We start from the raw sequence: 144,179 nt of genomic DNA, 5'->3' as shown, positions 1-144,179 counted from the left end.
GTGCTTGACAAGATCTTTAAAATGAGAATTCTGGCCCTACATGTTAAAATATCTAAAGTGGGGTCTTCTTTGCCTAACAACTCTTCCATAACACAAACAAGGGTTGTCGTCAAAAAGACCTTCAGGTAAAAAATAGGTATAAGCTTCAGGATAGAGCTGTAACCAGTCTCCATTAATCATGAATCTGTCTAGTCTTGAGTAAACTCTAGAACCAGATTCTTGCTTGTTATTCCAGGTGAAAAAGGCCCCTTGAGCTTTGATATCTACTACCTCACAATAGTCCACACATTCCCTAAACTCAGTGATATCACTCCAATGAACAGGCCTACCCAGTCTCTCATTAAAATCAAGGAGATTGTTAAAGTCTCCACAGATGCACCAAGGCCCACCCCAAGAATCCTTGATATGCTTGAGATCATTCCATAAAGTAAGACGTTCCTCCTCATCATTAGAGCCATAAACCACAGTGAACATAAATTCATTACCACTAGAAACTTCTTTAACATTAGCAGATATAAGCTGATCAGACATTGCAATAATATTGACAGTGAAACATTGTTCAATCCAAATTAGAATAATTCTACCTCCTGGATGACACTGAATGTTGCTAACCCCATTCCAGTGTTGACCAAGGTTATTTAAGACCTTAGAGCAATCAAGATCCTTTATTTTATGCTCAACCAAACCAAATAAGCCTACATTATTATTATAAAGGAACCTCTTAATTTCTAATTGCTTAGTAAGCTTATTCATACCCCTCACATTCCAACTACCAATGTTATCCATTAATAACCTCTGGTGGTCTATCCAGTCTCCCTTACATATTTTTTGTTGGGCAATTCAGAACCTCAGCATAAGAAGGAGACTTATGAGCCTCCAGAGATGAAGTAGAAGCACTTTGATGCTCTTGGCGAATCTGTTGAGTGACCACTGTAACAGGGGAGAGAGTAGGAGCAGGTACAGGCACACCAACAGGTATTGAGACAGGTACCTGTTCTCTCTCAGTCAGGACAGGAACTACTACAGGAACAGTAGGTGCCCTAACTGGTACCCCAGGTTTAACCACAGGTCTCCATTCTTGTCTCTTCTTAAGGATAGGCAGAGATTCTTTCTTCTTCTTACACATATCTTGAGTATGGCCTATTCCCTTGCAAAGGTTACACAAGTCAGGTTTCCATTCATATTCAATTGGCACACAAATTTCAGACCCTTTCTCATCTTTGATGAGGATAAGTTGTAATTCAAGGGATTAAAAGGCCTAGAACTCGGTTCTCCCACAACAATTCATAATTCCACGTATTGATTCCCTAGGCTAATCGTTTAGGTAAACGAGCAAGGAGGAGATGGCTCTAATTCGCCTAAGACCCCCCTCTCGGGTTCGAAGTAGGACACTAGCACTACCCACCAACCCCCTTCTCGAGTTCGAAGGTCGGAGTCCTCAACTCAACACCAAACAACCTCAAAAACATGCATTTTTTTCCAAGGTGGTCAAGAATTTGGTCAAGGTCATTAAGCACTCATCGTATTCCGGGTCATCCCACTCCTCCTCTCGGAGGTCGATTTCAAACGCTAGTCTAGAGGTACCCTCCCTTGGTTCTCCCTTTCGGTCTCAACCTAGGTTAGTGATAGGACCAACTTCCGGGTACCCAATTTACAACCTAACCAACTCTCGTTGGTGGACAAGGGTCATAAATCAACACTACCCAAAAATGACCCATAAACAAGTCAATCCTCTAAACTACCCTCACCAATTTCCCCAAACAATTAGCCTTTATGAGAATCAATTAGTGAAATTACTCATGTCGGGTCAAACCGAGTCCTAGTAGAAGACTACTCACTAATCATGTTTCTAAAGGCAAAAGAAACAACAAAGATGGAGTCTTTAAGCATAAACATGATGGAAGAATAAATTCTACTACTAATCATGCAATAATCCAACACAAATTATGAAGAAAGACAATTTAATCTAAGAATGGATGAGGATTAAACTAAAAGACACAATCTTTAACACAAGTAACTCAAAGACTCAACCTTTGAAGGTAAACAACAATGGTGGAAAAAGAAAAGATGAACAAGAGAGAGAATAACATCAATCAAACAACAAAGAGTAGAATTCTAACATAAACAACTAAATAAAACTTAAGAGAAAAGCAAAATGTAAACAAATGAAATTAGGAAGAGAAATTATACCAACTTAATAGCAAAGAAAGGAACTTGGATTGAAAATAAGAAAGGAGAAACCTTCAATCTTCTTACAACCCAATTTCTAGCACTAAATATGATGTAATTATTGAAGAACTTGTTCTAATTAGGAAAAGATTAGTAATATAATTAACAAAGTTCAAACTTGGAAAAGGAAATTAAATTAGATCTAGGGTTGTGTGTACAAATGGTTAAGGGAGGGAGTATTTATAGTCTTTCATTGGATTTAGAAAAGAAGAGAAAAGAAGCCCAAATCCACAGCTTGATGGACCGGCTACCGGTAAGCCTACCGGTAGCGAGGTCATTTGATTTGAAGTTGAAATTCTTGGAAAATAACTGGCAAGTGTGTTCTACCGATGGACCGGCTGTCGGCCTGCCAGCAGAACACGGTCTTTAGCTCTTGAAATCCTTCTTGGCGGTGCGCTCTACCGGTTTGCCTACCGGTAGCGAGGCCAGATGCTTAATCTCTTCTAAATTCCAATTCAACTTGTGTGATGTGCTCTGTCGGTGGACCGGCTGCCGGCCTACCAGCAGAACACAGCCTTCAGCTCTCTTCCTTTTCTCTTGGTATTATCTTGGGAGGGGGGGGGGGGTGTTCTGCCGGTGGCAAGACCGACTGCCGGTCTGCAGGCAGAACACACTTCTCAGCCTTTTTCAACCCCTTTTCTTCTCAAGCTTAGACGAGCTAGCTCCTTCACTCGGTTTTCATTCCGTCTTCCCTTTTTCAAGGCTAATCCCCTACAAAATAGTACGGGGAGTCATAGTATCGAGGTACATGGAATAGAGGGTAAAACATGGGCGAGAGTGAGCTAAAAACGTGCTAAAGAGGGCAAAAAGCATGAGAAACGGGAAGTGAAATGGCGTAAACTGATCACATATCACTTGTGCTATTTTGTCAACATTCAACGGTTCAAACTCCTCTTTTTGTGACTCAGAGTCCACAAGAATAGGAGAAGTTGACTTTGCCAATTTTCAGACGCAGCAGATTCTGCTTTCTTCAGACGCACCATGATGGAATCCACAAGGTTAGCAGATTTTGCTTTCTTCAGAACATTACTCCCAAAATTTTCATCTCCAATGTGTACACCATCATCATGTCCCTTTTTATCAACACCTACTTCTGATTCTGAGCATAGTAGTTTGAATAAAGGTGGTGTAAAAGCTGATGGGGAGTGGTGTGTAAACCTTGGTGATCGACAGAATGACGTTGAAGCTTGTGCTGTTTTCTCAAAATTCAGCGGTTTAAACAACTCATTTTGTGACTGAGAGTCCACAAGGATAGGAGAAGTTGACTTTGGCAATTCTGGAGCCGGAGCCTTGGAATCCAAAAGGTTAACAGATTTTGCTTTCTTCAGAACATTACTCTCCATATGTTCATCTCCAATGTGTAACCATCCTCGTGTACCTTTTTCTTAACAGCTTGTTGTGGTTCTGAGCTTTGAAGTTTGAATAAAGGGGACTGGTGTGTAAATCTTCGCGATCGACGGAATGAGGTTGAAGCTTTAGCTGTTTTCTCAAAATTCAGCGGTTCACACAACTCCTCCTGTGACTGGCAGAAACCGATAAGTGATTTTCCTTTCTTTGTAACATTACTTTGAACATTAACCAGCCGTTTTCCCAAGGCAGTTTCTAATTTAACAAGAGCTGCCCACAACTGATCCTCAGATTCAAATGACTGACCATTAAGCTTAGACCATGGATTTGATTTCTCACTGTCATGTTCATCTGTATTAGAAACTCTTTCCTTCTCTTTGTCTTTTTCAGTGTCATCAGCGTTGGTGTCTGTTGGTTGTGATGAAGGGCAGCATGCACCAAAAGCTTCATCCATTAAAGCTTGCTGTTGTACACGTTTAGAGTCAGGGTGAACAACTTTGGCTGCTTCTAAAGAATTTGTGAACCTTGCATAAGAATATGCAAGAATAGTTGCAGATTCTGCCAGAACCTTAATAGCATTTATCTGCTTACTGTCAGTCCCACCAGCCTTTGGCGAAGCCTTCAAGTCGTCTCCAGACTTCTGTTTTTGCTGATTAGAAGACTCAGGCACTGCTGATGGAACAATGAAACTTATTTCCTTAACTATACCCTTGACAATCCGAGGAAGAACAGCTCCTGTTCCAAACCCATCTTACATCTCATTCTTAAGTCTCTCTGAAATTTTGAGTTTTGTCCAGGTGGCTAGGGTTGGGAAGGCGCGAGGAACTGAAAAAAAAACTTGTAGCACACTCTATCTAAATAACAAAAGACGAAAACCATGATGGGACCTCCAAACCAATCATTTTTAGAAATTCTCCACGAGTGAACGCTTTGAATAAAATTTTTTCTAGTAAACCCACACTAGTTTAACTTTTGAATAGATGAAACATACTTAAGACATTTCAGGACTCGAAGGCTTGTAAAGGTCCCCTTTACACCCATAAGAAAAGTAGAAACAACAAATACAATGAAGTTCCTTTTAAAATGTTCCCCGCCCTCCTTTTGCGTGATAAGCAGACTAAGGATGTCCTTAGTCTCCAGTCTTCCCGGATCTTTATCAAATTGTTTCATCCAACTACTCTTCAACTCAACAAACTCCTCACTCTTATCATTTAAGGAAGCTATTTGGACTTCATTTCCACTAATTGGAATACCGGTCGTCAAATGAATATCTTCATCTGTTATATGAAACTGACCTTTCATGTAAGAGCAAGACACGGAGTTAAAGCGACTAACAAGCCAATGACCGAGAGCACCCAGCGCCATATCTGTCTTGAGAGTGAGAAGGCCTCCAAATCCCATGTCTTTAATATCAGATACTTGTTTTTCACTTAAATCACTGTTGATAAATGTCATCAGCATTTTAGGACACGTAGGAGTCCATAAAAAACACTGTCCACCACCATCATCATCATTTCTCTTCCTTTTAACAGTTCTCTTAGGTAATTTTGTCTCAGTAATAGCTTGTTCTTTGCTTGTACTCGCACCATGATTGCTGATCGTTAAATCCATCATTTCTCTATATGTAAAACAATGATTAGTGTTGTAGCTAAATTTGCTTTTCAACGAAAAAAAAACAAAGAAACAGGCTGAGAGGGAAAACAAAGAAATAGGACTAACAAAAATGTATGTAGCTGCTTAAAGATGTGCATCTAGTAACTGGCTAAAATGTGACTAGCCAACTTGTAGGTGTGTATCTATCACTTCAGAAAAGTGTAGGTAACTGCCCAAAGTTTTGTATCTCGTAACTGAGTGCAGTTTATCTAGCCAGCAGAACAGTGTATGTAGCTGCCGGAAGATGTGTATCTAGCAGCTCAAAACAGTGTATGTAGCTTAAAACAGATCAACTGAGTAAAGTCTATCTAGCCAACTTTATCTTGTATGTCCGTATTGCATTCCTTGATCTTGTAGTTATGTATCTAGCAGCTCAAAATAGTGTATGTACCTGCTCAAAGATGTGTATCTAGTAGATGACTAAAGCGGATCTAGCTAGTAATGAAAGTGATGAAAGTGTATCTAGCTAGCTGAAGGTGTGTTTCTAGCAAGATTAAAAAGTGTATCTAGTTAAGGGGGGTCGGGTGAACCCTTTTTTGGAGACAGCATGAAAAGTAGGGGAACCTGGTATCCTAATAAATGTAACAAAATAAAATTATAACAAAAGACAGAAGTATAACAGATACAAAAGTAAATGAAAAACTAATAAGTAAAGAACATTGTATTTGGTAATACAGAACAAGTTCATAGAAAAGTGATCCATGGAAATATTGAAAATAAAGTACAGGATTACATGATAATTTATGTTATCCAAAAGGTTAAACTAAGAAGGTTGATAGTACAACGGAATTATAAATAATAACAAGTAGACGGCTACCAAAAGGGCAACGTTAAAAACCTTAACGTGCAAAACCCTAATTACACTGATACAACAGTGGGAAATGTGGGCTATATATACATCATCAAAGGTAAATCAAGAAAAGATATATTTTGACGAGTGACTAGTAAGTCCGCAGCAATGCCAATGGCTATATCTCATTCCTCACTATGAGCAGCTAAAGCATGCAATAACTCATTAACTTGGCCGAGTGCAACATTATCACGAGCATTAAGATGAGTACTCTGAGATGGAATTTTTGCTTGTTGAAAATGCAGTAAGAATTTGGCGGTCATATCCTCCGTCAGGAAACATTTGCATGTTTGAAAGACTATTCTAGGATCCCTACGAATAATCCGAACACCATTCACATCATTTATGTCTAGAGTAAGCCAATATGCCATGCTGACACCAGGTGCACTTGTGTGTATGAGAAACAGTTGAGCCCAATTTCAACATACGAGCGCCATATGTGCTTTATCTTCCTGAAGATCAATTTTAGAGAAGATTTTATGCATAAGATCTTGATTATTAAAAACTGAATGATATGCTTGATAGTGACGGCCAGGCACTATAACTTCCTTTAACGGACAAAAAGAGAAACCCATAGCTAATTGATTTTCAGTGACATAAAGGGCGCGAAAGGACACTTGATCCTTATCAAGAAGATTGACAACACAACCATTGCACCAAGTTGTCATACTTGAATATGAAACAAGTGAAATACAACTATTAGTGACACAAAAAATTATGAAAATGTATATGTAAGCGATGTCTATCAATAACGGACTAAAGTGTATATAGCCAGCTGAAGGTGTGTTTCTAGAAGCATTAAAAACTGTATCTAGCTACCCCCAAGACACCGTAGAAAGAATGGGATGGAACCTGGGGAATTAAACAAAGGTAACAGGGTGTATCTAGCTTGACAAATGAGTGCATATAACAAGGTAAAGGATTGTATGTAGTTTGACAAAATAAATTCCGGATTTCACTACCTAGACTCAAATCAATCAGATTTTTTAAAATACGGGAAGTAAAATTGTATAAACAATGCACAGCAATAAACTTATCTATATAGACGCTTTTGTTTTGTTTCGTTCAGTCAAGGTAAATTACAATGTCGATTTTGCCCAATATTTTCTCACAACATACAATAATACATAAAACAAATGCAAAAGGAAAGTTAAGGCAAAATCGACATTGTAAGCGATGTCTATCAATAAAGGGCTAAAGTGTATATAGCCAGCTGAAGGTGTGTTTCTAGAAGCATTAAAAACTGTATCTAGCTACCCCCAAGACACCATAGAGGGAATGAGATGAAACCTGGGGAATTAAACGAAGGTAACATGGTGTATCTAGCTTGACAAATGAGTGTATATAACAAGGTAAAGGATTGTATCTAGCTTGACAAAATAAATTCCGGGTGTCAGTACCTAGGTTCAAATCAATCATATTTTTTAAAATACTTGAAGTAAAATCGTATCAATAATGCACAGCAATAAACTGATCTATATAGACGCTTTTGTTTTGTTTTGTGCAGTCAAGATAAACTACAATGTCGATTTTGCCCAATATTTTCTCACAACATACAGTAATACAAAAAACAAATGCAAAATTAAAATTAAAGTGAGAATCCTATCACGAAGAGAGAACAGTTGTACCAACAAGTTAGAGATGCTCTAACTTAAGTAATAGCTTGTGAAAATGAGAAGTTAACATGTATTAGAGTAATGAAAAAGGAAAAATAAATCACAACTGCAGCTCAACAATGATAAATAAAAAAAATTAGGGTTGCAAAAGGGGGAAAACATACATTAAGGATCGAAGAAATATATGTCGTCACCGTCGGAGAGCAGACGTAGATCCGTCACCGTCGAAGGTCAGTCGAAGATCCGTCGTCGTTAGTAATGAGAGGAATGAGAGTGAGTTTTAGTGGGAGTGAGAAAACTGTGACGGGAGTGTGTGAATGTGCTAGAATAAGCGGTTGGGATTTTTAGTTCGCACCGAACTTTAGGTTCGCACAGAATTCTATATATATTTTATAACATATGTAGATACACTTTTTCCACACTAACATTTAGACTTTTTTAACACTAATTTTTTGGGAGTTATAAGAGTAACTCCGAGATACATTTTATACTATTTGCGGATACATTTTATATTATTAGCGGATACACTTTATGGAAATTGTTACAAGTTTTAACACTAACTCTCGGATACGTTTTATATTTTTTGCGGATACATTTTATATTTTTTGCGGATACACATGACATTAAAGCCAGATACACATTATAATACTTCTGGATACGCGAGTTCATTTTTTCGATACACATTGTATTAATACCAGATACACATGGTTATACTGCCGGATACACATGTATCCAGTATTAATACCGTGTGTATCTGGGTTGATATCTTGTGTATCCACTGCCCACCATCACCACCGCCGCCACCACCCTCACCACCACCGCCGCCACCACCACCACCACCGCCACCACTACCAAACTGACCCAACTACACACCACCATCCCACAATCATTCGTCTCACAGCTTCTCTCAATATCACCTCATTCTTCAATTTTCATTAAACTTTTAAAATTAAAAAAAAAATCTTGGATCAACAAAATTCATGATCACCCTATTTCGAAATTAAACTTTGAGTATTGTCAATTATCATTTGGTACCTGGGAGTATCACCCTATTTCTCCACTTCTTCCTTTCCTTCATGTCTTTCTGAGTTTCAGAACAGCTAACAACACCATAAACCATCCCCAATTTCGACTTCTCCTGGTCTTTCCGACTACTTACACACTCATTTCCCCCTTCCACAAACCACCAAACTTATTGACAGTACCCAAATTAGTTAAACAGCTAACATCACCATCTTTCTACCTCGAATTCGGATTTTTCTCACTAGGATTACCGCCAAAATCAGGTGTGACTGATGCGGGTTTTGCTGGTGAGAGGGCTACCATGGTTGTGGGTCTATTGTTCTTATCGGAGGAGATGAGAAGGACGGTGATGAATGATGCTCGATGATGGAGGTGTATATGGTGTACGATTGAATGTTGTGAAGGAGTTGTTGTGCCATCTTTGTGATTGAAGTGCAAGGAATCACCACCACCACCTTCAGCAATAACAACTCATTTCACCTGCACCCCAAGCTATCGTCGGTAGGAACCGGGCGGAATCATGCCGATGATTAGACGACCATTGTCGACAAGTCACCTAACATCGAAATTTCTCATGGATTGCAAGTATATGATTAGTTTTTCGAAATTAATTGTATTTCTAAGTAGATATAAGAATTGGAAAAAGAAAAAAAAAAGATGAAAAAAAACCACAAAATTAATTATAAGAGTTGGAGAGTATCGAAAATGGGGGATGTGGATGAGGTTCTGCCGGAGATAGGACGACAGGAAACTCCGGCAATGATATGGTTGTGGTCGGGATTGAAGAAGGTGAATGATTATATTTGGTGATTATAAATAAAGAAATAATAAATAAATGATGTGGGATGATTTTGGTGGTGGTCGTGGTCGTGGTCGCCGTCGGAGAGCATGGTCGGCGACGGAAAAATTGAAAGCGATGAAGAATGGAGGTTGACTGGTTGTGTGGTTAGGGGAGGAGAGAGAATAGGAAAAGTGATAATATAAAGTGGATTTGGTGTGTGATTTGGGCTGAAAATGATGTAATTAGTTTGTTTTTATAAGTTCGTACGGTTCGCACGCTAATTTAGTTCGTACGGGATCCCGATTATATATATATATATATATATATATATATATATATATATATATATATATATATATATATATATATATATATATATATATATATATATATATATATATATATATATATAGAATCCGGTGAGAACGAACATTCGGTGAGAACGGTGAGAACAAGCTAACTATATAAAATTTATAAACAAGTCACGTGCAACTGCCATTTAATCTCAAAGGCAAAATACAAATTATCACCAAACAAACCAAATCTCATCCTCGTCCACCATCAGTCATCACCACTAGAGGCCGGTGACACCACGAACAGCAGCCACCACCTGCCAGACAATGCCGACGAGCAACTCGACCACCACCAGACGCCGGCGACTTCTCCTATCACTGTTTCAGTATCTTTCGCTTCACTTTTTCCCTTTATTTCGTCCCTTCCCTTCACTGGTGATCGCCAGACCACAATCGGCGGCAAATATTCGTTTCGTCTCCGAGTAGTGACTCAATTGACGTCGTGGATTGAATTGTTGTTGTTGGTCGTACGCTAAATCAGGCGAGAGAAAGTGGGTGTACAAATTTGGAGATCGAAAATGGGTATGATGGTTGTATTCACTCAACAACCTTCCGTCTTTGAGATTTTCTCGTATCACCTATTTCAATTTAACTACTCTAATTTTTGATGTATCTCACCAATATTTTAATGTATCTAAACATAGATACGCAAAATTACTTACTAGGTACACTAAAATTGCTTTGAGATACATCATTGTGAGCAATAGATACACTAAATTACTACGGAGTATTAGATTAATAGAACGTGTCTTGACAATGGCGTTTCCTTTCTCGAAGCTGTTGTTGGTACACCCTCCCCCATTTCTTCATTTTTTTTGTTTATTATTAATCACTATTTGATCTTGTCATATCCTGTTAAAGATTGAGTGTTTATTTTTTCGTGTATCGTCGTTTCGGGTTATACTGCGTGGTTTAATTGAGGGCATAGGTATTGATGGAGTAATGGGTTAGAGTTGCCAGTCTTGATCCGTTTGCCGTCGGGATAAGCAGATGAATATTGGGGGTGTGAAAATTTCTGGTTTGAAGTGTGATCGAGAACGTGTGCTTATCCCAGATTTGTCATGTCGGAGATGCATGATGGTGGTTGAGCTCAATTTGATTTAAACAGAAGTTAGTGTATCTGATTACTATCTTAATGTATCTCAATTCAATTTTAATCTACCCGATAACTAAATTCTTTACTTTCCGGCAGATTTGGGATTTGTCATGTCGGAGCCTCATTTACTAAGGATTTCTGGGTTTCCTGAGGATAAACTGGAAATGCAGGTACTATTGCGGGTATAGGAAGTTGAGGCAAGTTCATATTAGGAAACAAGTCAGCGAAATTGGGCATTTCCGACAGCTTTGGGATAGGCAGAGACGAGAGGTCAGAAAATGGTGGCCAATTGATGCCGGATAATCCCGACATTGTCGGCAGTTCAGGTTGAGAGACTGCTGCAAAAATATCAGTTAAACGACAAGCTAAACGGAATTCGTGTTTGATATGGATGTATCTCAGATCAATTTTGTTGTACCTACTAGCTGATTTTGTGTTTCTATGTCAAGATACATCAAAACAGTAGTTAGATACATCAAAGCTTACTGTAGATACATTGAATAAATGAGAACATACAAAGGGTAAGGATCCACTGGAGTAATGATTTGTCGGCGTTTATGAAGTTCATTGTCGACAGCGACAACAGACGATAATTGGTTAGGTTTGGGTTAGATAGTTAAGACACTATTAAAACGGGTATGGTGATGCGCCGACGAAAGGTCGGCGAGGACGATGCTGTCGCCGGAGTTGTGCCGGCGTCAGAGGGTGCTCGCCGTTTGTTTTACGTTTCTGGTTATTGTCGGCGGTGACGATGACGGGGTGATGGGTGGTAATGGATGGAGATGTCATATAGGTGTCTGTTGAATTAAAATTAGAGAAGAAGAATATGGGCTGGACTTTTTTATTTAAATTTGGTGGGTAAAGGGTAATTGTGTGTTCAGTTTCCTGGGTACTTCCTATTTGGTAGTGCGTTCTCACCGAGTGATCGTTCTCACCGGATCCCACTCTATATATATATATATATATATATATATATATATATATATATATATATATATATATATATATATATATATATATATATATATATATATATATATAGATCTAGGATCCGGTGAGAACGATTACTCGGTGAGAACGGTGAGAACGAACCTCCTCCCTTAGATGAAAGTAAATGTACGGTTGATATTAGATGTTCTAATTAAACTTAACAATTAAATAAATCAAAACCCCTGCTACTTTTGATGCTTGAACCCACCCAAATTAACCTGCACAATGTATGGCAGATCCCCAATGTGACACATCCCCCCTACTGCCAACAGTCGCCGACATACTTTCCGACCAGCTAAGAATCTCCGACAACTTTACCGGCGAAGACTTGCTGCTGCATCTCATTACCCCTATGCGACCTCTTCCTCTCCTCCTCTTCTCCATCTCCACTTCGATCATCGTCCTCGGCAGCGTCTATCGGCGAGATTCTCGGCCAGCGCAGTAACATTTCAACGGCACCAACACCGTCGTCAACCGACACTCAACGGCATCCGACCACGTCCCAGCACTAGATACCTCCTCGTCATCGTCACCTTTGTTTTCTCCTTCCAACCATTACTTAGTGTATCTGGTTTATTTATTGATGTATCTCAAACAAATTTTAATGTACCTAATAACTAATTTTATGTATATATGTAGAGATACATTAAAATAGTTGCTAGATACATCATATATTTAAGTAGATACATGAAATAGATGGGTGTTCTGTGGTTGGAAATTACAAGAGGCGGAACTGTCGTCAAAGCTCGAACCCCTCTCATGCGACCACACTACCACCACCATTCATCGCATCCTTTGAACACAACCACCACCATTAATAGCATCTTCAATTAATTCGATTTTTCTCAATCAATTAACCTAAATTGAATTCTAGTTCTACTAAATTTAAGTAATGATTAATAAAAAAATAATAATACCGTCAAAGTTCTCGGAATCTTTCGAAATTGACTAGCACTTGGGTCACCGGAGATAGATTGATGGTGACGAAGGTGCGGTGGTTGTTGGCGACAGATATGGCGGTGATTGAGCTGTAATATTAATGTAATTGTGTGGCAACGCCGGTAAGAGAGGTGGTCGACGCCGGCAATGCACCGGCAGCAGAGGTTTACTATCGGAGTGGGACGATTGAAACTTGAAAGTAACTGTATGAGTAGTGTGGGAGTATTTTGTAGGGAAATATCCGTAAAATTCCCTTAAATTTTAGGACTATAACGTAGATTTAGCATGTGATTATTGTCATAAAACTAAAATACAAGAGAAACGACAAAGGTAAAGAATCAACCTCGGGTCCTAGTGCAATTCGGCAAAATGAACAGAAATCAACGTAGATTTCCTCCTAATTGTTGCACCCAAGACCGTCTGAGACTATGCCCCTTGTGCTAGAAAGTATTCTCTAATTGCCTTGCAATATTGAGAGAATTTTGTGTGAGTTTTGCTAGATGTGAGATCTCGGTTTTTCAGAGAAAAATGCTCTCAAAAACCCTAGTTTATTTGCAAATGAAATGCTTAGATCAAAAATGAGAGAGGCTCTCCTTTTTGTTCCTCCTTGGTTCGAACCGAGTACATGGGGAGGGAGTGGGCTTTTCCACTTCCTCCTCATTTTTTAACTCGTGGTCCGATTAATTCCGCTAAAATGTATATGACGGGTTTTATTATAAATCGTCATCGGTTATCGGTTATTAAAACATCGACTAATAACACGGATTAGTCGAAATATTAATACATGTCCGACAAAGACAATATTGTATAATTAATTCAATATACATTAATCAAATATAATCGTTTATATTTAATTTACGAATTAACTGTTTAATTCGCCTTAGCCATTATTATTTAATCCGTATTAAATAAAATATCTCAACATCGCGTTTGACTAATTATTAGTCAATAACTCCGACTAACTGCTTAGTCAAATTAGGCATTAACATGACTGTATTTTCATACCGTCACATCTCTCAAACGTATCCTATAGGTGTGACTTTTAGGGACCAGTTGATCACCGCCATCAGTATGACAATAACGTCAAACTTATCTAGCAAGCCAACCGTTATTGATAAACGTGTACCAACTGATAATAATACAAAAGTATACCCTTTTGATCCTTTTAGAGATTTAAATGTTATTGCACTAACTGTAGAGGACACCAGCCCCAACAAGCTCCCACTTGTCCGTACAAGTGTATGTGTAATAACGTTATCCGCACTAACTGGAGGACACAGCTCCAACAAACTCCCACTTGTCCGTACAAGTGTATCTGCGATAACCGATTCTCATATTCATTTAAAAAATTTCTCCCACTCAATGTAAAACAATTTGCAGATCCGGATCCGCAAAGGTCGTATTTTTACAATCGATCCAGTATCAAGAGTGGTTTCCCCGACTAGAGAGTAACTTAACTGATAAAACGAATTCGTATTCGAGCATGGCCATGCATTTCAATTACAGCTCCTCGAGTGGCCCTGAGAAATATCGAGTACCTGATAAAGGCTGAACATTTCCTTCAACTCGACTCCTTCCGATCTAAGCACAGCATGAAATGACCCAGAAAAAAAACTACTTGGCCCCCTGTTACGGATGACCGTGAGAAAGAAACCAAAGTCACCCAAAATCTGCCTTAGTCTCAAGAGACAGTCGATAGTCAAAAGAATCGACTCTTAGGATCACCATGGAGGTCCTATCCACGACCTGGCACCGAATGTTATATAACATTTAGGACTCCACGCCGATGTCACAATTGTGTCCTACGAGATATCCGTATAAATCGCCTCTGTGATTGGTCAGTCAACCTTTTGACTTATGGCTCGTTGAACCCACCATCAACCAACGTCACAAAATAATTGCCAGAGTTATCAGCTCACGTGGGCAATTAAGGACTAAAAAATATAATGTTTGTTCAGTTCACTTTGTGGTGTCCAAAAATGTCGTACAAATCCACATGAAAAACAGAATATATAAATATCAAAACGATGATGTCGTATAGAGTACAAAAGAGAATGAATCTAATCCATAAAAGAGTACTACAACTCAAGAACACGTTTAATTCCCATGGAATTAACATGCCCTTCATGCTTATCTTGTCGTAATGGTTTAGTGAGAGGATCTGCTATATTATCATCTGTAGCAATCTTTTCTATCACTACTTCCTTTTGCTCCACGTAATCTCGGATTAGATGAGCTTTCCGTTGTACATGTCTAGACTTGTTGCTAGACTTTGGCTCCTTAGCTTGGAAGATGGCACCTCTATTGTCGCAATAGATGGTGATCGGGTCATTCGAACTAGGCACTACAGATAGTCCTTGTAAGAATTGACGCATCCATATCGCTTCCTTTGCGCCTTCGGACGCGGCATAGTACTCGGACTCGGTCGTAGAATCTGCTGTAACACTTTGTTTGGAACTCTTCCGGTGATCGCAGCGCCATTAAGAGTAAAAACGAATCCAGACTGAGATTTCGAGTCATCTCGATCCGTTTGGAAGCTAGCATCTACGTAACCGGTTGCGCATAGCTTTTGTTCGCCTCCATAAGTCAATGCCCAATCTTTAGTCCTCCGTAGGTACTTAAGGATGTTCTTGATGACCATCCAATGTGATTCACCCGGATCTTTGTTGGAATCGACTTGTCATACTCAATGCATATGCCACGCCCGGACGTGTGCATATCATGGCATACATGATTGATCCTATAGCCGAGGCATAAGGAATTCGTGTCATGCGCTCTTTTCTTCTTCGTGTCTCTCGGTGCCGAGACTTGCTCAAATGCACCCCGGAGCCATAGGAAGAAACCCCTTTTGGAGTTAGTCATGCTGAATCTCTCTAGGATCTTGTCTATGTAAGACTCCTGACTGAGAGATAACATCCGACGTGATCTATCTCGATAGATACGGATGCCCAAAATTCTATGTGCCTCACCCAGATCTTTCATCTGGAAATGGTTCTTCAACCATACTTTTACCGAAGTTAAGAGAGGTATGTCATTCCCAATCAGGAGTATGTCATCGACATACAATATTAGGAAGACAATCTTGCTCCCACTCGACTTGATATAGAGACATGGTTCCTCGACCGATCGAGTAAATCCATTTTCTTTTATCACTTGGTCGAAACGATGATTCCAACTCCGAGAAGCTTGCTTAAGTCCATAAATGGAACGCTTAAGCTTGCACACTTTCTTAGGATGTATAGGATCGATGAAACCTTCGGGTTGTACCATGTACAACTCTTCCTCCAAAAAAACCATTTAAGAAGGTGGTTTTCACGTCCATCTGCCAAATTTCATAGTCATGAAAAGCGGCAATCGCTAAGATAATCCGAATGGAACGCAGCATGACTACGGGTGCAAAAATTTCATCGTAGTGCAAACCTGGCACTTGGGTGAAACCTTTAGCAACTAGTCGTGCTTTATAGATATCTTGTTGACCTTCCACAGAATGCTTTATCTTGTAAAGCCATTTGCATTGAAGGGGATGAACCTTAGCAGGTAAGTCAACAAGATCCCATACGTTGTTCTCATACATGGAGTCCATCTCGGATTGCATGGCCTCAAGCCATAGCTTTGAGTCAGAACTGGTCATGGCACCTTTATAGGTTGCGGGTTCACTACTCGTTAAGAGTAGAATGTCATCTATGTCATGTTCCTCGACCATACCAATGTATCTGTCCGGAGGAATAGAGACTCTTCCCGACCTCCTAGGTTCCTCAGAATATTCACGCAGTAGGGATTGAAGGAATTGGTTCCTCCAATGGTTGCTCGGTATTTGGTTCTGGAACCTCCGACAGCTCGAAGGTTCTATCACTCTTTGCATTCTCGAGAAATTCTTTCTCTAAGAATGTCGCACTAGACACAACATATTTAATTGGGCACGCACGTGGGCTAAATTAGGTAGAAAAGGGGGTTTGTAAATTGTAAGTTGCATTTGATATTCAACATAACAGTGTCGATAAAGTTAAGGTGTGAATTGGTCAGTTAGGCGTGAGTTAGGTATGCGTTCTCACCGAATGTTCGTTCTCACCGGATCTTGACTCTCTCTCTCTCTCTCTCTCTCTCTCTCTCTCTCTCTCTCTCTCTCTCTCTCTATATATATATATATATATATATATATATATGTATATATGTATATAGAATTAGGTTCAAGTGAGTCCACTTAGATTAGATGAGTCCATGAGTCCCATTCTAAACCTTTGGATCAAAATAAATGAAGGGCTAAGATTAAAAGACAAAAAAAATGAGCTATAAAAACAAACAAACCCTAATTTCCCACTACCTTCTATTTCATTTCCTCTCTTCATTTCTTCTCTCTAAATACTCTCTATCTCTCTCTAAACCCTAAACTTTCACCACGCCCTCTGACTCTCTTCCCGCCGGCAACGCCACTCGCCCCTTCTGCCTTTCCCTCCAGCCCTCCCCACGGCACCGCCACTCACCACTCTCCTCTTCTGCTTCTCGCTTCTTCCGCCATTCTGCCGCCTCTCCATTTTTTTTATTTTTATTTTTTACTTCTTTTAGATCTGATAAATGGAGTGGTTGTTGTAGTTGTGTGGGGCTTGTGGGGGTGGCGAGTCAGGCCGCCGCCTCCTTGTTTCTCGTTTCTTTTTTTTTTTTTTTTTTCAGATTTGCTAGTTGTTGGTTAATGGTGTCTTGGTGTGTGGTTGTTAATGGGGTCGTGTTGGAGTTATTGTCTTTTTTTTTTTTTATTTGCGGCGGTCGTGGTGGCTGGGAGTTAGATCGGTGGTGGTAGAAAGGGTCTTCTCGGTTTTTTGTTTTAATTTCAGACGTGGTGGGTGTGTACCGTGGTGGTGGTGGCCGTGGTTGTGGGTTATGGGCAGTGGTTGTTTTTTCAGTTTTAGTTTTTTTTCTTTTTCTTTTCTGATTTGTTATGGCCGATTACGGAGTTGTCGGATCCCGGTGGTTGGCGGGGTGGATGGACTAAAGCCCCACAAATTGACTTTATTAAACTTACCTCTTCAATTATTAAGTGATAAAATATATAACGTTTCACTCGTAGACCATTAAAGTTTCACTCGTATACCATTAATGTTACTATCGCAAATTAGAGAAATTATAAATATTTATTTACATTATTACATAAATTTAAATTTTTATAATGAAAATGGCCTAAGAAAAATTAAAGTTTCAGTTGTTACCGTTAAAATTTCACTTGTTTAACATTAAAGTTTCATTCGTAAATCAGTGAAATTAAATAAATATTAGTCACAATTACTTTATTATATAATTCAAATTAGAAATGACGTAAAATAATTAAAGTTACACTTTTAAATCCTAAAGTTTGACTCGTAAAACAATAAATCTTTATTGAAATTAAATAAATTTTAGTCACAATTACATTATTACTTAATATCAAATTTTTTTATAAGAAATGTTCTAACAAAAGTTAAAGTTTCACTTTTAATCGTTAAAGTTACACTTGCATAACTTTAAAGTTATAGTCAAAAATTTGTTAAATCAAATAAACATTAGTCACAATTATATTTTTTCATAAATTCAAAATTTTATATTAAAAAGGTTATAAAAAAATTAAAGTTATACTTTTAAGCATTAAAGTTTCATTCGTAAAATATTAAAGTTATATTCACAAATACACAATTTTTTTATTTTTATTTAGAAAATGACTTTAAAAAATTAAAGTTATAAACGTAAAGAATAAAAGTTACATTTACTGATTAAAATTTTACTTATAAAACATTAAAGTTTCATTTCAAAAATTGCTTTGAAGTTTCAAATCTCAATCATCAATCTTACAAGATCTAATGGCTTAGATTAGGACTTAGGGACTCAATTATTTAGGTGGACTCATTTGAACTTGCCTCTATATATATATATATATATATATATATATATATATATATATATATATATATATATATATATATATATATATATATAGAGAGAGAGAGAGAGAGAGAGAATTAGGATCACAAGAGTCTTACCTAATTATTTGAGTCCATGAGTCCATCTACAATATCATACATGAGTCATAACAATATTGATTTATATCAAGCTATTAGTAAGGTTATTTTCGTCATTTCCTAAACTTGTTATATAAACCCTATTATCAGCTCAAACCTCACCATTCATTCACTTTCTCTCTCTTCTCTCTCTTTCGCGATCACCCTGTTCATTCTTACGCCGTCAATTTTCGCGCGTTGTCGTCTTCTTCGCTCTCGTTGTCATCTTCACCTGTTTTCATCATCATCCGTCATCGATTTTCTTCATTATTCGTCTCAGTGGCTCATCCTCATTGACTTTTTCATCATCCGTCATCTTCATCTCTTTTTTCCTCAATTTTAACATATTTAATGTCAGGTATTTCATCGTTTTGCTTCTTTTATTTTATGTTTTAATTTTTTCATTCTGTTTTCCTATTTATTGCATGATGTTTTGTTGTTATTGTATCTTCGAATGAATTCGTTTCGTGATTACTGGTTTTTTGTTATAATTGATGTTATAATTCATCAACATCAATCACGGATTCATCAATTCGTGCTAATTTATGTATTAAAATCATGTACTGATTACCTACTTTCTTCAACATGTAGTTTTTGCTATTTGATGTGTTAATATTTATTCTCTGTTTTCTTCATCTTCTAGTTCTGTGCTAATTGACGTATAAAAATGATGTACTGATTGTCTGTTTTCTTTATCATCAAGTTTATTTTGCATTCACTGTTTGTGTTTACATCAAGTTTTGATCGTTATTTAACAGTTTCCTTTGTATCATTTTTTATTCTGTAGAGTATCATAATCAATTCAGAATAGTATCACATTTTATAGATTTTGTTTGCCTGATTACTGCTCATTAGAATCAGATTTCCTTTTAGAATATCACATTGAGTCCTTTACAGTATCATAGGCTGCAGTACATGACTGGTAATTACTTTCTGTACATTAGTATCATATGTTATGCTTCAGAATATCACATTGAGTCCTTTACAGTATCATAGGCTGCAGTACATGACTGGTAATTACCTTTTGTACATTAGTATCATATGTTATGCTTCAGAATATCACATTGAGTCCTTTACAGTATCATAGGCTGCACTACATGACTGGTAATTACTTTCTGTACATTAGTATCACATGTTATGCTTCAGAATATCACATTGAGTCCTTTACCGTATCATAGGCTGCAGTACATGACTGGTAATTACTTTCTGTGCATTTGTATCATATGTTATGCTTCAGAATATCACATATATTCTTTCACAGTATCATAGGCTGCAATACGGTTGCGTATTTATTTTATATTCATCAGTATCACATGTTATGTTACACAATATTACATGCATTCCTTCACAGTATCATAGTTTTGTTATAATCTAGTTATCTTTGTTATAATTTGTTTATTCACCCTCTCTTGCTGTAGAAAATACTTTTGTTGTTCCTGTGGTACCTGTTCCTACTCCACAATGCATAGACGTTGATGAGGTGCATGCTGGGAATCGTCTTTCTTTGATGGTGACCCCTGGAGGTTCTGAGGAGTGGGTCAAAAATATTGCAACTGAATTTACCCCTACAATAGGACAAACTTTTGCTACGTTAGATGAGGGATACAGTTTTATGAGACTTATGCAATAGCATGTGGTTTTGAACCAGGAAATCTTCAACGAAAAGGTTTCGTAGTAGTGGAGATATTAGGAAAAAATTGATTGTGTGTCACCGGGAAGGATTTAGGGATTCTAAGCCGACAATATTACCCATTACTGGTGAGGAGGAGGAGCCAATGGTCAAGGCCTATAATCCGAAGAAGACTAAGGTTACTAGGATTGGTTATAAAGCTAGGATTTTCTTTAAATTTGTTATTAAAGAAATTGACCAAGTTCAAGTGCCACTCTTTGTTGTTGATCAGTTTCATGCTGCCCATAACCACCGTCTTTCTCCACTCAAGTATAGAGAATTTCAGAAAAAATGTAGAAACCTTGCTTTTCAACATAAACAAACCATCGTTGATAATTGCAAGGTCAATATTGGCCCAACCTCTACTTTCAGGTCTGTCAAGGAATATATGGACGGCTATGAAAATATTTGAGCTTCTTTGACTGACTTTAAGAATTTTGGAAGGGAAATCAAGTGTTTTATAGGTCTTAAGGATGCTCAAATATTTGTAGACCAGTTGGAAACCCTTCATGAAACCCGGGAAGGTTTTTATTATGCCTATGATATTGATCAGAATAAGTGTTTGTTTCGTGTATTTTGGGCTGATGCAGCAGCACGTCGTAATTACGCTCTATACGGTGAGGCGGTGACTTTTGACCCAACCTATTCAACTAATAAGTACGACATGATCTTTGCTCCCTTTACTGGTGTTGATCATCACAAGAAGTCCATCACTTTTGGTGCTTCGCTTATGTCTAGGGAGAATGACCAGAGTTTTAAATGGATTTTCACAAAATTCTTAGATTGTATGGGTGGAAAGGAATCCCATTGCTTTTTTACCGATCAATGTCCTGCTATGAAAATTGCAGTCCCTACTACTTTTACGACTGCTGCCCACCGCTATTGCATGTGGCATATTATGAAGAAATTACCTGAAAAGTTAGGCACGATAGTGACCAAAGAGACTGACTTTGTCACTCATCTGAATTCTGTTGTTTGGGATTCAGACTTAGAGCCTTCTGACTTCGAAGAGAGGTGGTGTTTGTTGATCAGTGAGTTTCAATTGGAAGATAATGCATGGTTGCAATATCTGTTTTCCAAGCGGCAACGTTGGATTCCGGTGTATTATCGTGATATTCCTCTTGGTTATCTTTTAAGAACAACGCAACGCTCTGAGAGCGAAAACAGCTTCTTTAAGCGCTTTGAGAATCCTCATGGCACACTTGTTGAATTTTGGATGCGCTTTCAAAGTGCTATGGATCAGCAACGGTACACCCAAAAATCTCTTGACAGAGATAGTGATCACTCCCTACCTCAAACCAAAACCCTTCTTAGCCTTGAGGTTCATGCATCGACTGTTTATACGCACGCTCTCTTTTATGAATTCCAACAATAGTGCGTTGATTCTCTAAACTCATTTAGTGCTGGTGATTCTTCAAGGGAGGGCAGTACAAGGTTCCTAGATGTTGAAGATTCTATCTTCCATAAGACTTACACTGTCGCATTTAATCCTTCAACGTTTGATGCAACATGATCATGCAAGCTATTTGAGAGGAAGGGATACATATGTAAACACATCATCTGGATTTTATCAGGTAAAGGGATCAAGAAGATACCTGATAAGTATCTTCTCAGTAGGTGGACAAAGAACACTAAAAAAATGCCCTTGTATGATGTTCACGGTCAATTGTTGGATGATTTTAATTCGTCGGATGTCACTAAGCTTCAGATTTCGACTGTCTGGTCTGAATTCTACTAAACTTTAACACTCCTCAAATCTCTGCCTGAAAATCACATAAATGAACTGACTTCATTACTGAAGACATTTAGACAAAATTTCAAGTCTGGTGCTGAGAAATTGACTAAACAGCAAGAGTTGGAGATGCTCCTTGGGGTTAAGTCTTCATCTGAGGTCCGTATACTACCTCCTGTTCAATCAAAAAACAAGGATAGTGGCAAGAGGTTGATGTCCAAGAAAGATCAGTCCGTTGCAAAGGCACAAAGCCGAAAAGATTTACCAATAATTGTAAACAAATGGCACATCATGATAAGCGGAATTGCCCTAATCCAGCTATTGATACATCACAACACTCGTTTGATCATGAATCCGATGTAAGTAATTTGTCTTACAACTTTTATTATTTCACTTTTACGTGTGCTATATCACAGTTTCTGAAGTGTGACCCTGATAAACAATATCACAGTCCATGCTAAAAAATATCACAGTCCATGGTAAATAATATCAGTACCCTTGTGAACCACTATCAGAATATATACTTAATTGTAGACAATATCATCCCAATACTAAAAAATATCACTTATTTAAATGGTGTCTACTTTGAAACAATATCACAATCATTTAAAAACAATATCACTTGTCACTGGCAACATTTGTCACTGTTGTTGTTCCTGAGGATTAATATCACAATAACTAAAACATAATATCATACAACCCTTGAAACAATATCACAGTTTACCAGAAGTTGATCAAAAAAAGTTATATTTTGTCAAACTTATTACTGACGTTATGTCACTATTTTTGTCTGTTTGTTTTGCAGATTTCTTCACTTGTTGATAGTGATTAAGGGCTTCTGCATGCTGAGGAAGTCTATTTTACATCATCAACTTTTCACAATCGACTTTTTATTGCTTACACTATTCAATTATTTTTCTTGTATGTCATTCCAAATGGCATCAATTTTGTATTCTCTCCATTTTTTGGGTATCAATGTTATAAAAACCGCATAATTACTAATGTTGTTTTGTTGCCATTATTAAATACTATCCCACCTCATTTGAAGGAATATCACACTTGATTCAAAAAAATATCATCATAATAGTTAAAAAATATCACAACATTACACTTGCTTGTATACGTATTTTATTATATTGTATTATACTGTAAAATACTACTAAGGAATATCACATTTCAAGTGAAACAATATCAACATTATTCATAAATATTACCACTACAATTGGATGTTTTTAGGAAACAATATTACAAAAATATGAATAAAATATCACAGTATGTGACACCCTTAAATTTAGCGATAACTAACCACGTAAAATCTATAGAAAAACTGACAGGATATGTTTGTAATTGGTTCAACTAGACAAAACCTGTAATTTTTAAAATTTTCCTAAACCATTCACAAACATCTCCAGCTTAAGAGTGCCAAAACCTGCAAGAGCTAACAACTAATTTACATGCCATAGCTAACGATAAGAAAATATAATGATACAACCCAAAGAAAAAGAGGGAGACATATGTCCCTTCAAAATATATACATAACCAAAATTTTAAAGGTTTCTACAAAAATAGCCAACTAGGTCCAAGGTTCTCTTGCTTACTAGCTCGTCCGTGAACCCCACCTAAGCATCAAGCACCTGTCAATCGCATTTTATACAAACACGAAAGCCACAATTCAGTGGGGAGTAACTTCGAGTCCTCCCAGCCACGAAATGTCATTTTTAATGTAACATGTAGTGTAACATGTAAACAACATGATAATTAATCTAATTTCCAAGTATTCTATCATATGAATACTAAACTGACCAATTTAAACTATCATGTGAAACATATATCAAGTAGTAATCCAAACTTTATCAACTGTAACCGGCTTACATCTCACCTATTACAATTCATAAAGTCACCATACAAGAAAGTGCAATATATCAAAGATAGGCATAAGTTCTTAGTCCCGTCAATAGTCACTCTGTAACTCGAGTCTATACCACGAGGTAGGGAAGGTAATCGAACCGGTATCTTGGCTCAGCGGTTAATATTAATAAAACATGGCCAAGACACAACACAACCCTAGCCTAAAATCATGCAGACCTAGACATGCGGATACACACCACCGCACCCAAGACCCACAATTTTTCTAAAACAAAGTGAGTACCCTAAGGAGTCCACCAAAGGGTTGGCTAGTACTTAATCTGACCACTTACTATCAAAATAAGTAACGAGGTCATGCCCCAACTTGGATATAATCCCACCAAGTCAGGAACACAAAGGCTATTAAGCAGTGAACATATACTCGTCAAAGACTATAAAGACCTATCTATGACAACCACAACAACCTGCAAGAAGTATTCAATACCAATTCTAGCAATATTAACAATATTAAAGGCTTCAGGGAATCTAGGGCCGTTTCTAAAATATAAGAAACTATTAAATTCAACCAACTATACATGTGAACTTAAAAACTTGATAAATGGCCTAAAACAAGAAAAAGGCCGTTTATCCAATTCATATAAAATTTCATCCAACCGAATTTTTACCCGCAACCCCAGTCCTGCGACAGGTACGGGTTAAATTGCGGCTGACCAATCACTCAATTGACTGACATCGAATCAGTCAAAGGGACTAAGGCTCAGTTTTCGGCACAATCAACAAAACATTACAATTATCACTATAAAATTCATTTTGAGCCTATTAATTACAATTTCATTTTATAAACTATCCTAACATGTGATAACTATCAATATAAGCTTAATTTTACCAACCTCATTATCTTTACTACTAACATTATTCATTTCAAAGGTTTAACCAAATGTTACTTATTCTAACTATAACATTAATGAACCTAAAACGACAAATATTGCATGAAAAACCGCGAAACAAGCAACGGGGTGACCGGCCCTGCCGTGGGCTCGCACTGCCGCCGCCACCCCCACACCTCCATTTTTCCGTTTTTGTTCATTTTAACTCGTTTTAAGCATTACTTAATTGTTCCCATTCCATTTTTATACTAATATGAGTACTAAAACTAACAAAAGACATGCATGCAACCCATTTTATTATGTGAAATTAACTACTTAAATAAAAATCACAAAAACATACAAAAACAACAAAGAATGTGACGATTATTCGTCGAGTAACTCGAAATATGTTACCTTAAGCTAGAAAATGAGCAATTAGCACCTTGAAAACCAAACCCTAACAAGCAACTAGCCACTATCCTCGACAATATACGAGTCCCCAAACTCGTCCTCCAATTCTTCACCTAAATAAACAAATAAAACACAAAAATAAGCATAAAAACCGAAATTGTGCCAAAATTCGTCTTAAAACAACTTCAAGAAAACTGAAATTAAAATATACCAGGTTATAGATCTCGACGACAGGATTCCGGAAATATAAATTATGCGAAAATCCGACAAGAAACGAGAAAGTTATGGTGAAAATAGCTTGGATTTTAAGATGAAAATGGTGTTTTGATTTGGAAAATGAAGAATGAAGAATGAAGATGACGTTGGACAGAAAAATCAGAAAAGAAAGGAGGAAGGGAGGTGTCCGCGGAAAAGGAGAGGAAAGGACGGGATTGAGACGGGATTTTATGAGTCGGTTTTGGCTCGTTTCGATGATAATTAAAACCGTTTGTCAAATGCAAATTCCGACAAGACCAAAGTTCTTAAACACGAGATTACAAGAAAATTGAATACTCATACGACCCATTTCCAAAATCGTTTGCCCAATTTTCAAAAGGGTTGTCATTTTTTTCCCGATATGCCCTTATTTCGAATTAAAAGATTTTTACACGGTTTAAACCATTTTTAAACATTTCGAAACTATCAAAATAAATACTTTTCTTCAAAATATAATAAGATTATATTTCTTTGAATTATTTTTACTTCAAATACATTAATATTAAATTTTACTTGATTAATAAATTACTTTCGCAAAATAATAACGGTCCAAAATTACGGGGCGTTACAGTCACCCCTCCTTTTAAAAAGTTTCGTCCTCGAAACTTAGAAGGAGAAATTATAATATACAACATCTTAATAATATAATCATAAGAAAAATATAGGTATCTTTTCAATGAAACGGTGATACTCTTGTTGATCAGACAAGAACATCCACATTCATATCAAGATATAAAAAATATTTCTACACCAATAAATGAGAAAACCCATTATTGGGACGTCTCCAACAACGAGATTTAACACTCATTAATGTTAAAACCATTAAAAATCATAAAAGCATTTTCAAAATTTTAGTTTAAAGTTCTATAATAAGAATAATAATCAAAAGAGCTGTATGAATTTCATGAGGTAAGAATTGAAGTCGAACCTAAATGGGTGTCAAAGATGGAGTTTCATAGGTTACCAACATCAAACTTATGAGAGGAGTATGATGAAGTAAGGAAAAGAGGTATGAGCGAAGAAACGCTCATGATCAAGGAAGAAGAAATCGACAACAAGGAAATGCCGACACTTTTATCACAAACTACAACAACACCCAAAACGGTTCCAAAAACTTCCTAACAACAAAACTCATAACCACATCACTCCCAAGGGTTTCCTCAATTGCTTATGTTACCTCATCCTAATCTATTCCCTGAAACAAGGTATTCCACTATAAGCGTGATCTCATCGTTCCAAATTCTCAAACATCCAGAAACAACTTCCACAAGCCTAAGGTCAAAGCTTCCAACAAAGCTATATTCGTATCCAACTAGTGTCAACTATGGTTTCCTCAAAAAGTAAACCTTCAATCAAGAACCCCAATACCAAGCTATAAACTCCAAGAGAAAGTTCCTCAAATATTCCACAAGATTCTCATTTCAAAACAAGGTAGTAACATACCAACCCCAAACTCTGAAAAATCAATAGGATCTCAAGTTTTCTATCCTTTTGCTTATTAAGGATTGCCAAAAGCGGATCTACACTCAGCTACAACATCATCCCATCATCTCAAGTACTCAATGCGACCTCAAGGTCTATAAATCTATAGGGTTAACAAATTCTTCTCAACACTAAGTCTCTCTCAACTCAAGAACTCTCAAGAGTCAACTAAAATACCAAATCACATCACCAAACCATTATGGTCATCAACATCTCAAGGAATATTCTTTCAAATTTGCCATCCTAAAACTTACTTACCATCAAATTCCCAAGGAACAAGGTCTTAATTGTAACAACACTTTATCACCTCAAAGTTCCTAAAACCATAAGTGAAACTATGTTCTTTAACCTAACAATTGGTGTCAACCAAACCATTACCCTTTCTAGTTACAAAAACAAGTGCTAAGACTTCCCAACAATGTAGCTTACTCTCACTCTCATAACATACTTCAAGTAGTAATCAATATCACTCACTAAAACCAACAAATAATCCCACATTTAACATTTCCCACACGATAACATATACATTATCAAACCCTCATATCCAAAGTGATTATGGAAGCCCAACCCAAACTCGGCTACTTAGTCAATCCTATATCCTCAAATCACATCTCATTAACTCTGTAAACATGGTCAACAGGGTACCAACTATACTAAGGAGATAAGGAGTGATAACGGGATAGAGAAACGGTAAAATATTTTCAAAGGGTGCATGAACCTGACAAGTTAGGAAACTAAGGAGTCAGACCGTAAAGATAACGGTTGACAAAAATAAGAGGTATTCGAGTTAAGAAGATATCTAGGGCAAGAAGAAGATACATAAACTTTGGCATAAAAACAGGGTTCAACATACGTTAAAGAGAAGGGAAGGAGAACAGAAGCGGCATAATGAAAGGGTTACCGCTTACCAAACACTCATCAAAGCCTATGATCGATATGATAAGGTTACATCACTAAGGTGCTCAACAAAGCCTCAAAAGTCTACCAAATCATAGGACTAACAAGGACTCCACAATGGTAGGTATTCCTCAACTCAATTGGTTCTAAGAGCCAAAATCAATTCACCACACAAATTCATTTGTTACCATCCATGTCCCAAAGTATCTCCTTTACCATTCTCATCATCGAACTTCACTTACTATGTCATCCCCAAGTACCATGGCTTGTTTACTCCCTCATATCACGACTTAATACTTCTAGTCTCCGATACCATAAATTAGAATCACATCTTTGAACTCACGAACTACATTGAACAACATTCCACCAAAATTCCCAAATTCAGATATGATTAAAAAGGTCAACCACGTGTTCTCAAATTTCGAAAGGTCAACAAGGGCTACTCTATACTAGATTTGGTCAACTCAAAAGGTTTAACAAACTAACTAATTCCAAAGTACGATACCAATCCATTAAGCAATGTCAATGTCCTATTGTATTCCTTTCAAGGCCTACAAGGATTAGGGCTAACTATCATTCCTTAAATTTTCCACAAGAAACATCAAGACTCTCAAATGAAGTAGCTCAAGTTCATTCCATCTTATGTACTAAGGTAGTACCCATGCTCAATCATCTATAACAAACAAGCTCTCAATAGTCATAAATCCCAAGGTGTTTCTCAACTCACTAGGCTCCCATATCAAGCACAACTAACAAGACTAACCAAAGGATCCCAAGTTATATTCTCCTATACAACTCAAACCTTAAACAATCAATTTCTCAACTCGTTCACACCCTCCAAAGTTACATTCTCTCAAAACCGGGTTCTCTTGAACAAGGGGACTATCCTGCGGAATAAAAGGAAGGTGTCCACATGGACTTTTGTTATAAGGAGAAAACGAACCAAGGATGAATCGGGAGAAAGAATTAAAGAGTAGTTACCAAGGCGAGATAAGAGGAATTTGAAAGACGAATGAACAACGAAATTGGAAGATTAAGGTAAGATACACTGAATACGGAAAGAAATATCGAGAAAGTGGAAGCATTCTTCATTTGGCATAACCAATCTTTAACGGCACCAAAATTAATAACTAACAATCAACAAACCTAACAATTAGCAATCACAAACAGACTACCACATAAAATCCTAACTCTACCCATCCTACCCATCTCTCAAGTTTATTATTTAAAGGTCAAGTGATTTTAGGTGGGGTGCACAAACGTGCGTCGGGAGCAAATAAGCTCTGATACCAACTGTGACACCCCTAAATTTAGCGATAACTAACCACGTAAAATCTATAGAAAAACTGACAGGATATGTTTGTAATTGGTTCAACTAGACAAAACCTGTAATTTTTAAAATTTTCCTAAACCATTCACAAACATCTCCAACTTAAGAGTGCCAAAACTCGCAAGAGCTAACAACTAATTTACATGCCATAGCTAACGATAAGAAAATATAATGATACAACCCAAAGAAAAATAGGGAGACATATGTCCCTTCAAAATATATACATAACCAAAAGTTTAAAGGTTTCTACAAAAATAGCCAACTAGGTCCAAGGTTCTCTTGCTTACTAGCTCGTCCGTGAACCCCACCTAAGCATCAAGCACCTGTCAATCGCATTTTATACAAACACGAAAGCCACAATTCAGTGGGGAGTAACTTCGAGTCCTCCCAGCCAGGAAATGTCATTTTTAATGTAACATGTAGTGTAACATGTAAACAACATGATAATTAATCTAATTTCCAAGTATTCTATCATATGAATACTAAACTGACCAATTTAAACTATCATGTGAAACATATATCAAGTAGTAATCCAAACTTTATCAATCAGAACCGGCTTACATCTCACCTATTACAATTCATAAAGTCACCATACAAGAAAGGGCAATATATCAAAGACAGGCATAAGTTCTTAGTCCCGTCAATAGTCACTCTGTAACTCGAGTCTATACCACGAGGTACGGAAGGTAATCGAACCGGTATCTTGGCTCAGCGGTTAATATTAATAAAACATGGCCAAGACACAACACAACCCTAGCCTAAAATCACCTTGAGACCTAGACATGCGGATACACACCACCGCACCCAAGACCCACAATTTTTCTAAAACAAAGTGAGTACCCTAAGGAGTCCACCAAAGGGTTAGCTAGTACTTAAGCTGACCACTTACTATCAAAATAAGTAACGAAGTCATGCCCCAACTTGGATATAATCCCACCAAGTCAGGAACACAAAGGCTATTAAGCAGTGAACATATACTCGTCAAAGACTATAAAGACCTATCTATGACAACCACAACAACCTGCAAGAAGTATTCAATACCAATTCTAGCAATATTAACAATATTAAAGGCTTCAGGGAATCTAGGGCCGTTTCTAAAATATAAGAAACTATTAAATTCAACCAACTATACATGTGAACTTAAAAACTTGATAAATGGCCTAAAACAAGAAAAAGGCCGTTTATCCAATTCATATAAAATTTCATCCAACCGAATTTTTACCCGCAACCCCAGTCCTGCGACAGGTACGGGTTAAATTGCGGCTGACCAATCACTCAATTGACTGACATCGAATCGTCAAAGGGACTAAGGCTCGTTTTCAGAGACAATCAACAAAACATTACAATTATCACTATAAAATTCATTTTGAGCCTATTAATTACAATTTCATTTTATAAACTATCCTAACATGTGATAACTATCAATATAAGCTTAATTTTACCAACCTCATTATCTTTACTACTAACATTATTCATTTCAAAGGTTTAACCATATGTTACTTATTCTAACTATAACATTAATGAACCTAAAACGACAAATATTGCATGAAAAACCGCGAAACAAGCAACAAAGTGACCCGGCCAGCCGTGGGCCCGCGTGGGCCCGCACGGGCTGCGCGGCTCGCCGCCGCCACCCCCCACACCTCCATTTTTCCGTTTTTGTTCATTTTAACTCGTTTTAAGCATTACTTAATCGTTCCCATTCCATTTTTATACTAATATGAGTACTAGAACTAACAAAAGACATGCATGCAACCCATTTTATTATGTGAAATTAACTACTTAAATAAAAATCACAAAAACATACAAAAACAACAAAGAATGTGACGATTATTCGTCGAGTAACTCGAAATATGTTACCTTAAGCTAGAAAATGAGCTATTAGCACCTTGAAAATTAAACTCTAACAAGCAACTAGCCACTATCCTCGACAATATACGAGTCCCCAAACTCGTCCTCCAATTCTTCACCTAAATAAACAAATAAAACACAAAAATAAGCATAAAAACCGAAATTGTGCCAAAATTCGTCTTAAAACAACTTCAAGAAAACTGAAATTAAAATATACCAGGTTATAGATCTCGACGAGAGGATTCCGGAAATATAAATTATGCGAAAATCCGACAAGAAACGAGAAAGTTATGGTGAAAATAGCTTGGATTTTAGGATAAAATGGTGTTTTGATTTGGAAAATGAAGAATGAAGAATGAAGATGACGTTGGACAGAAAAATCAGAAAAGAAAGGAGGAAGGGAGGTGTCCGCGGAAAAGGAGAGGAAAGGACGGGATTGAGACGGGATTTTATGAGTCGGTTTTGGCTCGTTTCGATGATAATTAAAACCGTTTGTCAAATGCAAATTCCGACAAGACCAAAGTTCTTAAACACGAGATTACAAGAAAATTGAATACTCATACGACCCATTTCCAAAATCGTTTGCCCAATTTTCAAAAGGGTTGTCATTTTTTTCCCGATATGCCCTTATTTCGAATTAAAAGATTTTTACACGGTTTAAACCATTTTTAAACATTTCGAAACTATCAAAATAAATACTTTTCTTCAAAATATAATAAGATTATATTTCTTTGAATTATTTTTACTTCAAATACATTAATATTAAATTTTACTTGATTAATAAATTACTTTCGCAAAATAATAACGGTCCAAAATTACGGGGCGTTACACAGTACATACTAGACAATATCAACCAGTGAGTGCAATAATATCACAATTTGTACCATAGCAATATCAAAGTTAAAAGGATTTTTAAATCCATATCCGCTGTTTGTTATTTGTTAGAAGAAATAAAACAATATCAACCATTGTACTTAATAATATCACAATGTGTACAAAAAAACTTATCCAACTAAAAAGGAATTTTTAAATCCTTATCCGCTGATTTATTTTAGAGAATAAACACAACAATATCAACATGTTTACGGAATAATATCACACTGGGTACCAAAACAATATCAAAGAAAAAAGATTTTAACAACCTTGTCTGCTGTTATTATTTCTGAGAACTAATATCACAACAACTTAAGCAAAATATCACACAACTCCTGAAACAATATCACAGTTTACTAAGAGTTGATCAAAAAAAAGTTATATTCCTACCAGTGTACCTAAAACAATATCAAACAACTCCTGAAACAATATCACATCTCTGTCCTACCAGCATTACATTCCTAGTCCTACTTTTGTCCTCTTCCTCTACTTCTCCCTCTACCTATATTATTAGGATTTGCAGTCGTCTTCAGTCGTTTGTACTGGATTGTGGGTGTTTTTGCATCATCTTCACCATCTTGTCTGGATTCGGGTAGTCTGTAAAAACAGAAATGGCATGTTATGGTTCTATGTGAAATTTCTACCTTTGTGTCTTTTGCAAATAAAAGCAGAAACGTAATGTTATGATTCTATATCAGAAATGTAAAAGTCAGGTTTTTGGTTTTTACCTTCTGATTGGAGATTTGCGAAGAATGGGTATTTCTGTGTTAATTGTTGGTATTCTAGTAGCATCCTCCTTGGCTTTCGTTTGAACATTGGCCTTCTCTTTTGGCGGACCTTCTGCCTTTGTTACTTCCTCTTCCATAGTATTGTCCTTCTCAACAACATTATCCTTGCCTTTTATCTTACTGCCCTTGTCTTTTGCATCTTCGTTATTCTTCCTCTTTTCCTTCAATCTATTTAAAAGCTCTCCCTTTCCCACTATAAATTCTTTAACTTTTCCAATCAGCGTTGTCCTAATGTCATTTATGTCAGCTAAAAGTAATGCCACTGCTATTTCTACCCAGTAGTAGCGCCTATGCACTTTCGACTGCAACTCAACTTCAAACAACTGCCCCTCATACCGAATCATGTGCATCATTAAGAAGTTTCCCAATTCAGTATTTTTTGCTTCCTTCTTTTGCCAATTGAAACTCGTGTTGACAACATCAAAATATATTATTTCATGCGCTCTATCAACATTTTTCCCTGCTAGGAAATCACTCATGTGATAGGCCTACAATAATGAGTTATACTATTAGTCATTATTTTGTCAAACAATCATATCCATTTACTGTATACACTCAACCTATCCTAGCAACAATATCAGACAATCATATGACATGTCACTAGCAAGAATATCAATAAATCATACCACCGAATCTGCAGCCTTGTATATTTCAGTCTGCTCCCAGTTGTCGTACTCTGTATTGTCTAACACTTCAATTGTCTCGGTTTTGAAATTTACACAAACACAGAAATAGTGTTCTTGCAACACCATCGGAATAAAAACCAAATCTGCTTCCATGTTACATGGAACTGTGTTACTTCTTATGAATTTGTCCCATTCTTCGAATATCTTTTCCCTGTTCGCTTCTTTGCCTTTAGTGACTTCTACTATTGATTCTTGTAGTATATATATATATATATATATATATATATATATATATATATATATATATATATATATATATATATATATATATATATATATATATAAGTTAACAAATCCTTTACATTTAAGAGTTACTACATTTTAATCAAAACGTGAATATGTATAAACAATATCACTTTTACGTGTGCTATATCACAGTTCCTAAAGTGTGACCCTGATAAACAATATCACAGTCTATGCTAAAAAAATATCACAGTCCATGGTAAATAACATCAGTACCCTTGTGAACCAATATCAGAACATTATACTTGATTGTAGACAATATCATCCCAATACTAAAAAATATCACTTATTTAAAAGGTGTCTACTTTGAAACAATATCACAATCATTTAAAAACAATATCACTTGTCACTGGCAACATTTATCAATTTTAAATCCCTATCTATTTTCAGAATCAATTAAACAATATCAACCTGTGTATGCAATAATATCACACAATGTACCCCAACAATATCACATTTTAAATAAGTGATATTTTTAATCAAAGCGTGAATATGTATAAATCAAAACAGAATGTCAGCTTACCATGTGTCGAATTCCAAAAAACAGTAAACTTGTTTCACAGGGTTCTGTGTGCTCAATGTGATTCAGAATTAGTGACCAACATTCAATCATATTGTTGTTGACATGTACACTTGGAAGCAACGACAATATATCATGTCTTGCAAGGTATTGATCATCACTGAACTTGGCAACAACCTCACTGCTCAAAACATTAACACCAATGTTCAAAAATTGTCACATTAACTGTGACAGTGATAACCAATATCAAAATTAAACAATATCACATATTTAAAAGGTGATCCTGATAAACAATATCACAGTCCATGCTAAAAAAAATATCACATTCCATGCTAAATAATATCAGTACCTTTCTGAACCACTATCAGAACATCATACTTGATTGTAGACAATATCATCCCAATACTAAAAAATATCACTTATTTAAAAGGTGTCTAATTTGAAACAATATCACAATCATTTAAAAAAAATATCACATGTCACTGGCAACATTTATAAATTTAAAAGCTCTACTTATTTTTCAGAATCAATTTAACAATATCAACCTCCGTATGTAACAATATCACACTGTGTACCACAACAATATCAAAATTAAGTGAACAAAAATCAGAACAATATCTTTCTTTATGTGACACTTGATTATATACAATATCATGCTTTATACCAAACAATATCACATATTTAAATGGTTTCTACTCTAAAACAATATCAAACCCATTAACGTACAATATCACATGACACTAGCAACAATATCACCTTTTGTAATTCTTTTGTCAAACTTAGATATCATTGCAAATATTATCAGACCATTAATAAAAAAAGTTGCACAAAAATATATGTTTTAAAGAACCATACTCTAATGGGAGAATGTGGTCGTCCAATAGGCAGTAGTCAATCACTTCTTTCCTCATAGTCAACATGTTTGCACACAGCGACTTGTTTGCCTTCATAAATCTTGAGACGAACTCCAATTTAGGATCAGCCACACCACAGTTCAACATGCATCCAAGGCCATCGGATTTCCCCCTTTTACCGCTGCCAACGACACTGGCAGAACCATCTTCTATAGTAGCTAGAAACATTTTATATTACAGTATTCAATATATATTTTGTATTTATAATAATAATAAAAAAAAAATAGGACTGTACAATGTAGAAGTCAATGTTTTAAAATATAACCTTTTATTTTTGATAGCGGCGTCTGAACTTTGTTTTGCCCACCCCTTTCTCTCTTGCTTTGTTTTTTTTCTCTTTGTCTTTTTGCCAACAATTTAGGTAACAGTATACCTTTTGTGGCATTAAGGGTTGTAACTCTCTTCCAGACCTGACTCCTATCTTTATTCAAATCACTCAATACGAGCGTTGCTGCAATCTCTCCCCTGTATAACTGTCTCATCTTTGCATCGCTTAGTTCACAATCAAAAGGCTCACCAACAAAGACCATCATGTGAAACATCATGAATAGGCCACAGTCCAGGTTCAACTCTTTCGATTGCCAATGAAACTTCACATTATTTATTTCGTAGTCCTTCACTTTTAGCCCACTTTCAGTACCTTTCGTGTTGAGGTATTCACCATAAAGAGTCCCCTGTATATGATTAATGTAAACAACTATTCAATTTCAAGCTTATCGAACAAAACCAGTATATCATTAGTTCTTTGTTTTCAATATTGTACTTACAGCCATATGAGCCATGTGTACGTGCTCCTCGTCTTGGAATTCATCATACTCTCTGTTGTCCAAATAGAACATTTTCTGCCTGTTCAAGGCAACACAGATACAGACGTAGTGCTCTTCATAGACCAAAGGTATGAACACCTGTAGATGAAACAATAATATTAGGAAACAATATTACAAAAATATGAATAAAAATATCACAGTACATACTAGACAATATCATTCTTAATAATATTTTTTGTCCCTCTAAAGTTTTTTTGTATGTTGTAAAATAATATCAACCAGTGTACTCAATAATATCAGAGTTTGTACCAAAACAATATCAAAGTTAAAAGACTTTTAAATCCATATCCACTGTTGTTATTTTTTAGAAGCTATAAAACAATGTCAACCATTGTACATAATAATATCACACTGTTAAATATTAGAAAAAAAAGTGATTCATTTTCATTTTTTGGAGATAATATCACAATTAAGAAGTAACAATATCACACAATATTGTGCACAATATCACGGTTGAATTTAAGAATTGTTTTTAAGAACAATATCAACAGTAACTGCTAATAATATCATACATTATACATAATAATATCACTGATAAAAGTAGAAATGTCTTACCATATCTGAATTCAAATTCAGTGGCTCCTTAAAAAGAGCTGACCACGTATCCCATGTGTCATATACTGTTTGCTTAAGTTTTGCCAATTCATCAATATTATCTTCATCGAATTTTAAGATTTTTTCTATATCACCCTGTTGTTCATAAGGGCATCTGATTAGTCTCCATAACACACATTCTACAATACCTAATTTAAAAGATGATAAATGTGTGTGTGTTTCCATACCGAGTGGGCAATGCCATAGAAAATTCTTGTCACTTTGTCGTTTCCCTTTTGAGCAATTTGGAACTCATTGAGAAATATTGCCCATGCCTCAATTACCACTGCTTCTATCTTCGTGTTAGGCAACAAAGACTCAATATCTTCCCTTTGTATACAATGGTAAGTTCCAAAGTTGCAGACAATTTCTCTATACCATGTTGCAAAAATATTAGCATATTAGTTATTTTTTAAAGTACTAATATGGTGTAAATTAAGTCATGTCTTACATTTAAAAAAAAAATTAAAGTGTGGCTTACAAATTGCTGAATGTATGGTCCGTAAGGAAGCAATAATCCATGATGTCCTTCTGATTCTTCAAGACAGGTTCAAATAAATTGCTGCTTTTGGACATTGATTCTGATACAAGGATATCATCTTTGACTGGCAAACCACATTGAAAAGTACACCCCAAATTGTGAGGTACCATATCGGCAGTGTACTGGTCATTCGAGTGCAACAAATATTCATTGATATTTCCCTTCCCTGCTGTAACTAAACCAGCATTTGTTACAATTTCTTTTAATTTAGTCACCACATTACTATCGTCATTCATTTTATCAACCACAAGATATGTTTCAAAAGGCTCCTTATCAACCACAACATCTTTTTCAACTCCCTTCCCTGAATTGAACTGATTAACAGCCTCGTCCAATTGAGTCACCACATCGGGAACCTCATTAGCCTTCTCTTTCTCGGCCTCTTTTTCAACACAATGCTGATATGTTGTATCATGATTAACGTCTTCATTTGTTTTGTCTTCAACAGGCTATGTTACTCCAAAATCAACATTTGGAAGAACCTCCTCCAATTGAGTCACCACATTTGTAACCTGATTGTCCTTCTCCTTCTCTGCTTTTTCCCCTGTAGCAATATCAACCTCCTTATTGATAACCTCATCTTCAACATCCTCGTTATTTTTTCCAGCCTCTCTATCAATGTCCTCCTGATTTGTTGAACCATTATTACCCACCTCATTGTGTCCCTCTTGGACAGTCTTCATTACTCCCAAACCTTCATTTGTCTCCTCATTAATGTTTTCATTCAACTGAGTCAACACATTTGTCTCTTCATTAATGGTTTCATTCTCTCTTTCAGTGCTGCCTCTAGGAGTTGTAACACGATTCATATCCTCACTAGCCCTTCCTCCTCCTAAAACAATATTTTCTACTATGTCATTCAAATTTGAATACATATCATAATCCTCATCATCTTTTTTTTCATCATCAGCACTATTCAAGTTTGTAATATCATTAATTTCTTCACCCTCTTCCTCGTGATCACTGCTGATTTGAAGATCTGGATCTGTACATCCTCCATATTTTTTGTTCAATTCCGCGTACTGAATTTTTAACATATCAGTCAATACATCAAACGAGGGCAGCCCTTCTCTTGCTTTCGCCCTTTCATAAGACCTTGCTATCAACCCATCCATAAAGGCATGATATCCAATATCTTTCATGAAAGGCAAAGTTTGTGTATTGGGAGTATCTTGATCTTGCTTCTCTGATGTATCACAATTATCAGTGTTTTCTTCAGCAGCTTCTTTTTCAGTTTCAACATCTTTAGTACAGTCTTTTGTGGCAGCAGGTTGGGTAGAGATAGTTGTTTCATCCATTGAATTGTTGGGTTTCGTCTTGATGAACTTCTTCATGTTATGTACAAATCTTGAAAAGAACAACTTGTTGTCCCTCTTTATACGCAGATGATGGTATCAAGTTATACCTCGCAAGTGCACGATTTTATCGTTGTACACTTTAGAGGGTCGATCCCACAAGGAGTAGGTGGACTACTAATCGTTCTAATTCACGAGCTTAGCTAAGTCGAAATAAAATAGAGAGGTTGTAACGAACTAGCACTAAACTAGCAAATTAAAAGGCTACAAACTAAACAAGCAAAGAACAAGCTAAAGGATTAAGAATAGATCAAATAATAGGAAGGGCTAGAACTCGTTTCTCCCACGGATATACATAACTCCACATGCTAATTCTCTCGGCTAATCAAAAGGGGTAGAAAGGTAAGGGAGAGATGGCTCTAATTCGCCTAGAACCTCCCTCTCGGGTTCGCAATAGGACACTAGCTACTCCAACTAACCCCCCTTTCGGGTTCAAAAGTCGGTATCCCTAACTCAAAACCCAACAACCCCGAAAACATGCATTTTTCCCAGATAGCCTAGTATATGGTCAAGGTCTTTAAGCCCTCATCGTATTCCGGGTCATCCCACTCCTCCTCTCGGAGGTCGATTTCAAACGCTAGTCTAGAGGCACCCTCCCTCGGTTCTCCCTTTCGGTCTCAACCTTAGTAGGTGACAAGGTCGGAATCCGGGTATCCAAATCACAACCTAACCAACTCTCGTTGGTGGACAAGGGTCACAAGTCGACACTACCCGAAAGTCGATCCTTAAACATGTAATTCCTCTAAACTACCCTCACCAATTTCCCCCAACAAATTAGCCTTAATGAGAATTAATTAGTGAGATTACCCATACCGGGTCAAACCGAGTCCTAGAAGAAGACTACTCACTAATCATGTCTCTAAAGGCAAGATAAACAATAAAGATGGAGTCTTTAAGCATAAACATAATGGGAGGATGAATTCTACTTCTAAACATGCAACAATCCAACAATAATTATGGAGAAGGGTAATTTAATCTAATAATGAGGATGATTAAACTAAAAGACACAATCTTTAACACAAACAACTCAAAGATTGAATCTTTGGGTGTAAATAACAAGGATGAACAAAGGAAAGATGAACAAGAGTGAAAACAACAACAATCAAACAACAAGGATGGAAATTTAATTTGAACAATCAAGCAAAACTTAAAGGAAAAGTAAATGTAAACTAATGAAAGTAGGGAGAGAAATAATACCAACTCAATAGCAAAAAAGGAATTAGGATAGAACAATAAAGAAGGAGGAACCTTCAATCTTCTTACAACCCAATTTCTATTACTAAATAATTGAAGAACTTGTCTAATTAAGGAATTTTAACAAAGTAATTAACAAAGTTGAAACTTGGAAAAGGAAATAATTTCAGATCTGGGAGTGTGTGTACAAATGGTTAAGGGACGGGGTATATATAGTTTGCACCAAGATTAGGGTAGGATTTGTAAATGGGCTTGAAACACGAGTTTGCGCTCCCGGTCAACCAGCTGCCGGGCCTATGACCGGCTGGGAGGTTCCTGGAAGTTGAATTTAATTTTGGAAGTCATCAGGTGTCCTTGGCCGGTCAACCGGCTGCCGGTCACTGACCAGCTGGGGGCACGTTTGACTTGAATCTTGACTTCTGGGCTTTGGGGGAACTCCCAGCCGGCTAGCCGGCTGCCGGCCTTATGACCGGTTGGGAAGTTCCTGTAACTTCCTTAATTCCTTAGCTCATTGTTCTCCCAGCCGGCTGGCCGGCCGCCGGGCCACCGGCTGGGAATCCCCTTTGGTTGATTTTGCCTTGGATTGTATACATTTGGCGTTCCCAGCCGGCTGACCGGCTGCCGGCCTACCGGCTGGGAATCCCTCTCAGCATCATTTCCTTCTTCTTCCATGCGTAGTTTAGTCAACCCGTCTTCTTCACCTCATTTCTCCCGTTCCCGCCTCAATTCCTGCAAGGAGGCCACAGTGTCATAGTAAAGGGAAACGGGACACAAAATGCGGGAAAGGACGAACAAAACCGACTCAAATGGAGTCGAAAAGCATGAAAATAGAGGGGGAAAATGGTGTACAAGGGTCCTATATCAAACCTCCCCACACTTGAACCTTACTCGTCCCCGAGTAAGTCCTCAACCAATGTACAACTAAGATAAATACGGAGAGTGAGTGCACATTATAAGAATCACTCAACAACGCTACTAACTAAGCCGATCGAGTATTAGCGCACTCAACTAAGATAAATACGGAGAGTGAGTGCACATTTCAAGCAAATAATGTGGTGAATTAGGCACCACTTTCATCTTCTCGGGGTTAGGAAGGGGGATAGAATTTCTGTCAATACCATTAACCCGTATTTGCCAATAGTCAAGGCCATCATTCGGGTTAGTCTTCAACCAATTTAGGTTGTGGTGGATGTAGTTCTTGAAAAGCATTGCATCCCCAATGATGTATCTCATACCACTCAAGTTGACCCTCCGATTGAGCCGTTTTGCCAAATGGGTGATGAGTCCACCCACGACAATTGACGTCGTTTGGCCCGGAGAGTTGCTAAAGCGATGCAAGGTAAGGGTCAAGTGGTGAGCAATGTCAATTTTGAAGGTAGTGGGGTTGGAACAAAGATACGAGCCGAGAATTTCCAACTCCTCCGTTCGGAAGTTGTGATTCTTCTCACGGCCAAAAACAGTCCACCCCATAAATCGGTGCCAAACCCGAATAGCCGCATTATGGACAGTGTTAGCGGCTCTCTTGACCCCCGGGAGATCGTCTAAACCCGTAATTGCCTTCCATAAGGCCCCATGGTCAAAGGTCTCGGGTGCCTTTTGTGGAGGGCTTGTGTCAAGCCCAAAATGAGAGGCAAAGGTAGGTAGGGTCAAGGAGTAATCCTTGTTCATCAGACGGAAATGCAAGAAGGCTACCTTTTGGGTTTGGCGATGCTTATCAATACGAAGGGAGCTCAAAAACTCCCATGTGAGTCGGGAATAAGTTTTCTCATGAATCCCATATATCATTTTCATTCCTACCCCATCAAACAATTCAAGAGTAACTTGGTCTAGCCTTAACTCCCGCATGGATTGTCTATCAATGAATCGGGTCGGGGTGAGGGGGCGTTTCTTGAATAAAACGAATTAACCTTTCATGGTGATGGATACAAATTGGATGTCCGGGAGTCGGGGTCGGAACTCATGTCGTTCGCCGCCGCCGCCACCATCTCCGCTTGTTGGAGGGTCAAATCTCCTTTTCTCACTCTTTTCTTTGGGGCCATATTGTTGTTTTTGTAGAGGGTGTGGGTTAGGAAGGTTGTTGTGGTGGTTGTTGGTGGTAGGGAGGTGGTGGGAAGAGGTTGTTGGTGAGTTTGGAGGAGAGGGGTTAGGGTTAGAGGGAGAGTTAAGGTGAGGAATGTCGAAAGAAAATGAGGAAAATTGGGTGTTTTTCGTGTAAAATTGAGCATCAGCGATCTCCCAGCCGGTCTCCTGACCGGCCGCCGGGCCACCGGCTGGGAATCCCCTTTGGTTGATTTTGCCTTGGATTGTATACATTTGGCGTTCCCAGCCGGCTGACCGGCTGCCGGCCTACCGGCTGGGAATCCCTCTCAGCCTCATTTCCTTCTTCTTCCATGCGTAGTTTAGTCAACCCGTCTTCTTCACCTCATTTCTCCCGTTCCCACCTCAATTCCTGCAAGGAGGCCACAGTGTCATAGTAAAGGGAAACGGGACACGAAATGCGGGAAAGGACGAACAAAACCGACTCAAATGGAGTCGGAAAGCATGAAAATAGAGGGGGGAAATGGTGTAAAAGGGTCTTATATCAGCAGATAAGTTTCATGAGCACTCTGCCAAATGACATAATAAAAATATTAAACATACATACACTATTACCTAATGACAAAATAAGGCAATACCAAACAATAACAAGAGTATTAAATATTTAATCACAGCAATATCATAATTTACTGAAAAAATATCACCATTATTCTTTAATAATATCACAACATTACACTTGCTTGTAGACGTTACCTATTTGTGTGATATTGTTTTACAATATCACACTTCATGTGACACAATATCACTCTATTTGTCTTACTGTGAATCAATATCAGAAGCATTACAATTGGTTGCTATTATGAAACAATATCACAAATAGCCAGCATAAATATCACGGTTCGTAATAAACAATATCACAGTTTGATAAAATATCATTATTATTAACAAAATTTATTCTCCCTGGCAGTTTTTAAATAATGGTAAAACAATATCAACTTGGGTACACAAAAGTATCACAATGTGTACAAAACAATATTAAAGTAAGAAGAAAAGCAATAAATGTAACTGTAAGGACAACAAAAAGACATTAGTACTTACATCCATTGCTCTTGCTTTGATTTCTTTATCAGTTTCAACTCTTTTAGGCAGCTTAATCATGATGTAGCCCTCTTTTGCTTCAGGTTCAGCTTCATCATCATCTTTCTCAGAGGTTTGTGTAAGTCTCATCTCCGGTTCTTCTGAAAAATTTATCATCTCTTGTTAGCCACTGAAATTTTATCTCTATCAAAGATTCAAAGAAACATATTGTAACAGCTTGAGTACTTAATGATAAATATACATAGAAATGTTGTATTTTCTCCTGACCTGGTTGTGATAAACAGATTGGGTACTCAATTTTCGAAATTGGTGCATTCCCCAATATTGTTGTTTTCTTCTCATCTTCAACTCTTGATGTTAGAGTCAGATCATCCCAATATCGGATTAGCAGTAGAGTGTATTTCATAGCCTTACCCTTAAAATTGAACCTATGAAAGTAGGCTAGCATAATCACTAGTAGGCAACCGGTGATATTTGACTTCTTTTTTTCTATCCATCCCTTAATACTAGCAGTCATCTTTTCAAAGACATAATCACACCAATCATAGTCTCTAATTTTAGTCACATCCGCAACAGACTTAACAAGTTTTAAATCTAGGGTTTTATTCGTATTGGGCGCTAGGAAAATGGACATGCTATATAGAACAAACATTCTCTTAAACTCATCACCAACCTCAGTACACGCTATCAATCTATCATGCACATCCTTCACATTAATTGGAGCAGAGATACCTTTCACACCAAACTTCAGCCTCCAATCATTTTTCATTTTGGTGTCGGTCAGTGTAGTAGTATTTCCCCTTTTTGCGGTGGTTACTATATCACCTGTCCTAGGAAGTAGAAACATGTCATGGACATCATGCTTTGACAGTAGAAAATCCAACTTTTTTGTTCTAAACATATTGCTAGAACAGTCATATGCTTTCAAGACCCGATTCAGGATTCCATGTGGTAGTTGAGTTACCTTTAACTCCAACAAACCTCCAAATCCAATATCCCTTACAGCCTTCTGTTGTTCTTCATTTAAGTTCTTAACCAACTCAACCAACTTTTTTGGCCTGCACTTAGTCCGAAATTCTGTTCCCTTCTTTTTGTGTACCTTAGGCTGCTCAACTTCTTCAATTGCGACTTCTTTGTTGGTGTTTTGTTCCACCAGCTCCATAGTATTGTGTTCTTTGTTATTCTTTGTTTTCCTACGTTTATACTTCTTTAATGTTGTTTCTTCAACATTATCAATTGCTGCTATTGGCCTCTTTTCCCCAATGGTTGTGTTAGGTTCATCTGTAACTGCCAGTTCCATTTTCTTGCTAGTAACTATCTGCATTTAAAATTTTAATAGTATCACATTATGTGCTTAATAGTATTAGATCATATAAACAACAGTATCACGTTACAGTATAGTATCACAACCTATCCTTAACAGTGTCACACCTTATACTTAACAATATCACTGGTTAAAGAAATGTTTCTCAATTGACCTAAACTATCAAATTTAAATAGTATCACTATCTACTCTTAGTAGTATCACACTTATATCAACAGAAAACAAGACATTCCTCATTAACAAGTCGAAATTTACTAGTTAACACTAAATTTCACATTGAACAATAGCTAACCCTATTTTTCGCGATTGAAACAAACAAAATAACTAATAAACATCTACAACTACAATCGATCATAGTTTTTTGTTCAATGTATCCATGTTATCAACAAAATATTGTTTAAACTCATTAACAACTAAGACATTGTATAAATTTACAACAACAACTTGAAAGTAAGCGTTTAAACTCATTAACAAGTCGAAAATTAGTGCTTAAATGCTATTTTTATCATATATTTGAACTTGATTACAGTAATTAAGAATAAAATCAATATGTATAATCAAATTAAAACTGCAAAAGATGAACAAAAATCGCAAAAATGTAATAGAAAGTGATTAAAGCGTACCTCGACGATTCTTCAACCTAATTTTGAAATTCAACTGATATTATGCAAAGGATTGAACGACTGAATCTATATTGTTGAAATTCAGTTGATATCGTCTTTGAATCTTTAGGTTTTTGCGGATTTTCAGTGAGATTTTTTAGGGAGTATTTGTTTTTGTGTGATTTTTAGAGAGAGAAACAGTTTTTAAAAAAATGAACGGTTTTTCTTCTTTTAGAAGTTTAAGCGCCTTTTTTTCTGTCAATTTCTAGTGTGATATTCTTTTGCCTTACGCATGATATTGTGGATGGAGTCATGGACTCAAATATTTAGGTGGACTCACCGGATCCCGCCTATATATATATATATATATATATATATATATATATATATATATATATAGTATTGATTGATATCCTTCTCCCTCGACGCAAAGTAATTTAGCGTTATTTATTACATCAAGCATCTAATGCTCAGACCCTTTCAATTTAGGGTAGAACACAATGAGAGCAGGAGAATAGTTACGACCATCGGAATACCTTAAAATATTGTGTTTGTTTTCACATAAACAGGAACACTAATGGAGTTGCACATGAATTAGGTCATGGTAGTCCATGGTATGTAAGTAAAAGATCTTGGTCGACGTCTCTACCTCAAAACATTAGGAATGTTGTTCATAAGATCTTCACTAAATGAATGAATACACACTTTGGTGTTTTCAAACAAAAGAAAAAAGAAAAACTCTGAAAGTAGAAGATACATACATATAAATTTTCTTTAAATACTGACCTCGATGATAAGTGATATCCAATCAACATAAATTCAATTTAACCTAATTAGACACTGAACCGAATGACCCGTGTGTCTGTTCTATTGCAAACTCCGCAGAAAACTTGACTTAATAAATCACAAATTATAACAAGTACTGCAGAGAGGTGAGTGACTCGTGATTTTGGTATGTCACTTGCCAAATTTCCTATTCCGCTGCTGATAAGAGCGCAATGCATCGACGAAAATACCTTCACAAAACTCAGGGGCCAATGTATCGGTGAAGTAGAGCTCAGTGTGGGAGACCTGCCAAGTCAACAACGCCCCAACGCGAAGTTCACCTCCGGTTCGGATAAACAAGTCCGGCAACAACGAAGACGAATATGAAAGCTCTTTCTCAATCGTATCCTCTGTAACTTCACTAGGTTGAATTATACCTTGTTTCACCTTCTCACATATTTTCCTTGTTGCATTTGTTATGTCCTTTTGTCCTGTATAACATATGGCTAATGATAGTTCTAGCTTTGTATTCATTTTCGTTGTCTCTTCAACTTGTTTAATTGTCTCTTGTATTGATTTTGAAAGCATTGATGTTTCTCCCATCGGTATTACTTTTATTCCGTTCCTGTTGTTGCCACAATTATAGTTTGATCATCCATTCATTACGTAAATGTTATGGGAATACACGTCTTAATATAAGACGGTTTTCTATGTCATTCTAGAACCATAATTAATGAGTAGTACATAAGAAAATATAAAACAACGTATAAGTAGTAAATTTTTCATCTGTCTAAAACGACATACTCCGTATAAAGAATTATGGAATGAGTATTAATTTTTCTTAAAATAAAATAAAGTTAAAAGGCCCTATCGATGGACACGTTATGCATAGACGCATAGTACTACCTCTTAAAATATTCGAGGTTGTCCTCGATAAACTTTGTAAATTGCCCAAAGAAGAAGTCGTTGGCTTGCTGCAATTAAAATGAAAAACAAAATTTACAGTCAGATGCACTTATATAATAATCTCTCCTATTTACACTAAAGGTAACATTTACCTTAAACGGACAATCCATACCAAAAGTAACATACCTTATTTGGCCTACAACATTACCAAATTGTTCTTATACCCAATGTTGTTAGGATCGGGATTCTACTTTGAATCGATTGGGAGGGTAAAATCGAATCGGCAAAATCGGATCGTAGAATCGTAAGATTCTACAAATTCACTAAATATAGTTTTTTATTTGGTAAAAATATATAATTGAAGATTAAAACACTTATTTATACACAAAATATTGATATAAAATGAGTTTTAGTATCATTTCATGAATTGTTTCTGCAAATTACATGAAATTAGGATTTTACGATATAGTTATATAAAAATATTTTAATATGGTTACTATGGATTCGGATCGTAAGATCGTAGAATCGTATTATGATCCTACCTCTAGAAAATGTCAAATTGATAGAATCGTAAGATTCTACAATCATAATAGAATCGTAGGATCTGGGATCGGTCAAACGTTTTTGGATCGTAAAATCGTAGAATCATAGGATCGAATCGGGATTCTGACAACAATGCTTATACCCATTTCATATTTACACAAAATGTCATAACATATCCTCCATGGCACATACCATCACACAATTAAACGCACAATTACATAACTCACCTATTTTTTCTCTCTTTAGCCTTTACTCTTTTTTTTTTTCCACCTTTTTCTTAAATACTCCATTTTTCATATCACAAGTATTCACAAAATGTTGACTGTTTTATTAGTAATATCGCTACACGGTATATCGTTAAAATAATACTCCTATTTCATACTCCCTCCGATCCATACCAAAGGTATTGGAGTATTTAAGAAAAGGTGGAAAAAGTAAGGGTAAAGAGGGGAAAAATAGGTGGGACATGTAATTATGGATTTAAGTGTGGGATGATATGTGGGGTATATAATGGCATTTTGTGTAAATATGAAATGGGTATAAGGACAATTTGGTAATGTTGTGGGCCAAATAAGGTATGTTACCTTTGGTGTGGATCATCCGTTTTAGGTAAGTGTTACCTTTGGTGTGGATCGGAGGGAATATTACATAAACAAAACGATTCTCCTTGAAGAAATGTTGGGCTACACTCATTGTGAGAGCAAGTCAAATGATTTGCCTGTCATAAGGACTTGCTTGTAATTTTTAAAAAATGCAAGCTAGTGGCCAAATGGACTTGTCCATATAGGCTAGCTTTGTTTAAGATTGCTTAAATGGGCCTATCATAAAGATACAACTAATAAAAAGTTAGTATCTTAAAATGTGGATCCAACCTAACTAGTGAAAAATTAAGCTAAACCATTAGATATAATAGTAGCTTAAAAATTTTGTATCTTAAATGTGATTTGGTAAGGATAAGCCTTGCTTTGAGCTTGTTTTCCATTCTCTCTTTTCAGTAATTTGTTTAGCGATCTCAAATTAGAGTTAAATGATTAATATGACAATCTAGATCGAAAAATTATTGCATATATGTAATTATGTACCATGCTATCTTACTTGCATCATAATTAATGGTAAAAGTGAAACTCACAACAACTACAAAGTAAAATTCAAGGAAGATTACGATTAGGTCATTGGCTGAGGTGTATTAGGACATGAATTACCACCTCTTTTCAAGTTATTTTTAAATATATACTCCCTCCTATTCCGAATAAGTGTCCCATTTGGACAATGACACGAAAATTAAGGAATATAGTTAAAATAATGAAAATTATTGTATAGGGGTAAGAGTATATGAGTTAAATAATGAAAAGTATTGAATATGATGGGTTATGTGTGGTTGGGGTAGTAAATAAAGAAAAGAGTTAAGGGTAGGAAAGTAAAAAACCATGCCCAAATATGGCAAATGGGACAATTAGAGCATCTCCAATGGTTACCTAAAAGGACTTGCTTGCAAATAAAAAAGATTTCAAGCTACTTGCTTAACCATTGGAGCACTCTACATAAACTAGCTTAAATTGAGCTAGTAGCTCCATAGAGCTAGTAGCTCAAATGGTCCTACAAGAAGAATGTAACCAATAGAAAAATAGAGGGTGTTAAGTGGGTTCAATTAAACTACTAGTAAATTAGCTTAACCATTGGAGCAAATTATAGCTTGAAATTGTTGTGGCTTAAAAAGTTGATGTGGCAAAGGTAAGCTAGTAGCAACTAGCTTACCATTGTGGATGCTCTTATTTAGAATAGGAGGGAGTATTTGTTAAAAATCTCTCATACATATATAAATAAAACGCACGTATAAAAATGACTTGAACGGATAAAGTATAACGAGAAGTTATATATATATATATATAAAAAAAAAAAGTTACACGAGAAAAGATGGTAAGCATGCAGTTACCTGGCCACGTTTTGTGAAGTTACCAATTCCCCAAATTAAGCTTGAAACTTTGGGAACTCCCCATTTAAGACAGAGATCAATCAAAAGCATATTTTTATCAAAAAAGATAGTGTAATCAGGATCACGTCCACGAGCTCTACACCATGTTCTGTTCCCATCCAAGCATATTGCTATATGCTTTGGCATTGCTTCTCTCAGGAGTCCCGCAGAAGAGTACATTCGATCACCCGTAGTATCGAGTTTTGATGGCTCGTGTTCGAGCCTTGAGAATTTGTAGCTGGGAACATCAGAGCTTGTGGAATAGCATTTGTTTGTCAATGTGGTGTTGAATTTGAGGTTTACATGTGAGTTTTTTTGGTGTGTTAGAAGCTTGGATGCGGTAACAAGAATTTCGCGACCAAATATTTTACTTATTGTCATTTTTCTTAATGTTTGAACAATAAAATTCTGTAAATTATTGTAATGATCAAATGTAAACCGATGAACGAGTGAATTAGGATGCCTGTTTTTTTATTTATAGTAACACCTCATAGTCTCATACAGTACGTATAATATTCCTACGTATAACAGGTCGTTCATTCCTATAATAGGGGTTGCATTATTTGATTATTTTTGTAAAACGCCCCCTATATATAAAGGAAAATGAAAGGCCGTACAAAAAGTAGTCTAGACTGGGCAAGGGGCCAACCCGGACATAACTTATACCGGTCATGTCGTTTTCGGATTCTCAAATATGATGTGTCCGATCTCAGGTCTGGTTCGGTCTTAACTCGGAAAAAGACTGGATCAGACCACATGTGTTTTGGTAAATTTCTACCAATTTAGGGTTAAAGTGGTCTTAGCGTTAGGTCAACGTTGTGAATTGATTGTATGTTGTATGTTGGTTTGTATGTGCGATGTAAATAAAGAACACAAGCAATTTTGGTGACGCGGAAAACCCGATGTGGGAAACAACCGCGGGGGGAGACGGAATCCCACCAATATTTTCACTATAATTCGAGAGGAAATACAGTTCGTATACTTGCTATGAATGCTAAGGTGTAATTCTCGTATATTCTGATGATCCTTCTTCTCTGCATCGAAAATCTTTATATAGGAGAGCTCGTCGGGTTAGGGTTTCTTGCTTTTCCTCCAAGTTATTCCTAATTCAACAATGGGTAGGTCTCTCCTTTCTTCGGATCTCGCAAGTCATTGGACTTTCACAAGCTTCGTCCGTGTGGATCAAAGCCCACTTCCTGCGCTACTTGCTGATGCTGGCACCCTGGCTCCCTGATATCCTGCATCCCGTGGCGCTCCCAGGTCTGTTGCCCCAAGTCAGCCCATATCCATATTTTGGGCCTAACAGTTTGCCCCCAATTTTCTGCGAAAAGTGCAACCCTAATTATTTGAGCGGGAAATTGCAGTGTATCGTTGAGTGACTTCTCGCATACTCCATTTCAATTCACATTTTCAAAACCCCAACTACCCTTTCCTATTTAATCTCATCCGCCCACCATTCTCTCTTTCATCATCATTTCATTTCCTCAAACCTTTCAAACTTCCGTCTCCCCAAATTCCTTCTTCGTCAACACCCTTTCATTGCCAGCGCCGCCTTCATCCGTCCTCTCAGGTACTTCCATTTCTCCCTCCTCGTTTATTATGGCTAAGACTCGCTTAACTTCATCTTCCTCCACCACCATCGACCTTGAAAACGACGACTTCCCCACACAGGGAGTCCTCAAAAGACCACACTCCGGCGACTCCCACCTTACCCAGGAGGATATACCCAGGATCAAAGCTCTGCTGGGGCTGGGTGACGATGTGGTGATCCACATCCCCAAACCTGGTCAGAAAGCAGACGCCTTTCGTTCGGGGTGGATCTGCTTGTACACCTACCCCTTTGTCCTTGGTCTCAAATTTCCCTTCCCCCCGATGATCCAAGAGTTCATCCGCCTGAACTCTCTCCCTATGGCCCAAATCGCTCCTTATGCGTGGAGGATCCTCCTGTCCACCGTTGCTCTGAACAATAGCATGGGCGCCGATATTGGTTTATCGGATCTGGCCCATAGGTTCGAGTGCCGATCACTGGGGCACGGCCAATATACTTTTAGGTCTGTGGAGAGGACCGAGAACTTCCTCCTCTCGGCGGCAAAAGGGAAAGACGATGGGTGGTACGAGGATTTCTTCTATGTCAAGCTTGAATCTCTTCCCATTCGTGCCGACTACCTGTTTGAACACTGGGTTTTCGCCAAGAGTAAGTGTATTTGCATGTTCATTCATAATTGCCCCCGTTGCTTACTATTCTTACTCTTTGATTTGTGAGAACTCAAAGAATCCCGAGAAATCCGAGGACGAGGATACTTCATTTGCCAAGCTCTTTTCCATCCCTCGAAGATCGTAGATTATTCCCCCTCCCGCTTGCTTTGGTTTAGACGATTCTCGCTACCGAGGAAACCATGTCTTCTCGGTAAACACCCCTCAATCCCCTCGGAATTCCCTGTCTCTCTTGATTCTTTGTTCGACCCCTGCGTTCCTGAGCTCCTGTAGGAAGTGCTAAACCATCTGCCTCCGAGATCCTGATGCGCCACGCCAGGAAGAGAACTGCTGACTCCTCTCACTCTCCTGCCTCCTCAAGAAGAACATCCTCTTCTAGGCCTGCTCCAGAGCCCATTGAAGCTACCCCAATATCGCGCGCACCTGGGTCCTCCATTCATTCTGATGAGCTGCTTCTACGCCTCCCTGCTGAGTTTGGGGACGCTGACCGAGCCAACTACTGGCCTGCACTAGAAAGGTTTCTGACCCCAGCTTGCTCAAAGGCGTTTGATTCTACCGCCCCCCAGGAAATGACCGACCTAGCTGCAGAGCACTGCTTCCTGGTGAGCCCCTTTTTACTGCTTCTCCTCTCCCTTTGCCCTTGTGCTTCCACGACTAACGCGTTCTTTTCTTTTGTTTCAGGCTCTCCAATCTTCTCTCTACCTTCGCAAGATGCTGCAGAGGGCTAAGGTTGAATGTCCGCTTCGTGGGGAAGAACAAGGAGCTCACACCACATGTGCCAAGTTGAGGGAGCAGCTCCACACGGCTTTCCAGAGAAGGAGGCGACCAAAGATCGGTGGCGAGGACCCGGGAGGCCAAGCTGCGTTCGACTTACGGGTTAACAAAGGCAGAGGCCCGTTGAAGAGATGGCGAATCGGCCAAGAATGTGGGAGCCTACACGCTTTTGAGGGGCGGATTGACCGCATCCGTGCTTATACCGAGGGAAGGCACACATCCCGGAACCCGGAAGAGGAGCCGGCCGAGTTTGCTCGTGCATTTCCCAATGGCATGGACCGAGTGCCCTGTTTCTCCCCGAGGTCAAGCCGCTAATCCGGAGCCTGAGTACACAGCCATGGATATTTATGGAGCCATCTCTGGGACTGTGGAGGAGATCCTGGCTGTGGAGGCTGGCAATGGTGCTACTGCAACTCCTGAGGCTGTCCCGGCACCTGTAATGGAGAAGCAAATAGAGCATGGGGAGCAGAGCAATAGTCAGGAAGCAGCTATTGAGAGGATTGACCTCTCTTAAATTTTATTTCAAATTATCTGGGGACTTGGCCCTGTGTGGCGCAAGTTTTGTAAAAAACTATTTTCTTTTTTGGTCCGTTTGTGTGCTGCCTAGGTGTGCGGCGTTGAACTCTTGACGGTGCTGCTAAAGGTAGCAGGTGCCTTATTTTAAAGTAGCTTTGGGCCCAGGAATCCAGGCCCTACTTTTGTTATACTTGTGTTTTTGCCACCAATTTCTGGAGTTTTTGATTCCACATAGATATACCCAGGAAGCTGACCTGGCTCCAGGTGCACAGCCCCTGTTTCTGGCGACAGATTGTTGATAACGTATTTCACCCATGACGTGAAATACCTTATCACTAGGGTTGGCTGACTTAGAGCTTACCTTCATTGAATACTTCTGACTAACAAGGAGTGTTGCGCTCCTTGTGGTTCCAGACGTTTGAAATCCGTGCGTGCACCCATTGATCTACGACATAGCTAGCTAAGGAATTACTGAGTTAACGTTAAGGTATGGGTGGTCTTAGTATGCCGAACCCTGCGCGCTACCTCGGCGTATGCTCTCCATGTGGCTTGACTTAAGATAAGCGTCTTCGTAGCCTCACATGGCAGGGGCTGGACCCTCTAAGTGTGCCTCATCTGACAAGTAACCAACATTAGTACCAAAGCCCTTCTTCGTAGAAGCATTATAAAGTCCAAAGTAGTGCAAATTACCTGGTGCTGTCTCATGGTGTTCCAAGGCAACACCTGGATCCAGGAAGCCACAGCCTGTACTACTTGGTTTTAAAACGACTCTTTCTGACTTAAAAAAAGAAAAACAAAAGGAAAAAGTTTTTATGAAACATACTAATACCTGAGGCATATACTAACCCCCACCTCCTTTTTTTTTTTTTTTCACGGACTTTCGAAGGGTCCTTTGTACACTAAAGTTTTGGCACTTTGTCAGACAAAGTACCGTTTCAAGTGACGGATGTTCCAGGGTTTATCCAGGATTTGACCGTGCATGGTCATCAACCTGTATGCCCCATTCTTAATAACGCTTTCGACCTGATATGGCCCTTCCCATTTATAGGCGAACTTGCCTGCCTTGTGGTTCTTGGTATTTTCAAATACCCTTCTTAGTACTAGGTCCCCTACTTCGAGGGTCCTGATTCTGACATTCTTGTTATATGTCCTTGCTACGGATTGCTTATATGATGCCATACGTATGTAAGCACTTTCTCGCAGCTCATCAACTGTATCCAGGCTCCTAGTCATTTCGACTTTATTCTGATCCGCCGTCTGACAGCCGTATCTGTGTGTGGGTACTAGGACTTCTGAGGGTATCACTGCCTCCGCTCCGTATACCAGGCTAAACGGAGTTTGTCCTGTTGCCATCTTCGGCGTTGTTCTGTCTGACCAGAGTACCAGTGTTAATTCATCTGCCCATTTTCCCCCCAATTCTTCCAGCCGCTTCCTGAGGTTTTCCACAATAATTTTATTGCTGGACTCAGCTTGGCCGTTGGTTTGTGGATACTGGGGCCGACTTTCTCGGTGTTATGTTCCCGTGCACGAAGCCTTCGGTGTTATCTGATATGAACTGGGACCCGTTGTCGCATATGATCTCGAATGGTATTCCAAATCTGCTTATGATGTTGCGCTTGATGAAAGAGATCACCTGTTGTTCTTTTACCTCTGTCATGGCTTCTGCTTCAATCCACTTTGAGAAGTAGTCGGTCATAACTAGCATATATACTCTGTTTCCTGGAGCCCTGGGCAGCTTGCCCACTATGTCCATGCCCCACATCATGAATGGCCATGGAGAGATAATTGGATGCATTGGTTCTGCTGACTGGTGAATCGCTGGAGCCGCCTTTTGACATGATTCACAACGTTTGGCATGGTTTATGGCGTCTGCGCGCATTGTGGGTCAGAAATACCCCTGCCTTAAGATTTTGTTTGACAGGCTTCGTCCTCCAGCGTGGTTCCCACATTCTCCATTGTGCATGTCTTGCAAGATCGTTTCGCTTCCTCCTTGCTTAAGCACCGAGGCATGGTCCCGCCAATGATTTTCTCAAGAGAATATTATCGATCATGATATACCTGGAAGCTTTTATTCTGAAACTTTGTGCTTCCTTTCTGTCTTCAGGGAGTGTCCCATCCCTCAGCCAATTTAGGTATGGAATCCTCCAATCTGCATCCTGCTGTCCCACTGGGGAAACCAGCATTCTGGTTCCCTGTACACACTGCATGTGTACATCCTTTGTTGTGGAATCCTGGTCTGGCTCTTTCTGGATGGCTGGGGTCAACACGTGAGTAATCGGTATGTTTGACAGCTCTGTGGGCTGGAAGGTTGCCCCCAGCGTAGCCAGGGCATCAGCCTCCACGTTCTGATCTCGTGGCACCTGAGTTATCTTGAATGTCCTAAACTTTGATTTATGCTCTGTGGCTATCTTTAGGTAGGCTATCATCTTTGAATCTCGTGCCACATATTCGTTGTTCACATGATTTACCACAAGTAAGGAGTCACTATATACCCTCAGGTTCCTCACCTTGAGCCCTGACGCCATCTGCATCCCAAGTATAAGAGCTTCATACTCGGCCTCATTATTGGTCGCCTTGAATTCGCATCTAATGGCTTGCACTATCATATCCCCTTTAGGAGATCGCAGTACTAAACCCACACCAGCCCCTCTAACATTTGAGGCTCCGTCAATATACAGGGTCCACACCTCACCATCCTGGCTTCCCATCATCGTCAGCATTCCTTCTTCTGCTTCCCCACGAGTTGCAGGGCAGAAGTCAGAGACGAAATCTGCTAGGGCTTGGGATTTTATCGCCGTTCTGGGTTCAAATTGTAAGTCATAGCCACTAAGATGCACTGACCACTTAGTCATTCTACCTGAAAGTTCAGGCTTCCTCATAATAGTCTTTAGCGGGTAGTTGGTTATGACATGGATGGTGTGAGATTCAAAGTACTACGCAGATTTATAAGAGGCAGGAACCAAAGCCAATGCTAATTTTTCAAAAGAAGTGTACCTGGTCTCTGCAGGGAGCAGAGACTTGCTGATATAATATACGGGATGCTGCACTCCTTCTTGTTCTTTAACCAGAACTGCGCTTACGGCTGCTTCCGTGACTGACAGATACAAAAATAGTGGTTCCCCTTGCTCAGACTTCGCGAGTAATGGTGGCGTGCTTAGGTAGCTTTTGAGTTCGGCGAATGCTTTTTCATGCTCTTTAGTCCATTCGAATTTCTGACTCTTCCTCAATATATCATAGAATAGTTTGCATCTATCCGAGGCCCTTGATATGAACCTATTTAGGGCCGCCACCTTTCCTGCTAGCCTCTGCACGTCTTTTGGCTTCTGGGGTGATTCCAGTTGGAGTATTGCTCTTATCTGCTCTTTGCTTGCCTCAATTCCCCTCTGAGTCACCATATACCCTAGGAATTTTCCGGAGGACACCCCAAACGAGCATTTGGATGGATTAAGTTTCATTTTAAATTCCCTCAATGTCTGGAAGGTATCCGCCAAGTGCTCCATGTGCATTTCTGCTTTTTTAGATTTCACCACCATGTCGTCAATGTATACTTCCATGGTCTTTCCTATTTGCTGCTTGAACATTTTATTTACCAACCGCTGATAGGTGGACCCGGCGTTCTTTAGGCCGAAGGGCATGACCTTGTAACAATATATACCCCTCTCTGACATGAATGCTGTTTTCTCCTGATCTTGTGGATGCATCTTGATTTGATTGTAACCGCTCCAGGCATCGAGGAAAGTGAGTACCTCATGTCCCGCAGTAGCGTCCACCATTGCGTCGATATGCGGTAGTGGGAAGGGATCTTTGGGACAAACTTTGTTTAGATCTGTGAAGTCTACGCATACCCTCCATTTACCGTTCTTTTTGGGTACCACTACTACGTTAGAGAGCCACTCAGGATAACTGACTTCTCTAATTTTATCTGCTGCCAAGAGACTGTCCACTTCTTTGTTGATGACTTCATTTCTTTCTGCCGCGAATTTTCTTCTCTTCTGCTGTACTGGGGTGCAGCTTGGGTTTACGCTTAATTTATGTGAAATAACGGATGGGTCTATGCCCACCATATCATTGTGGGACCAGGCGAAGCAATCCATGTTGCTCTTGAGAAATTGAATCAGCTGGTTGCGCAGTTCTTCACTGCAGGTGGCCCCAATCAACACTGTTCTATCCGGGTGCCCCTCGTCCAGGTGTATTTGGTCCAACTCCTCTGAGGGAGGCTCCTTGTATTCTGTCGAGGTGCCCCGGTCCTGTAATTGCTATGAGGGGAGCTTGGTTGTAGCTTTGAGGGCTTGGGTATAGCAGTTTCTGGATTCCTCTTGATCTCCTTTTACCGTAACTGTGCCCCATGGGGTTGGGAACTTGAGACACTGATGATATGTTGAAGGTACTGCCTTCATCTGATGCAACCACGGTCTTCCCAGTATCACGTTGTAGGTGGTTGGACCTTCGATGATTAGGTATCTTACCAGTTTATTAACTCCTTTAATATATGTTGGGATGGTTATCTCACCTACTGAATGTGCAGTCTCCCCACTAAATCCCACCAGTGGCACAGATTTCTTTATCAGGTTTTCTTTATCGAAACCCATGGTTCTGAGGGTTTCGAGCATGATAAGGTTCACGGAGCTCCCTGTATCTACCAATGCTTTCCGTACAGTGCAATTGCCAATGGATAATGTTATGGTCAAGGCATCATCATGCTGTTCTGCGCCGCTTTCCATGTCGGTTTCATCGAAAGTTATTGGGGGTAAATTGCTCTGGCTTACTCTGTACGAGGTTTCTGGATGACCCCCTTTACTTCCGGTGGCTTTTCTCTTCGCGGCGGAATACGTCAAACCTGCTAGCTCGGACCCGACTGTTATCACGTTAATAATCTTCGTGCATACGGGTGGAGCAGAAGGAAGTACCTGATTTGCTGCTTCTCTTCTGTCCTGCTTGCCCCCACGTGATAACAGGTGGTCCAAGTTTCCTTTGCGTACCTGGAACTTCACCTCCCTCCGCAATTTGTAGCAATCTTCGGTCCTATGTCCTATGTCTTGGTGCCATTCACACCTTTTACTGCTGTCTCTGTCGTCATTTGGCCTATCCTGGGTGGGTGGCTTTGGCCATCTCACCTGGTCACCCAGGTTTCTAAGTGCTTTCAACAACCCTTCCATTCCCGTGTTGAATCCGTATTCAGATAGCTTAGGAGGGTGCGGAGAATTGTCAATTTGCTGAGCTTTTTCTGCTACCCTGCTGATATTAGGTCTGCTGTATGGCTTAATTCTGTCATCCTTCTTTTCTGGTGCGAATTTCCTGCTTGTCTTGTCGAAGCCTGCTGTACCCTTTCTAGCCTCGTATATCTTCTTCCAATCTTAACGCTGCAAGTAGCTCTCTGTTGAACTTCCTCGAATCTCTCACAAGGATACATAGTTAATTCTTTGTAGAGGTTTGATTCCTTATCCAGCCCCGCCCTGAAGGCGTTGATAGCAAAGTGGACATATCGCACTCGTATTGAGACTTTTTTGCGTTGAACCTAGTGACGTAGTCCTTGATTGATTCCCCTATCTCCGAACGATCCCGTACAGTCACTTGGCCGCTTGGGTGTTCTGCGGCCGCCGGAGAACCGTTGGTTGAAAGCGTTGACCAAGTCGGCGAATGATGATATGGTTCCATTAGGTAGACCGACGAACCATTGTAATTCGCTCCGGTTAGGGTCGAACCAAATCCCTTACACATACATGCCTCTTTTGAGGCTCCCGTGGCCGTGGTGACCATCATCTTTCGCTTGAATTGATCGATGTGATCACGGGGTCCGTGGTTCCATCAAAGAGAGTCATTGTTGGGACGCTAAATCCTTTTGGTAAGGCCACCGTGGCTATATCGTCGTAAATGGTGAATCGGCGTAGCTTTTCGGGTGCGACCATCTCCATAGGCAGAGGCATGCCGGGGACCCTCCTGAGGAGGCTTCGTAGTTCCTGGTACTGATGTTCTATGTATGTCTCTCTTCCGGAGGGTCGCTGATGCTCCTGTGGAGCTGCTCCTTGTATGAAGTTCCGTTGTTCCAGGATTTCTGTTTGACGTGCCTGCGATGTTGCTGCCACCGGAGTGTCTTCCCAGGTATATTCGCCTTGATTCGCAGCTGGCATCCTGGTTACTGGGACTGTAATTGTGGCCCTACTTCTTTGTGGTCCCAGCACGCCTGACGTTGGTGTAGGTTCCTGGCGCATTGGTTCCTCATCTGGTGTTAGTGCCCCCAACCCTGTTGGGACCAGGCCTCCTCGTGGCTGTGGTGTTCCTTCCATGTCCAGCCTGAGTGCTACTTCGCGTGGTAATACCCGTGGCTGCCTTCGATCCCTATTTTCTCGCCGACGGCCTTCCAAATTGTCTTCTTGCATCCTGTAATGGACTAGCGGTCTGGTTTCTTAATTCGTTGATCTGTGCTCGGAGGAGGTTGTTGTCCTCCTCCATCTGGGATCTCATGCTCCTATTCTCGCTCTGCATAGTCCTGATGGTTCTGGCTAATGTGTCCAATCCGCTTATCATGATGCTGGTAGGACTCGAAGGTGCCTGAATTTGTTTCCTGGGTTGTGCTCCCCTTTCTGATTGCGGGACTCCCTGCTGTCCCTGGGCGAATCCTGGATCTTTAATCTGAGCCTTTCCCGAGGATGGGCTTGCTGCGGCTTGGGAACTCTGACTTTGCTTGGCTGCTGGTATCTGAGCAGCAGTGGTGATTTTACCCGAAGTTGTACGTGCGACTGCTGCTGCCGAGGGAGATGGTATTTGTGTTGCTGCTGAAGAGGGCGGCACCTGTGTTCCTGGTGCGCCGCCGATGTTGCCTGAGGTTGTTTCTTTGTGTCCGGACATGTTTTAATTGTTGAGTAGACTGACTAACGAAGACGACCACTATGCCCCACGGTGGGCGCCAAACTGTTTTGGTAAATTTCTACCAATTTAGGGTTAAAGTGGTCTTAGCGTTAGGTCAACGTTGTGAATTGATTGTATGTTGTATGTTGGTTTGTATGTGCGATGTAAATAAAGAACACAAGCAATTTTGGTGACGCGGAAAACCCGATGTGGGAAACAACCGCGGGGGGAGACGGAATCCCACCAATATTTTCACTATAATTCGAGAGGAAATACAGTTCGTATACTTGCTATGAATGCTAAGGTGTAATTCTCGTATATTCTGATGATCCTTCTTTTCTGCATCGAAGCTCTTTATATAGGAGAGCTCGTCGGGTTAGGGTTTCTTGCTTTTCCTCCAAGTTATTCCTAATTCAACAATGGGTAGGTCTCTCCTTTCTTCGGATCTCGCAAGTCATTGGACTTTCACAAGCTTCGTCCGTGTGGATCAAAGCCCACTTCCTGCGCTACTTGCTGATGCTGGCACCCTGGCTCCCTGATATCCTGCATCCCGTGGCGCTCCCAGGTCTGTTGCCCCAAGTCAGCCCATATCCATATTTTGGGCCTAACAACATGACCTGTTTAAGATTTGTGTGGTGATTTTTGTTGTAATTCTAATTTTCGTCTTATCTATTCATGTGCGTAATACTTGACGGGATATAAGCTTGTGAAGGAAAAGGGAGAGTGAAGGAAAATCAATATGTCAGTTGTTTTTCCCATAAGACAAGTATTTGTGGCCATAGTGGGTAAGCTTTACTTCGCTGAGATTTTGTCAAAGTTGCCAGTTAGTATTTGTAAACATGCATTTATGATTTATGTTGTCCCACTTGGCCACTTTGACAGTGTCATCTGTTTTTTTTTTTTTTTGGTGCGTTGACACTTTGACAGTGTCATCTGTAAAGAGGATTTTTATCATCTACTCCCTAATAATAGTATGCATGTAAGCATGTTGCAGTATCTTTTAAACCAAAAAATTCACTCGATACTCCTGAATTTTGACATTTACACGAAGAATCCAATTATCAAAGATATATCACACCATACATTCTGTTGATCATTTTCCAACAAACTACTCTTTCCTATTTAAACCCTCCAAACAAACCAAATAAGAGTACTAGCAGCCCGCCTTGTATCAAAATCCTCTCTCTGTAGTCTCCATCTAAGACTAGCCCTGAATGCTTGTGATCACCGCAGCTGGTGTTTTCACACAATGATCTACCCAACATTTGTTCCTGACTTCCCATATGCAATAAACCAGGCCATTTATTGCAGCATAACAAGTTAATAAATAATTAACACAGTTAGACAGTTAGTTGGGGTACGAAATCCAAATCATGTCTTTTAAACTTGGGATTACTTTGAGGAAATTGATACTTGCGTTTTAAATTAAGAAGTTAATGCATACTTGGGACTATTTCCATTAAACTTTCCTTTAATCTTTATTTACATTAATCAAGAGTCATATCTTATGCATCCCAGCAGAGACAACACTGTTGTTTCGATATGTTTTGCTGTCAATCCAGCTTCTTCTAGTTGATCTTCGTAAGCTCCGTGATTTATGTATTTATCAGGGAGTACCATTGATCTTAGCTGCATTTATTCAAACAAGGCACTTAATTATGAAAAATCGGATGGCCTATAATGTTAAATTCATCGAAACACAGTCCAGATATATACCTTAAGGGTTCCGTCCAATAAGCCATTTAGACTAAGAAACTGAGTGACATGAGTACCAAAACCTCCTATAGAACCCTCCTCCACTGTTATGAGTATTTCATGTTCAATTGCTAGCTGCTTTACCAGAGTTCCATCTAGAGGTTTGCAGAACCTTGCGTCTGCCACTGTCACTGATATTTCTCGTCTTTTGAGAAAACGTGAGGCTTCGAGACACTTCTGAACCATTGAGCCATAACCCAATAGTGCAACTTTACTCCCTTCAACCAATATTCTCCCCTTTCCTACCTATTGTGTCATAGGTGAATACGGAATTCAGAATTATTATACTCAGCATGACAATGTAATGAAAGTGAAATATGCTTATTAGCATTGCAAGATGCACATGTTATTCTGACCTCAAGTGGCGTTCCCTTAAAATCAGGTGAAATTGGTACTCCGATGCCATTTCCCCGAGGGTATCTGAAACAACTTGGTCTGTCATCAATTGCTACCGCAGTTGCAACCATGTTTATCAGCTCCGATTCATCCGAGGGAGCCATGACCACCATATTTGGTAAACAAGCCATGTAGGTTGTATCGAATGCACCACAATGGGTTGGTCCATCTGCACCCACCAAACCTGCTCTATCTATTGCAAATCTGATTGGTAATTTTTGAAGATCCACATCATGCATCACCTGCATATTCATTGCATAATGTTATTTACTCGAATTAGCCATAATTAAGATGAACATAGAAACAACAGACCGATAGTTGTACCTGATCAAAGCCACGTTGAAGGAATGTCGAGTAGATGGCACAAAAAGGCTTGAGACCTTCAGCAGCTAAGCCTGCTGCAAATGTTACAGCATGCTGCTCTGCTATTCCTACATCGAAACACCGATGTGGGAATCTCTGTTGAAAATGGTTCAAACCCGTTCCTCCCCCCATTGCGGCATGAATAGCCACAATCTTGTCCTCCACCTCGGCTTCTTTCGTTAATGCCTTGGCAAAGTATTCTGTATATGAGACCGTCCCATCAGCAGGTTTAGGCTTGTACTGCTTTCCCGATATTGGGTCAAATTTTACAACCCCTACATAAACAAAACCAATTTGTGTTAAGCAGATGGAGGAACTTAGCCTCCTAATATAGAGTATCGACTCGAAATTCAGGTTAAATTTACCATGCATTTTATCAAGGGCTCTTTCAGCAGGTGGATAGCCCTTCCCCTTCTCAGTGACTACATGAATTAGAGTTGGTCCGAATACCGGTGTTTGTTTAACTTGTGTCAACACCGCTATCAAGTCTTGTATATTATGACCATCTACGGGGCCAATATAGTTCATGCCAAGGTGCTCAAACAAAGAGGGACTACTTTGCTGTGAAATGCTCTGCAGAGAAGAATGTTGAGTAATCGTCAGTCAGAAATGCATCAACATGTTTAAGATGAGATACGACTTGATGATGACCCGTCCAATCAGTGATAGACAATCATTTAGCTTAATCAAGTAAAATGATAATACGAGTTAAGCTAACAGCATTTACTTCTTTCAAAGCATTACCTTAGATTCACAGAGTTTAGAGAGAGCACCACTGAGCGCACCTACAGGATGAGTAGGCCCGTCAAGAGTTGATGTGGGGAGGGACACTTGCTTATTGTCATTTAGTATGACAATCAAATTAGAATCTAGAAATCCTGCATTGTTTAAGGCTTCGTATGCTTGTCCTGCACTCATGGCCCCGTCTCCAATTACAGCAACGACCGTGTTATTTCTTCCTAATAGATCTCTACCAACCGCCATTCCTGCATTTGCATTCAATTACCAAGAACGTTATATTTAATTTCGTGAATCATGTTTTATTATTATTAGTAGCGTAGCTCGTAAACTTATCAGAGTGATTATTTTTTTGAGGAATACACAATAGTGCCACAGTTTTACGTTAAATTTCTTACTCCGTATTTGATTTTGTGCGGTCTCTAGGATCTATTTTAACGCGAGATGAATAGGGTACAGATGTAGTTTACCAAGGGCAGCAGAAATGCTAGTAGAGCTATGGCCGGTACCAAAAGCATCATGAATACTTTCATCTCTCTTTGGAAATCCAGCTAGCCCGGATGTCTTCCTTATATTCTGCATCTTGGATCTTCTTCCAGTAAGAATTTTGTGAGCGTATGCCTGCAATTTTTTTAACAATATTATCTCGGTAGATACGCACCTCGGACTTGATTGATTTCATATGAATTTGAAAACTCCACTTAAAAAAAATAAATGTAAATAATCAGCTGCGTCATACAAAGTACAAATCGATATTCAGTAGCTAGATTGTTATAATATTGTCCTCCATACAAGGTCCGGCGATCAAGTCTTAGGATCTACTAGACCAAAATGATGCATAGAATGTAAATCACCTGATGTCCAACATCCCATATGAGCTTGTCATGGGGAGTATCAAAAACATGGTGAAGAGCCACCGTTAAGTCGACCACCCCTAGGTTCGAGCTCAAATGTCCACCGGTCTCCGCCACCGTGTAGACTATTTCTGCCCTTAGCTCTGCTGCTAATTGTTCAAGTTCCTACCAATAATCCATAATTTTTATTCAATTCTCTCTCTTATAATAATTAACTCCAACTAACAAACATCAAGCCTATTTTAGAGTAACAAAAACATTAATTTTTTTAACAAATGCCCTCATGCTGACTTTCTAAATTGTCCTCCAAAGAATTTCAATTAAACTGAAAAAACCGTCATACTGACACGATAAGTCTTCACATTGATGACCAACTTATATAAAAAAAAAGGGAAAACACAAAATATAAGATGAGAGTGATATATTTACCGCTGTTAAAAGGCGTTTGAGTTGAAGTGGAGCATAAACGGTATCCAGTAAAGGAGTTGGTGGCTTTTCTCCTGTGAACTCAACTTTCCGTGCCTCATTTCTTGTTGAACTAATAAGCTTTGTAGTTTTAATTCTACTACTACTGCTACCACATCTTATCACGTTACTCATGGAAACCTGTGAATACAATTTATTTAGGTGACTGATCAGTTGATGCAAATTTCGTCTTTATTTGATGACTATGGGCCGGGGTCATATATATGGTGGCGGATGTTGGATTATAGCTAGCGTCAGAGGGCACTGTACTGTTAAATCTTGCAAACTGGCTTGACACACCCAAATGGAGGAGAGAGACTCTGCTTCATAAGCCAAAGGAGGAAACTTCCACTCCAAAACAAATTGGCGATAGAGGGAGACCGACTCAGGAAGCTAGCAAAGACACTCAGTAGTCACCCTCCTCGACATTGTAAAAATACAATTTGCACCGTTCTTAATGTAATATTCTTACGACATTGCACAAATATTCACATACACCCTAGAAGTAAAAGTACTAATGTAGAATAGTCATTCAGCAACAAAAAGGGAGCAATGGAGCATATAAATTACGATGAACTACGTACCTGTTTTGTTGTTTTTATGGGGTTATTACAACAAAGTGCTGTTAAAAAAGATGAACGTAAAATTGCAGTAACTCCTTCCATCACAAGGACTATTGTTAATCCCAAATAGAAACAGAATTGCTTTGTGATTTACTTTGACTAATGATTTTGTGTGTATTGTGGTCACCAGAGATTTGCGATATATATAGAAAGTTTTATACATAGACCAACTAAAAATGTGCATTTTGCAAATTTGCAATAATATGAATTATCTGATGAAGCAAATGCTAGGAAGGTTGGCGTACTAATGCGAACATGCGAAAATTTTTTAAATAGTTACTCCCTCCATTCCGGTTATTTGTTTACTTATTTCTTATGCGCGTCTCATTCATTAGTACTTATTGTACATTTTATTGCTCTCTTTGTCTCATATTAAAAGTCGTGTTAAAATTATGTAATTTAAACAATTATATTGATGGAAAATACTTATTATATAATTTTAAAGATCAATAATTGCATATAACTTATAAGACTAACACTTTATTAATTTATCTGCAACATCCTAAAACGATTATTAAAATAAAACAGAACATAAATTTATTTTAACTTTTTCTATAAAAACGATAAATAGTTATAAGCTTATAAAAGTTATGCTTTTGAATTTGATAGTTTTGCAATTATATAATTACATATAGTTATATCATCTCCTTTTTTACTCAAATTTAGTAGTTTAGCAATAAGTTATTTATTTTTTATTTTTCAAGCCGAATTTTAAATAACGAACATACATCAGTATATGTAATTTAGCAATAAGAGACTTTAAATGTAACGTTACATTAAATATTCATTTTTCAAGTTTGAACATTTTTTTAGGTGGGAGAAAGAGCGATAAAATGCTCAATTTAATGGAATCTCTTACATCTTATAATGATATAGTTAATTAAATATTTGATTTGAAAAGAGAAATGTCCGTACCAATAAAACAATGCTCCGTATATGTAGTTTATATGATGACTTGATTTCAAAATAAACAAATTCAATGTTAAGTATCAACGAAATGTAGTCTACCATATTCATCACACGTATTTATCTTTTATTTTTCTTTAAAAGAGATATTTTAATCATATGTAAACAAATGATTGGACATAAGATGTAAACATTAAACCCTAATAACGTTTTTTCATTATAATTATAACTAAGTTAATTACTCCGTTGCAACGCACGAGCTTTCAACCTAGAGTGTGATACCTAAGGAACACGTATATGTACATATATAATTTATATACATATATGTATATATCACGCAGAAAGAGGACTAGCAAGTAGCATGACAATGTGTGAATAAATCATTACTATTTGAAGGGTAGATATATGGTTCAAATAAAATATATATTGATTTGTTGAATGTGACACGAGTTGTCGCTTTAAATTCACACATGTCATTATAATAATCGTAACATCTTATTGATAAATCACTTGATTTTAAAATAATCAAAATCATTAACCCATACGAAGTACGGACTTTTAAACTAGTAATAGCATTAATAAAAGATTTAGCAGTTTATAGTTTTATATTATTTATATTTTAATTAATTTAATTCAGAGTTCAGTACAGTGAAAATTATATAATTTGATAAAAAGATTAATTTTAATGAAAGATAAGAATATAATAATTAATTTCCTTATTTAATAAATAAACTTGAATTCTTAATAGCTTCCTTATTTAAAAAGATGTTTTTTTGAGGAAAAATTTACGAGTTCACATATTCTTTTACTAAATAACTAGTATAGATCCCGCGCAATAAATGCGCGGTATTTATAGAGTTTTTACTTTTTAGTTTATTACTTTTTCATTACAAATTTATACCTTAATATTTTCATATTTCACCTCATCGTGTTTTGATATGAGGAAAAATATTAAGGAAAATGATAAATACAACCCAATAATGGGTTGTATTTAAACATTTAACACCCTTTTAAATTAGGGAATAAATTGCACATGAATCAGTGCAATTAACGCATGAATTACGTATTTAGTCCTTTTTTAGTTCCTTAAATACAATCCACTAGGTTATTTATCACTTCCCAAATATTAAACAGCCAAAATAATAAAAAAAATTGAGTATGAAATGAGATCCTTGTTTTAATCACAAAGTTAATGATTTTAATTTAGAACTGTTCTTAAATTATCATAATGAACTTTTTTTTTTTCACGAAACTAATAACATTATTTATTTTATTGTTTTATACAATGTAAGTATGCATCAAGTCATTTTCTAAGAAAAATTAGCAATTTTGTATTTTATAATTTTATAACCCTTTTATTTTATTTTGATTAAAACAGTATAATTATAATTTAGAATTTAATGAAAAAAATCATGCTTTTAAAAAAGATAATAGTTTAATGGGAAAAGCTCATTTCTTTCATTATATAAGTAGATGAAGAGCTTGTTTAGCCTAGTTTGCTAAAAATGAGTTTATATTTTTTAAGCTTAGCTTTTCAAAAGTAGGTTTCAAGAAACAGAACATCAAATTGATGCTTCTATTTTTATGGGCAAAAACATGGTATTTGAGCTTTTGAGAATCTACTATTACCTTTTAGATATATGATATGTTTGGCCAAAAAGTGTGTTTAAAGCCAAAAACACTTTGAAAAGCAAGGCCAACACACACGGAGTTTGGAGGGAAAACTTTTAAGAATTTTTATTCTCGCATTAGTAAGGAGTAAGGGGGATAAGGGAATTTGATCCGTTTTAGTTATAAAATATTCGTGCTAGGGGGACTAACCATTTTAAAGAAGTCTTTATTTTGGAATTTTGGAATTTACAGCCCACTTTAAACCGTATCGTTTTGGAATTTTGGAATTTACAGCCCACTTTAAACCATTTTAGGTTTGAGTTATACGAATTAGGGATACAGTTTTATAATACGGATACGATACGGTATACGGTTTGAGTTATACGGATTTCCGTATATACGATACGAAAATCCGTATATACGATACGGTTTTATAAAAACCGTACCGTATTCAGGTCGGGCAAAAACGAAACTGTATATACGGTTTCTGACGTGGTTTGAAGTTTTTGTATAAAAAAAAATAAAAAAAATGCAAAGTTCCTCATTCAAGTCCACTCTTATAATGTTTTTTATGACTTTTTTTACTAACTTATCTCAATAAACAAAAATCAGCCCTTTATAAGAGGTGGTCATATTAGAGGTAATTATTAGCTCTTGAATAATTACAATGTTTAATTGGGCATTTGTCACCAAACCGTATCCGTATATACGGATTTCGTATACACGGTTTTTCCGGGTACCCGAAAACCGTATATTCCTGTTAAACCGTATCGGATCCGTATAGTGATTTTGTCGATTTTTAAAACCGTATACCCGATACGGTTTTAAAAACCGTATCGGATACACGATTTTGCTCACCCCCTACCTATAACTACATAAAATGAGGGGAAATAATAATGCGTACACAACAAAAATAGGTACAAGGAGAGGTTTTTGTGACGTGAAATGAAGGGAAATAATTTGATATGACATAGTTTTAAAAACTAAAATTCTTGTTTAAATGAATATCTCATTATATTATTAATACGGGTTAAATATTGTTGTACTCATTTATATAGATAAGTCAATAATATTTCCTTTATCCCAATAATTTGTTTGACGTTTTTTTTTTTTTCTTTCTTTCTTTCTTTCTTTCTTTCTTTCTTTCTTTCTTTCTTTCTTGTGAGGGGTATTTAAACAAAAGCAAACAAATGATTGAGATGGAGGGAGTAAATATATAAGGAATAAAAAAAAGTTTGTTTTATCTATCTAAATATTCTTATACTCCCTCCAAGTGTTTTGAGTCTCCCCCTTTACTTTTTGCATCAAAAATAAGAAAAAACAATAGAAAAATGGATAAAGTAGTGTGAGTTGTGTAGAGAGAAAATAATAAAAAATAAAAAATGAATAAATAATGAATAAAGTTGTGAAAGTTGTTGCTTTTTTAGAAGAGAGGATGAATAAAGAATTAATAAAAGTGTATCAAAAAAGGAAAGGGGCAGATAGAAAACACTACAAGAATACCCGTTAAAGGCGTCTAAAGACTAAAGTAGGCGACTGTAAGTCCAGTCGCCAATTTGTCGACAGAAAAAAAAGCGGGCGGCGGAAAACAGTCACCAAATTGGCGATTGTAGAATCTTATCCCAAAATCCGTATGAAATCTAAGGGCAACGGTATAATACCCTTGTCATGATTTCTTGTAGTGAAAATAGTTTCAAAAGGGAAATAGGGAAGATTGAAAAAACTTGGAGGGAGTGCTAGTTTAGCTCCTGTGCAATGTATGCACGGTATATATAGAGTTTTACTTTTTTTAGTATATTATATTTATGAAATTTAAATTAACTAATCTGTTTTTTTTACATTTCTCATCGTTATATTTTTATTTGAAAAATCAAAGTCAAAATCGTACTATTCATGAAATGAGTATTTCAATGAAAATTTTCCTATTGCGAGAGATTAATGGTGTTATTTTATAAAATTTTACTAATAATATATTTTTAGCCGCAACTATTTATCATAGAAAATCAATGAATTTTTTTCGTATGATTCTTTAAACAAAAAAAAAAAGAATTCCTTTTTATATCATAAAAAGATTGGAGATAATTTTGTGTAGAATGTAAAATACTACTCTGAAAGATTGGAGATAATTTTGTGTAGATTGGAGTAAATGACATAAATATATAAATCTGAAAGATTATGTGTATTATAGTCTACCATACTTATAGAACAATAGAATATGATAAAAATAACTAAACTTTAATTTAGAAAGGTAAATTTGACAAAAATAACCCAACCTTTGATATCTCTTCCAGAAATAACCCAACCTTTTAACTTAAACAATAATAATCCAACCTTTGTATTTTTGTCACAAAAATATCCCAAAATCTCACCTAAATTAATTTGTACCTAATATTGAGAAATGATATTTTGTAAAACAATTTCATAAATCTTTATATAAAGTTTATTAACACTACATAAAATCAAATAATCAAGTAGAAAATTAAATAGATCCAAACTTTCATCTTCACCAAACTTTTTATTCATTGAGAAATCCCAAACAGGCTATCAACTTTACAAATTTTCGCTAACATTAAAAAAGTTTGAAACTTGCAATCTTTTCCAAACTATTTTTTTTTTCAAAAAACTATATATTTGTTTTATTAATTAATTTTCCAAGGAAATTATAATTTTTCAAATTTTTTGGTTATGATTTTTTTTTAAGTATTATATCGCAAAATAAAATTTATCTAAATATTTATGAAACTATTTTACAAATTATCATTTCTCAATATTAGGTAGAAATTAGTTTTGGTGAGATTTTGGGATATTTTTGTGACAAAAATACAAAGGTTGGATTATTATTATTTAAGTTAAAAGGTTGGATTATTTCTGGAAGACATATTAAAGGTTGGGTTATTTTTGTTAAATTTGCCATTTAGAAAATATGGTTAGGCGGGAAAATTTGGGGTTTCGCCTATTCTTTTAATAAATAGGGGAGATTCTGTGTATTATAGTTCACCATACTTATAGAACAATAGAATATGCTAAAAATAACTAAACTTTATTATAGAAAATATGTTTAAGCGAGAAAATTTGGGGCTTCGCCTATTCTTTTAGTAAATAGGGGATTTGATCCGTTTAGTTATAAAACGGATATAGTCGTGTTAGGGGGGGGGGGGGGGGAATTAACCATTTTAAAGAAGTCTTTATTTTGTTATTTTGAAACTAGTATGAATCTCGTGAATGCATGCGCAGTATTTATAAATCCTTTACTTTATATAATGTATTATCTATAGATTTAAAATTGACATATTATTAATTTTTTATATTTTAATATGAGGATAAAAAATTGATATGGAAAACTAATCAAAAGAATTGAGTAAAATCGTGAAATATCTATTTAAATGAAATTTTTTTACCACAAAACTAATGATCAATTTATAAATTTTCTTAAATAATTTTACGGTTTTGTTTGGTTTTTTTTTTTCTTTGTTTTTTTTTGACGAAATTTATAATATCAGTTCATAATTTTTTTTAAATTAGTTAAGTACGCGGTAAGTTTTTTTTTTTTTTTTTTTATAGAAACTAATAATATCGATTTATAAGTTTTTCATCTAAGAATTTTAGATTTATACCAGTTCTATTTTATTTTATTTAAAAGATTATACTCCCTCCATACCATACCAATGGTAAGATTGACTTTTTGACACTATTCATGATAGTAGAGAATCTTTGATGTTATTCTTAATCTATAAGACAAAATATAGTCATGTGAAATCTTGTTTGATTTATCGTCATGAATGCTATAAGAATATCAATTTTTTATAACTTTTAATACTCCGTAATGTGTAACTAAAGATATTCACGTTATAAAACGTGTCTCGACAAGTGTGAAAAAGTCAATATTACCATTGATGTGGTATGAAGGGAGTAATTTAGTTAAAAAAGATTATAATAAATAAAGATTATATCTTAATTAAAAGATAATAATTTAATGAATATAATCTTGTTTGCTTATTTAGTCGGGAAAACTATTGAAAATTGTGAGTAGTAAATAAAGGCAATATGAAATACATTTTTTAGACAACTAATGTGAAATAGATTCATATATGAATGATTAAGCAGTCGATTCGGCCCTAGCAGAAATTAGCAGGCAAAACACGTTTTTAATGAAAGAAAAAATCAATTCGAAAAGACCTAGTAGCAATCTGCAATTGGAAAGCGATGATGTCAGCTTTTCCAATTTGACTATTATGTAGAACTATTTGCTTAATTGACCAAAACCAATAAATAATGTGTGGAAAATTTGTCTTTCTTTCTCTCAGACAAAGTTTTGCACTCCTTCGCTAGAAGCGACACATCTTCGTAGTTACAACCCGATCCGGTAAAATAGATCACAAATTCTCATGTGAGACATGATTGGTCTTAACTTAAAACGTGTTAAATACATAATAAATTACGTAACAATTTGTCTAAAATACCTAGTGTTGTCTTTTTTACCACTATATAGTATTATTTGACCCATCTTAAGATTACGACAGATACTCTATCTTAAGCAAGACTTGTTGAAACTAGATAATGATGCTAGATAAACTACGGGTCATTTGATGGTTCAATGGGCCTTGTAAAACTGACTAAACTCGAATTGAACTCATACGAATAATTAGATCTCAACCCGATCTAAAACATTTGAACTGTGAAATTGAGTTTGACCCAAAATTCGAACTGACACATTTATATAACCTAACCCGAATATTTATATTGCACACTTATCATTATTTCTTGTTTGCTTTGTAACACCCGCGATTTTATCGTAATGATAATTTCTTATAATTCTGGATTTGATAATATTCACTTTTATTTTATTGGGTAAATTATTATAAACCGCTAATTTAATAGTCCATTCGATACTTAAAAGTTACTTCATTTATTAAAAATGAATACAACAGTAGAGGAGAATAATTAAAGGCTCTCCCAGTCACATCGCATCATAATTAAGTAATAAGGAATAAGTAAACAACTATCACTAAAACTTGGGAGAGACGGTCTTTCAATAAGTTATTGAGAGACAAGTCTTCCGTATTCTTTTATTTGTATTTCCTGACCCTTTTGTTGTTGATCGTGAGATAGTAATTTTGTACCTATTTACATAATAAATTTACCAATTTTAACTTTAATCATGATTTGTACCTATTTTATTACCTATAGTACTTCTTTTTTCTTAAAATTATAAAATAATCTCTCAATAAACTTATTGAGAGACCGTCTCTCAGTAGACCTACTCAACAACTATATATGTGAATCATGTGAGAACTATAAGTAAATAATAAGTGGTAAAAGACATAATAACATCTATCTATGTTAAGACATAATAACAACCTTTACCTTTTCCTTAAATTTGAATGGAGTAAATTTTGGTTATTTTCCTAGTCAGAGAGGCTTAAGGCAAGGGACCTTATATCACCTTTATTATTTACAATTTTCATGGAATACCTAATCAGGGTGTTTGAGTATGCGAACCAAAAATGGCATTTTAGGTATCATCTGTTATGTGTTGGTCTCAAACTGAATCATTTGCTATTTGGTAATGACATGTTGATGGTTTGCAAAGGGGATACAAGATCTATAATGTTGATGTTAAGGGCCTTCTCAACATTCTCTACTACTTCTGGATTAAAAGGGAATGTATCCAAGTCTGAGGTGGCGGTATTTACAGGAGTGACAGAGGGAGTGAGGCAGGATATACTCCAGGTTTCAGGTTTCAATGAAAGTTGTTTACGTTTTAAATATCTAGGTATACCAATTCAGGCTGGGAGGCTAACTAGACAAGATTGTAACATTCTGGTGGTCGTCTTCGTTAGTCAATTTACCAAAACAGTTTGGCGCCCACCGTGGGGCATAGTGGTCGTCTTCGTTAGTCAGTCTACTCAACAGTCAAAACATGTCCGGACACAAAGAAACAACCTCAGGCAACGTCGGCGGTGCACCAATAACACAGGTGCCGCCCCCTTCAAAGAAGAACACGGATACCATCTCCCTCGGCGGCGGCGGCGCGCATAACCGGGTAAAATCACCACTGCTGCTCAGATACCAGCAGCCAAACAAAGTCAGAGTTCCCAGGTAGCAGCAAACCCATCTTCGGGAAGGGCTCAGACTAGAGATCCATGAGTCGCTCAGGGACAGCAGGGAGCCATTAAGTCAGAAAAAGGAGCACAACCCAGGCAACAAATTCAGGCTCCTCCGAGTCCCACCAGCATCATGATAAACGGGTTGGACACGTTAGCCAGAACCATCAGGACTATGCAGAACAAAAATAGAAGCATGAGATCCCAGATGGAAGAGGACAACAATCTCCTCCGAGCGCAGATCAATGAGTTAAGGAACCAGGCCGCTAGTTCGACCCCTTGGATGCATGAAGATAGTTCCGGAGGGCCGCTAGAAGAAAGCGGGGATTGAAGGCAGACACGGGTATTACCACGCGAAGTAGCACTCAGGCTAGACATGGATGGAACGCCACAGCCAAGAGGAGGCTTGATCCCGACAGGACTGGGGGCATTAACACCAGACGATGAACCATCACGCCAAGAGCCTACACCCACATCAGGTGCGGTGGGACAGCAGAGAAGCAGGGCTACAATTGCGGTCCTAATAACCAGGATGTCAGTTACGAATCAAGTTGAATATACCTGGGAAGGCACTCCGGCGGCAGCGACATCGCAGGCACGTCAAACAGAAGCCCTGGAACAGCAGAACTTCGCACGAGGAGCGAACGTCGATCCACGGGGGCATCTGCGACCCACCGGGAGAGAGACATACATAGAACAAAGCCAGCACCGGGAACTACGGAGCCTCCTCCGGAGGGTCCCGGTGAATGCCCTCGCCTATGGAGATGGCTGCACCAGAAAGCTATGCTGACTCACCATTCACTGACGATATAGCTACAATGGCCTTACCAAAAGGATTTAGCGTCCCAACGATGACCCTCTTCGATGGAACCACAGACCCCTGTGATCATATCAGTCAATTCAAGCAGAAGATGATGGTTACTACCGCCACGGGAGCCTCAAAGGAGGCATGTATGTGTAAAGGATTCGGTTCAACCTTAACCGGAGCAGCATTACAATGGTTCGTTGGCTTGCCTAACGGGACCATAAGTTCATTCGCCGATCTGGTCAACGCTTTCAACCAACAGTTCTCCAGCAGGCGGAGAACACCCAAGCAGCCAAGTGATCTATACAGGATCGTGCAGGAGATAGGTGAGTCAATCAAAGACTACGTCACTAGGTTCAATGCGGAAAAAGTCTCAATACGAGGCTGTGATATGTCCACTGCCATCAACGCCTTCAGGCAGGGCTTGGATAAGGAATCAAACCTCTACAAAGAATTAACGATGTATCCTTGTGAGAGATTCGAGGAAGTCCAGCAGAGAGCTACTGCAGCGTTAAGGTTGGAAGAATGTGACACCCCTCGTTGAGGTAACTAAAAGAACTAGCAAAACGTGGCGGAAACACGTGATTTTAAAAACTTTTAAGGCTTCTATTGAAGTCCAACGCGGGGTATCACCAACACGATAAATAAGTTTAGACAGTTAAGTTTAAGTTTACAAAACAAGTCTATTTATTGGGGAAAAGATATCCCACGAATTAACATAGATTCGAAAAGTAGGTGAGTCTATTATGTGATAACTAAATAAGGTCCAAGGTAAGAACTCGCTAGCTCACACGGTCTTGCCCACTTAAGCTTCATCACCAACCTGTCATTCATAATAAATATGAAAGCCACAGTCAGTGGGGAGTAACTCAGGGTTCTCCCAGCCACAATATGTCAAAATACAAGTAATTAAGAATTTAATTAAACAAACAAGCATGAGGATAAATACTTACGGTGACGAGAGGATCATGATTAGTATACAAAATGCAATAAGGGTAGTTACGCATAAATGAGAGAAGAATAATTAGGTCAAACGGTCAAATATTGACTCAACTCAGATGTAAGACAAATTACAAAGTATAGACTCAAACAAGACAACCCTCTAGACTCCAACCTCTTGGTAGGACGACGATCATAATACGGTCCTAGTCTAAACCTGGCCAGACTCTCGGGATGGACGACACCCGATTCGACAAACGATACCAAATCGTATCCAAGACTCGAATTATGGTACACCTAACCGTGCCCGAACTCGAGTAACCTCAAGCGGAACCTTGTCACCTAACCGTGACCCCCGGTCCGAAAAAGGCGGAAGGAAAAATAGCCCAACTCGGAAACAATGGCACCTAACCGTGACCCAATGTCCGAGGGCAAATAAATAGGGAATGTCGAGTAGTCTCACAATGTAAAACGTCACACTCGGGTCCGAACAAGAACCATAACCATTATGCATGATCATAACATTAATGAGTCTTAAAGTAACCAATTATCGATAGGAAAGAAGATGCATGCATAGCTCAATCATTATTAGAAGTCGCAAGTGAAATAGAACAAGCAGGGGACTCCCAGCCGGGTGGTGTACCGGCCGCCGGGCCACCGGGCTGGGACAACTTCCAAAATCAGAAATTTAATAAAACTTACAGTGCACTCCCCCCCGGTCAAGAGACCGGCCGCCGGTCACCCTACTGGGACTACTGACCAAATTTCAAAACTCATAAAACCTTGATGCACTCCCGGTAGGTCACCCTACTGGGAATACACCAAATTTCCAAAAGCACATAAAACCTTCAGTGTACTCCCACCGGTCACCCATTGGCTGCCGGTCACCCTACTGGGAATACGCCCAAAACTCAAAATCACCTAAAATCCTCCGTGTACTCCCAGCCGGTCAAGAGATAGGCCACGGATCACCCTACTGGGACTACAGCTTACTAAAATTTGTCCAAAACTTACAGAAACTCCCAGCCGGTCAAGAGACCGGCCGCCGTCATCCCTACTGGGACTACTGACCTTTCTAAAATGTGCTCAAAATCTACAGGATCTCCCAGTAGGTCAAGAGATGGGCCATTGCCATCCTACTGGGACTACAAACACGCGGATTCCATGCAAAACACTTCCAAACCATTTGAAACCAACAAAAATCGTTTCCCATCAATTGTTTACGTATCCTAGCATGATTCTAACTCGGAAAAACAACATATTTGAGCATGTGAATGGGTAATTTCGGATTCAAGAGATGTAGCATGAGATTTTCATCCAAACATGTGAGAATTGCAAACAAGCATGATATTCAACATCCAAATTAGCACCAATCATGAAAGATACAACTTTTAACATTCATATGAGATTATAACTACATAAAACCACACAATTTTAACATAAAAGTCGAGTAACCCATCACCGTTACCTTTTTGCACTTCAATCTTCTAAAGACTCGTCAATGATGTAGCTATCCTCCTCCGGGTTGTCCAAGTTCTCCCTAAACACAAAAATAAAGGTATTAAGTCAAGAATCCACATCCTTGTAAGATGAGAATTTGAAATAGAGAGAAAGATGACAACTTTCTTACTTAGAAAGAAAGGAAATGAGAAAAGGAAGAGAATGGCGCGAAAAGGAACGAGATTGGTGAAGAATTGAGTGAGATATGGTGGTTTTAGGGTTAGTAAGGGAAGGTTCAACAATGGTGGGGTGGTTGTTGGGAAATTTCAGAAATTACAAGTGAGGGAGATGAAGTTGTGAGGGTTTAGTTGAGGTTTTGTGTAGAGAAAAGAGGGGGAAAAAGGCCCATGAGTCAAGTTAAGCCCAAGTAACTCAAAATGAGTCGGTATCCACTAGAATTTTCGTCCCAAGTCTACTATAACTCGAGACGGAGAATAATATTATTAAAAATCTACACTATTATTACCGTTACGATATTTTATGAAAATAAGCTTTAAATAATAATTATTTAATAAAAATTACTTAAAAGTTTATTTAAAATATAAGGAAAGGGCGGGGTGTTACAATCATCCCACCTTTTAAAAAGTTTCGCCCTCGAAACTTGAAACGAAAAGGCATTACCTTAAGAAAACAAACTAGGGTACTTGACACGCATGGAAGCCTCCGGCTCCCAAGTCTCTTCTTCTACATCACCACACTTCCACAAAACCTTCACCAAGGGCACCACTTTGCTTCTTAGCTTCTTCTCCTTCTTGTCCAAAATCTTAATCGGTCTCTCCTCGAAGGAAAGACTAGGCTCAAGCTCGGGAATCTCATTTTGCAACACATGACTAGGGTCGCTAATGTATTTCCTAAGTTGAGAAACATGAAAGACATCATGAACTTTACCCAAACTCGGGGGCAAATCCAACTTATAAGCCACGGCACCAATCCTCTTTATCACTTCATAAGGTCCAATGTACTTTGGACTCAACTTCCCTTTGACTCCAAATCTCTTTACTCCTTTCATCGGGGCCACTTTCAAGAACACTTTATCTCCAACTTCAAATTCCAAGGGTCGACGGCGAACATCGACATAGGATTTTTGACGATCTTGGGCGGCTTTCATTCTTTCACGGATGAGCTTCACTTGATCAATCGTCTCGGCTAACTTGTCGGGTCCTAGATCACGGACATCACTTGCTTGATCCCAACAAATCGGACTTCGGCATTTCCTTCCATAAAGGGCTTCATAAGGGGCCATCTTGATAGAAGCATGATAACTATTGTTGTAAGAAAATTCCACCAAAGGTAGGCTCTTCTCCCAACTAGAATGAAAATCAAGGGCACAAGCACGCAACAAGTCTTCTAGAGTTTGAATGGTCCTCTCGGATTGTCCATCGGTAGCGGCATGAAAAGCGGTACTCATCAACAACTTACTACCCATAGCATCTTGCAAAGCTTTCCAAAATCTTGAACAAAACCTCGGGTCACGATCCGAAACGATCTCCTTAGGAACACCATGGTAACGAACGATCTCTTCAACATAAGCACTAGCAAGACGGTCTAAACTCCAAGTCTCTTTGATAGGAATGAACCTAGCACACTTGGTCAACCTATCCACAACAACCCATACGACATCCTTTCCACCAACGGTCTTAGGCAAAGCCATCACAAAGTCCATGGAAATGGACTCCCACTTCCATAAAGGAACATCCAAAGGTTGTAGCAAACCACCGGGTCTCTTGTGCTCAATCTTTACTTGTTGGCAAGTAAGACATCTTCCCACATAGGACACGATGTCATTCTTCATGTTAGGCCACCAAAACTGAAGCTTCAAATCTTTATACATCTTGTCTCCTCCGGGGTGAATCGAATAAGGGGATAGATGAGCTTCATCTAGAACTCTCTTCCTCAAGTCAACGGCATCGGGCACATACATGCGTCCTCGGTAACGGAGGTAACCTCTAACATCAATCTCACAATCCTTTGCTTTCCCTTCAAGAAGCTTGGCTTGAAAACTTTTAAATGTAGCATCGTCCACAAGGCCATCTAGAATCTCACGGTGAAGAACGGGCTCGGCAACCATAGCACCAAGATAATCAAAACCACTCTCTACAAGTTGCAAATTTAACTTACGAAACTCGGCACAAAGGTCATCGGGGAGTACACGGATAGCACTCAAGGGATGAGTAGACTTCCTACTAAGGGCATCGGCAACCACATTTGCCTTTCCTTCATGATACAACAACTCCATGTCGTAATCATTCACCAATTCCAACCATCGTCGTTGTCTCATATTCAAATCCTTTTGGGTGAAGATGTACCTCAAACTCTTATGGTCGGTGTAGATACGGCAATGGACTCCAATGAGGTAGTGTCTCCACATCTTCAAAGCATGAACGATGTCGGCTAATTCCAAATCATGAGTGGGATAGTTCACCTCATGAACTCTCAATTGTCGCGAAGCATAGGCAACAACTCTTCTATTTTGCATGAGAACACAACCCAAACCCATCTTAGAAGCATCACAAAACACATCAAAATCAACTCCATCCTCGGGCAAGGTCAACACGGGGGCGGTAGTCAACCTCTTCTTCAACTCTTGGAATGCACCTTCACAAGCTTCGGTCCACACAAACTTGGTCTCTTTCTTCAAAAGTTGAGTCATTGGTCTAGCAAGCTTGGAAAAATCTTTCACAAAGCGACGGTAGTAACCCGCCAAACCCAAGGAACTACGGATTTCACCAACATCGGTTGGACTCTTCCACTCGATCACGGCTTCAATCTTCGAAGGATCTACCATGACACCATCCTTAGATATCACATGGCCTAGGAAAGACACCTTAGACAACCAAAATTCACATTTGGAGAATTTGGCAAACCACTTTTGACGACGGAGGATCTCCAAAATGATACGAAGGTGATTGGCATGCTCTTCTTCGGACTTGGAAAAGATGAGGATATCGTCGATGAAAACCACAACACACTTGTCTAAGAACTCACTAAAGGTCCGGTTCATTTGGTCCATGAAGATAGAAGGGGCATTGGTTAAACCAAAGGGCATCACCTTAAACTCGAAATGTCCATATCTCGTGCTAAAGGCGGTCTTAGGGATATCGGACTCACGAACGGGAATTTGATGATAACCGGATCTCAAATCAATCTTGGAGAAAGTAGAAGCACCCTTGAGTTGATCAAACAAATCTTCAATTCTTGGTAGAGGATACTTGTTCTTGATGGTAACACGGTTAAGCTCACGGTAGTCAATGCAAAGTCTCATGGATCCATCTTTCTTCTTCACAAAGAGAACGGGAGCACCCCAAGGCGAGGCACTAGGTCTAATGAATCCTTTCTCAATCATCTCATCAAGTTGCTTTCTCAACTCCTTCAACTCGGTTGGCGCCATACGGTACGGGGCTTTAGCAATGGGACCGGTTCCGGGTACAAGGTCGATAGAAAACTCAACATCACGCTCGGGAGGAATCCCGGGCAATTCTTCGGGAAAGACATCGGCGAACTCACAAACCACGGGCACTTCTTCGATCTTTGGTAAGGAAGGGAAGGTAGAAGTCACCACGCATAGAAAGATTTGGTAACCTTTCCTCCTCATACTTATCAACTTCAAAGCGGAAATCAATTTCACACCTTCTTGGGAACGGACTCCTCTATATGACACACGAGTGCCTAGCGGACTCTTGAGGCGAATCTTTTGGTCTCTACACTCGAATCTTGCATCATACTTTGACAACCAATCCATACCCAAAATTACATCGAATTCCTCAAGGGGAAAACGAAGTAGGTTAGCGGGGAATAAGGTTCCCGAAATAGAGATAGGAATGTCGGAGAAAGTGAGGGAACAAGAGAACATTTCTCCGGAAGGTAAGGATATAGAAGTTTCCTCACTATGAATTGGTTCAATGGCTAGCTTTTCGGAGAATTTGGAAGATATAAAAGATAAAGATGCGCCGGTATCAAATAGAATAAGGCAAGGTTGATCAAAAATCGAGAACATACCCGTAATGATATCGGGATGAGCGGCGGCTTCGGCTCGACTCATGACAAAGATAGTCCCTCTTGGCCTAGCATTTGGAGTAGGAGCATTCTTCTTCTCGGGGCAATCGGCAACACGATGTCCGGGCTTCTTACAATGAAAGCAAGTCAAGGGCTTGCCATAGCATCCAACTCCGGGGTGTAGAGCTTGTCTACAATGGTAGCACTTACGGTCCTTCTCAAGTTCATTGGTTGGTGTGGGAACTTGTCCTCTAGATTCTTGAACTCTTGGTCCTTGTCCTCCATGGTCTTGCATCCTTGGCACAAACCTTCTCTTGTTGGCATAGTTGGGAGTAGAAGGCACAAATGGTCTCTTGCCATGAAAGTTAGAACGATAAGAATGAGAAGAGGAGTGGATTTTGGAATCTTCTTCAATGGCCTTCAAAGAGCTTTCGGCCCAAATAGCATCATCATAGACTTCCACAAAGGTAGTTGAGCTTCTTCTCACCATGCTTTCCACCTTAGGATTCAACTTGTTCTTGTAGAAGTAGACACGATCCTCTTCATCTTTCACGAACTTGGAGGCATAATGAGCAAGTTCATTAAACTTGTCGGTGTAGGCTTGAATTGATAGCTTCCCTTGCTTGAATTCCATGAATTCCTTCAATCTTTGTTGCTTGAGCTCCTTAGGGTAGAAGCGAGTCTCCACAAGTGACTTGAAGCGGTTCCAATCAAAGTTGGGGTCTTGAGTAGCGGTAGGACCGGTCAAAGTCCACCACCTATCGGCTTCCTTCACAAGAAAGTGAGATGCTAACCTCACCTTGTCCTCCTCTCGGGCATCAAAGAGAGAGAAGTTCTTCTCCATATCACGAAACCACTCCGAGAGAGCAACGGGATCCACTTCACCACCATAGGTCTTAGCCTTGTTCCTTGCTAGTTGACTTGCAATCCAAGCATAACTTCCTTGACGGTTAGCTTCGGGTGCAGGGGGAGCGGGTTGAGCATTTTGTTGATTAGCAAGTACTTGAGTGAGGGCTTGCATGATAGCATTTTCCACATTGGTCGCTCGTACCATCTTTTTTGCACAAGAGCAAACAAGTTAGAACTTATCACCAAACATACACAAAAAGGCTACCAACTTAGGTCCTTAATTCTACCCATCTCTCATTCATTATTCAAGGTCAAGTAAGAATTTTAAGTTGGGGTACACGTGTGTGCGTCGGGAGCAATATATGCTCTGATACCAACTGTGACACCCCTCGTTGAGGTAACTAAAAGAACTAGCAAAACGTGGCGGAAACACGTGATTTTAAAAACTTTTAAGGCTTCTATTGAAGTCCAACGCGGGGTATCACCAACACGATAAATAAGTTTAGACAGTTAAGTTTAAGTTTACAAAACAAGTCTATTTATTGGGGAAAAGATATCCCACGAATTAACATAGATTCGAAAAGTAGGTGAGTCTATTATGTGATAACTAAATAAGGTCCAAGGTAAGAACTCGCTAGCTCACACGGTCTTGCCCACTTAAGCTTCATCACCAACCTGTCATTCATAATAAATATGAAAGCCACAGTCAGTGGGGAGTAACTCAGGGTTCTCCCAGCCACAATATGTCAAAATACAAGTAATTAAGAATTTAATTAAACAAACAAGCATGAGGATAAATACTTACGGTGACGAGAGGATCATGATTAGTATACAAAATGCAATAAGGGTAGTTACGCATAAATGAGAGAAGAATAATTAGGTCAAACGGTCAAATATTGACTCAACTCAGATGTAAGACAAATTACAAAGTATAGACTCAAACAAGACAACCCTCTAGACTCCAACCTCTTGGTAGGACGACGATCATAATACGGTCCTAGTCTAAACCTGGCCAGACTCTCGGGATGGACGACACCCGATTCGACAAACGATACCAAATCGTATCCAAGACTCGAATTATGGTACACCTAACCGTGCCCGAACTCGAGTAACCTCAAGCGGAACCTTGTCACCTAACCGTGACCCCCGGTCCGAAAAAGGCGGAAGGAAAAATAGCCCAACTCGGAAACAATTGCACCTAACCGTGACCCAATGTCCGAGGGCAAATAAATAGGGAATGTCGAGTAGTCTCACAATGTAAAACGTCACACTCGGGTCCGAACAAGAACCATAACCATTATGCATGATCATAACATTAATGAGTCTTAAAGTAACCAATTATCGATAGGAAAGAAGATGCATGCATAGCTCAATCATTATTAGAAGTCGCAAGTGAAATAGAACAAGCAGGGGACTCCCAGCCGGGTGGTGTACCGGCCGCCGGGCCACCGGCTGGGACAACATGCCAAAATCAGAAATTTAATAAAACTTACAGTGCACTCCCAGCCGGTCAGTAGACCGGCCGCCGGTCACCCGGCTGGGACTACAGCCAAATTTCAAAAACTCATAAAACCTTCAGTGCACTCCCAGCCGGTCACCCGGCTGGGAATACAGCCAAATTTCCAAAAACACATAAAACCTTCAGTGTACTCCCAGCCGGTCACCCGGCTGCCGGTCACCCGGCTGGGAATACGCCCAAAACTCAAAATCACCTAAAATCCTCAGTGTACTCCCAGCCGGTCAGTAGACCGGCCGCCGGTCACCCGGCTGGGACTACAGCTTACTAAAATTTGTCCAAAACTTACAGGAAACTCCCAGCCGGTCAGTAGACCGGCCGCCGGTCACCCGGCTGGGACTACAGCCTTTCTAAAATGTGCTCAAAATCTACAGGGATCTCCCAGCCGGTCAAGAGAGACCCACGCCTCACCCTACTGGGACTACAAACACGCGGATTCCATGCAAAACACTTCCAAACCATTTGAAACCAACAAAAATCGTTTCCCATCAATTGTTTACGTATCCTAGCATGATTCTAACTCGGAAAAACAACATATTTGAGCATGTGAATGGGTAATTTCGGATTCAAGAGATGTAGCATGAGATTTTCATCCAAACATGTGAGAATTGCAAACAAGCATGATATTCAACATCCAAATTAGCACCAATCATGAAAGATACAACTTTTAACATTCATATGAGATTATAACTACATAAAACCACACAATTTTAACATAAAAGTCGAGTAACCCATCACCGTTACCTTTTTGCACTTCAATCTTCTAAAGACTCGTCAATGATGTAGCTATCCTCCTCCGGGTTGTCCAAGTTCTCCCCTAAACACAAAAATAAAGGTATTAAGTCAAGAATCCACATCCTTGTAAGATGAGAATTTCGAAATAGAGAGAAAGATGACAACTTTCTTACTTAGAAAGAAAGGAAATGAGAAAAGGAAGAGAATGGCGCGAAAAGGAACGAGATTGGTGAAGAATTGAGTGAGATATGGTGGTTTTAGGGTTAGTAAGGGAAGGTTCAACAATGGTGGGGTGGTTGTTGGGAAATTTCAGAAATTACAAGTGAGGGAGATGAAGTTGTGAGGGTTTAGTTGAGGTTTTGTGTAGAGAAAAGAGGGGGAAAAAGGCCCATGAGTCAAGTTAAGCCCAAGTAACTCAAAATGAGTCGGTATCCACTAGAATTTTCGTCCCAAGTCTACTATAACTCGAGACGGAGAATAATATTATTAAAAATCTACACTATTATTACCGTTACGATATTTTATGAAAATAAGCTTTAAATAATAATTATTTAATAAAAATTACTTAAAAGTTTATTTAAAATATAAGGAAAGGGCGGGGTGTTACAAAGAAGATATACAGGCTAGAAAGGGTATAGCAAACTTCGACAAGACAAGCAGGAAATTCGCACCAGAAAAGAAAGACGACAGAGCTAAGCCGTACAGCAGACCCAATGTCAGCAGAATAGCAGAAAAAACTCAGCAAATTGACGATTCTCCGAATCCTCCTAAGCTATCTGAATACGGATTCAACACCGGAATGGAAGGACTGCTGAAAGCACTGAGGAGCCTGGGTGATCAGGTAAGGTGGCCGAAACCTCCCACTCAGGACCGACCCAACGACGACAGAGACAGCAACAAAAGATGCGAATGGCACCAGGACATAGGTCACAGAACAGAAGATTGCTACAAGTTGCGGAGGGAGGTGATGTTCCAGGTACGCAAGGGAAACTTGGACCACCTGTTATCGCGTGGGGGCAAGCAGGATAGAAGAGAAGCAACAAATCAGGTGCTTCCTTCTGCTCCACCCATATGCACGAAGATTATTAACGTGATAACAGGCGGATCTGAGCTAGCAGGTTTGACATATTCCGCTGCCAAGAGGAAAGCCACCGGGAGCAAACGGGGTCAACCAGAAACTTCGTACAGAGTAAGCCAGAGCAATTTACCCCCGGTAACTTTCGATGAAACTGACATGGAAAGCGGCGCAGAGCAGCATGACGATGCCCTAACTATAACGTTATCCATTGGCAATTGCACCGTACGGAAAGCATTGGTTGATACAGGGAGCTCTGTGAACCTTATCATGCTCGAAACCCTCAAAACCATGGGTTTCGATAAAGAAAACCTGATAAAGAAATCTGTGCCCCTGGTGGGATTCAGTGAGGAGACCGCGCATTCAGTAGGTGAGATAACCATCCCAACGTATATTGAAGGAGTTAATAAACTAGTGAGATACCTAGTCATCGAAGGTCCAACCACCTACAACGTGATACTAGGAAGACCGTGGTCGCATCGGATGAAGGCAAAGTGCCTTCAACATATCATCAGTGTCTCAAGTTCCCAACACCATGGGGCACGGTTACGGTAAAAGGAGATCAAGAGGAATCCAGAAACTGCTATACCCAAGCCCTCAAGGCTACAACCAAGCTCCCCTCATAGCAATTACAGGACCGGGGCAACTCGACAGAATACAAGGAGCCTCCCTCGGAGGAGCTGGACCAGATACACCTGGACGAGGAACACCCGGATAGGACAGTGTTGATTGGGGCAACTTGTAGTGAAGAGCTGCGCAACCGGCTGATTCAATTTCTCAAGAACAACATGGACTGCTTCGCTTGGTCCCACAATGATATGGTGGGCATAGACCCATCCGTTATTTTGCATAAATTAAGCGTGAACCCAAGCTGCACCCTAGTACAGCAGAAGAGAAGAAAATTTGCGGCAGAAAGAAATGAGGTCATTAACAAAGAAGTAGACAGTCTCCTGGCAGCAGATAAAATTAGAGAAGTCAGTTACCCTGAGTGGCTCTCTAACGTAGTAGTGGTGCTCAAGAAGAACGGCAAATGGAGGGTGTGCGTAGACTTCACAGATCTAAACAAAGCTTGTCCCAAGGATCCCTTCCCACTGCCACATATCGATGCAATGGTGGACGCTACTGCAGGACACGAAATACTCACTTTCCTCGATGCCTGGAGCGGTTACAATCAAATCAAGATGCATCCACAAGATCAAGAGAAAACAGCATTCATGTCGGAAAGAGGCATATATTGTTACAAGGTCATGCCCTTTGGCCTAAAGAGCGCCGAGTCCACCTATCAACGGTTGGTAAATAAAATGTTCAAGCAACAAATAGGAAAGACCATGGAAGTATACATTGACGACATGGTGGTGAAGTCTAAAAAAGCAGAAATGCACATGGAGCACTTGGCAGATACCTTCCAGACGTTAAGGGAATTTAAAATGAAACTTAATCCATCCAAGTGCTCGTTTGGGGTATCTTCAGGAAAATTCCTAGGGTATATGGTGACCCAGAGGGGAATTGAGGCAAGCAAAGAGCAGATAAGAGCAATACTCCAGCTGGAATCACCCCAGAAGCCAAAAGATGTGCAGAGGCTAGCAAGGAAGGTGGCGGCCCTAAATAGGTTCATATCAAGGGCCTCGGATAGGTGCAAACTGTTCTATGATATATTGAGGAAGAGTCAGAAATTCGAATGGACTGAAGAGCATGAAAAAGCATTCGCAGAACTCAAAAGCTACCTAAGCACGCCACCACTACTCGCGAAACCTGAGCAAGGGGAACCACTATTTTTGTATCATCGATCACACGGAAGCGTAGAAGCGCAGTCCTGGTCAAAGAACAGGAAGGAGTGCAGCATCCCGTGTATTACATTAGCAAGTCTCTGCTCCCTGCAGAGACCAGGTACACTTCCTTTGAAAAACTAGCATTGGCTTTGGTTACCGCTTCTTATAAACTGCGGCCGTACTTTGAATCTCACACCATCCATGTCATAACCAATTACCCGCTAAAGACTATTATGAGGAAGCCTAAACTTTCAGGTAGAATGACTAAGTGGTCAGTACATCTTAGTGGCTATGACTTGCAATTTGAACCCAGAATGGCGATAAAATCCCAAGCCCTAGCAGATTTCGTCTCTGACTTCTGCCCCGCCACCCGTAGGGAGGCAGAAGAAGGAATGCTGGCAATTACAGGGAATCAGGATGGTGAAATCTGGACCCTGTACATTGATGGAGCCTCAAATGCAAGAGGGGCTGGCGTAGGACTGGTCCTTCGATCTCCTAAAGGAGACGTGATAGTGCAAGCCATTAGGTGTGAGTTCAAGGCAACCAACAACGAAGCCGAGTATGAAGCTCTTATACTTGGGATGCATATGGCGTCAGGGCTCAAGGTGAGGAACCTGAGGGTATACAGTGACTCCTTACTTGTGGTAAATCATGTAAACAATGAGTATGTAGCGCGTGATCCAAAGATGATAGCTTACTTGAAAATAGCCACAGAGCGAAAGTCAAAATTCAGAACATTCAAGATAACTCAGGTGCCGCGGGAGCAGAACGTGGAGGCAGACGCTCTGGCCACGTTGGGATCCACCTTCCAGCCCGCAGAACTATCAAACATACCGATTACTCATGTGTTGACCCCAACCATCCAGGGAGAGCCAGATCAGAAACCAAAGAAAGAGGATGTACACATGCAGTGTGCACAAGGAGCCAGGATGCTGGTTTCCGCAGTAGGACGCAGGACGCAGATTGGAGGGTTCCATACCTAAATTGGCTAAGGGATGGGACACTCCCTGAAGACAGAAAGGAAGCGCAAAGTTTCAGGATAAAAGCTTCCAGATACATCATGATTGATAATATTCTCTTTAGGAAATCATTGGCAGGACCATGCCTCAGGTGCTTAGGCAAAGAGGAAGCTGAAACGGTACTGAAAGATGTGCACAGCGGAGAATGCGGGAATCACGCTGGAGGACGAAGTCTGTCAAACAAAATTTTAAGACAAGGGTATTTCTGGCCCACCATGCGCGCAGACGCAGTGAATCATGCTAAACGCTACGAGTCGTGTCAAAAGGCGGCTCCAACAATCCACCAGCCAGCAGAACCAATTCATCCGATTCCACTCTCATAAACACTTTTTTTACTCTCCAAATAAATTTCCTTTATAATCGAGTGTCAAGTAGCTCCCTTTATTACCTTCTCTGAAAGCCAGAAAAATCAAGGTATGTTTTGAAATTAACTCGGATTTAGGTTCATTTTTTTATGGTATTTTGTTATTTAATGAGCTACTCCGTATTCTTTTTTTTTTTTTTTAAATCCGAGTTAGTGAGCAGATTTTTAGTTAGTTTCATACAAATTTAGGGTTGTTATTCATATTGATACTAAAAATAAAAATGTCTTAAGGATTGTGATAATTTTTAAAGTGATTTTGGTTTTTAACTGTGTTGTTTGGTTTTGATTTATTTGTCTTTGTGATGATATGAGAGAGTAGATGTCAGGATTGAACGGTAGGGGATGGGACAACGGAGCTTACACTTACATTTTCTTGAAACTGCTTGAAGAAACAATGTCGGGCCGGGTAGTTTTGTTTGGAGGTATAAACAAGGTGCCGTTTTGGAAATCGTTCGACTTGTGAACGAAGATATTATGCTCGATCTGCCAGATAATCGGAGGAGATCGTTCTTAAAATTCGCTACGTATGAAGTTACGGAGCATGGCAAGGGTTTAAAACAGACTTATATTGATAACAAGGTCATTACTTACCCCCATAATATTTCATTTATTTCTTTTCTTTTTTTGTTAATATGTAAGCCTATCTAAAGCCTTTTATTTTTCTTCATTCTGCCCATATATTGAAGGATATGGTTGATGCCGACGAAGTTATCGCGCACTTCTCATTGTATCGGGCGGTGTTCCAAAAGTGTGAGCATAGGTTTCCTGCATTTCCGACTCTAGAGAGGGTGCTGGGCATAAAAAGAAAAAGGGCAAGGACAAACGGCAATGGCCTGCAAACCATCTCGGGTTCAGGTATGCGGACTCTAAATACCCACCTTCTGTGTTTAGCATTTGATTTAGAAGTCTTAACACAGGTTAAAACTATTTTCTATAAATCCCTCTTGTCGAAATTGATGAGACGATTTGAAGTACAATAACTACCACAATGAAGCGTATAGTGTTGATGAACTATAGGAGTGACTGTCGTAGTAGCTCTCTCAATAATGTTCTTTGTCAATGTGTTGACTTCTTAAAATCAATTAAAAGATGACATAAAGTCAAAAATTGAATTGACATAGTTTGAAAGGTTAGACTTTTGGTATTTTATGTATTATGATATTCATTTTCAATAGTGAATAATCTGTGTTGTGTTTAGTTTATTTCCTGGCATTACATCTCTGTCAGTCCTTCTTTATTATACTGCTGTTTGTCTACCTTAATTGTGGGGTAAAGCTTGTTGGTATATATGGTAGAAAGATTGAATATAAGAGAAGTATAAACACAAAATATAAGATTGTATATTATTGATGTTGTTTTCATATGTTTACAACAACATAATGCTACATATTTATACTACATAAGATACATGCAGACTATACATATTATGAAGAGTCACAACCCTTCTCTTAATAGATACATTGTTTCATACGTAACCCTTCACCCAAAGGACACATTGTTTTGTACATACTTTGAATCACATTATTCAACAAAGCTGGCGTCTTTAAGGTGTTCCAGTAACAAATTAGTCAACAAAATTGAATTGAATTGCTGGTTGTTATTTGGAGTTGAGGATCACTTGTCCTCTACTGCTTTTAAATTTCTTCAATAATATTCTGATAAAAAGAAATCACAAGCATATGGGTATGTTGCGTGCATGCCTGCCTCCAAAAATAGGTAGGTCTGAGGGAGGTTATTACATCACTACTGTATCCTTCCGTTACTACATCACTACTGCATATCAGACCCTTGAAATCTATGAGTTAAGGTATCAGTTAATCTATGTGGTTGCCATTGCGTCGTTAACCTAAAGAACAATATATTTTGGAGGTTTCTCGATCTAACTTTCTCATCTCCTTATTTTTGTGTTTTTGTGAAATCCTAATTCATCTCAAAATGTCTCAGTTTCAATGACGTGGGGCAACCTCAGCAATGCAATTACCACACAGTTAGGTGCCCTGACGAAAGGGGAACTCATTACTACATCCCAATCGGCGAATGCTTTAGCACATTTTAAAGATGACGAGGATTTGGCTCTGCTATGGTTGAAGTATACGCGTCCTGTCCAAATTAAGCATATCACGGATCTATATTAAGTATAGTATGTAACCCGTTTTATTCTCAAGATATAGTGTTCTTTAGGTTAACGACGCAATGGCAACCACATAGATTAACTGATACCTTAACTCATAGATTTCAAGAGTCTGATATGCAGTAGTGATGTAGTAACTGAAGGATACAGTAGTGATGTAATAACCTCCCTCAGACCTACTTATTTTTGGAGGCAGGCATGCACGCAACATACCCATATGCTTGTGATTTCTTTTTATCAGAATATTATTGAAGAAATTTAAAAGCAGTAGAGGACAAGTGATCCTCAACTCCAAATAACAACCAGTAATTCAATTCAATTTTGTTGACTAATTTGTTACTGGAACACCTTAAAGACGCCAGCTTTGTTGAATAATGTGATTCAAAGTATGTACAAAAGAATGTGTCCTTTGGGTGAAGGGTTACGTATGAAACAATGTATCTATTAAGAGAAGGGTTGTGACTCTTCATAATATGTATAGTCTGCATATATCTTATGTAGTATAAATATGTAGCATTATGTTGTTGTAAACATATGAAAACAACATCAATAATATACAATCTTATATTTTGTGTTTATACTTCTCTTATATTCAATCTTTCTACCATATATACCAACAAGCTTTACCCCACAATTAAGGTAGACAAACAACAGTATAATGAAGAAGGACTGACAGAGATGTAATGCCAGGAAATAAACTAAACACACACAGATTATTCACTATTGAAAATGAATATCATAATACATAAAATACCAAAAGTCTAACCTTTCAAACTATGTCAATTCAATTCTTGACTTTATGTCATCTTTTAATTGATTTTATGAAGTCAACACATTGACAAAGAACATTATTGAGAGAGCTACTACGACAGCCACTCCTATAGTTCATCAACACTATACGCTTTATTGTGGTAGTTATTATACTTCAAATCGTCTCATCAATTTCGACAAGAGGGATTTATAGAAAATAGTTTTAACCCGTGTTAAGACTTCTAAATCAAATGCTAAACACTGAAGGTGGGTATTTAGAGTCCGCATACCTGAACCCGAGATGGTTTGCAGGCCATTGCCGTTTGTCCTTGCCCTTTTCCTTTTTATGCCCAGCACCCTCTCTAGAGTCGGAAATGCAGGAAACCTATGCTCACACTTTTGGAACACCGGCCGATACAATGAGAAGTGCGCGATAACTTCGTCGGCATCAACCATATCCTTCAATATATGGGCAGAATGAAGAAAAATAAAAGGCTTTAGATAGGCTTACATATTAACAAAAAAAGAAAAGAAATAAATGAAATATTATGGGGGTAAGTAATGACCTTGTTATCAATATAAGTCTGTTTTAAACCCTTGCCATGCTCCGTAACTTCATACGTAGCGAATTTTAAGAACGATCTCCTCCGATTATCTGGCAGATCGAGCATAATATCTTCGTTCAGCCTGTCAGTAAACGATTTCCAAAACGGCACCTTGTTTATACCTCCGAACAAAACTACCCGGCCCGACATTGTTTCTTCAAGCAGTTTCAAGAAAATGTAAGTGTAAGCTCCGTTGTCCCATCCCCTACCGTTCAATCCTGACATCTACTCTCTCATATCATCACAAAGACAAATAAATCAAAACCAAACAACACAGTTAAAAACCAAAATCACTTTAAAAATTATCACAATCCTTAAGACATTTTTATTTTTAGTATCAATATGAATAACAACCCTAAATTTGTATGAAACTAACTAAAAATCTGCTGACTAACTCGGATTTTTTAAAAAAAAAAAAAAGAATACGGAGTAGCTCATTAAATAACAAAATACCATAAAAAAATGAACCTAAATCCGAGTTAATTTCAAAACATACCTTGATTTTTCTGACTTTCAGAGAAGGTAATAAAGGGAGCTACTTGACACTCGATTATAAAGGAAATTTATTTGGAGAGTAAAAAAAGTGTTTATGAGAGTGGTTGGGAGTTTGGGACTTCCGTTCTAACAGTAGGAAGTACACGGTTTTTCTTTTATATATTACACTAATTTTTTTTGCAGAACATCTTCCAATTCGGGCACACATTTTCAGGGTACAAGTAGCCTAAAAAATACTAAGACAGCCCTTCTATGTTTGGCGGGGCCCCACAAAATAGATAGTAAAGGTATGGTAGGGAAAATCCACGTGAATTAATGGGAGGCCTTAATATTGGATAGTAAGTCAAACGTATTAGCTCGATGTATTTGGTACCGGGTTAGCTCGATGTATTTGGTCACCTTCTTGTACCTCGTTTATTAGCTCAATAATCTCCTATGACCCGTTGACGAATACCTCCTTATTACGTATTCCTTAGCCGTTTATTATAAATACAAAATAATAATATGTTTCACTGCATTCATGCGATAGGGAAAGATTAAAGTCTCAATATACATCTTGCAAGAAAAGGAGTTCACACTAAAGTTAGGTTCACAATAAACATGAACAAAGGACCCTTGCTTACCAATAAGTCTAAGACGGGTATATCCGTCTTGAGAATAAAACGGGTTACATACTATACTTAATATAGATCCGTGATATGCTTAATTTGGACAGGACGCGTATACTTCAACCATAGAAGAGCCAAATCCTCGTCATCTTTAAAATGTGCTAAAGCATTCGCCGATTGGGATGTAGTAATGAGTTCCCCGTTCGTCAGGGCACCTAACTGTGTGGTAATTGCATTGCTGAGGTTGCCCCACGTCATTGAAACTGAGACATTTTGAGATGAATTAGGATTTCACAAAAACACAAAAATAAGGAGATGAGAAAGTTAGATCGAGAAACCACCAAAATATAGTGTTCTTTAGGTTAACGACGCAATGACAACCACATAGATTAACTGATACCTTAACTCATAGATTTCAAGGGTCTGATATGCAGTAGTGATGTAGTAACGGAAGGATACAGTAGTGATGTAATAACCTCCCTCAGACCTACCTATTTTTGGAGGCAGGCATGCACGCAACATACCCATATGCTTGTGATTTCTTTTTATCAGAATATTATTGAAGAAATTTAAAAGCAGTAGAGGACAAGTGATCCTCAACTCCAAATAACAACCAGCAATTTAATTCAATTTTGTTGACTAATTTGTTACTGGAACACCTTAAAGACGCCAGCTTTGTTGAATAATGTGATTCAAAGTATGTACAAAACAATGTGTCCTTTGGGTGAAGGGTTACGTATGAAACAATGTATCTATTAAGAGAAGGGTTGTGACTCTTCATAATATGTATAGTCTGCATGTATCTTGTGTAGTATAAATATGTAGCATTATGTTGTTGTAAACATATGAAAACATTATCAATAATATACAATCTTATATTTTGTGTTTATACTTCTCTTATATTCAATCTTTCTACCATATATACCAACAAGATTTACCCCACAATTAAGGTAGACAAACAGCAGTATAATGAAGAAGGACTGACAGAGATGTAATGCCAGGAAATAAACTAAACACACACAGATTATTCACTATTGAAAATGAATATCATAATACATAAAATACCAAAAGTCTAACCTTTCAAACTATGTCAATTCAATTCTTGACTTTATGTCATCTTTTAATTGATTTTAAGAAGTCAACACATTGACAAAGAACATTATTGAGAGAGCTACTACGACAGCCACTCCTATAGTTCATCAACACTATACGCTTTATTGTGGTAGTTATTATACTTCAAATCGTCTCATCAATTTCGACAAGAGGGATTTATAGAAAATAGTTTTAACCCGTGTTAAGACTTCTAAATCAAATGCTAAACACAGAAGGTGGGTATTTAGAGTCCGCATACCTGAACCCGAGATGGTTTGCAGGCCACTGCCGTTTGTCCTTGCCCTTTTTCTTTTTATGCCCAGCACCCTCTCTAGAGTCGGAAATGCAGGAAACCTATGCTCACACTTTTGGAACACCGCCCGATACAATGAGAAGTGCGCGATAACTTCGTCGGCATCAACCATATCCTTCAATATATGGGCAGAATGAAGAAAAATAAAAGGCTTTAGATATGCTTACATATTAACAAAAAAAGAAAAGAAATAAATGAAATATTATGGGAGTAAGTAATGACCTTGTTATCAATATAAGTCTGTTTTAAACCCTTGCCATGCTCCGTAACTTCATACGTAGCGAATTTTAAGAACGATCTCCTCTGATTATCTGGCAGATCGAGCATAATATCTTCGTTCAGCCTGTCAGTAAACGATTTCCAAAACGGCACCTTGTTTATACCTCCGAACAAAACTACCCGGCCCGACATTGTTTCTTCAAGCAGTTTCAAGAAAATGTAAGTGTAAGCTCCGTTGTCCCATCCCCTACCGTTCAATCCTGACATCTACTCTCTCATATCATCACAAAGACAAATAAATCAAAACCAAACAACACAGTTAAAAACCAAAATCACTTTAAAAATTATCACAATCCTTAAGACATTTTTATTTTTTAGTATCAATATGAATAACAACCCTAAATTTGTATGAAACTAACTAAAAATCTGCTCACTAACTCGGATTTTTAAAAAAAAAAAAAAAAAAAGAATACGGAGTAGCTCATTAAATAACAAAATACCATAAAAAAATGAACCTAAATCCGAGTTAATTTCAAAACATACCTTGATTTTTCTGACTTTCAGAGAAGGTAATAAAGGGAGCTACTTGACACTCGATTATAAAGGAAATTTATTTGGAGAATAAAAAAAGTGTTTATGAGAGTGGTTGGGAGTTTGGGACTTCCGTTCTAACAGTAGGAAGTACACGGTTTTTCTTTTATATATTACACTATTTTTTTTTGCAGAACATCTTCCAATTCGGGCACACATTTTCAGGGTACAAATAGCCTAAAAAATACTAAGACAGCCCTTCTATGTTTGGCGGGGCCCCACAAAATAGATAGTAAAGGTGTGGTAGGGAAAATCCACGTGAATTAATGGGAGGCCTTAATATTGGATAGTAAGTCAAACGTATTAGCTCGATGTATTTGGTACCGGGTTAGCTCGATGTATTTGGTCACCTTCTTGTACCTCATTTATTAGCTCAATAATCTCCTATGACCCCTGATTTGAATACCTCCTTATTACGTATTCCTTAGCCGTTTATTATAAATACAAAATAATAATATGTTTCACTGCATTCATGCGATAGGGAAAGATTAAAGTCTCAATATACATCTTGCAAGAAAAGGAGTTCACACTAAAGTTAGGTTCACAATAAACATGAACAAAGGACCCTTGCTTACCAATAAGTCTAAGACGGGTATATCCGTCTTGAGAATAAAACGGGTTACATACTATACTTAATATAGATCCGTGATATGCTTAATTTGGACAGGACGCGTATACTTCAACCATAGAAGAGCCAAATCCTCGTCATCTTTAAAATGTGCTAAAGCATTCGCCGATTGGGATGTAGTAATGAGTTCCCCGTTCGTCAGGGCACCTAACTGTGTGGTAATTGCATTGCTGAGGTTGCCCCACGTCATTGAAACTGAGACATTTTGAGATGAATTAGGATTTCACAAAAACACAAAAATAAGGAGATGAGAAAGTTAGATCGAGAAACCTCCAAAATATAGTGTTCTTTAGGTTAACAACGCAATGGCAACCACATAGATTAACTGATACCTTAACTCATAGATTTCAAGGGTCTGATATGCAGTAGTGATGTAGTAACGGAAGGATACAGTAGTGATGTAATAACCTCCCTCAGACCTACCTATTTTTGGAGGCAGGCATGCACGCAACATACCCATATGCTTGTGATTTCTTTTTATCAGAATATTATTGAAGAAATTTAAAAGCAGTAGAGGACAAGTGATCCTCAACTCCAAATAACAACCAGCAATTCAATTCAATTTTGTTGACTAATTTATTCTTTGGAACACCTTAAAGACGCCTTGAGCTTTGTTGAATAATGTGATTCAAAGTATGTACAAAACAATGTGTCCTTTGGGTGAAGGGTTACGTATGAAACAATGTATCTATTAAGAGAAGGGTTGTGACTCTTCATAATATGTATAGTCTGCATGTATCTTATGTAGTATAAATATGTAGCATTATGTTGTTGTAAACATATGAAAACAACATTAATAATATACAATCTTATATTTTGTGTTTATACTTCTCTTATATTCAATCTTTCTACCATATATACCAACAAGCTTTACCCCACAATTAAGGTAGACAAACAGCAGTATAATGAAGAAGGACTGACAGAGATGTAATGCCAGAAAATAAACTAAACACACACAGATTATTCACTATTGAAAATGAATATCATAATACATAAAATACCAAAATTCTAACCTTTCAAACTATGTCAATTCAATTCTTGACTTTATGTCATCTTTTAATTGATTTTAAGAAGTCAACACATTGACAAAGAACATTATTGAGAGAGCTACTACGACAGCCACTCCTATAGTTCATCAACACTATACGCTTTATTGTGGTAGTTATTATACTTCAAATCGTCTCATCAATTTCGACAAGAGGGATTTATAGAAAATAGTTTTAACCCGTGTTAAGACTTCTAAATCAAATGCTAAACACTGAAGGTGGGTATTTAGAGTCCGCATACCTGAACCCGAGATGGTTTGCAGGCCACTGCCGTTTGTCCTTGCCCTTTTTCTTTTTATGCCCAGCACCCTCTCTAGAGTCGGAAATGCAGGAAACCTATGCTCACACTTTTGGAACACCGCCCGATACAATGAGAAGTGCGCGATAACTTCGTCGGCATCAACCATATCCTTCAATATATGGGCAGAATGAAGAAAAATAAAAGGCTTTAGATATGCTTACATATTAACAAAAAAAGAAAAGAAATAAATGAAATATTATGGGGGTAAGTAATGACCTTGTTATCAATATAAGTCTGTTTTAAACCCTTGCCATGCTCCGTAACTTCATACGTAGCGAATTTTAAGAACGATCTCCTCTGATTATCTGGCAGATCGAGCATAATATCTTCGTTCAGCCTGTCAGTAAACGATTTCCAAAACGGCACCTTGTTTATACCTCCGAACAAAACTACCCGGCCCGACATTGTTTCTTCAAGCAGTTTCAAGAAAATGTAAGTGTAAGCTCCGTTGTCCCATCCCCTACCGTTCAATCCTGACATCTACTCTCTCATATCATCACAAAGACAAATAAATCAAAACCAAACAACACAGTTAAAAACCAAAATCACTTTAAAAATTATCACAATCCTTAAGACATTTTTATTTTTAGTATCAATATGAATAACAACCCTAAATTTGTATGAAACTAACTAAAAATCTGCTCACTAACTCGGATTTAAAAAAAAAAAAAAAAAAAGAATACGGAGTAGCTCATTAAATAACAAAATACCATAAAAAAATGAACCTAAATCCGAGTTAATTTCAAAACATACCTTGATTTTTATGGCTTTCAGAGAAGGTAATAAAGGGAGCTACTTGACACTCGATTATAAAGGAAATTTATTTGGAGTGTAAAAAAAGTGTTTATGAGAGTGGTTGGGAGTTTGGGACTTCCGTTCTAACAGTAGGAAGTACACGGTTTTTCTTTTATATTTTACACTATTTTTTTTTGCAGAACATCTTCCAATTCGGGCACACATTTTCAGGGTACAAATAGCCTAAAAAATACTAAGACAGCCCTTCTATGTTTGGCGGGGCCCCACAAAATAGATAGTAAAGGTGTGGTAGGGAAAATCCCCATAATATTTCATTTCTTTCTTTTCTTTTTTTGTTAATATGTAAGCCTATCTAAAGCCTTTTATTTTTCTTCATTCTGCCCATATATTGAAGGATATGGTTGATGCCGACGAAGTTATCGCGCACTTCTCATTGTATCGGGCGGTGTTCCAAAAGTGGGTAAGCTGCCCAGGGCTCCAGGAAACAGAGTGTATATGCTAGTTATGACCGATTACTTCTCAAAATGGATTGAAGCAGAAGCAATGACAGAGGTAAAGGAGCAACAGGTGATCTCTTTCATCAAGCGCAACATCATAAGCAGATTTGGGATACCATCCGTGATCATATGCGATAATGGGTCCCAGTCCATATCAGACAACACCGAGGGCTTCTATGCAAGATGGAACATAACACTGAGAAAATCAGCCCCCAGATATCCACAAACCAACGGCCAAGCCGAGTCCAGCAATAAAATCATTGTGGAGAACCTCGTAAAACTATTTGGAAGAGTTGGGGGAAAATGGGCGGATGAACTACCACCGGTACTCTGGTGGGATAGAACAACACCTAAAATGGCAACTGGTCAAACTCCGTTTAGCCTTGTTTACGGAGCGGAGGCAGTGATACCTTCGGAAGTTCTGGTACCCACGCACAGATACAGCTGTCAGACGGCAGAGCAGAACAAAGTCGAAATGGCCAGAAGTCTGGATACAGTTGATGAGCTACGAGAAAGTGCCTACATACGTATGGCATCGTATAAGCAATCTGTCGCAAGGACGTACAACAAAAATGTCAAGATAAGGACCCTTGAAGTGGGGGACCTTGTACTCAGAAAGGTATTCGAAAATACCAAGAACCACAAAGCAGGCAAATTTGCCTACAAATGGGAAGGGCCATATCAGGTCGAAAGCGTTGTCAAGAATGGGGCATACAGGTTGATGACCATGCACGGTCGAATCCTGGATAAACCCTGGAACATCCGTCACTTGAAACGGTACTTTGTCTGACAAAGTGCCAAAGCTTTAGTGTACAAAGGACCTTTCGAAAATCCGTGAAGCAAAAAAAAAAAAAAGGGGGGGGGGGGGGGGGGGGGGGTTAGTGTATGCTTTAGGTGTTAGTATTTTACACAAACTCTTTTTTCTTTTAGTTTTTCTTTTTTTAGTCAGAAAGAGTCGTTTTTAAACCAAGTAGTACAGGATGTGGCTTCCTGGATCCAGGTGTTGCCCTGGAACACCATGAGACAGCACCAGGTAATTTGCACTACTTTAGACTTTATAACGCTTCTACGAAGAAAGGCTTTGGTACTAATGTTGGTTACTTATCAGATGAGGCACACTTTGAGGGTCCAGCCCCTGCCATGTGAGGCTACGAAGACGTTTATCTTAAGTCAAGCCACATGGAGAGCATACGCCGAGGTAGCGCGCAGGGTTCGGCATACTAAGACCACCCATACCTTAACGTTAACTCAGTAATTCCTTAGCTAGCTATGTCGTAGATCAAAGGGTGCACACACGGATTTCAAACGTCTGGAACCACAAGGAACGCAACATTCCTTGTTAGTCAGAAACATTCAATGGAGGTAAGCTCTAAATCAGCTAACCCTAGTGATAAGATATTTTACGTCATGGGTAAAATATGTTATCAAAAGCCTGTCGCCAGAAACAGGAGTTGCGCACCTGGAGCCAGGTCAGCTTCCTGGGTATATCTATGTGGAAACAAAACTCCAGAAATCAATGGCAAAACGCAAGTATAACAAAAGTAGGGCCTAGAAACCAGGGCCCAGAGCTACTTTAAGTTAGGGCACCTGCTACCTTTAGCAGGCGCCATCAAAAGTTCAAAACCTGCACACCAGCAGGCACAAAATGGATCAAAACAAGAAAGAAAATAGTTTTTTACAAAACTTGCGCCACACAGGGCCAAGTCCCCAGATAATTTGAAATAAAATTTAAGAGAGGTCAATCCTCTCGATAATCGCTTCTACGACCATTGCTCGCTCCCATGCTCTGTTTGCTTCTCCGTTGCAGGTGCCTGAACAGCCTCAGGAGTTGCAGAGGCGCCATCACCAGCCTCCCCAGCCAGGATCTCCTCGACAGTCCCAGATATGGCTCCAGAAATATCCATGGTTGTGTACTCAGGCTCCGGATTGGCGGCCCGGCCGGGGAGGGAACAGGCGCTCGGTCCATGCCATTGGGAAATGCACGAGCAAACTGCGCGGCTCCTCCTCCAGGTTCCAGGACTTGTGCCTCCCCTCAGTATAAGCACGGATACAGTCGATCCGCCCCTCAAAAGCAGTGTAGGCACCCACATTTTTGGCTAGCTCAGCCATCTCTTCAGCACGGGCCTCTGCCTTAGTCAAACCAGCAGTCAGAACACAGTTGGCCTCCTGGGTCCTCGCCAGCTGATCTTTAGCTGCCTCCTTCTCTTTTAGAGCCGCTTGGAGCTGCTCCTTCAACTTAGCACAGGTAGCTGTGAGCTCCTTGTTCTTCCAAACGGAGACCAGACATTCAACCTTGGCTCTCTGCAGCATCTTACGAAGGTAAAGGGAAGATTGGAGAGCCTGAAGTAAAAAGCACGTTAGTCATGAAAGCACAAGGGCAAAGGAAGAAGAGAAGCAATGAAAGGAGGCTCACCAGGAAGCAGTGTTCTGCAGCCAGGTCGGTCATTTCCTGGGGGGCAGTCGAGTCAAACGTCTTTGATCAAGCTGGGGTCAGAAGCCTTTCTAGTGCAGGCCAGTAATTGGCACGCTCAGCGTCCCCAAACTCAGCAGGGAGGCGTAGAAGCAGCTCGTCAGTATGAATGGGGGACCCAGGTGCGCGTGATACTGGGGCGACTTCAATGGGTTCTGGAGCAGGCCTAGAGGAGGACCTTCTTCTTGAGGAGGCAGAGGAGTGAGAGGAATCAACAGTTCTCTTCCTGGCATGGGGCATCAGGATCTCGGAGGCAGACGGTCTAGCACTTCCTGTAGGGGCACAAGAACGCATGGGATCAGAATAGAGAATCAGTGGGGGCAGGAATTCCAAGAGATTGAAGGGTGTTTACCAGAAGACATAGTTTCCTCGGTAGCAGAGTCGGCTAGGCCAGAGAGCAAAAGGGGAAACAGCATGCGGTCCTCGGGGATGGAAAAGAGCTTGGCAACAGAAATATCCTCGTCCTCGGATTTCTCGGGGTTCGTGAGTTCTGCATCAGATCAAAGAGTAAGAACAGTAAGTGACAAGGACAATCAAAAATGGATATGCAAAGTATACTTACTCTTGGCAAAAATCCAGCGCTCGAACAAATAATCAGCATGAATGGGGAGAGAATCAAGCTTGACATAGAAAAAGTCCTCATACCACCCGTCGTCCTTCCCTTTAGCGGCCGATTGGAGGAAGTTTTCAGTCTTCTCCACGGCCCTGAAAGTATATTGGCCGTGCCCCAGTGACTGACACTCAAACCTATGGGCCAGATCTGATAACCCTATCTCAGTGCCCAGGCTGTTGTTCAGGGCCACGGTGGACAAAAGGATCCTCCATGCATAAGGGGCGATTTGGGCCATGGGTAGGGAGTTCAAGCGAATGAACTCCTGAATCATCAGGGGAAAAGGGAATCTAAGGCCAAGGGCGAAGGGATAAGTATACAGACAGATCCACCCAGCGCGGAAGGCATCTGCTTTCTGACCAGGTTTGGGGATGAGGATCACCACGTCATCACCCAGCCCCAGCAGAGCTTTGATCCTAGGTATATCCTCCTGGGTTAGGTGGGAGTCGCCAGAATGCGGTCTTTTGAGGACTTCCTGTGAAGGGAAGTCATCGTTTTCGAGGTCGATAGTGGTGGAAGAGGATGATGTTAATCGAGTCTTAGCCATGGTAAACGAGGAGAGAGAAGCGAAAGTACCTGAGAGGGCGGATGAAGGCGGCGCTGGCAGTGAAAGGACATTGACGAAGAAGGGATTTGGGGAGACGGAAAGTTGAAGGTTTTGAGGAGGCGAAATGATGATGAAAGAGAAAATGGTGGGCGGATGAGATTAAATAGGAGGGGTAGTTGGGGTTTTCAGAAATGCAAATTGAAATGGAGTATGCGAGAAGTCACTCAACGATACACTGCAATTTCCCGCTCAAATAATTAGGGTTGCACTTTTTCGCAGAAAATTGGGGGCAAACTGTTAGGCCCAAAATCTGGATATGGGCTGACTTGGGGCAGCAGGCCTGGAAGCGTTATGGGATGCAGGATATCAGGGAGTCAGGGTGCCAGCGTCAGCAAGCAGCGTAGAATATGGGCTTTGGTCCACGCGGGAGAAGCTTATGAGAGTCCAACATCTTGCGAGATCCGAAGAAGGAAAGTCCTACCCAATGTCAAATTAGGGATAACTTGGAGGGAAAGCAAGAAACCCTAGCCCAACGAGCTTCCCAATATAAAGAGCCTCGATGCAAAGAAGAAGGATCATCAGAAAACACAAGAACTACACCCTAGCATTCATAGCAAGCATACGAACTGTATTTCCTCTCGAATTATAGTAAAAATATTGGTGGGATTCCGTCTCCCCCCGCGGTTGTTTCCCACATCGGGTTTTCCGCGTCACCAAAATTGCTTGTGTTCTTTGTTTACATTGCTCATACAGGATAACACACGACCATCATTCAAATCATAACATAGACCTAACTCTAAGACCACTTTAACCCTAAATTGGTAGAAATTTACCAAAACACCAATATCAACATCATGTGGCATGGATAACAATAGGACAACAACATAATACATATACCAATATACATTATTCATGTGAAAATAAACAAGAGAAACTTTCGTCAATCATGTCAATACTATACGTGTAGTGATCAATATATAGGAAAAAAAGGCTCTCCAGGTAAGTAAGATAAAATCACAAGTTAAATGACAAATTCTCGAGATAATGTTTCCTAATGGGACATGGTAACGTCCGAGTCTAAATTTGGCATGAAACACAAAGGTGACTCATATTGCATACACACAAACCAAGACACAACTCTCACTGTGTTAAATGACATATACAAAGCTGAAGAGACTAGACAAGACAAGAGGTCAAATCTCCCGATATGGCTACGATTATTTTACAGGCGTAGTCTAAACATGGATCATGACTCTCGGGATATTACATTTCTGATTCAACAAACTTTACCTAATGTGAATCCGAGACTCATATGTGATCCCAAATGTTGGACCATATCGTGTTTTGATAATGACAAGTGTGCTTTATATATATATATATATATATATATATATATATATATATATATATATATATATATATATATATATATATATATATATATATATATATATTCGGGATCATATGAGAACCACTAGGATGATGAGAACCATGAGAACCACTAATAATACTACTAATACTAATATTAATAATTTATAATAATAATAATAATAATAATAATTTTACGCTGCTCACCCCCAAACCCTTCAATCTCAATCATTTCCCCATTTTCACCTTCGCACTCATCTTCTTCTCTATCTTCGACCATCATCATCTCCGTCACCATTTCCGATCGTCTCCTACCTTCATCGTCTCCAATCATATGCTTCTCAAATTACGGTTCAATTCATTCATCACCAACATTTTCGCGAGATTTATCAATCTCATTCCTACAAATTAAAGTAATATGCTTCTCAAATTAATGGCGATTCCACTCTAATTTTATCATACATGTATTTTTCCCCCGACATTCATCAATTCCTATCCAGCTATTAACCCTAATTTGGAGTAACTTCCCTAATTAAGGTCTTTCATTGTTATTCTATAACGAATTCTTAGATTTCTAGTCTTATTTTTGACTGCATGTTCGAGTTTTTGTTCTACGTTTCGAAAATGTGGAATTTAGATGATCTCTGGATTATTAATGATCTAATTCTTTTTCTCCCTTTATTTTACTTTATTTGGTTTTTATGGTCGTGTTACATATGTACAATTGCATTACTGCCATGTACTTTAGTCAAAAAACTTCTATGCCTTCAGGTGCATTTTTTTACTGGTTTGTTCTCTTGAACTTGAAATTTTGAAGGGAGTATACACATACTTATGTTTTCAATAGGAATAGTTTAATTAGTGCAGTACTGAAATGTAAGTGACTGTCATATGCTCATTATCCTCTCTTAAGCTAATTAAATAAAGAATTAAATGAGAGAGAAGTGCCAAAGTTTAGGTTAGAGCACCAACTACATTATTGAAACTGTTTTACCTCCCATCTTGTCACAATTCCAAAAACGTAAATTCTCAGTCTTCTTCTTGTAGCTGGATCAATCACCTAAATCCCATCTAAACCAATTTGCCATGTAAACTAAATCGTCATAAACTGATAAAAGAAACACGTCTACATGTACTAATGAATTATTCATTAGTACCAGGTACTTTGGCCACCCTGTACTTCATGACAACATACGCACCAGCAATGACTTCTGTATAATAAGGTTTACATAACAGACGGAGTAACATGTTAGTGAAAATCAGCACATCAATCAATAAGTCGCCACCTTTATTAGCATTCTATGCAAAAGATCTAATCCTCATTTCCGCCATTTCTTATCACCGCATCCCCAATCAACACAGCTGACTAAACCCTAAAAAATCTACACATCAATCAATAAGTCGCGTCTTGTAGGATGCGAGAGGTACAACCAGAAAGCCACATTCATTAATCAGGACTAAAACCCGTCTAAAAGATGGTCGATTCGTTGTACAAACGACCAAACAAATAACAAACCTTACTTCTAATCTCATAAATAATAAAATTAAATTGTTGAGAGTGAAAAAGGTATTCAATTAAACATAACCGACATAGATTGTTGGATCAATATTATGTTATTTTAACCATGATTCAAGTGAAACTCAATATAAACGATTAAAAAGGAAAAAAGAAAAAAGACATACATCAATACAATGGTGGTTTCGACTCGTCATTGTCAAAGGGAGCTACGATGGTGGTGAAGTGGTGCTATCAATGTAGTGCAGTGCGAGGATGAGGGTAGAGCGCATCAATGTAACCGTATATGTAGGCGCGAGATATAAGGTGGGATCAATGGTGGGTGAAGGTGGTGATGACCGTCTGATCGTCTGTGATATTGTGGCAGGTTGAATGAAGGGAGAGAGATGAGAAGTTATTTGGGAAAGTGAAAGTCATGTGAAGTGGGGAGGCTAGGGTTATCTATTGATTTTTTACGATTATTGAGAACAATTTTACCTCGGTTATATGCTAAAACCGATGTTAATGATATTTTTTTACATTGTTTTATTTAGATAACCGATGTAAATAAGAAACTTCACATAATTAACATTAGTTTTTGGATGAACCGATGTCATTTACCACCATTTACATCGGTTTAACTAGAACTGATGTCAATGTGGCGATGTCAATGGCACTTTTTCTACTAGTGAATTACTTGTTTTATTGACTTAGGCCTTTAGTATTGGTCTCCTCTTTGGTGCTTGGTCGTTATATGCTATCAATTTAGCTCAGCTTCACTCCATCTAGTCAAGTTAGTGCTCTTCTCCTACAAAGGACACTAAACCTCATAGAATATACATAGAAGGAGGCTAAAGACAAGAAACGACCCTAATACATACTAAAAAGCATAGGAACTAGGCTAGTTCGGGGACTAAATGTGCGTAAATAGGAGTCACATTATTTTGAAACATGGAACACGTTGTGGACCCGGTCAAGCGATGGTGGTAAAGCTAGCCGATAGGCTACTTCATTCACCTATGCGGTCTAGGATCTCATAAGGACCGATAAAATTCTGACTCATCTTCCCTTTCTTGCCAAATTTCATCATCCCTCGCATAGGTGACACTTTCAAAAGAACCTTGTCATCTGCGGCGAACTCAATGTCCCTGCGGTGCAAAATCTGCGTAACTCTTTTGGTGATCTTGAGCTGCCTTCATCTTTTGGCGAATCAAGTGAACTTGCTCAATCATACTTGTGCCATCTAGTGGCCCCAAAACCACCACCTCAGCACTATCATCCCAACATACTAGACTCCTGCACTTCCTACCATACAAAGCCTCAAACGATGCCATCCCAATGCTGGTGTGATAGCTGTTGTTATACGAAAACTCTATCAAGTCTAATATATCCTCCTAAATTCAACCAAAATCCATGGCACAAGCCCTCAACATATCTTCCAAAGTCTTGATAGTCCTCTCAGTCCGACCATCTGTCGCAGGATGAAAAGTTGTACTCATCTTCATGGTAGTTCTCATCAAATCCTGCAACTCTTGCCAAAACCGCGATATGAACCTCACATCTCTATCTGACACTATGTCCTTTGGCACCCCTTTAACCCAAATCTAATTTTATCTTAGTCCAAGTATTCTTCATCGGAATAAAGTGAGCTGACTTTGTTAAACGGTCGACGATCACCCAAATCATATTGTTACCTTGCTGAGTCCTTGGTAACCCCACGATGAAGTCCATAGAGATCGACTCCCATTTCCACTCTGGTACCTCAAGTGACTGAATTATCTTACCTTGTGGTCTACGTTGTTCATCCTTTACACTTTGACAAGTTAGACACTTAGCCACGAACTCGGCCACATCTTTCTTCATGCTTGGCCACCAAAAGGTTTTCTTTAAGTCCTTGTAAAGCTTGTCACCACCCAGATGAACTGAATAAGGAGTGCAATGAGCCTCCGTCATGATCAACTTTTTCAAGTCCGCATCACTAGGTACATACCATCTCTCATGAAAACGAACACTCCCATCTGTGTGGATAGAAAACCTCGAAACTGTGCCACTCTCTACCCTTGACTTCCACTCTTGAATCTTGGGGTCGAGTTCATGTTTCCCCTTTATGTCATCATACAAGTGTCATTTGATAGTCAAGCCCCCGATGTTATCCCTGTTTCGAATCATATGGATCCCCATCTTAGACATCTCATCCCTCTGTTTCATCAAAGACATAGCTGTACACAATGAATGTCTTCTACTCAAAGCATCTGCCACCACATTAGCCTTACCCTCGTAATAGATGATCTCCATGTCATAGTCCCCAATCAACTCCATCCATCGCCTCTGTCGCATGTTCAGCTCTTTTTGTGTGTAGATATACTTTATGCTCTTATGATCTGAAAACACCTTAAAGGTCGCCCCATAAAGATAGTGACTCCAAATCTTTAGAGCAAAAACAACTACACCAAGTTCCAAATCGTGAGTAGGATAGTTCTCCTCATACGGTTTCAGCTGCCTTGACGCATAAGCGATAACTTTCCCATTCTGCATCAACACACGACCCAAACCATTCTTTGAAGCATTGGTGTATACTTCAAAGTTCTCACTTCCCTCAAGTAGAGCTAGAATAGGAGATGTGGTCAAACGCTCCTTTAATGTTTGGAACGCCGTTTCACAACTCTCATCCCAAAAAAAAAATCTAGTCTCTTTCCGCATCAAAGCTGTCATAGGTCTTGAGATCTTAGAAAAGTCCTTCACGAACCTCATGTAGTAGCCAGCTAAACCTAAGAAACTCCGAATCTCAGCAACATTCTTCGGTGATTCTCACTTAGTCACTGCCTCAATCTTACTAGGATCCATCGACACACCCTCCTTTGATATCATATGACCCAGAAAGGCCACTTTCTCCAACCAAAACTCGCACTTAGATAACTTGGCATACAACTGATTATCTCGCAAAGTCTGTAATACTAACCTCAGATGTTCCTCGTGCTCCTCCTTAGTCTTAGTGTAACACCCCGGCCCAAACCGAGTCGGGAGCGGTTATTTATGATAGCTCACCAGGCTGTGTACATGGCCCACAGATCAACAGGGTCCTTTATAGCGCATTTTGTCCTCACTCATGCACATCCCGGGAACCTTCCTAGGAGGTCACACATCCTAAGACTACTCCCAGCCAAGCAAGATTAACTTTGGAGTTCTTTCGCATGGATGAACATAAAAGAAAGTGCACTTTGTTGATATGAGTTGTACTTCCAATCCCTTTAAGCACTAGTCATTTAAGCCTATCAATGGATCTCTTCAATCACCGTGGGGTGTTACAGTCACCCCCACTTGAAGAACGCAACGTCCTCGTTGCGCTTGGGAGCATAACCGCTAACCCAGAATCCTCCCCGCTAGGTGTGTGATCACAATGGAGCGTATAACCACTGCCTCTAGGAGCGTATAACAGCTGCCTCCGATCACCACACGGTCGCAGGGTTGCTCTGATACCACTTGTAACACCACGGCCCAAACCGAGTCGGGAGCGGTTACTTATGATAGCTCACCAGGCTGTGTACATGGCCCACAGATCAACATGGTCCTTTATAGCGCATTTTGTCCTCACTCATGCACATCCCGGGAACCTTCCCAGGAGGTCACCCATCCTAAGACTACTCCCAGCCAAGCACGCTTAACTTTGGAGTTCTTTCGCATGAATGACCATAAAAGAAAGTGCACTTTGTTGATATGAGTAGTACTTCCAATCCCTTTAAGCACTAGTCATTTAAGCCTATCAATGGATCTCTTCAATCACCGTGGGGTGTTACACTTAGAGTATACCAAGATATCATCAATAAAGATGACCAAAAACCTATCCAAGAACGGGCTGAAAATCCGGTTCATAAGATCCATGAAAACTGCTGGTGCATTAGTCAACCCAAAAGGCATCACTATGTATTCATAGTGACCATATCATGACCGAAAAGCTGTTTTAGGAATATCCTCATCTTCTATCCTCAGCTGGTGATAACCCGACCTCAGATCGATCTTAGAAAACACTCACGTTCCACTCAGCTGGTAAAAAAGATCATCAATCCTTGGCAAAGGATACCTGTTCTTCACCGTGACATGATTTAACTCCTTATAGTCGATGCATAGCCTCATACTCCCGTCTTTATTTTTCACAAACAACACTGGTTCTCCCCAAGGTGATACACTAGGCCGAATGTACCCTTTGTCTAACAAGTCATTCAGCTGCTTCTTCAACTCTTCCAACTCTTTAGGCCCTATTCGGTACGGTGCTTTAGATATAGGTCCCGTCCCCGGTTTGATCTCAACAATAAAGTCGATATCTCTCTTAGGAGGTAACCCCGGTATCTCATCTGGAAAATCGTCACTAAACTCCCAAACCACAGGTATGTCAGACGCCGACGGCTCCTCCACACGCATATCCCTCACATGACAGAGGATTAAAGGACACTTCTCCCTCAAACATGACTTTAGAGTCATCACCGCGATAAAATTAAGCTTAGGTCTTACTACGAACCCCCTATATAATACCTTGACTCCCTTAGGCCCCTTTAAAGATACTCTCTTTTGTCTGCAATCTATCTTAGCATCATACTTGCCCAACCAGTCCATCCCGACGATAACTAAACCCATCCATAGGAAACTCTAACAAGTTGACCGAAAAGTCTACTTCCCCCACCAACATGGACACATATCTATACAACTTAGAACATGACACTAACTCCTCCGAAGGTATAAACACACTATCTTTCACCACCTCATATTCTCCCAAACCCATAACTAAGGCATGACTCCTAGACACAAAAAAGTGGGTTACTCCTGAATCAAACAGGACAAAACATGGCGTATTTTGAATAAGAAAAGTACCGGTAACAAAGTGAGCGTCACTCTCTTCTTCCTGCTTGCCCATCATAAAGAGCTTCCCACTGCTTTTTTGATCTCCACCCTGGACCGTGGTAGTCGAACTAGTCAGCTTGACTGCCGAGTTATGCGTCACACTGTTGTTAAGACGCTAATAAGACTCTCCATTATTGTGGTTGTAGCCGCCATTGTTGTTGTTCTGCCCTCCGCAATTACCCCACGACCCAGTTGACCAGTTGCTAGCTAAGCTTTGGCTTGGAGCCTGAGAAAATTTTCCCTGATAAGTCCCTGGAAAGCCTTCTCCTCCTCTAGCACTGGCACACTCATACCTCTTATGACCCACTCCGCCACAGTTGAAGTAGGTAAGGTTGGAGTTATCACTAGTACTCCGGCCGCCTCCTCTACCCCAAGCTCGAGATCCCCCTGCATAACCAGATCCTCCAGAAAAGGTCCTAGCCTGATTGTGATTGCCTTTCTTATGGCCCGACTGGTTGTAACACCCCCATACACCAAGTGCCTTACCAGGACCACCTAATGCATGGGAATGCTACCATCTTGGTTACCCGAGGCAATGAATATCAAATAGACCATAAAAGAACGTACTTTAATAGATAAGTTTAAGTGATTACATAACAAAACCAACTGTAAAGTAAAGTACAACTGTTCTAAAACCAAACTACAACTAAAGTAACAGAAGTGTTATGATAACACAGTGGAAGACTACTATCAGACTCGTGGCGACTCCATCCTCAGCTAATCCCGCGCGCATCCACAATATACCTGCTAGATAACTTGATCGGACTCTCTTAAGAGGTTTAGTTTTCGGTACTTGTCGTTAGGAGCACCTACACCAAAACACTATTTATAACTCCACAAACAACTCTAAAATTAGTAAAGAGGCAAGTAAAGGTCGGATCCCAAGGGACGGGAATTGAGATGAGATTTTCAATTGCAACTAGCGGTGTCTAGGGGTGTCACAATTTTGGGTTTGAATAGAAGATCACTAAACTAAATAGCAATGAAAGTAAACAAGCGAGATGATTAAAAAGGGGTGTAAACAATTGATAAAAGGCACTAGGGTGTCATTAGGTCATAGGATATTCATGGGAATTGATCATACAAACATATTCTCAAATTATAAGCAAGCAATTATTGTTGTGATGGATCGAGTTGGTTTATATCTTACAATCCTAGGAAAGTTTGGGTCCCGGAGCCGAATCGATTAGATTGTACAACACCTACAAGTCGACTTAATCTTCCCTACTCAACTATATGCATGGTCTAATGAGACTCGAGTTGGTTTATATCTTACAAGTCTCATTAAACAGATAGGTGATGGGTAAAAAATGCGAGGATTCATAAGCTCGCATTTCATCAAACATGTGCATAAGTTGAAATCACAACAACCAAGAAAATAAACTATGAAAACATATTAATTTAAGCATGAATCATCCCCCATGTTGGTTTCCCCTAATTACCCATTAACCCTAGCTAAGGAAACTACTCACTCATTATCATGTTGAACATGCTAGCAAGGTTGTCAATCATACCAACAAAGTAAAACATGATGAATAAATGAAGATAATTAAAATTAATTAAAAAGGGATTAAGAGAATTATACCTACTAATGATTCCAATAATAAAGCAAAGAATAATAGAAGTACTTGATGATTGATTGGAAGGTTGTCAATCTCCCAATAATAACCCAAATAATCTTCAATTACCCAAAATGAAAGATGAACAAAAGAGAGATTAAGGAAATGAGATTTGTATTAAAACTTGATTAAATGTTGATTATAAGATTAAAGAGAGATTAGATTGATATAAACTACACTAGAGATTGCTAAGAAGAACATGATAATCTAATTAGACTAATGGGGTATTTATAGTGGGGATTAGGTACACAAATTAGGGTTTACTAAGGGCTTAAATGACAATTAAGTCCTTGAGGAACCGCTCCTCTCAAAAAAATATGCGAGTCTCCTTTTTGCTAGTCTTTCCCGAGGTATGCGCATCATTCATAAAACATGTAGAAGACGAAATAAACTGTCACACAATCCGAGCGTCCAGAGCACGGGACGGGCGTATTGTCTTCTTGTTGGACAAGCGGATTCGTGGGGTGGACGGGCGGATTGTGGTGGTTTTGGACGAGCGGCCTTCTGAGGAAGACGCTCGGATTGCTTGTCTTGGACATGCGGATTGTGGGCAATCCGCTCGGATTGTAGATCAGCCTCTTCCTTTCTTCTTTTCTTCCTTTCTCTTCATACAATCCTTGAGGATTTCCTCGGGGATGCAAGGATCTTTTCTCATCATTGCCCATCTACTACAATATGTACAAAGGCCTTCTAGTATTGTCTTCTCTTTGATGCTTGGTCATTGAATTCAATCAATTTAGCTCCATTTTGCCATGAAAATGCAAGGTTTGCACTCCTTTCCTACCAAGGGATCAAAACCTCAAAGAATATGCAAAACAAAGGACTAAAGACAATAAAAGACCCAAATATGCACTAAAAGGCATGGGAACAAGGCTAATTCGGGGACTAAATATGCTCAAATTATGGTCACATCAAATATCCCCAAACTGAACCTTTGCTCGTCCCGAGTAAAGAGGTGACAAAGACTAGGACCTTTATTTAAACTAACCTAATAGCATGGCTGATATGAGACAATTAGAGGGTCTCACTCCGCCCCTTCAACTCACAACAAGACAACCATGAGGTAGGATGCCTTCTTGCAAGGCAAGGTGGGTCTTGCCAAAATGGCGACACATCCAAGCATTAAAGCACATAGAATAAAGTAATGGATGCATCTACAAAAGAATAGCCACTTTCCTCATCTAAGTGGCGAAAATTATCTACAAGGGAAGCAATTCAAGGGTACACACTCCTTCATAGATGCAATTTCTTCAAACTACTAAGCCTAAAAGGATACCAATAAATCACCTCCAAGTTGTGTCAAGCTAGGGTACCTTTGTCCTCAATCGTTAAATGCTTTTGTCAAGAGTAGACTCCATATGGTGTTAGAAACACTGGAGGATCGCGGAATTCCCCCTCTTGCCTAGACAAGAAGAAGGGTCGTCCCCTCTCTACCATGCACAAAATGGATACGATGGATAAAGGGATCAATAGTATTTGAGTTTCATTTGGGAGTTTGCTTTGTTGTTTGTTTTTCCCCCCAATTTCTTGTGGCATATAACATTTGAGAACACTTTCTTTTGCCATTTCTTTTGATTTTTGGCATTTCAATACTTGACAACTTTTCAACTTTTTGCAATTCTTTTTGAACATTTTCAAAGTCACCCCATATGTAGTGAGGGTGGCTTATATTTGAAGCTTTAAGAGTCTATTTTTGCTCCTCTTTTCATTTGATGCATTTTGCAAACTTTCTTTCACTTTTCTTTTCATTGAACTCAAATTTGAACAATTTCTTTTTGTGCCCATTCCCTTTGATGACAAAAATGTGGTAGAACATGGATGATGGATGCATGGTTTCGAGAGTCACCTTGGAATAAACGGTAGCCAAGGAGTTATCACACCACAAGGTACTCTTGACTAGGCCTTAATCCATGGGTCAAAGGATACTAGCATGACACATCCTAGGGTGTTTTACAAGTATTCTAACAAGCAAAGTCTTAAGAAGAAAAAGCATCTACTAGGGCCTATATACACTTGTCAAGCTTCCCAAGTAGACGGTTTCACAAAATGTTTCTAACATGCAAACTACATGCCATGATGAAACTAACATATATACATCCTAATGCAAATGATTCTACCAACTAATATGCCATATAATCTAAATGCAAGTCCTAAATTCACATTGTTTATACCGCATCAATCAAAATAAAGCCACATAGTCATTAACATAAAGAGGAAAAAGGAGATTGAAAAGATCATACCATGCGGTCTTCAATATCCCCATGTCTCGGATGTGGCGTAGTCGATCATTGTGAACAAGGATAGACAAACATAATATATACAAACAATATATACAAGTCTACACTTCAAAGGAAATGAACTTGTTTTTGGATTTTCAAATTTTTCAATTTTTTTGATTTTTCGAAATATTTTTATTTTTTTGGGTTTTTGAATAAAAGTTATGTTAGAATTTCCCATCCCCACACTAATATGGGCATTGTCCTCAATGGCCAATATGATAGGAAATTATGCAAGTATGATGCATGATTTCTATACTAAATGCAAGCTATACTAATCTACACTACATGATGCATGGGTTTTTTTGTTTATGACGGAGAGCATAATTTAGATTTCCCCCCGTTGCGTATGCATGTACTTCCCCAAACCGAGATAGACATTATTTCTAATGTCTTAAATTATGGGGTAGTTCATGCACACAAGATGCAATGCATGAAACTATATATTGTCATTTTGGATTTTCAAATGGGAACAATAAAAGAACACCTCAATGGGGCCGAGGTGTTAGTCCTCATGTTGCTAGGACTCTCCAACTATGATCAAGATAAAAATAAAGAAATCAAAGAAAGAAGTAGACAAACCTCAAGAGGGTAGGAGCCTCCAAAGTTTGCTATTCCTCCACCATATCATCATTGTCATCATTTTCCTCCATAGAAGCGGACTCATCTCCACTCTCATCTTTACTTCCATTTCCTTCCTCACTTCCTTCATCATCTTCATTAGCCTATTCTTCTTCATCTACCTCTTCATCAACACCCTTATCATCAACAACCTCATCATTGACATTCTCATCTTCACCCGGTCTTTCATCCCTAGATGTGCTTGGAAAGAAGACTTCCCTATCCGCCCAACTAGGCAAAGGACATGAAGGATCAAGTAGTCCTTGCCTAGCTAAATGAAGGAGGGGTGGATATTGGGCCAAGTATGCATCTACTCGATCATTGTAGGCTTGTTTATGCATCTCTTGCATAAGTAGAGTCATGTAGTCATTGCCAACTTCAACATCTTTGGGTTTGAACTCTTGATATTTGAATGGATAGGGTGGTGTGACAATGGAGGAGGAGGGCTCTTCAATCTCGCCCCTTTGTTGACGGATGATGTACTCGGCGCCCTTGGAGAGTGGAAGAAGGTAGTTTGTTCGATGAGCACTTAATCGGCATATCTTGGAAGGCAAAGTGAAAGATCTAGCATCATTGGTTAGCCACCCGTAGTTGGTGTCAAGAGAGTTATGCTTGACCCATTTGTACTTGTAAATCATGGCATCCATGTCAATGATATGACTCCCTTTGATCGCCACATATGTGTTATCCTTGTTGAAATTTGCGTCAAAGTGCTTGGCCAAGAGAGTAACTAGACCTTCATTTACAATATGAGCGGTGCCTTCCTTGCCACAATCAACATTAAGCCATCTTTCCATCAAAAGCCTTAGAGCATTGTAAGGCTTTGTGAACTCCCTTCCAACATTTAAGGCCGACTCAAGTAGAACACAATCGAGCTTTGTAAAGTGATTAGTGCCTTTTCTCGCAATTATAGTATTCCCGATGACCTTGTGCCACACTCTAATGCCCGGATGGTGGACTAATAGAGCGCGACACGCATGAAAGCTCGAAAATTTCTTCCCGGAAATCGCCTCCCAAAGAGGAGCGGGATCATACTTTTCGGGCATCTTATGATAATATGGTGTATCACTAAGGCCTAATTCTTTACTCATAAAATCAAAAGTGATGTGCCTATTCACATTGGCAAGACGAAACTCGATGTATTCTCTAGTCTCTACCTTAGTCACTTTCAATGAACTTAAGAATTCCAAGGTAAGGGAGGGGTATGTCAATTCTCTTGTAGTGAACAATTTTCCCAACCCCATGGCTTCAAAGAAGGCTTTTGTTTGTTCAAGGACACCCAATTTGTTCAAGGCATCTTCACATATGAATTTGGTGGGTAGAATGGCTTTCTTATCATACTTGGCAAATGTGTCCCTATGGGAGTTAGAAATGAAAATTACCTCCGGATAGTTGGGTAATTGAGCGATTTCCGGAGTTGTTGTTGTTGTTTCCAAGGGAGGATCTTGTTGTTGTTGAACTTCCAAGTTTGCATTAGCAACCACCATAGCCATTGAAGCTAACTTTGCTTGAAGGCTTTGTTGCCTTTTTGAGAGTGCCTTTGCCTTGAGTGCCTTTGTTGCTCCTTTTATCCTTGCCATTGTTGATTATACCAAGAAAAGATTGAAAATCTTCAATTTCTAATTATACCCAAATTGATTTTAAGATGAAAGGATTTGTCTTTGTATTTCAAAAATCGACTCAAAGGTTGAAGATTTTGGTGCTTGGATTGATTATTGTTGCAAAAGGAGTGATTAATTGTTGTTGTAAGGAAGTTTGGATTTGACTTTGTTGAATTTAGTTGAGGAAATTTTGTTTTTGGTGATGGAGAGGATGAGGGTTTTGGGTTTTGGGGTTTTATGGGTAGTGTTTGAATGAATGAATGAATTAAATGAATGTGGGAAGGGGTATTTAAAACACCCGAAAATTTCAAAACTGCAGGGGGAAGACGAGCGGATTCCTGTCGGGACGCTCGGATTCTGCTCAATTTGGCTTCAGGAAAACTCGCCTAAAGACGAGCCTCTTTCAGTGAAGACGAGCGGATTCTGCAAGTAAGACGAGCGGCTTTCCTCAAAGACGAGCGGATTCTCTTACAGGAACTTTGCTAAATTTCCACTGGCAGAAAGACGAGCGTCTTGTTGCAAAGACGAGCGGATTCTTTCAGACGAGCGTTTTCTCAGCTAGGACGCTCGGATTCTTTAACAGACCAAAATTTTTGATTTTGCAGCTCATTTGGACGGACGGATTCTCCCACAGACGCTCGGATTCCTATAAGACGAGCGGATTGCCGTGAAGACGCTCGAATTCCTCCTAGTCTACCCGGATTCAGGTCCATCCGTGCACTTGCATATCCCGTGTCATTTTCATTCTTCAAATCCCGTGTTCTTCATTGTAGGGGCACTACAAAGGTATGAATTGCCTAGGCAATTGCTATCCCCACACTAAGTTAAAGCACTACACATCAATAAAATCATTAGTCCCTCCCTCACTTCTCTCAAAAATGATGAATATCTTGATCAAGGCACAAAAATCCAAAAATGACAAAAATACAATGTAAGAATTAAAATGCAAGTTAGGGAGTTAGAAATATTTACAAATGGTGGTTTGAAGAGGACTCCACCAAACTCTCATCCTTAGAGAGATGTCATGGGGGCATGTCCAAGGTGTTGTTGATGTTAGTCAACACCTTGAAGAAGTAGTCAAAAGCTTGTTCATTATTATGATAAAGATCCTCAATAGATCTTTGCACTTGTTGTCCTTCATGTTGGTCTTGATCGATAGCATTACCAATGTAGGGATTGAAAATCCCTTCAAACTCATCATCCCAAAGACCACAAACTTCGTCTACTTGATCATTAAAAATCTCTTGAGTTGATAGAGACAACTCTCCTCCTTTCTTGTCTTGGCCAATGAGGCCATCCTCTTCACTTGTCATGGGCGAGCTTTTCAAGCTCTCTTTGTTACAATTCACTTGCTCTTTTGATGGAGCATCATCAACTTTCTTCTCCCATTGGAATTCCGACTTCTTTCTCTCATCCTTCCGGCTATAATGATCAACCATAAAACATGGTTCATGCAAACGGGGAGCTCTCATGGTCTTGTCAAGATTGAAAGTTATGCTCTCATCTCCCACTTCTAGAGTGAGCTCTCCATGTTTCACATCTATCAACACACCCGCGGTGTGTAAGAAAGGTCTTCCTAGAATGATTGGAATATTGGAGTCTTATTCCATGCCAACAATGACAAAGTCCACCGGGATGAAAAATTTCCCAACTCTTACGGGAACATCTTCCCATATCCCTAATGGTGTCTTCGTCGATCTATCGGCCATTTGGAGTGTGATATTGGTACATTTAAGCTCTCCCATCCCTAACCTTTTACTTACCGAATACGGCATAACACTCATACTAGCCCCTAGATCACATAGGGCTTTGTTGATCATTGTGTCACCAATGGTACACGGTATGGAGAAGCTTCCCGGATCTTTAAGCTTCGGAGGTGAACTCCCTTGAAGGATTGCACTACTTACCTTAGTGAAGGCGATAGTCTCAAGCTTCCGGCACGACTTCTTTTTCGTAAGGATGTCTTTCATGTACTTCGCATAGGCCGGCACGTGATTGATTAATCCCGTGAAAGGAATCGAGACTTCCAAATTCTTCACAATTTCCATAAATTTTCCAAGTTGGTCATCAAATTTGGGCTTGGCTTGACGACTTGGAAAAGGAAGTCTAATCACAATGGGTTCCTTCTCCTTGGCCTTGTCATCATTTTTCTTTGAAACTTCTTCTTTTTATGGTTCTCCATCCTTGGAGTTTTGCACAACTTTTTATTTGTCACTAGCTTCCACCACTTCATCCTCAACTTGCTTCTTTGGTGCTTCATATTTCATACCACTCCTCAAGTGAATGGCACTAACCATTTCATGTCTCGGGGGATTACTTTGAGGTGGTAATTGCCCTTTTGTATTTGTGAGCTTGAAGATGCTAGTTGAGTCAATTGGGTTTCCAACATTTTGGTGTAGGCTAGGATGTTGTTGATGGTGATTTCCTTTACTTGACTATCCTTTTGCATTTGAGTGAAAAACTCTTGTTGATTCTTTTGCATTTGGAGGACCGCTTTTTGAACATCAAAACCTTGGTCACTTTGTTGATTGTATGGAGTTTGATTTTGGTAACCTTGGTTTTGGTCTTAAAAGGGTCTTTGATTTTGGTTTCTCATGGGAGGTGGGGTGTATGTTGGTTGAGGGTTTTGAACATTTTGGCTTTTGTATGAGAGATTTGGGTGGAATTTGGTATTTTCATTGTAATAATTTGAATAAGGGGTACCACTCTTGTATGCTTGAAAAGCATTCACTTGTTCATTTGTTCCCCTACATTCACTTTGGTCATGTCCCAAAGTTCCACAATTCTCACATATCCCACTTGGGATTGATGAAGATGTCGTCATGGCATTAACATGTTGCTTTGGTGATTTTGAGGCTTCTTCAATTCTAGTCATAGCTTTTTCGAACTTCAAATTGATGGTATCAATGTGAGCACTAAGTTGAGCACCCAATTGAGTAATAGAGTCTACTTCATGCTTTCCTCCTCTAGTAGCCTTGCGAGGTCTACTATATTGTGAATTATGGACCGCCATTTCCTCAATCTTGTTCCAAGTTTGATTATCGTCAACTTCGGTGAACATACCATTTGATCCCATGTTTAGAATGTTTCTTGAGTCTTCATAAAGACCATTCCAAAATAGTTGTACCAAGAACCACTCGCTAAGTCCATGATGAGGACATGAGCGAAAAATTCCTTTGAATCTCTCCCAAGCTTCATACAAGATTTCCTTATCTCTTTACTTAAAGCCCGTAATTTGAGCTCTTAGCATGTTAGTCTTTTCCGGTGGGTAGAACTTTTTGTAGAAGGCTAGAGCCAATTTCTTCCAAGAGTCAATTTCGAGAGTAGCCTTATCAAGGCCTTTCAACCATTGTTTTGCGGTGCCAATTAGAGAAAAAGGAAATAAGACCCATCGAATTTGGTCATGAGTTACACCGGTTTGAAAAATCGCATCACAATAGTCACAAAAAGTCTCCATGTGAGAGTGAGGGTCTTCACTAGGCATCCCCCCAAATTGGCTTCTTTCGACTAATTGGATAAATGCGGATTTAGCAATGAAATTTCCGGTTAAGTGTTGTGGTGTGGGAGTACCATTGGGTAGGTTCTCCTCGGTGGGTACGGAATGTGATGAAAATTTAGGCATTATGGGTTGATTTTGTGTTGGATTTTGTGTTGGGTTCTCCTCACCTTCTCTTGCAAAAGGGTTGATGAACTCAATAGTGTTTGGTTGAATATCTACAACCTCACCAATACCTCTCAAAGTTCCTCTAGCAAGTCTTCTATTGTTTGTCAAAGTCCTTTCAATTTCGTGCTCAAAGGGTAACAAGTTACCTTGTGATCTTCTAGACATGCAAAATATCAAACAACTTGAAAATAATTAGAACAAACCTTGAGGAGTTTGACTTCCCCAAGGCAAATAAAGACACAACTAATAACAATCTAAGAAAATCTAAATCAAGTTAACACCGTCCCCGGCAACGACACCATTTTTGGTCGGACTCTCTTGAGAGGTTTAGTTTTCGGTACTTGTCGTTAGGAGCACCTAGACCAAAATACTATTTATAACTCCACAAACAACTCTACAATTAGTAAAGAGGCAAGTAATGGTCGGATCCCAAGGGACGGGAATTGAGATGAGATTTTCAATTGCAACTAGCGGTGTCTAGAGGTGTCACAATTTGGGGTTTGAATAGAAGATCACTAAACTAAATAGCAATGAAAGTAAACAAGAGAGATGATTAAAAAGAGGTGTAAACAATTGATAAAAGGCACTAGGGTGTCATGGGGTCATAGGAGATTCATGGGAATTGATCATACAAACATATTCTCAAATTATAAGCAAGCAATTATTGTTGTGATGGATCGAGCTGGTTTATATCTTACAATCCTAGGAAAGTTTGGGTCCCAGAGCCGAATCGATTAGATTGTACAACACCTACAAGTCGACTTAATCTTATAAGTCTCATTGAAAAGATAGGCGATGGGTAAAAAAATGCAAGGATTCATAGGCTCGCATTTCATCAAACATAACATGTGCATAAGTTGAGATCACAACAAACAAGCAAATAAACTATGAAAACATATTAATTTAAGAATGAATCATCCCCTATGTTGGTTTCCCCTAATTACCCATTAACCCTAGCTAAGGAAACTACTCATTCATTATCATGTTGAACATGCTAGCAAGGTTGTCAATCATACCAACAAAGTAAAACATGATGAATAAATGAAGATAATTAACAATAATTAAAAAGGGATTAAGAGAATTATACCTACTAATGATTCCAATAATAAAGCAAAGAATAATAGAAGTACTTGATGATTGATTGGAAGGTTGTCAATCTCCCAATAATAACCCAAATAATCTTCAATTACCGAAAATGAAAGATGAACAAAAGAGAGATTAAGGAAATGAGATTTGTATTAAAACTTGATTAAATGTTGATTACAAGATTAAAGATAGATTATATTGATATAAACTACACTAGAGATTGCTAAGAAGAACATGATAATCTAATTAGACTAATGGGGTATTTATAGTGGGGATTAGGTACACAAATTAGGGTTTACTAAGGGCTTAAATGACGATTAAGTCCTTGAGGAACCGCTCCTCTCAGAAAAATATGCGAGTCTCCTTTTTGCTAGTCTTTCCCGAGGTATGCGCATCCTCCATAAAACATGTAGAAGACGAAATAGCTGTCACACAATCCAAGCGTCCAGAGCACGGGACGAGCGGATTGTCTTCTTGTTGGACGAGCGGATTCGTGGGGTGGACGGGTGGATTGTGGTGGTTTTGGACGAGCGGCCTTCTGAGGAAGACGCTCGGATTGCTTGTCTTGGACGGGCGGATTGTGGGCAATCCGCTCGGATTGTAGATCAGCCTCTTCCTTTCTTCTTTTCTTCCTTTCTCTTCATACAATCCTTGAGGATTTCCTCGGGGATACAAGGATCTTTTCTCATCATTACCCATCTACTACAATATGTACAAAGGCCTTCTAGTCTTGTGTTCTCTTTGATGCTTGGTCATTGAATTCAATCAATTTAGCTCCTTTTTGCCATGAAAATGCAATGTTTGCACTCCTTTCATACCAAGGGATCAAAACCTCAAAAAATATGCAAAACAAAGGACTAAAGACAATAAATGACCCAAATATGCACTAAAAAGCATGGGAACAAGGCTAATTCGGGGACTAAATATGCTCAAATTATGGTCACATCATAACTGCTCACCACCCCCGAATGGATCACCACAGTTTTTAAAACATTTAAACGGGGCCAATTACTGCATAAACAATATAAGATAATCAACAACAGATACACAATCACAATCTCCAACACCGTCACGTCACCAATCATATGACTACACACTAAAGTGTGTAGCCCTGCCAGAATATCTATCGCAACAGATATTCCTCCCCGCCAGTGGGGGACCGCAGCTGTTCCCACCTAAGCCCTGCTCATCTCCATCGAGCGAATAACCCATGTTCCTTAATGTGCACATCCCCTTCTGTGGCGGGTTCTACAGAGGGCGAATAAAGGGCATGAAGCCACTCCCACAAGTGACTCCACTCAGCGAGGACGCACCTCGCAAACCACAGACAATTATACAACAACCACACTACACAATCAACAGTCACCAATTCCAAATCCAATATGATATAAACCAACAACCAATCACAATATCAATTTAAAACAATGCCAATACCAATTACGATATAATCATCATGCCAATCAACCAACCAACCATCTTATAATCATTTATACAATAAATGAGTAGGGAAACTCTATCTGGAAAAGCAACCACCAAGATCGTCACAATCAGCTAATCAAAATCGTTATTCAACGATATCACCACCTATAAACACACAATCATACAATCACAATCTAACATCAACAATACTTCCCAAAATCCCCAAATTACCCAATTAGGGTTTAAACTAAAATCAATGAAACGATATAAAAATCATACTAGAAGCTTACCCACAATACGACAGTCTCAACGGCGTAAAGAACACAACGACCCGGCGACTCTAGCCCTTAGGATTTTCTAATAACGCGATGAATGAAAGCTACGTAACTTCTTTTTCTCTTGAAAGGTTTTAGAAAAGGTGAAAAGTGATTAAAAAGAATGACGGAGTCCTTTTATACTAATCACGCGTAATTAACAAAACCCGGCTAAAATAGCCCGTAAGACTCACTTACTCGATCGAGTAAGTCACTTACTCGATCGAGTGCCCCTTACTCGATCGAGTGCCCAACATACTCGATCGAGTACCCATCAGGTAGCCTACTGTTTTGTATAAAAACATATTTAATCGACAGAGTAAGCCCTACTCGATAGAGTACCCATAGACATAGAAAACCGTAGTATAACAGTCTTCCCTCCTTAAAAAGAACTTCGTCCCCGAAGTTCAACCCGTACTCAAAAACAAAAATACCCACTCGACCTTGACGCAACAACGCAACAAAGACTCAAAACAAAACCTTAACCACAACTTACACCGACTCAAAAGAACCTACCTCCACAACATGGTTCACGATATCGTATCCACCACATTATAGTCTGTCGACACTAACTCCATACACTACCAAATACTATCCACCAAAGCCGCTAGCTTCGTCTCACTAACATATTATCCACTAGAAAAATCCATTATCAAGACACTTATAAACATCAAACGGAGTGTTGCATTCTACCACCCTTAAAAAGAACTTCATCCTCGAAGTTTACTCCCACTCATAACATCATCATCCAACTTTCAACACTATCGAACTCATAAACATCATCATCCAACTGTCAACACTATTGAAGTATTCTCACACTCCTAAACATCAGACTAGTACAAGCACGGCTATGACATTTTAACAATATTCACCACAATACAAATCCATTCTTTATTTTCCATCAAGACTCAAACTTCCAAATCTACTACAACATGTACAACGATTAAATTCTCTTTGTCGCATCCTACTCCTCTTAAGATAAATGTTATATCCTCGTAACTCACTAATACTAAATCCTTTCCTATACTTCCCAAAATCCTCATCACCACCGCATGTCAACGATAACCGACTATAACCTCAACACCTACTTCCATTCCTATATCCAGGTCTCTCTTCCTCTAACAGTTCCAATACCTCAATTCATTCGGCACACCACCTAACCTATACCACAAAATCCTTAGCATAACCAATACTCCAATTTTTCCACAGTACCGCAAAACGACATACCTCTCTATAGAAAGCACCTATCACCAAAAGCATACTCATGGTCCACACTTGTTACACACACTCACACTAGATCCTCAAGTTCTTTTCTTTTATCATCGCAAAACTCATTCATAACTTAACATGATACTAATTCCCAACACTCTATACTCATTGTCTCAATAAAAGATTATGAATCACCTGCAGCATCCAGATCAGTACAACACATGTTCTACAAATCACTTACCATGACTATGTCAACCAATGTCTCCTCGATAAGAAGATTACAAGTACTCCAACAACCTCTCACAACTATGCCCCATTAACAGAATATCACAATACCATGACAACTACGACCACATGCGCAACTCTCTTCCATATCATACACTACCCTCACTCCCAAGCCAAAACTAGTAAGAAACATCAATAAACAAAACAACCGTCTATATGTCCAACCAAAACTCACAGGAAGCAGCAGCAAACAAAACAACAATCTATATAACTAGTCTGCACTTTTGAAAACTCGTATCGTAATCATCCCTCCTACTCCACCACAACCGATGACGGCATCGCAACACCGCCACTAACAGTTGCACCGCAGTGCGGAAATACCCACATCACAACACGAATTACCGTGCCCGGATCACCACCCGAGGCACAATAGCCACATCGATAGTCATCACAACTTACACAATTCCCATAAACATTGACCCAGTATAACTTTTCGAACAAGAAAACTACTGAAAACCGCTTTACTAGGTCACAACGCAACATATTACACAAAATAAACAGACAAGAACCTCATGTATATCATCCATACCATTTCACGGAATAAACATATATCATGAATACACATACAAGTATAACTAGCCATGCCAGATCACCTAAACTATCACTTTTTAATATCATTCCATTAGGTTACCGTACCCAACATATATTACCGAACATTCAGATAACAAGTTTATAACTATCACACCATACCACTTCTCGTGAGGTCAGAACCTCACACAAACATTTATACACATCATAGGCTCGTAATCACATCCAACTAGTCAATTCTGATCACATAAGTTATCACTTGATAAAGGTTACCTCTCGCCCGGGCTTAACTCGAATGCCCCTCCTGACACATTCTCCCATTCGCATAACCATCACCTCCTGCCAAATATAACCATACCGCTAATACTCAACTACTAGCAACCGTCTCCTATAACCACATATTATACTCCCTCACAACCATACATATCAATCCGGTCTCTATAAAATCAACTTCTTTAGAATAGCTATCTTTCCTGCTTATCATCACCCTTAACCACTAGTGACAACACCTCAACATTACCACCGTTCGTATATCAAACCTCTTACACTCATCCCTAAATATCATTGTTTCTTTCCCATCTTCGGCTAGCATCCCAAATGCTGAACATCAAACCCATAAACAAAATTTACCTGAACATTCATCCCAATTCTGTCTTTAGTTGTATCGCCACCTAACTCACCACCAAAATCTCATATCGTGCAAATACTCTACCAAATTTTACTCCTCTTAATTCCTAGAAACTCATGGCTAACATGTTGTCCTGAAACTCCTATATAACCATTAACTCACATCCTCTCATGATGCTATCACACATTTCCATGATTCCATGTTTCTTAACTCCGGTCAACGTTATCTTAGTTTGCTCCCCTCATTCTTTTCCTTTTACACTCGACAAAATCAATTATTAGTTCATCTCCTTACTCCTTGTACCTAACTCTCTGGTAATCCAGTTACCTTTTCGTTGTTCTAAAACTCAAATTTCATTACTTCATATCGGTACCTTCTCACTCTTTCTTACCATGGGTCCTCTCTCATCATTCTACTCACTCACACTTACCACTAATCACTCCACAAAATCATCGTTTACCAAGCAACTGACACCCATTTTGTTTTTTTAGAAACCAAAACTCATCTCATACCGTTAATTGCCCAAGGAAATCACACACTAGTTTCACCTCTCAATAAACCAAATTCCCAAACTGAATCTGTATCTACAAATCCACATCGCGACATGTCTCCATCTATGTTCACTATATAACACTCTTCTCCATCCCTCTACAACGACCTTTCATTACATATATTCTTAACCAACACAATCTAACCATCTCCCTCCATAATTCCTTACACATCTCAAGTTGCTACTATCCACATCCTTTCTTTCAATCTTTTCATTCTCACGTTCTGTAGACTTACATCACCCCCTCTCCCATATTCACTTACTTTTACATTACTCAGCACACTATCATATCACTCACCACATCTCACAAAATATGCTCTCCTCAATAAACTTATTAACCTCCTTTTTCTTTTCCCACTATCCATCACAACCACATATAACTCATGTCCTCCCCACCAAACTCATACCCATCATAAGGTGCTTCTCTTATATCATAAGATTGGGTAACTTACGCATCAAGACCAACACATATGTAAAATAATGCATAAAGAAGCAAAGGAACACCCTTCAATTAAATAAGATATGCGACGAGGTAAAAATATAAGCTTATGACCCAAAACAGGGATCACTAGATCGAGTACAGCCTACTCGATCGAGTAGGTGAAGGTCAGAAGCACGTATAACAAATTACCATGGCTACTCGATCGAATAAGGGGTACTTGATCGAGTAACAAGAAGTGCACTCGATCGAGTAAGGGCCACTCGATCGAGTACTCTACGAATTTCTCAGCACTGTCCAATTTTCGTAAAACGGTCATATCTCACTCGTTTCTTGATCATTTTGGGCGTGTGACCTATCATTAAAATCGTAAAAGAACAAGCTCTAATACCACTTTGTAACACCCCCATACACCAAGTGCCTTACCATGACCACCTAATGCATGGGAATGCTACCATCTCGGTTACCCGAGGCAATGAATATCAAATAGACCATAAAAGAACGTACTTTAATAGATAAGTTTAAGTAATTACATAACAAAACCAACTGTAAAGTAAAGTAAAACTGTTCTAAAACCAAACTACAACTAAAGTAACAAAAGTGTTATGATAACACATTGGAAGACTACTATCAGACTCGTGTCGACTCTATCCCCAGCTAATCTCACGCGCATCCACAATAAACCTACTAGACAACTGCTCACCACCCCCGAATGAATCACCACAGTTTTTAAAACATTTAAACGGGGTCATTTACTGCATAAACAATATAAGATAAACAACGACAGATACACAATCACAATCTCGAACAACGTCACATCATCAATCATCTGACTACACACTAAAGTGTGTAGCCCTGCCAGAATATCCATCGCAACAGATATTCCTCACCGCCAGTGGGGGACCACAGCCGTTCCCATCTAAGCCCCGCTCATCTCCATCGAGCGAATAACCCATGTTCCTTAATGTGCACATCCTCTTCTGTGGCGGGTACCACATAGGGCGAATCAAGGGTGTGAAGCCACTCCCGTAAGTGACTCCACTCAGCCGAGGACGTACCTCGCAAACCACTGACAGTTATACAACAACCACATTACACAATCAACAGTCATCAATTCCAAATCCAATATGATATAAACCTGTAATACCCGTCCTTTTAAGGACCCGTTGATCGACGTTGACTGACCGTAGACACTGTCTTGACCTTTGGAAACCTTACGAGTGATGACTTGTGACGATTTGAGCCTTGGATATGTGATACTCGATCTAGCTGAGGCTACTTGATCGAGTAGCTTGGGAGCTCGATCGAGTAGAGGTCACTTAATCGAGGAAGTTGGTTACTCGATCGAGTAACAGGTTTGCAGCGGGGAATTATAATTCGTAAATCGTGAAACCCCAAATCATATCTCTACCTTCTGCCTAAACCTAAATGCCGCCACTTCTCTTCTCCTTCACCATGGTTCACCTCCTCGATGCCTTTGTGAGTGAGAACACCTTAGGGATGGGATGCTGGAGCCGGGTAGTGGTCTTGACGCCGGATTGCTGTGTAATAGGTATGTCGTTGTCATCATCATCTTCGTCCTTGTTTTCAGTTATGTTTATAGAAATATTAATAGATGGTATGGTGGTTGTTATAGGTGGTTTTGCTGGTTGATTGTTATCTTGTGATCGAATGCGGAATCGCTGCAGTTTGCTAAAGGTAGGTTCGCCTACTCAGTACTGTTGATTGTCTAGAGGGTCTATCGTTGGTATATAACTGGATTAGTGTCACTGTTGATGATTGGCCATGGTAGTTGTTTGACATTGTGTTGAAATAGGAGTTGGTGATTGTTGATTGTACAGTTGGCTGTGATTGTTTATATATGGTTCTCGAGGTGCGACCTCGGCTGAGTGGAGTCACTTGCGGGAGTGGCTTCACGCCCATGATTAACCGTCTATGGAACCCGCCACAGAAAGGGATGTGTACATTAAGGAACATGGGTTTATCGCTCGAATAGATGAGCGGGGTTTAGGTGGGAATGGCTGCGGTCCCCATTGGTGGTGTGGATTACTGGTTGTGATTGGTAATCCGGCAGGACTGCACCTTCGGTCAGTCAGAGGTATGTGGTTGGTTAGAGGAGGAGTGGTGTGTGCTGTTGTACTTGTGTTGTGTTTGCTTTTGTGTGTCTGTTGTCTCAGTCACTAACCTTGTGTGGTTTTGTTGTGTTGTCTATTTATGTTGTGTCTGACGTGATCTACAATGGCGAGCAGTCAGTCTTAGCAGGTCGATGTTGGATCATAGCTGGGTGCTTGGAGGGACGAGTCTACCACGAGTTATGGTAGAGATAGTTACATATAGCTGATAGTAGTCTTGAGTTGTATCTTTTATATCGTCAGTTGGTTGATTAATAACTTGTAATATAATATAAACGTTCTTTTATCGACATTTGATTATTACTGACCTCGGGCAACCGAGATGGTAACGCCCTTATTTGCTAAGGAAGGTCTTGTTAAGGCTCCTTGGTAGATGGGGGTGTTACAAAGTGGTATCAGAGCGACGATTTTGGAACCTGTAACAAATGAGCCTAATGAACATAGTGAGTCCAATAAAATAAACCTGGTGTATGTATGTTGGGAGCCCCAACTGATGCTTGATTTTGGGTGAGTAGGCGCCTTCATTTCAAAATCACGGCCCCATTATGCTTATGCCAGTCACCGGGTATGGGAATGTCGAGTCGGGAATTATGTGCTTAGTGTGAATGATAGATAAGTTAGAAATAATTGTGACAGAGTCTCTGGTAATGTGTAGTGCGTGTAATAGGGATGATGAATTGTGTAGATTTGTGGTTGAATGGAAGTGTGTGTGGATGCAGTAGAGGTGGTGAAAGTACTAATAGTTGTATGGTAGTATTGGGTAATGTGATAATAATAATGAACTCTAAGTCTTGGTATGTGTACTAGTTTATAAGAGAATTATGAGTCTTGTATGTGATGATAATAGTAAGTCGTAAGTTTTGTACTAGTTGCAATGGTTGTCAAGCGGTAGTTAGAATTGCAATGGATTAATTGTTGAGTACTTTTATGATATGGCATATCTAAGTCAAATGGTTTAAATAATAACTTGTTGTGACATGATCGAATTATTTTTTTAGCAAACTCGGATATAGATGATGGTTTATTGCTAGATGAATGCCTAGAGTAGTGTGAGTATAAGTTGGATTGTTGAATTTACAAAAGCCTGATTAGAAGTGAAATAATGTGTTAAGTGTATGTATGAATAAGTTAATTGTAAGGTAAATCGTTTTGCGTAGTAATTGTTATAGAGTGAAGTAATATGTGTCTTGGTTGGATGAAATCGTTGGATTATATTTGAGTAGTACTAATGTGTCGTAAATAAATGAAATAATCTGTGACGATTTTCGAATATGCCTTGGAATCGCCACGAGTTGTTGTTTTGTAGGGATCGTTAACTACAGTTGTAACTTTTAACCGTGTACCAAATCTTACTTGACCGAGTACAAGTGCCTACTCGACCAAGTAGACCTTATTTGATCTAGTTAGGGAGCTATAAGGTCGAAAAAGCTGGATCTACCAGCGAAAACTCGATCGAGTAGTTCCAACTCGATCGAGTAGAGGCCACTCGATCGAGTAACCTACTTACTCGATCGAGTAAGTGAACAGTTCACCGGATTTTACGGGTTTCTTATACCCTTTTTCCAATCATCTTCCTTCCTATTTCTCTTCATATATAAACCCTCACTTCCTCTAAATCTATCTTTGCTCTCAAGAGCTTGGTGCTTTTGTGTTAATTCTTTGATATTCTTCTAGTTTAATTTGTCCTTTTTACTAGCTAATCATTCAAGGTAAGAATGTTCATCCTTTTCTATGTTTTTAATTGATTAGAAACATGTAAGTTGTTGGAATTTTTCTGAAAATTTGATTTATATGGATGAAATCTTGCTTGTAGTTGTTGTAACATGATTTAGTTGCTTTAATAGTTGATCTTTGATGCTAGAAATAGAAAAATTGAATTAATTTGGGGGTTTGAATGTACCGAATTTTCTAGGGTTTGGGGATTCAAATTGATTTTTGTTTGTCTTTTTCATATGAAAGGGGGAAAATTAAGTAATGTGTGTTATGGGTATCATGTTTAGTGTTGATTTTGATGAATTTTGCTCAAAATTTTGCCTTAAAACTCCGTCTTAAAAGTGACCTAAACTGAAAATCGCCCCAAATCGTTTGATGATTGCTTATTTGGAAAGCTATTTTGGAAGTTTAATGCTTTAAAGTGTTAAGTTAATGTGTTAATTGAGGTTAAATCTTTCAAAAATTTTGTAGCTGAAAAACCGTCTGATAAGAATTTGAGAGTTGTATACTTGAAATTTTGGATTGTTTGGTGAAAGTGTGTATGTAGTTGTTCTTTTCTATGATTATACATGAAAGTTAATGTACATTTGAGTAAGTGTTTTCTGTGTATCTAAAATGTATGTTGAAAACAGATGCCGAGACCTACAGTTGGTACACGACAAAGTAAGTGGGGGAGGGCTTCTATGCCTGAGGTTGGTGAGGGGAGTGGAGTACCTACAATTCCACATGTACCGGAATACCCTACCATCGTCTTTGCTGATTTAAATCAAAGAGATGTGTTTATCGAACTGCAAAAATGTCATATGAGACCTACCCGCTGTATTGATACCACCATCTTGACGGACCTATGAGTTGAGACTGATGTGAGACACATCTTTGAGACTTTGGGTATGACGGGGTTGTATCGTCTTAGGAAGCATTCTTATGCCTTTTTGACTCTGGAGTTCTGAGTTCTTTTCATTATGATGCGGCGGAAAAGACCGTCGAATTCCATCTCATGAACACTAGTTTCCTTTTGACCATGGATATGTTTGCCACCCACCTTGGCCTTGTCCGACTAGAGAAGGGAGCCCTTAGGGACATCCCGACTGAGTGTGGAGCTAGTAGTTTTATGCCTTTCTTTATTGGTAAGAATGCTCCCACCTCTATGCCTATTTTAAGAGTGTCTTAAAATTTCCAATTTGATTGGATCTAAATAGATTAGATATGTAATAAACCCTAATTTGATTAGGTGATTAAATTGTTTAATCAGTTTTTAATTTTGATTAAAGAAAAAAAATTATTGTTCGCGAAACACTAGTCACGCACAAGTACTGTTCACGACTACTTTTCGCGGAATGTTACTGTTCATCAGTTCCGAGTGTCGGATTTTGATATTACAATAATGTTTTTCGAGTGTAAATGGCATTATAAACAGGATTGCATCGTAGGTTCGGCATATTTAAGCCAAATACTGACGTATTGATAGACTTTCAGGTCGTTTTTGATGTTATGATTTTGATTTTTCATAATTTGGTTTTGGGTTTTAATCAATTTGATTGATTGATTGTTACAATAATGTATTGATTTATGCTTATATCTTTATTTATTGTATATATACCTTGAATGATACGATTATCTACCCATGTTATTATGTTTTTGCATAAGATGTTTAAAAACAAACAATTATGAATTGTTGACGATTATGAATCGTTTTTGGGTTCTTAACTTTACTTGTTCTAATTTACGAATGTTTGTATATTACTTTTACATATGATGTTTAAATATTAATTGAAGCCTGGTGTGTTGATTAGAATGGCTAGGTTCCCTTATACCCTTTTCCTAAGAGAACTAGCGCCATGTTTAGGACCCATGTCATGTATGACTCGATATTCCCTCAATTAAAATATTAAGTAATGCCTTTCCAAATTAATGACTGTAAAATACTTATATCGTTGGAAGTATTGTCTGCCAAAGTAGAGTAATCCTTCTATATAAGCTGAACAGGTGGGTATCAGTTACCCACACGTGAGATTTGGTTCACTTAACAAGGTCATCAAAAAAGTTTTCGACTTTGGGGCAAATAGCCAAGTCACATAAAATGTTACCTGACGACTAGGAGTCGCATTTGGTGCGATTGACATATGATGTCTACCTTAATATGTGTAATTTGGGCGATGAGCCAAAGCTCACTCAAGTTATATATGATTGGGGATTCTAGGATACTATGCACATATGAGGCTTGTGTGTGTAATAAATCTTAAAATTATTTAAGAATTTCGTACAAATTATGTGTCTTAAATTGGCTAAGATAATAACAGTGTATTAATATATCGATTTAGTTTTGCATATGTTGATAGGTGTAATTTATCATTGTTGTCATGTTTTTCAAGTGAGTTTGAATTGTTCAAATTCATAGATTGGTTTCTTTGAGAATTGTTCTCAATTAGGCAAAGTGAAGTTTATCTTCAAAATAAATTTTATCAAACCATACTTAATGCTAATGTATAGTTTAGACTATATACCGAAAGTCATAAAGATGACTATTCGTACCATATGTGTCCATTGTTTAAAATAATGGAAGTGTTCCCGCTTAGTGAAAAAAATATGTGCAATGATCCACTTAATCCACTTGTCATTGTTATGATATAATTATATTGATAATTTGGATTAATTGGATATCCTTCTCATCAAAGGTTGATGATTGAATATGTTTTAGTTCTACCTTAAGTTATATTCAATTCATTGTGAATGATGCATGTAACTTAAGCGAATTTCTCACTTAGTGACAATTGAGTTTCATATCAAGAAGAATCAAAAACTAATGTTCTTTGAGTTCATCAGTAAAGAGACTTTGAGATATGAGTTTAGACACTGGTAATGGTGGAATGGACAATCGTTGTCAAGTCCAACCTGAAGATCAATGTCTAAACATGTATGGAAATCATTTAGTGATTAACGTCATTATTGTAATGACAGATAGCATTGGAAATATAGCTTTTAGAAATGTCTTGAAGATCTGCGAAAGCTATTGAAGTATGACTTCTAAATGAAGTATGTATGTTATAGAAGTAAAAGTTACTACGAATATTCTACTATAAGGTATAAGATACCAAAGATGGTCTTTACATTATGAATATAATGCCATGTGGAGTAGGATAATGGTAAAGAATGAAATAGATCTACGTATATAATGAGCAAATGCATTATGCGTAGAAGTTATTCATTTGAATGTTATATTGTTCAAAACTAGATTTATTTAAATAATAGTTATTCTTACATTTGTCGTTAGAAAAATGTTAATTCTTTCATGTTTGGACATAAATTGAATTAATATTTTACAAAGAACAATTGTTGTTGTTCTCTTTCTTGTTAAGACAATTTTAGTTTTGTTCAATCTCATCTATGACATGAAATACAAAAGGGTTCAAGTCTTATAACTCGAGTTTCACACACTTAGAACATTGTCTTATGAGCCAAGAAACAAGAAACATTCAAAGAAGTTCCATGATGATGGAACTCTAAGCCTTGTTGATTTGGATCAAATACGGCAAGTGGATTTTGTTTAAATGGTGGAAAAACTGTAACGTGCCTCTAACTTGTTAGGATGGCAATCGACAAGTTTGGTCACACATATTGAGATATGTGTGGATTAATTAAGTGATGTTGTTAAGGAATGAGATTCTAATACTTCATCATAATTATTATTTTCAGTAATTATGCATATGTTCATACGATGAACATTAGTCTGATCTTTTAAAAGGTTTACTTGAAATAGACTCGGACTGAAGTAAAGGTCAACTTAGGAAGACAATCAGTATCGCTCGATTTGATCGAGATGGGAAAACTTGAACCAAATGTTTATGATCATCATAATAGTAATGAAATTGTTTCACTACTAGTCTTAAGAAGACAATCTAAGTTTCATAGTTAGAATATTAGAGAAAAATTGTTTTTTTCTTAAAGGATATCACTAACTAAAATTGGTATGTGGTATTTTGGGAATGTCACAAAGATATAACTATGCGGGTTCGTCCCAAATGGGAAATATCATACTAATTTTATTTTGATGGAGGTCTTTTTCTAAATGATTGTGGAATGTTATGTTTTATAAGATAAGAAGAGCCCTATTTTGATATGGTTCTGTCTATGATGAGTCATGCAGATCTCGCTATGTTATACGCTCGAAATTATCTAGGTACACAATTTAAAATTGTTTCCATCTAAGTTAATGAATATACATTATATATAAGATATGTAGGGAAATTGTTCCTATATAGTATTTTCTTAATATTTGAGGTCTTTAAAACGTTAAAAAAAATTAATTTTCTGAAATTTAGACTCAAATTTGACATGTTTTGGTGGGACTATCCTAAGGTAGGATATTAATTCTACGTCCCATTCAAGTACAAAGAGTTTGTTACTTGAAATGATTCTCAATGGGAATGTTGTCTCTGAAGAAACAGTGGGAGTAGAATATTCTTGAAAAGATTAAGATTCATAGTAATTCTCATCAAATGTTGATGGAGATGGCTAAGATCCATGAAGAGTCATGGATGTACCATCTATGAATAAGCCTGCATAAGTTTGACTTTAAAGGAAGCAATAATGAGCTCCAACTCAAAAAGTGTAAAATGGCTAGAGACCATTAATCCAAAATGGTTTCATGTATCATTACAAAGTTTTGTACTTTGGTTGATACCCCGATGGTGTTGTAACCATATAGAGTTTAGATTCTCCTAGCACATGTCAACAGACACGAAATGAGATTTGACAGGTATACATGAATAATGTAGTTTTCCTTAATGGAAATATGCAATAAGTTGTGTCAGACACACCATGAGATTCATGTTATCAGAGTGTGCTAGGCAAGTGAGAAAGTTTTTGAAACGAGTATCCAAAGGTTGGAAATTTCAATCTCAATAAAATGATTCAGAAGTGTTTTGAAATATTTAAGATAAGGATAATTTTATATGTACACGAAAGTTATGGGAGTATAATTCGCTTTTATGGTTTGGTACGTTAATGACATACATAGTAAGGAAACGACATTTTGTTGTCTTAATGACACTTGCAAAAATGTTGTTTATGTACTCGTATGATGAGTGGATACCAATCTAGTCTTGATGACTATAATAGACAACATGAGAAATAATCATTGTAAGTTGGTTACATTGTTTCAAATAGACAAGTATGGTTCCTGATTGTAATCTGGACACATTTTGTTTAAATGAAAGTAAGTGTGTGCTGAAATGGTTTCAAGTACGACACTATGACTAATTTTACAACTAAAATGAGTACTTTGTTACTTATGAAGCATCGAATAGAGTGTGTGGTTTGGAAATTAAATATATACACAACTATATACTTTGTTACTTATGAAGATACAAAGAGTACATTTGATTTAAGAATCAAACGTGTGCTATTGATTTTACTTTATTCAGATAAGGTAAATTAAACATATGTAAGATACTAATTGTGTGGGAAATAATCTGTATACTTCCCTTAAAATGAAGGATTATAACAAATTTAATGATGACGATCACTAGTCATAAATTAAAATACATAAACAAAAGTAAAGAATTCAGAATTAACCTTCGGTCCTAGCAAATACGGCCTAAGAACAATATCAAAATAGATATTCTCCTATCAGTTGCACCCAAGATGCTCCGAGAAATGCCCTTGATTATGCTAGAATCGATCCAAAAATTAAAATAATTTTTAGGTTTTCTTTGTGTTTTTCCGATGAGAGAGGAGGCAAAAATGAAAAATGAATTAGGTCTGAAAATCCTCTCCCTCACTCACCTATAAACCGTGTATAGGAATGAATTAGTGTAGGCTTTTCTTTTCTATTTTTCTCGGCCCATAACCGAAATAAGGAGTATTATTTCCTTATTTTTGGTTATTCCAAAAATGTATAAAATGTCTTAAATTGTCATCTAGTGAGGATCGAACCCATGACCTCTTGGTTTGTGTACCCTCACTATTACCACTATGACACATTCAACTTGTTAATATTAAATATAACCGATTACATTTAATTACGAATTAACAGATTAATTCGTCCAAGCTAACATTACATACATTTAATTAAATATAACTTATTATATTTAATTTACGAATTCACAGTTAATTCGTCTCAACTAATATTATTTAAGCTTCATTAAATAATTATCTCATCAACACATTGACTAACTGTTTAGTCATATTAGGCATCAATGTGATCATATTTCTATAACCACATCTCTCAAACACATCCTATAGGTGTGACCTTTAGGGACCAGTTGATCACCGCCATCTGTATGATAATAACGTCAAACTTTCTAGCAAGCCAACCGTTATTAGGTAAACGTTAATGTGACACCCTTAAATATAGCGTTAATTAAACACGTAAAATCTACAGAAAAACTGACCGGATATGTTTGTAATTGGTTCAACTAGATAAAACCTGTAATTTTTAAAAATTTCCTAAACCATTCACAAACAATTCCGAAAGAAGAGTGTCAAAACCTGCAAAAGCTAACAACTAATTTACAAGCCATAGCTAACGATAAGAAAATATAATGATACAAACCAAAATCAAAGAGGGAGACATATGTCCCTTCAAAATATATACACAATCAAAAGTTTAGGGGTTTACTACATAATATAACCAAAACTAGGTCCAAGGTTCTTTTGCTCACTAGCTCGTCTGTGTACCCCATCTAATCATCTTCAACCTGTCAATCGCATTTTATACAAACACGAAAGCCACAATTCAGTGGGGAGTAACTTCGAGTCCTCCCAGCCACGAAATGTCATATTTAATGTAACATGTAGTGTAACATGTAAACAACATCATAAATCAATTAACTATCGAGTATTCTAACATATGACCACTAAACTGACCAACTAAACTATGATGTGAATCATATAACAAACAATAATCCAAACTTTATCAATTGTAACCGGCTTACATCTCACCTATTACAATTCATAAAATCACCATACAAGAAAGGGCAATATATCAAAGACAGGCATAAGTTCTTAGTACGGTCCATAGTCACTCTGTAACTCGAGTCTATACCACGAGGTAGGGAAGGTAATCGAACCGGTATCTTGGCTCAGAGGTTCTATCAAAACATGGCCAAGACACAACACAACCCTAGCCTAAAATCTGCCTTGAGACCTAGACATGCGGATACACACCACCGCACCCAAGACCCACAATTTTTCTAAAACAAAGTGAGTACCCTAAGGAGTCCACCAAAGGGTTGGCTAGTACTTAAGCTGATCACTTACTATCAAAATAAGTAACGAGGTCATGCCCCAACTTGGATATAAACCCACCAAGTCAGGAACACAAAGGCTATTAAGCAGTGAACATATACTCGTCAGAGACTATAAAGACCTATCTATGACAAACACAACAACCTGCAAGAAGTATTCAATACCAATTCTAGCAATATTAACAATATTAAAGGCTTCAGGGAATCTAGGGACGTTTCTACAATATAAGAAACTATTAAATTCAACCAACTATACATGTGAACTAAAAACTTGATAAATGGCCTAAAACAAGAAAAAGGCCGATTATCCAATTCATATAAAATTTCATCCAACCGAATTTTTACCCGCAACTGACCTGCGGCAGTGCGGGTTAAATTGCGGTCGACCAATCACTCAATTAAGCGACATCGAATCGATCAAAGGGACTAAGGCTCGGCTTTTTTGGCACAATCATCAAAACATTACAATTATCGCTATAAAATTCATTTTGAGCCTATTCATTACAATTTCATTTTATAATCTATCCTAACATGTGATAACTATCAATATGAGCATAATTTTACCAACCTCATTATCTTTACTACTAACATTATTCATTTCAAAGGTTTAACCATATGATACTTATTCTAACTATAACATTAATGAACCTAAAATGATGAACAAAGCATGAAAAACAATGAAACAAGCAACGGGTGACCCCGGGCCGGCCGTGGGCTGCTTAGTGGGCTGCACGAACTGCTTGGCCGCCACCCCCACTCCTCCATTATTCCGTTTTTGTTCATTTTAAATCCGTTTTAAGCATTACTTAATCGTTCCCATTCTATTTCTATACTATTATGAGAATTTAAACTAACAAAAGACATGCATGCAACCCATTTTATCATGTGAAAACTAACTACTCAAACAAAAATCACAAAACATACAAAAAACAAAGAACGTGACGATTATTCGTCGAGTAACTCGAAATATGTTACCTTAAGCTAGAAAATGAGCAATTAGCACCTTAAATACCAAACCCTAACATGCAACTAGCCACAATCTTCAACAATATACGAGTCCCCAAACTCGTCCTCCAAATCTTCACCTAAATAAACAATAAAAACACAATAATAAGTATAAAAACCGAAATTATGCCAAAATGGTCTTAAACCAACTTAATGAAAACTGAAATTAAAACATACTAGGTTGTAGATCTCGAAGAGAGGATTCCGGAAATATAAATTTTGTGAAAATCCGACAAGAAATGAGGAAGTTATGGTGAAATTAGCTTGGATTTTAAGATGAAAATGGTGTTTTTATCTTTTGGAAAAGTTAGAATGAAGAAGAAGATGTAGTTGGTAAGAAAAATCAGAAAAAAGGAAGGGGGAAGGGGGTGTGCCGCGGGAAAGGAAAGGAGGAAAGGAAGGGAGCGGGTTTTAGTCGGGATTTTACGAGTCGGTTTTGGCTCGTTTCGATAATAATTAGAACCGTTTGTCAAATGCAAATTCCGACAAGACCAAAGTTCTTAAACACGAGATTACAAGAAAATTGAATACTCATACGACCCATTCCCAAAATCGTTTGCCCAATTTTCAAAAGAATTGTCATTTTTCCCCGATATGCCCTTATTTCGAAATAAAAAGTTTTTACACGGTTTAAACTATTTTTAAACATTTCGAAACTATCAAAATAAATACTTTACTTCAAAATATAATAAAATTATATTTCTTTGAATTATTTTTACTTCAAATACATTAATATTAAATTCAACTTGATTAATAAATTACCTTCGCAAAATAATAACGGTCCAAAATTACGGGGTGTTACAATCACCCCTCCTTTTAAAAAGTTTCGTCCTCGAAACTTAGAAGGAGAAATTATAGTATACAACATCTTAATAATATAATCATAAGAAAAATATAGGTATCTTTTCAATGAAACAGTGATACTCTCGTTGATCAGACAAGAACATCCACATTCATATCAAGATATAAAAATATTTCTACACCAATAAATGAGAAAACCCATTATTGGGACGTCTCCAATAACGAGATTTAACACTCATTAATGTTAAAATCAAAGTAAGAGAAAGGTAATCTACTCAAATTTTCTTTTGCAAAAAGCCAAAATAGAAGTAAATGTTTCACTTTTAAACCCAATTGGGGTCAAATCCCTAAAAATGTAACATTAAACCTTGACAAAGAAGTCATAAATGGATCAAAATTAACAGAAATCGGACAAATCTTAACGAAAACTCGGGTCTAGAAATTAAAATTACGATAAATGAGTTTATATTCAAGAAAGGAATAGGGAACTCAATCAAATTTTCATTTTCAAGTCTTCAAAAATAGGTTAGGTTTGCAGAAGTGACATAAACTTTCAAGAATGAATCGAATCTGGTAGCTTGAAATATTTAGAAATTCCTCGAAGGAAAAAGTAACTTAGACATCATAGGAGCAAGCATGCTAAAAGGATTCAAGCTTAACTAATCAAAAGAGCTGTATGAATTTCATGGGGTAAGAATTGAAGTCGAACCTAAAAGGGTGTCAAGGATGGAGTTTCATAGGTTACCAACATCAAACTTATGAGAGGAGTATGATAAAATAAGGAAGAGAGGTATGAGCGGTAACGCTCATGATCAAAGAAAAAGGGAAATTAATCAACAAGGAAACGCCAGACACTTTTATCTCAAACAACAACATCACTCAAAACGGTTCCAAAAACTTCCTAACAACAAAACTCATAACCACATCACTCCCAAGGGTTTCCTCAATCGCTTATGTTACCTCATCCTAATCTGTTCCCTGAAACAAGGTACTCCACTATAAGTGTGATCTCATCGCTTCAAATCCTCAAACATCCAGAAACAACTTTCACAAGTCTAAGGTCAAAGCTTCTAACAAAGTTATATTCGTATCCAACTAGTGTCAACTATGGGTTTCTCAAAACAAATAAACCTTTAATCAAGAATCCCAATACCAAGCTATAACTCCAAGAGCCAACTAATACCAAATCACATCATCAATCCATTATGGTCATCAACATCCCAAGGAGTATTGTTTCAAATTTGACATCCTAAAACTTACTTACCATCAAATTCCCAAGAAACAAGGTCTTAATTGTAACAACACTTTATCACCTCAGAGTTCCTAAAACCATAAATTGAAACTATGTTCTTTAACCTAACAATTGGTGTCAACCATACCATTACCCTTTCTAGTTACCAAAACAAGTGCTAAGACTTCCTAACAATGTAGCTTACTCTCACTCTCATACCATACTTCAAGTAGTAATCAATAACACTCACTAAAACCAACTAATAATCCCACATTTAACGTTTCTCACACGGTAACATATACATTATCAAACCCTCATATCCAAAGTGATTATGGAAGCCAATCAAACCTCGTCTACTTAGTCAATCCTATATCCTCAAATCCACCATTCAGTTTCACCCATTTTAAGTCAAGTACTAGGCACTAGTACCCAAACATAAACAACAATGCCATGTTCCATAACCTTAGTAACCAATGCAACTCACATTTGACACACAACATCCACCAATCCAACGTACTCACTTTATCAAGGATCTATAGGTATAAGAACCATCAAGTATGTCTCATCCCACTACCTAAGTCTTTCCAATATCAAATCCTCTCAAAATCAGGAAAGGGTCAAACACAACAATCCCTTCAAAGGTCATGATGTCCAATCAAGGCCAACATTTTTCAAAAGAAATGGTATTATAAAAAGGCGTTAAGGAAGGATAAGCAAGGAACAAATGACATGTTAGGAAATAAGGAGTCGGACCGTAAAGATAACGGTTGACGAAAATAAGAGGTATTCGAGTTAAGAAGATATCTCGGGCAAGAAGAAGATACGTAAACTTTGGCATAAGAACAGGGTTCAACGAACGTTAAAGAGAAGGATAGGAGAACAAAAGCGGCATAATGAAAGGGTTACCGCTTACCAAACACTCATCAAAGCTTATGATCGATATGATAAGGTTACTTCACTAAGGTGCTCAACAAAGCCCCAAATGTCTACAAAATCATAGGACTAACAAGGACTCCACAATGGTAGGTATTCCTCAACTCAATTGGTTCTAAGAGCCAAAATCAATTCACCACACAAATTCATTTATTAACATCATGTCCCAAAGTATCTCCTTTACAATTCTCGTCATTGAACTTCACTTATTATGTCATCCCCAAACACCATGGCTTGTTTACTCCATCATCTCACCACTTAATACTTCTAGTCTCCGATACCATAAATTAGAATCACATCTTTGAACTCACGAACTACATCGAACAACATTCCACCAAAATTCCCAAATTCAGATATGATTAATAAGATCAACCACGTGTTCCCAAATTTCGAAAGGTCAACAAGGGTTACTCTACACTAGATTTGGTCAACTCGAAAGGTTTAACAAACTAACTAATTCCAAAGTACGATACCAATCCATTAAGCAACGTCAACGTCCTATTGTATTCCTTTCAAGGCCTTCAAGGATTAGGGCTAACTATCATTCCTTTAATTCTCCACAAGAAACATCGAGACTCTCAAATGAAGTAGCTCAGATTCATTCCATCTTATGTGCTAAGGTAGTACCCATGCTCAATCATCTATAACAAACAAGCTCTCAATAGACATAAATCCCAAGGTGTTTCTCAACTCACTAGGCTCTCATATCAAGCACAACTAACAAGACTAACCAAAGGATCCCAAGTTATATTCTCCTATTCAACTCAAACCTTAAACAATCAATTTCTCAACTCGTTCACGCCCTCCAATGATACATTCTCTCAAAACCGGGTTCTCTTGAACAAGGGGACTATCCTGCGGAATAAAAGGAAGGTGTCCACATGGACTTTTATTATAAGAAGAAAACGAACTAAGGATGAATCGGGGGAAAGAATTGAAGAGTAGTTACCAAGGCGAGAGTAGAGGAATTTGAAAGACGAAAAAAAAAAAAAAAAAACAACGAGATTGGAAGGTTAAGGTAAAATACGCTGAATACGGAAAGAAATATCGAGAAAGTGGAAGCATTCTTCATTTGGCATAACCAATCTTTAACGGCACCAAAATTAATAACTAACAATCAACAAACTTAGCTTGTAAGTTTGCATTATCTACATTTCTTGGAGAGCCATCTTGCAAAAGAGAAAATTAATTAGTACCTAACAATTAGCAATCACAAACAGACTACCACATAAAATCCTAAATCTACCCATCCTACCCATCTCTCAAGTTTATTATTTAAAGGTCAAGTGCTTTTAAGTGGGGTGCACAAACGTGCGTCGGGAGCAACAAGCTCTGATACCAACAGTGACACCCTTAAATATAGCGTTAATTAAACACGTAAAATCTACAGAAAAACTGACAGGATATGTTTGTAATTGGTTCAACTAGATAAAACCTGTAATTTTTAAAACTTTCCTAAACCATTCACAAACAATTCCGAAAGAAGAGTGTCAAAACCTGCAAAAGCTAACAACTAATTTACATGCCATAGCTAACGATAAGAAAATATAATGATACAAACCAAAATCAAAGAGGGAGACATATGTCCCTTCAAAATATATACACAATCAAAAGTTTAGGGGTTTACTACATAATATAACCAAAACTAGGTCCAAGGTTCTTTTGCTCACTAGCTCGTCTGTGTACCCCATCTAATCATCTTCAACCTGTCAATCGCATTTTATACAAACACGAAAGCCACAATTCAGTGGGGAGTAACTTCGAGTCCTCCCAGCCACGAAATGTCATATTTAATGTAACATGTAGTGTAACATGTAAACAACATCATAAATCAATTAACTATCGAGTATTCTAACATATGACCACTAAACTGACCAACTAAACTATCATGTGAATCATATAACAAACAGTAATCCAAACTTTATCAATTGTAACCGGCTTACATCTCACCTATTACAATTCATAAAATCACCATACAAGAAAGGGCAATATATCAAAGATAGGCATAAGTTCTTAGTACGGTCAATAGTCACTCTGTAACTCGAGTCTATACCACGAGATAGGGAAGGTAATCGAACCGGTATCTTGGCTCAGAGGTTCTATCAAAACATGGCCAAGACACAACACAACCCTAGCCTAAAATCACTTGAGACCTAGACATGCGGATACACACCACCGCACCCAAGACCCACAATTTTTCTAAAACAAAGTGAGTACCCTAAGGAGTCCACCAAAGGGTTGGCTAGTACTTAAGCTGACCACTTACTATCAAAATAAGTAACGAGGTCATGCCCCAACTTGGATATAAACCCACCAAGTCAGGAACACAAAGGCTATTTAAGCGGTGAACATATACTCGTCGGAGACTATAAAGACCTATCTATGACAAACACAACAACCTGCAAGAAGTATTCAATACCAATTCTAGCAATATTAACAATATTAAAGGCTTCAGGGAATCTAGGGACGTTTCTACAATATAAGAAACTATTAAATTCAACCAACTATACATGTGAACTAAAAACTTGATAAATGGCCTAAAACAAGAAAAAGGTCGATTATCCAATTCATATAAAATTTCATCCAACCGAATTTTTACCCGCAACCCCAGCCCTGCGACAGGTACGGGTTAAATTGCGGCTGACCAATCACTCAATTAACTAACATCGAATCAGTCAAAGGGACTAAGGCTCAGTTTTCGGCACAATCATCAAAACATTACAATTATCGCTATAAAATTCATTTTGAGCCTATTCATTACAATTTCATTTTATAATCTATCCTAACATGTGATAACTATCAATATGAGCATAATTTTACCAACCTCATTATCTTTACTACTAACATTATTCATTTCAAAGGTTTAACCATATGATACTTATTCTAACTATAACATTAATGAACCTAAAATGATGAACAAAGCATGAAAAACCGCGAAACAAGCAACGGGCCAGCCGTGGGCCTGCCGTGGGCCTGCACGGGCCTGCTGGCCGCCACCCCCACTCCTCCATTTTTCCGTTTTTGTTCATTTTAACTCCGTTTTAAGCATTACTTAATCATTCCCATTCTATTTCTATACTATTATGAGAATTTAAACTAACAAAAGACATGCATGCAACCCATTTTATCATGTGAAAACTAACTACTCAAACAAAAATCACAAAACATACAAAAAACAAAGAATGTGACGATTATTCGTCGAGTAACTCGAAATATATTACCTTAAGCTAGAAAATGAGCAATTAGCACCTTAAATACCAAACCCTAACATGCAACTAGCCACAATCTTCAACAATATACGAGTCCCCAAACCCGTCCTCCAAATCTTCACCTAAATAAACAATAAAAACACAATAATAAGTATAAAAACCGAAATTATGCCAAAATGGTCTTAAACCAACTTAATGAAAACTGAAATTAAAACATACTAGGTTGTAGATCTCGAAGAGAGGATTCCGGAAATATAAATTTTGTGAAAATCCGACAAGAAATGAGGAAGTTATGGTGAAATTAGCTTGGATTTTAAGATGAAAATGGTGTTTTTATCTTTTGGAAAAGTTAGAATGAAGAAGAAGATGTAGTTGGTAAGAAAAATCAGAAAAAAGGAAGAGGGAAGGGGGTGTGCCGCGGGAAAGGAAAGGAGGAAAGGAAGGGAGCGGGTTTTAGTCGGGATTTTACGAGTCGGTTTTGGCT

General features: G+C 38.5%; 7 protein-coding genes and 1 non-coding gene across 8 annotated transcripts in view; 5 read left to right on the top strand and 3 right to left on the bottom strand.

The window, feature by feature from the left end:
• LOC141650879 (uncharacterized) overlaps nt 1-786 on the bottom strand; it is a 1,787-nt gene extending 1,001 nt beyond the window's left edge. Inside the window, exon 1 of the mRNA XM_074458694.1 lies at nt 79-786. Within this exon, the coding sequence (XP_074314795.1) occupies nt 79-786 (708 nt within the window). The remainder of the gene's footprint in view (nt 1-78) is intronic.
• An 18,465-nt stretch (nt 787-19,251) lies between these two features.
• Nucleotides 19,252-22,082, top strand: LOC141650863 (protein FAR1-RELATED SEQUENCE 5-like). Its single transcript, XM_074458692.1, has 7 exons — nt 19,252-19,258; nt 19,845-19,913; nt 20,027-20,095; nt 20,319-20,490; nt 20,549-20,941; nt 21,014-21,890; nt 21,945-22,082. The coding sequence occupies exons 1-7, from the start codon at nt 19,252-19,254 to the stop codon at nt 22,080-22,082; spliced, it is 1,725 nt and encodes a 574-aa protein (XP_074314793.1).
• A 23,676-nt stretch (nt 22,083-45,758) lies between these two features.
• LOC141597325 (uncharacterized) lies at nt 45,759-49,480 on the bottom strand. Its single transcript, XM_074417778.1, has 3 exons — nt 49,003-49,480; nt 46,527-46,594; nt 45,759-46,245 (listed from the first exon to the last, which is right to left on the bottom strand). Exons 1-3 carry the CDS (start codon nt 49,420-49,422, stop codon nt 45,813-45,815), a joined length of 921 nt encoding a protein of 306 aa, XP_074273879.1. The 5' UTR covers nt 49,423-49,480; the 3' UTR covers nt 45,759-45,812.
• Nucleotides 49,481-60,745: 11,265 nt separating this feature from the next.
• On the bottom strand, nt 60,746-64,708 carry LOC141607781 (putative 1-deoxy-D-xylulose-5-phosphate synthase 2, chloroplastic). Its single transcript, XM_074427132.1, has 10 exons — nt 64,547-64,708; nt 63,927-64,103; nt 63,498-63,662; nt 63,114-63,264; nt 62,650-62,891; nt 62,271-62,478; nt 61,867-62,180; nt 61,503-61,784; nt 61,108-61,392; nt 60,746-61,020 (listed from the first exon to the last, which is right to left on the bottom strand). The coding sequence occupies exons 1-10, from the start codon at nt 64,625-64,627 to the stop codon at nt 60,883-60,885; spliced, it is 2,043 nt and encodes a 680-aa protein (XP_074283233.1). The 5' UTR covers nt 64,628-64,708; the 3' UTR covers nt 60,746-60,882.
• A 9,262-nt stretch (nt 64,709-73,970) lies between these two features.
• On the top strand, nt 73,971-85,173 carry LOC141650816 (uncharacterized). The gene is made up of 2 exons (XM_074458691.1): nt 73,971-74,527; nt 84,138-85,173. Exons 1-2 carry the CDS (start codon nt 73,971-73,973, stop codon nt 85,171-85,173), a joined length of 1,593 nt encoding a protein of 530 aa, XP_074314792.1.
• Nucleotides 85,174-85,967: 794 nt separating this feature from the next.
• On the top strand, nt 85,968-87,370 carry LOC141650800 (uncharacterized). Its single transcript, XM_074458690.1, has 2 exons — nt 85,968-86,505; nt 86,643-87,370. The coding sequence occupies exons 1-2, from the start codon at nt 85,968-85,970 to the stop codon at nt 87,368-87,370; spliced, it is 1,266 nt and encodes a 421-aa protein (XP_074314791.1).
• Nucleotides 87,371-97,809: 10,439 nt separating this feature from the next.
• Nucleotides 97,810-98,948, top strand: LOC141650784 (uncharacterized). The gene is made up of 2 exons (XM_074458689.1): nt 97,810-98,421; nt 98,748-98,948. Exons 1-2 carry the CDS (start codon nt 97,810-97,812, stop codon nt 98,946-98,948), a joined length of 813 nt encoding a protein of 270 aa, XP_074314790.1.
• Nucleotides 98,949-118,445: 19,497 nt separating this feature from the next.
• LOC141618251 (small nucleolar RNA R71) lies at nt 118,446-118,552 on the top strand. The gene has a single exon (XR_012531346.1). It is a non-coding gene; the product is annotated as a small nucleolar RNA R71 (small nucleolar RNA).
• Nucleotides 118,553-144,179: the final 25,627 nt, after the last annotated feature.

The sequence above is a fragment of the Silene latifolia genome, chromosome 1 (genome assembly GCF_048544455.1).
Source record: "Silene latifolia isolate original U9 population chromosome 1, ASM4854445v1, whole genome shotgun sequence".
Taxonomy (NCBI): Eukaryota; Viridiplantae; Streptophyta; class Magnoliopsida; order Caryophyllales; family Caryophyllaceae; genus Silene; species Silene latifolia.
Note: the sequence above shows the minus strand (reverse complement) of the source record. Positions and strands in the feature narration are given on the sequence as shown.

Excerpts from the sequence above, each read along its gene's own strand:
- LOC141597325 (XM_074417778.1), bottom strand. The coding sequence starts at position 49,422 with ATGACAATAAGTAAAATATTTGGTCGCGAAATTCTTGTTACCGCATCC. Across the intron at positions 46,595-49,002 it reads ACTTCACAAAACGTGGCCAG|CAAGCCAACGACTTCTTCTT; the intron begins GTAACTGCATGC and ends TTTTAATTGCAG. Across the intron at positions 46,246-46,526 it reads AACCTCGAATATTTTAAGAG|GAACGGAATAAAAGTAATAC; the intron begins GTAGTACTATGC and ends TGGCAACAACAG.
- LOC141650800 (XM_074458690.1), top strand. The coding sequence starts at position 85,968 with ATGGTGGTGAAGTCTAAAAAAGCAGAAATGCACATGGAGCACTTGGCA. Across the intron at positions 86,506-86,642 it reads CTGCTCCCTGCAGAGACCAG|GTAGAATGACTAAGTGGTCA; the intron begins GTACACTTCCTT and ends CTAAACTTTCAG.
- LOC141650784 (XM_074458689.1), top strand. The coding sequence starts at position 97,810 with ATGACCGATTACTTCTCAAAATGGATTGAAGCAGAAGCAATGACAGAG. Across the intron at positions 98,422-98,747 it reads GGGACCTTGTACTCAGAAAG|TCAGAAAGAGTCGTTTTTAA; the intron begins GTATTCGAAAAT and ends TTCTTTTTTTAG.
- LOC141650863 (XM_074458692.1), top strand. Across the intron at positions 19,914-20,026 it reads TAGGCTGCAGTACATGACTG|TATCACATGTTATGCTTCAG; the intron begins GTAATTACCTTT and ends TCTGTACATTAG. Across the intron at positions 21,891-21,944 it reads AAACCCTTCTTAGCCTTGAG|TGCGTTGATTCTCTAAACTC; the intron begins GTTCATGCATCG and ends TTCCAACAATAG.
- LOC141650816 (XM_074458691.1), top strand. The coding sequence starts at position 73,971 with ATGGCTGCACCAGAAAGCTATGCTGACTCACCATTCACTGACGATATA. Across the intron at positions 74,528-84,137 it reads AGAGCTACTGCAGCGTTAAG|GGCGGGGTGTTACAAAGAAG; the intron begins GTTGGAAGAATG and ends ATATAAGGAAAG.
- LOC141607781 (XM_074427132.1), bottom strand. The coding sequence starts at position 64,627 with ATGGAAGGAGTTACTGCAATTTTACGTTCATCTTTTTTAACAGCACTT. Across the intron at positions 63,265-63,497 it reads TATGGGATGTTGGACATCAG|GCATACGCTCACAAAATTCT; the intron begins GTGATTTACATT and ends AAAAAATTGCAG. Across the intron at positions 61,021-61,107 it reads TATTGGACGGAACCCTTAAG|CTAAGATCAATGGTACTCCC; the intron begins GTATATATCTGG and ends GAATAAATGCAG.